Source organism: Nyctereutes procyonoides, unplaced genomic scaffold (genome assembly GCF_905146905.1).
Source record: "Nyctereutes procyonoides isolate TBG_1078 unplaced genomic scaffold, NYPRO_anot_genome, whole genome shotgun sequence".
NCBI lineage: Eukaryota > Metazoa > Chordata > Mammalia > Carnivora > Canidae > Nyctereutes > Nyctereutes procyonoides.
In genome coordinates, this window is record NW_026575160.1 from 20,562,980 (window position 1) to 20,691,091 (window position 128,112).

A 128,112-nucleotide genomic window follows, 5' to 3' on the forward strand; every position below is an offset into this window, starting at 1 on the left:
GGGCTCAAAATAGAAAATGACGGAGCAGCCACCTTCTGCTTGTCATGTCAGCTGAGAAGTAGAAAAAAAAATCAATCTGCAGGAAGAGTGGAATGCAACAGACAGCGTGAGAACAGGGGTGGGAGGGAGAGAGAGAGAGAGAGAGGGAGAGAGAGAATGGGTGAGTGAATGAATCCAGAAGAATCCTGCTTCCTACCAGCAGCTGCTTGCTGCCCCTGCCCCAGGTCCAGCTGTGTTCCAACACTCCAGGGCTTGAGGGGCCCTGCAGTTCTTTTTTCAGTTAAACCTGCTCACATGAAAGAAAAGAAAGAAAGAAAGAAAGAAAGAAAGAAAGAAAGAAAGAAAGAAAGAAAGAAAGAAAGAAAGAAAGAAAAAATCGTACAACCAGGAGTTCTAACTAATAAATGAGTGAGTTGTTATTAACGTGATGACCGAAATGGGTGAAGGTGAGGTGGGAAAGCAGAATAGATTCCATTTTAGGATGGCGCCATTTCTGCTGTTTTCCTGCCAGGCCCCATTTACTCATGTTCTATATTTTGCCTCTGAAGAAGCCAAAGAGGCTATGTTCCCACTTCAAGGGGGGAAACCAAGAAAGTTCATCATTCTCTAACTTTCGTCCAAGGCCCCAAACACCTGATAACATCTAAGAAGAGCTGGATCCCAATCATATTCCAGGACATTAGCTTCCAACCAACCTCAGCTGATGCTGGCTGGCATCAATACGTCTACCTTCAGTCACTGGTGGAATAACACCTACTGGTCACCTGACATTTGCCTTTGACCGGACCCTCCTCTGGATTTCTGGAGGAACGGGTGCCCTAGATCCCTTCCCACTATAAACCCCACGCCGGAGGGAAACTCATTCTCCTTTCCCTTCTGAGTCTCCCAGACACTCCATCTGCTGTGCTCTGTCTGTCACTCAGGCTAGTCAATAAACTCTGCTTTCTCTTTCTCCAGCTTGCTTTTGATTTCTATCATGTACGAAGCCAAGAACCTTCTTGATTTCATCCTGAGGGACACCCCCTGGGTCTTCAGACCCAGCCTGCCTCCATCAAAGGAAAATTTTGTACTTGTCTCACCTCTATGCATAAAATAAAAATAATGATCATTTTTCATGATAAATAGGCCAATGACAGTTCATTTTTGTTTTTAAATTCTTTCCTTTATAAACATTCATAAGCAGCAACAACATTTGCAAGATATGGAGCTTGACAATGGGGTTAACAAGATGCATAGCGATGTTGGGCAACCTTATTTTGATCAAGGACAAATTCAGGAAAAAAGCACAAATGCTCACAGGCTGTATTTCTCTTTCATTCAAAATGGCTTTTTTGTTGATCCTTTGGGAGAAATTATATTCTTTCAGCTTAGGTGATCTATTTGTTGAAGAGAAGAATGTCGGGGAGAAAACTATGTTTGCTTTTCAGCCTTTGAAATATTATGATATGGTCCAATTTGAAAATTAGTAACATCAGACAGCTTTTTCTAGTTGTTCATCTTCTGTGTTTGAACAGGGCCTTAACTTTTGCCACATGAGTTCATCTGCATTAGGCCCATTTATCCTCTCTCTCCCCAAAAAAGGTCTATTCCAGGGAGTATTAATATCACATTTAACATATGGAGAAACTGAGGCTCTATGGAGCTTTCAAAGCATGTCTGTAAATTCTCTGACTTTCTTTCCATCAAAAAGGGGGATCTATATCCCCTCCCCTGCAACATCAGCAGGACTTCCAAATGCCTCCAGGAAAACAATGTGGTGAACAGGTCACTGTGTGGCCTGTGACGCTGGGTTACAAAAGGCAACAGCCTTCCGCTTGCCTCTGTCGTGGGACAAGCACCCTTGTGCGAGAAGTATCCTTCATGTGAGAAGCACAGCTGTCCTGAAGCCACTATGCTGGAAGGTCCACACGGAGGGACCACACTGTGGTCATTTGGAAGAATGTCCGAGAAGCTTGAGATGTTCCAACCCCAGCTGTTTAGGACTCCCCAGGCCAGACAGCGGACATGTAAATCAAAAGGTTTTTGAGAGAATTGTAGCCCTGCCATTGTGTAATGATAATGCAGAAGGACCCCCAAACTGCCTAGCAGGGCCCTATCAACACCCAAACAGTGACAAATAATCAGTGCTTATTTTCATTTTATGCCAGTAAGTTTGGAGTGGTCTGTTGGGCAGCAGGCTCCGAGAGAAGTAACTTTCCCAGATCACTCAGGAACCTCCCAGCGGAGCCAAGGCTAGAATCAGTGCATTCCATTCAGTGCGGTATTAACCAGACAGCTGTGGGCCCTGGGGACCCCAGAAGAATAAGGTGCTGCCCAAGGCCTCCACAGCCTGGGCCTCCTCCCTCTACCTCACCCGCACAGCACTCTTCCCTGCTTGAGGTGAGCCCTATCACTGCTGGTTTCTAGAAGGAAATGGCTCCAGGGCACTATGGCTATTCCTCTGCACCATGCTGTGTGCAGGTGGCTTCTGGCACTGACAGGTGCCAAGCCTGCTGCCAGCCTTGGCGTTCCCTCCCGTCCTTCTCCGACGAGTTGGCTGGCTGTGTTTGCATTTGAAGACAGGCAGTGTGGCAAAGGTAGGTGGGTGCCATACAACCTGCCTGCGGAATGCTACTTGGCTCTGATGAATTAGGCCCAGTCCCCGGTCTCACATTTGGCTAGACCTACAGGAAAAATATGCCTGTTCTGGGCCCCAGCTGATCTTTTAATCTAGCTTCTCTGGTTCTAAAATAAACATTCTCCGTTAAAATTGTAAATGTTCATCTGCTTCTTCCAAAGAGATTGGTAAAAAGGCATAAAATATATAAAAATCATTTTCATTTGGAATGAACTCAGGGCTGCTGGATGGCCTACACGCGCCTAGTGTCCTGCAGGGGGCTGTCCTGCAGGGGGCGCCACTTAACATTAAAAAACCCAAAACCATGGGAGTGGCACCGCCTGGGGTACAGCAGTGCTGTGGGTACTGGGTACTAGGCAAAAATAAGTAATTTTTTTTCATTCTGGGCATATGTATTTTCATTTGATATCTGTTTCATGAATTAAGTCGACAGATATTTACCAAGTGTTGACTTTATTAAATATGTTTTTTTTTTTTTAATGAAAACCAGCTTACTTTTGCCTGTCGTAATGTCAATGTCCTATGAAAAGATCCATTGCCACATTTATATTTCTCCTGTCTAGGTTTCCTTTACTCAAAGTATTTATGTATAGTAAAGGAAGAAGGAGGCAGAGTTTCAGGGTTGTGATAAGGAGAAAACAGTATCATTAGGACATTTAGCATAGTTCTGGCCCCCGATAGTGGCTCAGTAAAGGATAACTACTGATCATGAATATTCTTGCCTTATCTTTCCAAGTTTTCTCCACCAGGTAGATAAAAACGAGGTCAAATTAACAGGACAATTTTAATCTCGCTGACTGGTCATGCGGCCACCATCTGCAGGACCTTCACACCTCCTCCACCTGTGAGTTCCAGCCCGGTGTTTCTGGGACCCTCCAGAAGGTGTGTCACAGCTGTGCAAGAACCAGCCTGCTGCCTGGGCCCTGCGGGCCTGCACATGCCGTGCCCGCCACTAGGATGCCCTGTCTTTGGGGCTGTCATGGCTTGGGAAGCTACTCCTGATGGGAGGTGCAGCCTCCCTGCCACCCACCCTCTGGCGTCTAGAGAACAAAGCTGTGCTGTGACCTGTGACAATCAGGTGTGGGAGAGAGGGCCCAGCTCTGTGTTACTGGCTGTTGAAGGAATGCCAAACAGGGTGGCTTGTGACCCTGCTGTGTTAGAATTTACAGACAAAACTATTATTTAAAAAATATGTAGTGTCTTTCCTCCTCATGGGACACCAACCAGCACCTGCCTCACAGGGGCTGGGCTGGGCCAGGGGTGTGGAATTGCCTTCACTTCAGCTTTGTTATGGGCTCAGCTTGTTGCCCCCCACCCCCCGCCCCATGCCTTGAGACATCTTCTTCTTTTTTTTTTTAATTTTTTAATTTTTTTTTAATTTTTATTTATTTATGATAGTCACAGAGAGAGAGAGAGGCAGAGACACAGGCAGAGGGAGAAGCAGGCTCCATGCACCGGAAGCCCGACGTGGGACTCGATCCCGGGTCTCCAGGATCGCGCCCTGGGCCAAAGGCAGGCGCCAAACCACTGTGCCACCCAGGGATCCCCGAGACATCTTCTCCCCTGGAGGTCTTTTCTGCTCTCTACAAAGAGTCAGGCCCCCCTCCCCGCCCCCGCCCAGCCTGTGTCCTTCTCGGGGAGGCTCTTCCACTTGTGCAAACAGGACCACTTGCTGGGCCATAAGGTCCCTCACTTCAAGGATGCTCTCTGGAGCACCTCTCCTGTATCTCATCCCCCTCGAGGGACTGGCCACCATGGCTGCCACAGGTTCTGCTGGCTTCTGCTGGGACTTGGTTCTTTCTGCCAGGAAGTGACAATTCTTGACAAACAGCCTTGGGTAGCTTGGCCTCTGAGGGGGGTGGGGGTGGGAAGAAATGAGTATGTCGTGAGCACCTTCTGAATGCTAGGCATTGGGTTAGCCACCTTCTCTCCTACCTGCACTACAATTGCCCTTTGATACAAGGGGGTGACAGGAGCTTTGTCCTGGCCTCCAACCCAGCTCTGGCCAAATCAGAAGATCATGCTTCTCCCAGACTCTCTGTGTCTACGTCCCCTGAGGGAATCTTTGCTTGTAAACAGTTATGCTTCATGGTGTCATGAGAGATATTAGAACTCCCTCAACAGCTAGGCTGAATGTGACTCAGTAAGACACAATTCCGGCCACCATGTTCCTCCTACATGGCCTTGAAACTGGCCCCATTCGTCACTCTGGCACCATTCTGAGGTCCGCAGTTAACTACCCACAGCCCCTCCTGGAGTGTATCTCTTCGTCCTGACATCCAAGGTCCTGATAATCTCCTCCAACGAACCTCCAGTCTCTCCAGGGGGCCCAGCTCCCCCGATGACAAGGGTGTCCTGGTGTTCCTCCTTCTAGTGGTATCTACTCTTTCATTCCTGATACTGCTAGCTATTGATCACTCGCATATTCTCTCTCTCTCTCTCTCTCTCTCTTTCTATTCTGGTCTCTCTTTCATTGATTTTTGCTCTTTTCTTTATCATTTCCTTCCACTTGTTTTGGGTTCAGTTGATTCTTTTCTAGTTTCTTAATGTGGAAGCTTAAATTATTGGGGTTTGAGACTTTCTTTTTTGTTTAATTTCAATTTACCAACATTTAGTATAATACCCAGTGCTCATCACATCACATGCCCTCCTGAGACTTTCTTTTCTAATATGAGCATTTTGTGCTATATTTTTTTCTCTAAGCATTTCCTACCATAAGCTGTATTTTCATTGTTATTCATTTGAAAATATTTCATTTACCTCAAAACTTCTTTCACTAATAACCAGGGGGCTCTTTAGAATGGCCTTGTTTAGTTTCCAAATGTTTGGGTATGTCCTAGATATCTTTCCGGTTTTGGTGTTTTTTCTCTAATTCTGTTATGGTCCAACATATTATTGTCAACATACTTGATATGCTTTCAATTATTTAAAAAGATTCTGAGATTTATTTAGTGACTCAGAACATGGCCTATACGGCACTTTACAAGAATGTGCATTTTGCTATTTTGGAGTGGATTGGCATCTATTGATAGGTTTTTCTCTTGAGAACCGGCCAGATTTTACTGGTTCTTTGCTAGCTAACTTTATATTCTAAACAATTTGATGCAATGTTGTGAGACTCTGGAGCCTGTTAAAATCTACTGGAGATCGTTGGATTTTTTTTTTTCCTCCAGATATAAATCTAGGGAATGTTGATTTTGTTTGTTTGCTTGCTTTAGCAGCTAATCAGCCTAGTTAGATACAGATCACCAGTTCTGTGGGACCTCGGCTTGACTATGATCTCAAAGTAGTGGCCTTGCTGCTTTAGGTCTGTTCAGGCATATGCAGCTTAGTCACTAGCCCAGACGTGTTGGTCTGTGCACAGAACTAGAGCTTTCCCTTCTCCAGTTCTGAGATCTCCATGATTTCCCTCGCTCCCAGGCGTCCAGAGACACTTGTACCTGGTTCTTCTGGCCAGAAAGATGAGTTCCTCTTAGAATTGATTCAGGCCACTCTGTTATGCAATTCCATATGACGTGTGCTGCCTTCTGGGCAAAATGGTGAGGAAAAAAGAATGAAAACAAGAATGGAGACCTCTAGACTATTTGGACCACTCAGAACCCTTTCGCCAGATTCCTCTGACAAGAGAGACTAATCTTTCCTTAGTATATTAGGGCCTAGGCCCACAGCCACTGCGGTGAAGTTCCAGAATGGGGCCACTCTTGTGTGAGAGGTAAGAGGTGAAAAATGTGTACCACACTATTCAGCTCAAGGGGCCCCCTTTCCTGCTCTGGTCAAGAAAGAAGTTTTCTCTCAGAATTCTGATGTCTGAGCCTGTGTGCCATTCCATAACTGGGGCCACTAGCAGGTCAAAGTAGTGAGAAGAAAGAGGAAAAATGACCCCAAATACCCCAATACTGATTTTTCTTAAATTTTCATTTTTCCTCTTCAACCTACCTTCCACTGTTTACTTCTCATATTCCTTAAGGAGTTGGGGTGTTTTGTATTAGTCTTCAGCTACAATTTGTGAGACAGATAGGCTGAGGGCTCACTTGCCTTGGCCAGCAACCCCAGTCCCAGTAATATTTGCTATCCAGCAATTAGTGAACTCTACATACCACTTGCATCTCCCTGTCGTTCCCTCTTTGGGAAGGCTTTTAGGGATGCTGGGTATGCGGGAAGTTCAGAGACTTTGAGGCAATCTGATTTGCTTTGTCAGGGGAGTATTGTCTAGTAGTCCACCTGTGACTCATTTGCATATTGGTAGCTTCAACCTTTCAGGAACCATAATGATCCAGTGTCCCAATGTTATGTTCCCATTCTGGGAACATACCCTACTGCTACTACAGTCATTACCCGTCATACTTAGTGTCATTGTTGGTTTGTGTGTCTGTTTCTTCCTTGAGGTTCCTTGAGGGCAGAGGATTTATATCTGCCTTCTGAGCTCCTTTAGTCTCTGGCACATAGTAAGGAATGTGATCTTTAAAATATTTTTAATTATCTGACTTAGCCTTAAAATTGATTTCTGGAATCTCAGCATCATGAGTGATGCCCATGAGTGGGATTTTTCTGGTTTTGTTAAACGCGGCTGCTAACAGTAATTATATCACAAGTCTCTGAGAACTAGCCCATAATTACAGGGTCTCATCCTTCAGAGGTTCAACACTTCAGAAACATGAGTGTCCTGGAGCTAGGGGCAGAGATCCCATGGAATCTTCTCTACTTCAGAGACAGGTAAACTACAGCACAGGGAAGTCAGATGTCTTTCTATTCAACCTACGGTTATTAATCACCATGAAGAAATGGAACTGGAGAATCTGAGTCAAACCCAGACTCATAATGGCAGTTCTGATTTCAATTTCCTTCAGCTGCATAGCAGACAGCTCAATATGCATTTACAAGTCACTCATTCTTACTTTTGCATTAAGACATCATTTCAGACGACGCTTTCTGACTTCCTCCGTGTCTCTGACTGCATTAATAACCAAATGGGTGGCGCGCCACGCTCCGCTGACATCACTGTGCCCCAGCCCTGCCGTAGCGTTTCCATTCGAGTATGGAACAAAAGCCTTAAAAATGTGGGTTGGTTTTTTTTTTTTTTTCAGTTAAAAAAAAAAAAAAGCATTTACATTCCACCGGTGTGTGAGTGCATGTTATTTTCCAAGGCTTTTACATACCGGGGGAGCTTTGCATCCGAGAGGTATCAGCAAGATGTCACATCAGCCATTCACCTACATGTTCTAAATTGAGCACCTGCTCTGTCTGGCTGGATGCTACATTTATCATATCTCTGGGAACAGCTCCACACCCTCAGGAACTACACTGAATCACACACACACACCTCACACTGTCACAAAATTGCTTCAGATGGGAATTTGATTTCCTCCAGAGAATTTTAAATTCCAGCAAATGGGTGCCAGTAAACAGAGGATGCTTCAAAGGCCTGTGCCTTACACTTCTGCTTCGCGCAGATGCAGCAGGGAAGCCCAGCAGCCTGGAGAGCAGGACCCCCAGCTCCCGCCACAGGAATCGGGGCCCCCTCCCCTGTTGGGGAGCCCACCGCAGGGCACTGGGCCGTGGGACTCTGTGAGGGTCCCCGCAGCTCCTGCTAATCAGCCACTTGTCTCCTTGTTCCCTCGCTTTATTCCTGATGCCTTTATTCCCTTTATTCCCGCTCTCCCTTGTTCTTCATTTCCTTCACCACCTGGTGGTCAGTGTCCCCGAGCTGGGCCTTCAGGATTATTTGCTTTAACCACGTATGGCAAGACGCACAGCCATGGCAGGGACTTTCATGAAGACAGCTCAGGGTCCCCAGGAGGAGGGGGCGCAGCCTTGCACCCTGCATGGGAAGTCCCAAGGTCAATCAGGAGGTGGAGACAAGTGGTGGGAAACGTGGGCAGGGACTTTATTGTGGTTTCTGTGGGAAGAAATGGGGCGAGCTAATGTAAATAAGTTAGAATCGGTTAGTTTGAATGATTCCAGAAGGCTCTGGGGGAAAGCGGAGCTGGCCCTAGCTGCCTGGTACCTGGCGCTGGTGGTTAGGGCAGGTGGGTGATGGGCGGAATGTGAGAGCATATGAAACAGGCCATTGGGGGGATGGGCTACGGATTGGTTAGTTTGCACATGGGAGGTGTCCCTGTGGTTGTCTGTCATCTCCAGGAACCAGCCAACCCTGGGAGAGGCAGTCCCTCCTGGGGAGGCAAGTGCCCTGATGTCAAAGCATCGAAATACAGCAAATAAAACTCATGGTTAATACACGGCCTTTACCACCGCTCCTTCTGTCACCAGCCGTGTAAGAGGTACTTACAAAGCACATCACTGAGTTAAACTGGACTGAATTTGGGGTCTGAATGTGTCATTAAGAAATCACCCACTCCAGCTTCTGGAGCTACCTTGAAAAAACACTGAATGGAAACTTCTCAAATGAAGCCTAGACTGCTCTCCAGACTTTGGTTATTTTTTTGAAGATTTTATGTATTTATGCATGCATGAGAGACACACAGAGAGAGGCAGAGACACAGGCAGAGGGAGAAGCAGGCTCCCTGCGGGCAGCCCAATGCAGGACTCGATCCCAGGACCCTGGGATGATGCCCTGAGCCAAAGGCAGACGCTCAACCACTGAGCCACCCAGGCATCCCTCTGCTTATGTTTTTCAACCATAAGTATTCTCATTATTTCATCTATCTCCTTACATTCCTTGTGGAGATAGACGTCTCCAGAACAACAGGGCTCCCATATTTCCCAGCCCAATCCAAAAGCTTCAGACGTTTTGACATTTTTGTGTGTTTTTAGCTGCTTCTTTTTTTCTCCTCCTCCTGAAGGAAAAGCGTCAAAGCCAGTGAGTCATACACAGAACATGGGTTTTTTTAGAGCCGAAAGGCCCTTAGAAATCACCAGAGTGAGTTGCCTGCAAGAGGGGTGCTCTGCTGGTCAGACAGGAGAGAAGCATCTGCCGACAGAAAGGATGGATACGTGTCCTGGAAGAGTGGACTCAATCAGAGCAATACTGTAATACACTCAGCTACTTTTTTTTTTTTTAAATTTCAAGACCCCACTGATTTCCCTTCTTTGCCCACTTCTGGTTCTCCATGGGAACCATGCATGTGGGATCTGTTTGTATATATAAATTAATTCTGAAAGCGTTTACTAGGTACTTGTGAGAAGCCGGGCATTGAACTCGGTCTTGGGCATGCAAAGAAATTGCTGTCCTATTAAGGTACATTTTGTGGCCCCAAGGAAAATGTAAGTAAGTAGAGAATAAAGGCATCAAAATGTTGTAGATTCTGCAATGGGAATCTTTATCAGTATTGTGGGAACCTAAAACAGGAAGCAGAAATTTCCTTTCTGCCTATTTTTCTGATCTGGAGAACAAAGTAGGTGACTTTGTAGAGCGTCTCTACTTTTGCTACACTCTCATATTTGTCTTTTAATATCGGAGGTATCCATAGACTCCGTTGAGAAACCAATTGTTATCAACACCAAACTTCTTGCTTTTGCCACGATGACTATATTAATTTTCCCACAGGAGGGAGTGGTGTTGATGAAAAGTCTCTTCATGGGAGGTCTCTACTCTCTGCCTCTCTGTAGCCCTGCTTCTGGCCAACTGTAGACCTATTGAATAGGAATGTGGGCTTTGGTGTGTGTGTCAGAAGATTTAAAAGTATGAAAGTATTTGACATAGAATGTTTTATTTCACAGGAGCATATGTGACTCCATGATTATAAACCACCCAAGATGAGACAATGGCATTAGCTAAAATATTCTGAAATTGGAAATAATTTTTTTTTCTCAAGTGATGGTAGTAGAGGGGAAATAATGCCCAGAGAGAATCACTTGTTGTGGTAAGTCAAAGCCATGGTCAATACAGGGAGCAGAATGTAGAAAATCTGAGTGGGGCTAAATCGACTCTCCAACCTACATGGGTGATCTAGAGATTGGTCTTAAAATCCAAGTTTCCCACTGGAAATGTCCACATCATGGTTTCTACCCACTAACAGGTTCTGGGAAGCTGTTCCAACATGGTGCAACCCAGAAACCTGCTGTCTATCAACCACCTTTCCCATCCCTTTCCCTCCACGTCTTCTCTCTTCACCATTCCTTCCCTTCTCACCTTGTTTCAGACAGCAGGAGTAGGACGTAGGAAAAAGAACAACAGAACTACTTATTAAAGAACCAAGCCACAAACCTTTGCCTCTGTTTACCTTTTTGTTTTCTGATTCTGTCAAGGTGAAATCATCCGCTATAAAAAAAAAATAGAGATTTAGAGAATTGTTTATGAAGTCCTTCCAAGAGGAAACGGAACCAGCCACCTTCCCTCATCCTCCGCTCAACTAGACTGTGATATTAGGTAAAATTTGTCCACAGCACCTCAACTCCCTTGCTGGTACTTAGGTTCGTTTCCAACCGAGAAGCAGTTACCCTTTTCTATTTGCTTTGCCTTTACTGGTGACGAATTTATCAGAAGCCAAACTCCAAAGATTGTCTTGTGTTTCTTGTTTTATACTCGGAGAGACCACTTGAGTAAAATCAAAGTTATTTTAAAACCTAAAATATCACTATACTATAGCTATTTTGCCAGATAAGCTATAGTCATATATTTAGCCTGTGTGCGTTTTCTGCATCTAGCATTATGGCTTCTTAAAATTAAAGATATAAGTTAGCCCTCCATCAGAGAAACAACGCAATAGTAAAGCTTCCCAAATTGGCATAGCAAAGTGTTGATAGTAGACTCTAGAGGGGGCAGACAGTCCCTGAAGAATAAGCAAAGTGTTGAGTGGAGAATAGAAACCCAATCCACTCAGCAGTTGCTCTGTGCTCATCTGACTTTAGCAAGAACAATGACAAAAACAACAACAGCAAACAACCTGCTGGGCACTTACTCTATTTTATATTTTTTATGTGTATCACTTCATTTTTTACTTTAAAAGATCATTTTGAGGGATACCGCATAATATCTCCATTTTGCATATGAGAAGAATTTAATTTTAAATTTTAAATGAATTTCCCAAATGATGGAGCAGGGATTCAAACCCAGTCTTTTTTTTTTTATTTTTTTTATTGGAGTTCAATTTGCCAACATATAGCATAACACCCAGTGCTCATCCCGCCAAGTGCCCCCCTCACCGCCCATCACCCAGTCACCCCCACCCCCCGCCCACTTCCCCTTCCACTACCCCTTGTTCATTTCCCAGAGTTAGGTGTCTCTCATGTTCAAACCTAGTCTTAATCCACATATGAATATTTTGCCTTTGATCCTCAGAGCACCCAATATGGTGCTCGCTACCTAAAAAATAATTAAGATTCATTTTTGGATAATTTAGCCATGAAATACAGACAGAAATGGAAAAAAATGACCCAAAGGGATCACCAAACACCTTATTTTTATTTTTTTTCTATAGCCTAACCATTTTCCACATATGCCTTCACGCAACATTTACTGAGCATCTAGTATGTGCCAGGTACTGTGCTGGATGGAACACAGAAACAAATAAAACACAAATCCTGCATTTAATTGGTGCATAGCTCAATAAGAGACTTTGGGGGACAGACATAATTTTTAGATGATGAAACAACATGCTGGTGGAGTGGTATTAGCAGATCATGGAGGAGGCGGGCAGGCCCAGCTGCCTGGAGGACGGACTTTCAGGCAGAGGTGTGAAGGAGGAGCAGCAAGAGTAAATGGGAGGAGGAGTGAGACCCTCCTAGATTGAGGGGAGGTTGTGAGCCCAGGTGGGACAAAGTGATGCTGGGGAGTTCCAGCAGTTCATTATTGCTGAGGGAAACATGTGACATTGGCAGCATCCGCGGTGATCTTGGACAGAGAGGCAGGGGCCAGAGTGAAGAGAAGCTCCCCAGACACAGGAGGGAGAGGGAGATAGAGGAAGACAGAGCACAGATTTGGTGGGCAAGGCAAAGAGGAGCCAGAAGGACTGTTCTAGTACTGAGGACGTAATCACAACCAGAAGTGCAGGTCAGGTCTTTGAGTTCTCTTGGGTTCTCCCTGAATTTCTCTCTTTTTCAATTAGATGCAAACTAGCTCCTTTACAATTGCGGTAGCTATTTCATGCAAGTGTCATAACATGTCTCAGCCAGCAGAGGGCACTACGTATATATAAAATGAACATTCTGCACACTTAGTGAGTGGGTCTTTCCTCCCATTAAGAAAAATTAATCCAGTTTGTATAATAGAGGAAACCATTTTGATAAGTGTGAGGTATAAACAAGGCTATATTTCAGATGAGTATAGTTTTGCTTTTCACAGTAGCATAAAGAGAGTCTAACAAAGCCCAACTCTTCATTTAAAATAACTGGACTTGACTAGATTAATTTTCTGACCAAATTTCAGCATTCAACTCTTCACTTAACTGTACAGTGTGAATGTACTGTGCCTGGATGGTTTGAATGCCTGGCCTCTACCTTCCTCAGAGGACTTGTCTCCATGGGGGAACCCTGAAATTTGACCAGGAGCCAGAACTGTGAGGAAAGACAGGCATCGCAGAGGCGATGCTACGGTTCCCTCTCTTGACAGTGGCTGTTGTGCAAGGGGCTCCTAGGAATTACCCTGGGGACCCCAGCAAGGTTTTAAAGAGAGAGGAATTTCCTTCGTGGCACCATCTGTGAGTGGTCAGGAAAACTCGTGGGAAACTAGCACGGGTGAAGGAGTGAAGGTAGGTTTTCTGCAGTCAGGAAGGTTCTCTGTATTTGTGAACCTCACATGCACAGGGAAGTCAGAACCGCTCAGACACCCCGCCAGACTGAGACAAAAGTCTGAACTTGCTCTGCCTAGGATTTGGGTTGGCCATCTGCCTAGATGAGCCCAGATTCTCTGGGAGACGGAAGCGGAGATGGAGAAGGAGGGCTAAAGCCCTTATGGAAGGCCTTATGGCCTAGAGAGGAAGTGGGCTGGGTGGGGAGGCCTGCAGGCTGGGAGGCTCATCCCATACCCATGAAAGGAGGAGCCGGGGACTGAGATGGGACACCTGACCACTTCTTGGCTGACTCAGGGAGGAGCTCCAATGAAGGGATGGTGTATCTTTGTGGCTGCCGCACAACACTAGTTTTTAAAAAATTATTCTTAAGATCCCCTTTGTATTCCTTAGGTCTCTGATGAAGCTGTGTGAACAAGATTTTTTTTTTCTTACTCCAATAACTGAGGTGCTATTTTTGTATAGATGTCAATTCCTACGTCCTTGAGTCATGGTCCCATTCAGTATATTCCATGAATATATGTCAATTCCTACATCCTTGAGTCATGGTTCCATTCAGTACATTCCATGAATATATGAAGCTTGGCAGCTTCATTTGAATAATCTCAATATCTATAGATGAATGAGTTGTAGCTGTTCTAAGGGATTTTTAAAATAAAGGCCATTGTCTATACGTGTGCAAAAGATGCAAATGAATTTTTATCTCTGCCAAGCATAAGAAGAAAGTATCTGCAAAAGCTCCTCTAGCAAAATTCAAAGCCAAATAAAAATGATCTTGTTGTTTGCTCTTCTGGGATTATTAATACCTTTCAGAGCTTCCTTTTGTTAATATGCAATTCAAAGTGGACTCGATGTCTTTAGGAGAATTAAAATGGATCACATGTATAATACGTTATAATGCACTTCCACATGGAAGATCCTGTTGGATCTCATGATTCAGTGAGGAAAGTATTATAAACAATTTACAAAGAAATGGAGCCTCAGAGTTACCAGATTGGAGAATAAGGGTGTGTGTACTGTCTTCGCACCCCAGAGGTGTATCTTCCTTTAAACCCTCCTGCTTCTGTGAGCTGCTCCTCTCTCTCTCCAGTTTACAGGAAGCACCTCAGTATGCACCTTTCACTGAACCAAAATGCAAGTCCTCGATGGAGCCACCTGCCTCAATGGTTCTGGGCTGTTGCACATGCTGCTCCCCCTACCTGGGAAAGTGCCTTTCCCCCCTCTTCCCTATCACATTTAGTTGATGACTTCCTACCTTCCCTGTAAGATACACATCAAGCAACACCTGTAGAAGAGAAGTCTTCTGTGATGTGATGTGGTCTGCTCATGTCCCTTCTGTCGTGCCAGGGCATTGGTCACAGATGGTTATCACCCGCTAGCTTCTAAGCTCTTTGAGAGAGTGTTGGGATCCCTGGGCGGCTCAGCCTTCAGCCCAGGGCGTGATCCTGGAGTCCCGGGATCAAGTCCCGCATCGGGCTCCCTGCATGGAGCCTGCTTCTCCCGCTGCCTGTGTCTCTGCCTCTCTCTCTCTCTGTCTCTCATGAATAAAAAGGTAAAATCTTAAAAAAAAGAAAAAAGAAAAAAAGATAGAGACTTACACACTGTATCCATTCAGTAGGCAGTGTAGTTTTTGAACAGAAAAGCTGGAAGGATTCTGAGCACTGCAGGGCCTTCAGGGAGTTTCAAAACCTAATACTTAATTAGACCTCATTTCAAAGAAAAGCAAGCCTTCTGTATTATTGAAACTTTGGCTAGAAATCTTTCTCTTTTGGCAAAAAAATCTCTTTATGGATGTGTTGATATTAAGTAGGTACGTTTTGTATTTTTTCTAATTTTGGTAGATAACTACCATGAGAGAGGAAAGAAAATAATTTAACACAATTCAAGAGAAACAAGGGGCCTAATTTAAAGTCCTAATCAATGTATTACTTAAAAGTTGGGTAATACATTGTTCACCTGAAAACAGTTGAACCTGAAAAGAAAGGATGAGAGGAAAAATGATAATTGGGGTTCATTGAAGTAAATTAAGGCTGTTGAATGTGTGAGATTTTTCAATACTCAAAGTAAAAGTTAATATAAAGTGCACAAAAGATGGCTTTAATAGAAAATAATGTTCTGAAAATTGATTTTAATAAAAAGGGAATTGTTAAAAAAAACTTGGATAATTAAAAATCTTGACCATTAAAAAAAAACAAATTTAACCTGTAATTTTCCCATATATCATAGAACATGGGTGTTTGATAGACATAGGCCATCAAATATACTGCGTTGAGTTGCAAAAACAAAGTTATCATCATTTGGAGGCTATTTTAAGGCCATGAGGAAGCCATATTATATTTCTTATCTTTTTTTTTTAAAAGATTTATTTACTTATCCACAAGAGACACACACACAGAGAGAGAGGCAGAGACAGGCAGAGGGAGAAGCAGGCTCCATGCAGGGAGCCCGACATGGGACTCGATCCTGGGTCTCCAGGATCAGGCCCTGGGCTGAAGGCGGCGCTAAACCGCTGAGCCACCCGGGTTGCCCATATTTCTCATCTTGACAACAAAAAAAAAGCATTACGAACTGTGATACAATTTCTATGAATGATGTCTTTTTTCAAAATCTAATGAACCACGATTTGGCGATGTGTAAGAAGCTGTACTGAAAAAATCATGTATTTCCATTTCACTACTATTCAGGATTCTCCAACTTTCCCTTAATGCACGTGAGTTACTTTCATAGAAAAAAAATGAAAATAATCAAATTTCTATCAAAATTTCTATTAGGTTTGTGCTGTTCAATAAAGGCACTGTCACATCATCTGCCACTTCTAAGAAATAAAGCACATGATGGAAGCTCAATAAAATCTACAGTCTGAAAATTTGGCTAGCAAGAACTTAGTCATCAGAACTCCTGATGCTTGTGTAAGCACACTAGGTTTACTGAAAGAGAATCCGAGGTTTAAGAACCTCAGATATTAAATGTGATATTAAATCCCTACTTTGAAGGGCACGCAATATATTAAACATTATAAAGTATATGTAGATCTTATAGAATTATAAAATGAACACGTACATACTTAACACCCAGTTAAGAATCAGAACAGGAACATTGAAGCACCCAGGGTCCCTGCCTGGATTGCATTGTCTCCTAGAAGAGATCACCAGCCTCAGCTCTGTATTAATTATGCCTGTGTTTTTATCGTTTTGTCACACGTCTACCTCCCAACAATATTGCGTTCTTTGTTTTAAGGCTATAAGTGGCATATATATATATATTTATACACATGCCCCACCTTTGATGACTTGTTTTTTTATCCTTAACATTGTATTTGAGATTCAGTCCTACTGTACCATATTCCATTTTATTTGGTCTCTTAGTGGACTTTCAGGCTGTTTACAGTTTTTCTTCTCCCAAGGTACAAATAATGCTTCCATAAATATTCTCTTTAAGTTTTAAAAAATTTGAGAGAGAGAGGGAGAGAAAAAATGCGAGTGGGGGGAAGAGCAGAGGGACAAGTGGGACAAGCAGACTGCCTGCTGAGCTTGGAGCCCCTATGTGATATGGGGTTTGATCCCATGACCCTGAGATCATGACCTGAGCAGAAATTAAGAGTTGGACACTTAATCAACTGAGCCACCCAGGCGCCCTGTTTCCATAAATAGTCTTGTAATTGTTTTCCCTTGCATGTTTGTACAAACATTTCTTTAGGGTGAAACTGTTAGTTACAGAAACTACATACTTTTAAAATTAAGAAATAACAAATTATTTTCCAAGACAGCTGTACCAACTTATCCTCCTACTACAATTTCACGAGAGTTCTTGTTGCTCCCTGTTCTCACCAATTATCATCAGACTTGTACATTTTGTCATGTGGTTTTAATTTGCATTTCTTTATTTTCTTCCAGAAGTTTTCATGTTCTACCTTTCTCATGTAAGTTCTTGACCCTTCTAAATTTTATTTTTATGCATGAAGTTATATACTTACCTATTCTTTTCAAATTTTCCTTTTGTTTTTTTTTTATGGTTAAAAAAGAATTTTCAAAAAGAGATTTTTCTTCTTCCTTATCTCTAACCTGACCTCTTTTGAAGAGACTCAATGGATTTATCAAAGCATAGGAACAGAGCTACAGAGAATATACTTTCTAAATATTAAAAATATAGAGAACTTTTACTGGATGTAAAACTCCACTAGTTCACATGAAGCCAAAACTGCTGAAAATTTACTGATACTTCTTTCTATGTCCTATAAAAATCAACCCAGGTTAGAATAATAATGGCTTAAGAAATCTCATACATAAACATAACTTACAAAGTTGACAGTATCCGATCATGAAATTATAATCACTGAATTTTTATTCATACCAGTGAGGCACTGAGATCTTAAAACTTCATATTTGATATTAAATATGCTGTACTGAATATGGTACAAATTATAAACTATTTTAGACAGCTGAGGCATAATCTCCAGCCTACAGAATAGTAAGTAAGAATATACTAACTGGGGGCAGCCTGGGTGGCTCAGTGGTTTAGCGTCACCTTCCGCCCAGGGCGTGATCCTGGGGACCTGGGATCGAGTCCCACGTTGGGCTCCCTGCATGGAGCCTGCTTCTCCCTCTGCCTGGGTCTCTGCCTCTCTCTGTGTGTCTCTCATGAATAAATAAAATCTTAAAAAAAAAGAATATACTAACTCATATGGCATTTTCATCAAGATTACTAAACACTTAATGACAAGACACTCACCAAAAATCAGTATCTGTAACACAGATAATCCCGGTGCTGGGCTAGACATGCATAAAAGTGGATGAATGTAAAGAACCAATACACAAAAGGAAATGCAACCATTTAACAAGCAGCAATAGGTACCCAACCTCAGAAGCCATGAGAAACCATGGAATATATGTAAATCAGAATAATGATGTATAACTCTGAGTGTTGCAAATTAGCAAGAAATAATTTAATAGGTCTGACCAATGTTAATGAGAGTGTTGTGAAATGAGCATTGTCATACATTGACTTCTGGTGGTGTATATAATCCTTTTGCAAAGGTAATTTGAGGCAAACTGCACTGTAGGCTTTAAGGGTATCCACTTTTTCTTTTTTTCCTGCAATTTAACTTTATGGAATCTATCCTAAGGAAATAATTTGAAAATTAAAAAAATCTTAATACACTAAGATATTCATTGCAGGGCCGTTCTACATATATATACATGCAGTAGTAAAAATGTAAGTAGCTTAACAATGGTTTAGATACATGTTTACATACATAATCCCTCTCCACATATACACAACACATACAATGAGACATTATATAGTCATTAAACAAGTCTCTATAAAACATTTCCGTATCTAACACGTAAAGAACAAAACCTAAATTATGTTAAAATTTAAATTATGTTAAAAGAAGAAAGCGAGCAAAATATGTATAGCTACAAGTAAAGTTGGATGAAAACCAGATAGTAATTGTGCTTGTTGAATATTTTTCCTTCTTCCAAATTTTATTTCAAGACAAAAATTCCATGAGTTTGTATTGCTTGTATAATAGACACATATCAAATGAGACATAATTTTTATTACTAAAATTAACATTAGGGGCACCTGAGTGGCTCAGTTGGTTAAGCATCTACCTCTGGCGCAGGTCATGGTCCCAGAGTCCTGGGATAGAGTCCTGCGTCATGCTCAATTAGTAAGTACTCAATAAATATCTTTTGAATGGATGGTAGGTAATACACTCAGTAATTAGAAGTGCCAGGATTTAAAATTAGACCCATCTAGTTACAAAGCCCACACTATTTCCATCATGGTACACTGCCTCCTGTGTGACACGATGCAGAATTGTTTTTAAATGGCTAAGATCACTGCCAATGAAAACATGATTAATAAATTCAGGAACAGGTGATTTCTACCTTCGTATCAGAATTATTTCAATGTCAAAACATATGCTCGGCAAAAGGTGAGAAAAGATAGAAAGCACACAGAGATCTTCAAGGGCTTTAATTTTCAAATATATGTGGTACATAGAAGTAACACAATCCACACTCATCATTATAGTTGTATGGAACATTTAACTAGTGAACACTCTTCTTCCCTTTTTGTTGTTGTTGAATTCTATGAACTTCTTTAAAAAATATTTTTTATAACAACACCATCGAAAATGTGTTACTTTAAAAAAAAAGAGAGAAAATCTGTTACTTTAATTTCATGAATGTTAGGTTTTAGGTCTCTTTTCCTTCTTTGCCCAAAAACACACCAAAACAAATTATTTGAAAATGCTAAAATAAGTAAAGTGTGGCATGCTTTCTCAGCTGCTTTGCATCCTGTGTTAAAATATTTTACCACTGTAAAAGTCGAAAATAATTTTACTGGTTTTCCTGCATCTAAATCCACATAAGCATACTTTTATGAAATATTTTATTAGCTAATACAGCTCTTCTTTAAAAAATTCTACCAATATTTTAAAGAAATATTTCCTATGAAAACATTATCCAAGATGTATTTTAATTTTTATGAATGTTAGGTGTTAAGTCTCCTTTCCTCCTTTGCCCCATACCTAGGCCCAGACAAATTATTTGAAAATACTGATAAAATGAGGACACACTTTTTTTAGATGTTTTGTACCCTGTATTAAAATATTTTATGATGATAAAAGTTGAAAAATAATTTTATTGGTTATCTTGAATATAATCTCCCACCTACTATACATGAACTAATCTATGGAATTAAGTCAATTTATTATCCCAAATGTAAAGGGCCAAGAACATAAGGGAATTACAAAAACTCTGAGATGATGAATTTAAAGTAGATAGATATAAAAATACTACAGATGTGGCATATTTATTGTCTGTCAAGCAGAGGAAGAATGTTTATCTCTGTAATTGTCAATATCTTCAAGATAACTATTTCCCACTTTTAAAGCATTATTGTTGTATAGGTTTTATATTGGAGGAGGAGATTTACAAAATATCAACTTCCTCATCCAAAACCAAAAATAAATGAGGATTTAGAAATATGTTATTACAAAAGCTGGTGATCAGAGAGACGGTAATGAGGAAGTAAGGTTATGTCCAATGAGCTACAGGGCTGTCAAGATGAAAAATGCCTTTGCTTCATTCAGGATACAGAATCTTAAAATCTCATATGATAAATCTAGCTGGATCTTCTTTTCCGATTATGTTTTAACCCCAAATTTGGTCATGTACCATAGCAATTTTTATTTTGTCTGAATGTTAAAAGAAAACCCACTGGATTATATAGATAGATTAATAAGCTGTTGAACTTCGGTTGGGAACTAATCAATAGGAAATACTTATCTGGTTGGGTAAATAAATTTCAAGAGATTCAAAACATTACGAAATAAGTTGTTTTAAAAAATATTGAACTTGAAATGATAAAAAATATTAAAAGATATTAAAGCTCTTTCCTGAGGGCTAATAAAAGCAAAAACAAATTTAATAGACACATGGTTATACACAAATTTCCTCACAGAGGTAAAGAAGTTGTGATTAGTATAAGGATTTCAAGGAAGTGTCGTTTCAGAAACTGCATTAGTCTATTCTAAGTGGTTTAAAGAGTTTGCGCTGGAGAGAAAATTCGAAGCACCTAGTTGGATACAAAAGGACTTACATATACCTTCGACTTATTAAATCTCATTGTTCTTTTACATATATTTTTCTTTAGAACTTTAAGATGGACATTTGTTTATGCAGTATTAAGTGATTTAAATGACAAGCCTAATGAGGCTCACATTCAATGGAGAACAATGAAATAATTTACCTTTTAGTAATCAGAATAACTTCAAATCATTTTTATTATCTTCTTTTTAAAGGTCCCTTATTAAAGTTTGTGATTTTATTGACATAAATAAGGCAAAGTGTTTTCTACACACTTGTTTGCATCAGAGTCTGATGGGTTGTCTCGTTCTCAGTTAACCTTTAATACTCTGTACATACTATTCTGAAATACTGTGGTGAAGTAAGGCCTCGCATCTTTGAGCAAGATGCTACATAAGGGAGGGTTCGCTGTATTGGAAGGGTCTTCTACATCCCAAATTTCCAGCATACTGCAACCAGGCCTAAAAAAGGGGAGGGGCACATACATATCCATATTAAAAATCAAAATATACAGGGAGAGTATATAAACTATAAATAAATAAATAAATAAATAAATAAATAAATAAATAAATAATAAAGTAGCTCCAAGATTTTTAGAGACTAATTTGTTTGATATTTTATTACATTTCAAAAATTTGTAAGTTCACCATTTAGAGATAAAAATGAAATTAAGGATGTTGCATTTTCATGTTCTACTTAATCAAATAACCCATGTATTATTAACCTTAACAGTAAAAGTCCAATATCCATTTTGAAATACATTACTTAAAAATTTATTTTCAGAATGAAATGTAAATAAATATATTTTCTAGGTGGTATCACCATCCAAACACAAGGCTAAGGCCCATGAGTAGCAGAAGACAAAGGAAAGCTAATCTGATTCTTGATGAATTTCCTATTTCTGAGCTTCACCTGACTTAGATTAGCATGGAAACATACAGTCCAAGGCAAGGAAGGAAAGCACTTTTGCCAGATTTGTTCTCCTCAACCCTTTCCTATTGTGTGTGGGTGGCTCTATGATTGGACTGACTGGGATACTAGTTCTCACTGAGGAATAACCTTGCATGAGAGTCAGTAAAGGGAGGAAGTCAGGGAAAATTGGCTATTATTTTTTAACAGGTATATTGAGGAATCATTTACATACAATAAAATACACCCATTTTATAAGTTTGATAAATATGGGCAAACGTGCATAGGTGTGTAAGCACCACCACAATCTAACACAGAAAATTCCCAGCACTGAAACAAGCTCCCCTGAGCCCTTCTGGCAGTCAGTCCCCTCGCGCAAGCTTAGCCCAGGCAAACACTGCTCTTCTTTCTGCAACAACGTTTTGCCTTTTCTAGAATATTCTAGATATTTCTAGTCACTGCAGTTTTTATATATTACTCACACGATAACAATTCCATCCCTTTTCCTTCAATCTATATATGTATTTCTATTTAAAATGCATGTCTTACAGGCAGCACATAGTTGGATTTTGCTTTTGTATTTGGTCTACCAATCTCTGCCTTTTGACTGGAGTGTTTAGTCCTCATTCACATTTGTAAATACTGACACTGTTTGACTTAGGCTTTTTTTTTTTTTCTATTTGTGTCATCTCTTTCTTGATTTTCTAGTTCTCTTTCTTGACTTCTTTTATGTCAAGCAGAAAGTTTTACTGCATCATCCAATTTATTCATTGGCTTATGCAATTTTTTTGTCTTTTTTGTGGTTGCTCTAGATATTAAAACAGGCATCTTCAATGTATCACAATTTACTTAACATTAACTGGATTACTTACAGACGATGATACATTTTATTTTTGTTTACTCCCTTGCTTGTGCTATTGCTGTCATATATATATATATAATATATATATTACATTGTAAACTCAAAAATACAATGGTATTATCTTTGCTTTAATTACTCATAAGTTTTTAAAAGATTTTCATATATAAAAATATATATATTCATACAGAGTGATTAATATTACCCACATTTTTACCATTTCCAGTGCATTTTAGTATATCCTATATATATATGAATTTTGAATGATCATTTCAATGTCAGTTGACTTCTATTGTTTATGAAAAGCCAGACATTTATGAAATCATTTTTCTTTTGTTTCTTTCAAGATTTTCTCTTTTCTCTTTGTTTTTCACCAGTTTGACTATGATGTGCCTTGGTGTGGATTTCCTTGGGTTTATCCTAGCTGTATTTGTTAAGTGTAATTGAATCTTTAAGTTAATGGCTTTCAGTGTAGAAGAAACTTTTGGCCAACATTTCTTCAGGTATTTTTTTCTGCTATTTTTCTTTTCTTTCATTTTTTTCTGATACTATATATTACCCATGTGCTCAACTACTTAATAATACACAGGTCTTTATGGCTTTTGCTACTTTTTCTTCAATCTTTTTGATCCCTGTTCTTTGGATTGGCTACTTTTTCATGATTTATCTTCCGGTCTTTGATTTTTTTTTCCCCTGTTGTCATATCAAACCTATTATTGAGAGCTTTTAAAGAATTTTCATTCATTTATTATACTTTTCAGTTCTAGGGATACCTGGGTGGCTCAGTCAGTTAAGCATCTGCCTTAGGCTCAGGTCATGATCCCAGAGTGCCAGGATCCAGCCCTGCATCAGGCTCCCTGCTCAGCTGGAAGTCTGCTTCTCTTTCTTCCTCTACTCCTCCCCCTGCTTGTGCTCTCTCACTCTCTCTCTCTTTCTCTCCATCATTTTTTCTCTCAAAGTCTTAGTATGCTTTTCAGTTCTAGAATTTCCTTTTTCTGGGGCTTTTGTCTCATTGTTGAGAATCATTTTTTGTCTTTTATTGATGTCTTCCTTTAATTCTTTGAACATTCTTAATTCCTTGAATATAATAATAACAACAGCTTTGCAGTCATCCACTGCTCAGTCCAACATCTCAATCTATTTGAATCAGTTTCTACTGACTTTTTTCCTGAGTTTTGGTCAGGCTGTCCCCCTTTTTTTAATTGGTCTGATAATTTTTTGTTGGAAATTGAACACTGGAGAAAATAGGGGGCAGTGAGTCTGGAGTCTGTTTTGTTCTTCTGATGATTGTTATTTTCTGTTCTGGTAAGCAATTAACTCCCCCAGATGTCCTGTCTTGTGCAGCAACTATCTCTGCTCAGTTTTTTTAGATTCCAGCTATTTCTTCCTTCTATCCCTGGGGTTTTCTTTGTGTTTTTATCAGCCGGGGATTTGGGCAGAGTTATATTCATATTTGGAAACCTATGGAAAACTTCTCCGTATTTCCCTTGCTTTGGGGGGTTCTCCCCAGAATGTGGAGTTGCTTTGTTACCTCTTATTTCTGCCCTAACATCTTGAAACAGTAATGACTTTGCTTTCTGCTTCCTGCTTCCTAGGGTACACACCTAGGGTTGCAAGTTGGGAAACGTACGTGGTCAAAAGAACAGGGAATTTGCAAATCTCACCAGGAGTTCTCTTTTAAGGGTAGCCATCTTGGGGCACCTGGGTGGCTCAGTTCATTAAGCACCCAACTCCTGGTTTCCCTTAGGTCATGATCTCAAGGGTCATGAGATTGAACCCTATGTCGGGCTCTACACTGAGCACAGAATCTGTTTGAGATTCTCTCCCTCACCTTCCACCCTCTGCCCCTTCCCCTGCTGACTCTAAAAGAGACAGATAAAATCTCAAAAAATAAAAATAAAATAAAATAGATAAAAGGATATACATTTTGGCTCTAGTTTTCATCTGCCCTTTTCCTAAGTTCCCAGGGGTTTCTCAGAGGCATGTGTAGAATAGGTTTTAGGTAGAATTTATATTCAGATTTTCGATTTTGGTCTTTCTGTAGTGCTCTTGCTTCTAAAATGTCCCCTTCAAATATCCAGCTGCCTTGCTACTCACAGCTCATCTGCCACCATCTGTCCCCTAAAATCAGTAGGCTGTGATTTTCTGCTCTAGTAGGATCTGGAAGAGGGTGATTTAGGAAATGCTCGCAGGCAAGAAGTTCACAAATTCAGAGACGTCCTTCAAGTACAAATTTCTTAAGTTTCTGTTTCTCTTTCACTTCCCAGAGACTTCAAATAACTGTATTTACTATAATTAAACCTAACTTTGGATGCATCCTGTTAATTGAAGTATATGCATATTGGAATTATATCCTTGCTTTAAGTAGTGCCTTGGTAGCTCTTAAGACATGGTTCTAGGGATGCCTGGGTAGCTCACTGATTGAGCTTTTGGCTCAGGGTGTGATCCTTGGGTCCTGGGATTGAGTTTTGCATTGGGGTCCCCAGAGGGAGCCTGTTTCTCCTTCTGCCTATATCTCTGCTTCTCTCTGTGTGTTGCTCATGAATAAATAAATACAATCCAAAAAAAAAAAGACATGGTTCCAATACACAAGAGTCTCAATATGACACTGAGATCCATGGAACCATGCAAAGCAAGAACATAATTTTGACATGCTTAAGTTTCAGCTAATATAGTACCATGCAAAGTAAAGAGTGCTTGTGTTTTCACCCAGTTCTTATAACTGTAATCTCTGGGAGCAGTAAACCAACCTCTTGATAATATTAACTGAACTCTCTTCAAAACTGGTTTCTTATGGGTCCTATGTTCAATGTCCTTGGACATTAGATAGACCAGTAACTCCTAAATCCAGTTTGTCCAAACTATAAAATCCAATTATCACATTTCACTATTTTCTTTAAATGTCACATAGCCTTAGGCCTTTAGGTAAGGAGTATGTAATATTTAATAGAACAGAGTTGTGAAGAAAAGTAGAAGCAGCCAATTTTGTAAAAAGAATTGCCTTAAGAGAAAATTTGCTATCCCTTCTTTAGAATTTATTCCTGGTGTCTCAAAAGGCTATTAGGGATAGTTGTAGAATGTTTGTCTGAGTCTTGGGATTTTAGAAGACTTCTTTGCATAAATATTTAGAGTACAATTATAGAAGTAAAAACACACAGATCTTAGTGTACAGTTCCATGAGTTTTGAAAAATGCATACACCCATATAAAAAACATGTCAATCAAGATCATGAACACTGTCATTATTCTAAGAAAAGAAAAAAGTTCTTGAATCCCTTTTCAGAATATCTTCCCACCACCACCTTTATCCCCTGCTCCACCAAAGCCAACCACTATTCTGATTTCTATTTCCACTAGTTTTGCATATTTTGAACTTCATAGGATGGAATCACATAGTATGTACTCTTCTGTGTTTGGCTTCTTTCATTCAGCATGTTTTTGAAATTCATTCTTTTTTTCACATATCAGTTTATTCCTTTTTATTGCTGAGTAGCATTCCAGTGTATGAATACACTATAAATTGTTTATTCATTTTTCTCCTGATATTTGGGTTGTTTCCAGTTAGATATTATGAATAAGGTGGCTGTAACATCCTCTATGGGCAGATATTTTCATATCTCTTATTTAAATTTCAAGGAGTAGAAGTGCAACAGGGCAAATATATGCTTAAATTTTTATGCAAAGACTCCAAATACTTCTCCAACGTGGCTGCATCATTTACTCTCATTAGCAATGTAAGAGATTTCTTTTTTTAATATTTTATTCATTTATTCATAAGAGACACAGAGAGAGACACACACACACACACACACACACACACACAGGCAGAGGGAGAAGCAGACTCCATGCAGAGAGCCCGATGTGGGATGCAATCCTAGGACTCCAGGATCACTCCCTGGGCCGAAGGCAGGCGCTAAACTGTTGAGCCACCCAGGGATTCCTAATGTAAGAGATTTCTAGTTAATCTGCATCCTTGCCAATATTTGGTATTTTAGTTTTTAAGATTTTATCTGTTCTAAAGTATGTATTATAGTATCCCACTGTGGTTTTAATTTGCATATCCCTGAACACTGACAATATTGAGCAGCTTTTCATGTATTCACTAGTCAACACATATTTCCTTTCATGAATTATGTCTGTCCAAGTTTTGTCCATTTTCAACTGTATCATCAATTTATTATTAATTTCTAAAACTTCATATAAAAATATATATCTCCTTTATCAGATATGCACTTTACAAATATTTTCTCCAAGTCTGTGGATTCCCTTTTCATTTTCTTAACATCTTTTGAGGAGGGGGGCCTGGGTGGCTCAGCGGTTGAGCATCAACCTTTGGCTCAGGGCATAATTCTGGAGTCCTGGGATCAAGTCCCATATTGGGCTCCCTGCATGGAGCTTGCTTCTCCCTCTGCCTGTGTCTCTGCCTCTGCCTCTCTCTGTGTGTCTCATGAATAAATAAATAAAATATTTTTTAAAAAATTTCAATTTTGATGTGTATGATTTAGTTTTTTTTTAACTGTTAGTGCTCTGTGTTTCAAGAAATCTTTTAATTTTAGCTTTTACATTTAGTTCGGTAATCCATGTCAAGTTAAATTTTTGTTTATGGTGGTATGGATCATGGTTCACTTTTTCTTCTACAGAGATATTCAGTTAGATCAGCAACACCTCTTGAAAACACCTCTCTTTGCATTCAAGTAAAAAAAATATTTTCAATTTACTTTGTGGGGTTTTATTTGATCCATAGTTATCTATAAGTTTACTGCCTAATTTCTAAATATGTATGGGTTTATTAGATATCTATATTTAGTAGATTTCTAATTATTAATTTCTAATTTAATTCTGTATGATTTCAAATCTTTTAAATATACTGAAGCCAAAAATCTTTAAAAAAAAAAAAAAGGCAGCCCTGGTGGCTCAGCGCTGCCTTCGGCCCAGGGTGTGATCCTGGAGACCCAGGATAGAGTCCCACGTCAGGCTCTCTGCATGGAGTCTGCTTCTCCCTCTGCCTGTGTCTCTGCCTCTGTCTCTCTCTCTCTGTGTCTCTCATGAATAAATAGATAAAATCTTTAAAAATATATATACTGAAGCCATTTTTTATGGCCCAGCATATGTTTCCCTTGATGAAAATTCCATGTTCCTTTAAAAGAATGTGTGCTCTGCAAAATGTATTTTCCCTGAACTGTTCTATAAGAGTAATTAGGTCACATTATCTTATACTGTTTGTTGTTTCTATCTTCTAATTCTTACAATTTTTAAACCTAATCTTCTCAGTAGAGAAAGGAAGTTAACATTTCCAACTATCATTGAAAATTTGCTTATTTTTTCTTCCTATTCTGCACATTTTACTTTGTGCACTTTGAAGCTCTGTTTAGATACACACATTTTAGAACTGTTATATTTTTTGATGAATTAGTCCTTCTGTCATTATAAAATGTCCATCTTTATTTGTGGAAATATGCCTTATTTTGAAGTCTACTTTATTAAATTTTAAATTAATATGATGTATACATACACTAATATTATGATGTTTCTTTTTCTTCCCTTACAAGGTGCCATTTTTTCCTGACTATATTAGATATTAAAGTTAGGTGTTAAAATTAGTTAGTAAAACTTATGAACCTCACTTTTCAAAAATATTTTATGGCCTAATTCCTAATTATCCATAGGAGAAATGAAAATTCTAAATGTTATATTTAATACAAATAAGAACCTTTTAAGTTAAAGAGTCTAAGAAAAAAGGCCTCAAGATATCCATTAAACATTTAAGGATTTTGTGATTTTTAGAAATCCAAAATTCAGAAATTAAAAATTATACTTAGGAATGTTTTTCTTACTATGTCTTCTTGAGTTATCTGAAACTTTTCTCATAAGTCTTATAAATTCAGTGTTCTCCAGCTGTAGTAAAAGAATGCTAATGTCTCACACTGCTGTAAATTCAAATCTGTATTTCATGCATCTAATATAAATTATCATAAAAATTTGAAAAATTATAAAGGAAAGCTACATTTCAGATGTTAAATTAAAATGAAAAAAATCTGTAAGCTAAAATATACTATAGTTTCTTAAACTTAGATTCTACTTAAATGATACTTACTTTCCTACATGAAATAATTTTAAATAAAATGCCAGGATATTTTAATGGAATTTACTTAGAATAAACATTCTTAAAAAATCACAACTACTGAAATAAAGAAAAACATTTGTTTCTTAAAGATATTCCATATCATATAGTATAGGGCTCATACTCACTTAGTTCTCACAACACACCACGCCTCTTCTAAAACATAATAATTCACATGTAACTCCAACAATTTATCTCTCACTTCTTTTGCAGATTTTCGACTATATGTGGAATAAACTATTTTTGTCCGGGCCCTTTATGTTCAAAACACAAGTTAAAAAAATTTTTTAATAAGTTATAATAGAATGGACTAAAGAAATTTTGCTGGCAAATTAAAATCTCAACACTCACTGGATGGAACATTAATATATATGACCTCAGGCAGCATGAATTGCTTTGGGAATAGCATAGGTTATTTTGGATACATAAGTAGTTTTCACATTCCTACTTACGTTTTACATGTGCTAAAACTTACAGTGGTTTGAATTTTGTATGTACTGCTTGTTAGTGTTTACTGGAACAGACAGACAAACTGGCTTAGAGTCCAGACATGGGTAGCAGGATAATAGTTTAGAATATAGCTTTGCTTTTCGTAACGCATAAAATAATCTGCTCATGGAACACATTCAGATAGAGGTGAAGAGAGAAAAAAACAGACTTTACTAGATAACTTCACCTACTGAAATTATCCAAAAAGCATATGAATTGAAGTTGAAATTTAGCCAAGTCATACTTTCAGATAGAGGGCATCAAGCGTAGTAGTTAGGAAGCCTGATAAACAAGATTATTCACCAAAATACGATTTGGTCCTCAATAGAGGAATTTTTATGAAATCTTGAACAATTACCATCTATGTACTGGACATTTCTTAAAATTTCAAGCATAGGGGATGTGCAATGTCCACAACCAGACATAAAACTTTAAATAACTTAAATTTTTATCTCTAATAATAGGCCAAAGATGCATTAGCAGGAAAAGATTACCCTGGCAATTACTAAAATTATTAAAATAACTTTTAAAGTCAATTATTTAAGGAAAACAAACCTTTCACACCTCAATGACTCATAACTAGCTAGCAAAAACACCCTAAATTTTCATAAAATCATGTAACATAAATTTCATGCACTTTTTATATCTGTTAAAAAAGGCTAGTTATAGGTCACCAGGAAGACGGAGAATGGTTTCTTAAATCAGGCAGAGGTTCAGAACACAGGCTGGCAAACTATGGCCATGGATCAGATTCTATCTCCTCTTACTAATACTTAGCAGTTCTATTGGAGCATATTGACACACATACAGGTTAATCATAAAAATGTGACATTTTCACATCGAGAAAAATTAGCTTTTTTCATTTTTCAGAGGTTTATTAAGCTTTCTTTAGAGTGAACAGGTACATATGATAATTTCTGGGTAGTTACTATACATTTTTAAACTTCCAGCATGAATATGAAGATGAGAGCATGTGTGTGTGTATGTGTAAAATTTTCCCTGTTCCTAAGAACCAATGTCAGTTGTAAGCATGTTTGGTTGAAACAATGAGTTGCCAACCTCAAGTCTGCATCCTCGTAATGTGGGTGATTCACAATGGGGTGAAGGGTAGACAGCTTGACACTGGCCATCGTAGGCATGGCACCTGCAAAAACAGCATCTGAAAAACAAGAATATATTCCTTAATGACATATTTTAAAGAAAACCAAAGGTTACTACTTATCTATAGTATTTGAACTAGAATTAAGAAAGATGAAATACATTTAATAACCATCGGCATTATTCTTTTTCTTTGGTCAATATTGTCTATTACAATAACAGCCAGCTTTTCTATCTCTGTGCCAGGAACTGTGCTAAATAAGTTTATTAGGACTAGGCAATTTAATTTACACAACTTTATGAAGTAGGTTCTACATTATTCTGTAAAATAAACTAAGAGGCAACAAAGGTAAGTAACTTGCCCAAGACTACCCACCCATGTGCACCAGAGCCCACTCTCAGCCACTTCACTACAACTTCTTGCCACATTCAAACTCAGTGTAAGAGGCAATACTACAAAAACATGCAGGGCCAGAAAGAACTGTAAAACTTTCTATCTTGTTCCCATAATTTAAAATGTCAAGAACTGAGAGACTGTTACAAGGGGTAGGTCTCATGCTACATCTTTTAAAATGAAATTGTGAACTTGTGAACTATAGTTCCTTGGAAGACAAAGACCAAATGCTCACTTACCTCCTGGCACTTCTGTAGAATAAATTATTATATAATTTTGAAAGGTTATTATCATTTTTAATCAGGATAATAAAATCACTAATAGGAACAAGGCATGTGATTCAGATCTACTGTAAATAACTGAATGTTTGCTTACAATATAACTAAGTATCCTAAACATAACTTTGGGTGGAATAATCTCTACGTATGACTTAAATTTGAAGATACATAAGTCAATCAGTGTAGAGGTATATATTTATTATTATAAGATTGAATAATTAACGATGGAAAGCTCTTAAGCTAGAGCAGTGGTTCTCAAGCAGACATGATTTTGTTTTCCAGGGATCTATGTGGTCAATTTCTGGAGACATTTTTGGCTGGCACACTGTGGGGGAGAGAGGTGCTGTTGGCAACTTGTGGGTAGAGGGAGGGGATGCTGCTAGATATTCTGCAGTGCACGGGCCAGGCCCTAATGTCAATAGTGCCAAGGCTGAGAAAATGTGGGCTGGAGGGACCCAAAGCCCAGCACCACAGTTATCAGGAAAAAACTAGGTGATAGAAATACCCTGCAGAGTCTTCACTCTTGGTGACGAGATAAATATGAACAAGATGGGGAAAGAATATTCTATTTTCTTATATGTTTGCTGAAGTTTCCACATATACTCTACTAAATGTATTAGATAAAAGTACCCCTTCTGACTGGACAGAGCTTCACTAATACCTGACTTGGTAAGCAGACCGTGGGCTGGATTGCAGTTCCCACTTGTCCTCTCCATACAGCAACTGTAAGCAGTACACGAACTATACAGCCCTGCAAGGACCTGAGCGCAAGCATTAGTCTCACCCATACTACAGAACTTCATGATGCTTTTAGTTTTTAAAATTTTTTTAAAAGATTTTATTTATTTATTGGACAAAGAGAGAGAGCAAGAGCTCACAAGCAGGGGGAGTGGCAGAGAGAGGGAGAGAGAGAGAGAGAGCAGCAGCTCATCTCAGGACCCTAGGATCCCGACCTGAGCCAAACGCTGCTGCTTAACCGACTGAGCTACCCAGGCGTCCCCAACAGGCTGCCTTTAATAAACATGTGGTAAACCTTGAGAGAACTCATAATTGAAGAATGAAAAGATTTATAAGAAGATCAAAGAAGAGGTGGCTAAAACTAGGGTAGGAGTTTGTGGGAGTTACCTTAGGATAAATTGTCAAATGTAGGCCCTCTCTGCTAGGAACCTAAGATAAACACTGGAACAAAGTCAGACACAGGAGATTTAAAAGTAGGTACCTCATAAAGCTTGGGAAAAATAACTACCTGGGAGGGGGTAAGGGAGAGTAAAGGGACATCTTGCATCTCATACTCCTCTAGGGAAAAAATTCACTAGAGGATTAATTTTGAAATCCTGATGAAACTGGTCTGGCAGCTGTGAATGATGGTCCTGTCACCTCTGAAAACCCAGCGTCTGAGCTGAAGCTTATGAAAGCTTGCTTTAACAAGGCTAATTAATAAAACAGAGACCATCAGATATGTGGTAAGAGGAAGTGGCCCCAAGGGGTCACAGGATAAATGTAAATACACCACAGTGAAGAACTAGTGCCACCAAAAATTCCTAAATTTCAGAAATGGTCTTGGACAAGATCACAGATTGCTTGTAAAGAATACTGTAGAATATATTTATTCTCTCGAAGGTTTTTCAAAATGAAATAAATATCTCTGCCTGAGTTAATTTTGGATAAAGACAGGAAGATAAAAATGGGATTTTGGGGTATTTACAGGTAGGATTTATACTCATCTCTTTGAAATGAGTTAGTGAAGAAAACGGAATATCTGAGATTTTAACTTTTCTGTGTGCAAATGGTTTTGCAGATTTGGGTGAGGTAGGCAGCACTGACTGAAATGATGGAAGGGGTGTTGTTGACCTCCCCACAGTCAAAAGTACCTTCTCCTACAGTCTGTTCACAAGGCATGAAATTTTGCCACTGAAGATGTGTTTGTCATTGTTAGGGTTAACGTACAACCATGGTCTCAGACTTAACATGGTCTCAGCACATAACTATGAATAATCATTAATTCCTTATGTTAATTAAAATTCTTGACAGTTATCTAGGAGGCATTTTTAAAAAGGCACAAAATTGTTTTTTGAGAAGGTCTGACTTGGTGGACACTGCCATTAGCATGCTCAAAATCTGTGAGTGTATAAGTGACAGTGTGTATGTGTATTTTTACATGTGTATATGTAACTACAAGATTATACGATAATAAGATAATAAAATAATAATACAAGATAATAAGATAATAATAAGAGCTACGTACCTGGTCTGGTATTGTATTTGATCCATTGTATCAGTTCTTCCTGAGGCAAATTATTAAATTCTCCTATTATGCTCCATTGATTATGGAGGTTTGTACAACCTTGTATGGACATTACTGCTAGAATGCCAAAGATAACATTCTCAAAGCGAACTCTGCAAAAAAGCCAGCCAAAGAGCTGAAATGAAAGAAACCATTTATTTTTAATTCTTATATGAAGAGTGCTATAGGGCCAATAATAAACTCTCACCTTGCTACTTGAACCAAGATGGATTATCATTTGATACTACCTAATGCACTAGTAATATACCAAACTATGGTCATCTATTGTTTAAAAATGGTACATATTTTGGAATTACAGGGTCCAGTAACAATGGAACCTTCTTTCTCCTCAAAAGAATAAATGAGGAAACACCCTTCATTCTTCTAGTACTGATTTACTACCAAGGATTAAGATTAGTAAATCACAAAATTTTGAAACATCCTAGAACTGATTCCTGTAATATCTGGTCTTTGTGGACATTTAAAATAACTATGAAACCTCACTAGCAGTAACACATATAATCTTCTCAGAAAAAAAGCATTATGATATCCTAACACAGGACTCTTATCATGAAAACTAAGTAAGATGTTTATAGAAGTACACTGATCCCAAAATTCTAGCTTCTTTGTCTAGCTCTTTTGTATATAATAGTAAGAGAACCCCAGAACTGACAACTTGCCCTGGTTCTCTGAGCCAAACAGGATAATACTAGAGCAATTATTCTGCATCTACTCCAGTATTAAAGAAGAACATTTCATGATCATTTTAATGGGCCATGAAACTCTTGCACAGACTTGAACTCCAAACACCTGTGCTTGCGGCTAAACTACTAACCCAGGGGCAAGTGTGCCTCCTCATTTGTCACTTATCGGTTGAAATCTAAGGATAATTTTCAAAGCTACTTGAAATTGCTTTTCTTATTCATAGTTAATCATGAAATAACCTTTTAAATCATTTAAACCAAGTGTTTTGTTTTGCATTACTCAGCAAAGCCATGGTAACTACGGTGCTGTTGCTATAGTAACCACAGTGTAGTGACACAAGAATGAATACCTTACCCGTCGAGAACATATCAAGGAAGCCATAACACACATGTGGGGTGTTAAAAACAACTTCAGCCTCATAATTAAAATGGCAAGAACAGTGAATGCTAACAGTTGCAATGTATGAAAAATCAGCTGTAGAAATGAAACAAAATGATATATTCACTTTATATATTTTTAAATTAATAAATATAAAATACATTAAAAGTATTCTCATTTATCAGGACAAGGATCTTTTAATTTAGTAATTTTAATATTTATTCATTCATTCAACAAAGATTTAGCAAATGCCTGCTATATGCCACGTACTGTTCTGGGGGCTTTGGATACAGCAATGAACAAAATGACAGTGATAATTTCTACCCTTGTGAGGCTTGCATTTTAAAATATTTAGTAAGGAAAGACAAAGAGTCATGGCAAGTAAATGAATCCATTGCATAGTTTTTAGAAAGTGGTAACTGCAGTGAAGAAAGTGAAAGGGAGAAAGGAGACTGGGGGTGCAGGATGTGGTGTGAGGCCACAGGTGGGAGCAGATACAATTGCGAGTAGCACAATCAGGGGGGGCCTCAATGAAGAGGCGGTATGTGAACAAGACCCACACAAGGTGAGGCAGGGAGCCCCAAAGACTCACAAAAATGGAATGTTTCACAAATCTGTATGTCAGTCAGTCAGCAACAAAATCACAGCAATACATAATCTAGATTATTTTTAAAGTAGTGGAATTATATATATAAATATTTGTACTGATTAGCAGGACACCTCATTTTTATTCAGATGGGATTCCACTGAGCAAAGGTTTCAGATAAAACTTTTCTAACAGATCTATTCAGAAAATATCAACCAATTCTGCACTAGAAAAATAGGCAAAGAATTAATGCAACCGAAAGTTATGTTCTAACTCGTTAATACTCAAACAAAAAGGTAAGAGATTTTCATCTATAAAATGGACAAAAATGAATACTGAGTGTTAGAGAAGATGCCTTGAGACACACACTGAAATATTTGGAAGATTTCTATAATTTAGTAATATTTATCAAGATGATACAAAAGAGCCAACCCTTTTGGTGTAAATTTCTATTCTAATTTAAGGGAATGATCAAGACCAAAAAAATGCTTGTACAAAGATGATCACCAAAGTGAATTTTTAGCAGCCAAAATAGGAACAACCTATGTGACCAATATAGAGGAATAAGTAAATTACCACATTTCCCACATGTGTATAGCCACATATTAGCAGATTATTTAATGGCATGAAAAGTTTTCAATGTGTATGATTATGTACATACAAAATACTAAGTTTGTGAAAACCTATGTGCGTGGGCACAAGGGGTGGGGAAGGCTACAAAAACATAACAAAAAGTCAATAGAGGTTATTTCAGAATGGTGATTTTTCTGAATTTTCTAACATTTTTAAACGTGTTATTTTAGAATTGGAAGTATATAATTTCTATTTAAAACAGAATGCAAAGCTGATTTTTTTTCCTTTTTAAGTAAAGATGTTTAAAAATGGAATTTGTTAATGTTTTCATAATTCTTGAACCCAAAATTGGAATGTGAAAGATTTCAAAATTAACCCTTCATTTTTCTTTGGTCAAACTCCTCTTTGGACAAAACTGGGAGATGTTGCGGAGGGAACAAAAGATATCAACATATCAGTATACTTCACACCAAAATAGGTCTTTTTGTTTAGGACCATTAAATCACAGATTGGTGGATTAAGCCAAATTCTTTAATCGTCTATCCAAAACGGAGATCTTTTCTGTAAATCTATGAACTAGCTATTCGCTAATTCCTGAAAAGGAATATGTCATAGGAGTGCCTATTATAATTATGGATAGCTGTAAATGTTAGAAATTCTTTTCTAAAATTGAACAGTATCTCCCCATAATTTGCACACCTGTGCAACTGCACAAAATCAGCCTAAACCCTTTTGCACATGACAGTTCTCTGTTATCCAAATACTGTAATCATGACTTTGCACTAACCCCACTTTCACCCTTAGAAGCTTTCTATTTTTAAGTTAAATATTCAGAAACTTGTATGATTAGTTCTGTGTTGTCATAACTCTGGTTGCCTTGCTCTGGACATGGTACAGATTGCCCATGTCTTGTCAAAATGTGGCATCTAGAAACAGATTTCCATAGATGTGCTCTAATTAATGCAAGTACACATCTGACTTTTCCCAGGATGCCTTCGTTTGGTTATTTTGAGCCACAGGATGAGACTGTCATTGTCTCTCCTAAGTCCCATCACTTGTACTCTATTTTTTTTTCCCATTGCTTCTACTTTAGCACCAACTTCCCATATAAGCAGAATTAAATCCAAAGTAGTAATTCTCCTTGACTTTCCTCTATCATCTAAAGGCTGAAAAGAGTCTGCATATGGAGACCTGAAAGATCCCCACCATTTCCTTATCTTCTCTGCATAATGTTTTTTGTAGGTTAATGACATAGAATGACCATTCCAAATGGCACCTCTTATGTTTGTTCTATTGCTATCCACACGCTCTAACCCCTCTTCTACTCACAGGCCACTGACTTTCCATAGAGCTCTCTTGCAATAGCTACTTTATCTCCTATTCTATCAAACTGTTTTCTTTTTAACTACCAAGTAGAAGACAGAAGGCTATAGTCAAAAAGCACAGTCCAAAATTCTGTACTTTATGTACACTCCTGTCAATTTGTTAGTACCTTTTTCCACATAAAAATTACTAGGAAAATCCTCACAACATCTTTTAGAGGCTGGAAGCAAGGAAAGAAAAGAAGCTCAGGGAACTGTTCACTATCCGTCCTTGGAACAAGTGAGCCCAGTTGGGTAAAGTGTGAGTAGCAGCTCCCAAGCATAAAGAAAACAAAGACTAGGTGTAGAAGGCGAGTCCAAATGGCAGATTGTCCCTATCAACACTACCTGCCACAACAGGTGTGAAGACATCTTGAGAACATGGTAGAGATGCCCTTCACTGGCACAGTTAACAGAAGCCAGAATATTAGCTGGAGGCTCTGAGGTCTCGGTCCAGAAGGCACACACATTTAAAAGTGGGCATTTACACAGTGCTTAACCTACACTAGGCATTATTGTATCTTACATATACTCCACTTAATCCCATAGCCACCATTTAAGGTAAGTACTGTTATTACTGTTGTTTTGGTTGTTCCCAAAAAGATGTAAAGCAACTTGGCTACGATCACACAGCCAGTTAGTGGGGAATATGAGGCCAGCCAGCTTCTGGGTCTGTCTTTAATCACTACACTATGCTTCCTCTTTAGACAATCAACTATTCAATCACATGGTTCTATTAGTCTTTGAACACGGAAGTGTCCCCAACATATTTCACTCAATCCATTTTTCAAAAGAAGTAATTCTTCCCTCAAATTCTGATTACCGGGGATCCCTGGGTGGTGCAGCAGTTTGGTGCCTGCCTTTGGCCCAGGGCGCGATCCTCGAGACCCGGGATCGAATCCCACGTCGGGCTCCCGATGCATGGAGCCTGCTTCTCCCTCTGCCTATGTCTCTGCCTCTCTCTCTCTCTCTCTCTCTCTCTGTGTGTGACTATCATAAATAAATAAAAAATTCAAAAAAAATCTGATTACCTTTTAAAAGGCCATCCTCTTTACTGCCAACAGGACAAAAATATCTACAACTCAGATCTCATTATACTATCATTTGCTTAACAATAGAGTCCAGCTTCTTTGCTTACGAAGTCAGCATAGTCTGAACCTGGGTCATTTTCTGCTACTTTTTGCCTTTTCTATGCATTAGCAATACTGATTTGCCTGTAGCTCTGAACGTAACATATTACCTTATGCCTTCTTTATACATGCACGCACTTTGACCTTGGTAAACTCTTCTTTATGGTCATTTTAAAAAGAAAATCTGGGGATGCCTGGGTGGCTCAGTGCTTGAGTGTCTGCCTTTGGCTCAGGGCGTGATCCTGGGGTCCAGGGATTGAGTCCCATATTGGGCTCCCTGCAAGGAGTCTGCTTCTCCCTCTGCCTCTCTCTGTGTGTCTCTCATGAATAAATAAAATCTTAAAAAACTAAAAAGAAAATAAATAAAAAGAAAATCTGAAAAAAAAAGAAAAAGGAAAAGGAAAATCTGTCCCTAACTACCCATTCTTCTTCACACAGATTTAATCACTTCTCTGTACTACTTTTCTTCCAACTTCCTCTGTCAAGGCACATATAATTATCTATTCACATTGCTTGTCTTCCTCCACTATACATCAAATTCCACAAAAGCAGTGACCTGATGTATAACAAGCACATAATAAAGTCTGAATTGATTAGTATACAGAATAGAAAAAATTAAAATGGGCAAAATTAGGATACATGGAGAAATGAAAGATAATAACAAAGCAAAATAATGAGAAAAGAGGGCAGAAAATCAAGGAATACTGTGTTTCTAAAAAGCAGTGGGTTTTAAATATCGCATGATAAAATATAAAGTATGAATGTGCACTATTAAGTTGAACCGGGCACCATGGGACATGGCTGATTTGCATAAGTGCAGCTCACATTAGGCAGCAGCATGTGGTGAATAATTAACGGCATGGCTCTGCTGCTACATGGCCAAGGTTCATAGGCCTTGGCTTCACAGAGCTGAAGGGACTTCAGCTTCAGAGATTTAATGAAGGGACTTCAGCTCTGTGATGCTGTTACTCAACTTCTCTATGCCACAGTTTTCTTTCACCTTTCACCTGTAAAATATACAAAATTATACTTACCTCAAAGGGTTGTTGTGCAAATGAAATTATAAATATGTGTAAATCACTTCCCCAAGTGCCCTGCACACAGGAAGCAGTAAGTGCTATTACTTTGAGGGCACTGGAAGCACTCGAACACTGCTAGTGTTCACATGCAAGCTTTACATTTACGAATGAGTGGCAGATCTGAGGAAAGCTATTTAATTTCCGTAGGTCTCTATTCCGTGGCCAAGACCGCTTTGTTCTTCTTCTTAAACATGTAGCTAGGCTCCATTTCCCAGCTCCCTGCAGTCAGGTGTGGCCAAGTGCCTGAGTTCCAGCTGTGGGCTGGAAGTTCGCATTTCCATTTCCAGGCCTAGTCCTTACAAACCTCCAGCACATGATCATCCCTGTTCTTTCTCCTTTGCTGCCTTCATGTAGACAAGCACATCAACCCTCCAGGGCACAGCCTTCCCCGTTCTTCCTCCTTTGCTGATGTGATGCAGACAAGCACTTCGACCTCAGCAGCTACACACTGAAAACGTCAGAGCTATAAATGCAAGGGCTCTGGGTTCCTCAATCACTGCTTGTTGGGAGGGCCACTGCTAGCTAGGAACTCCTGATTTTAACTTTATGTGAGCAAAGAATCAAACTTTACTGAGTTAAATCACTGAAATATTAGTGTTTGTCTCTGTTAACAGCTCATTTAACTAACATAATTTTCTTATTTGCAAAATGGGAATAATATTATGAGAATTAAAACAGCACAGTACATGGCACATAGTAACTATTAAAAAATATTCATTATCATTACATGCTGTTTTTATTAAGTCCAGATTCAGTTGCCCTCTCTTGTAAATTTGGCCTTTCCCTTAAGACTCAAAGTGCTATTACTTAGGAAATCATATTTCCAGCCCCTGCTGAGCTTTCTCCTCATCTGCCACAAAATCATTTAGCACCATATAAAATGTCGTCTTGTTTCACGTCTCTGTTGAAAAATTATGCATACCCGAGGGCAGAAACACTGCTTTGCCATCTTCTGTATCCTGTAACAATCTAAGGTTGTAACTGATTGACCATCAAGTCTGGCTGTGGCACAAGGCCACCAGTCCCAGGGCCATGGGTGTCTGCCCTGATGGGCTGTAGCTGATGGGCTCAGTGGGCTGGGAACTAATGCTGCTATTGTTGAATGAATAAAAGAATGAATGAATGAATGAATGAATAAATGAAGGTAATTTAATTATGCTCTGTGGTTAGAGATGAGCCTTCAATGGTTTTCAAATCCTTACTACTGTTCAAAAAAGCAGATGAAAACATGGGAAGGACCAGCATTTATTAGCAATGCTGAAACACTGAAGCGCTGCTGACAGTACAGCAGCAAGGCAATACTTTTGTGAATTATCCTTGAACTAGAATTTAATACACAAGTATAACAGAGATTAAAATGAAAGCTTTACCTCACCATGTTCAAGGAGCTGTTTTCTGGAATAAAAAACATTCTCTATTTACTGAATGCCCATTATGATTACATAAATACAAATTTCATTTATTTGTCCGTAGGCTTAAAGAATTTGATTCTCTCTAAACTACCCAGTAACATAAAAAATATTAGATAATATCACTAAAAATCATAGCAATTTGAAAGGCATGATTTATAGTCATCCTATTTAAGGTATATACTTATTAAGGTGTAGATAGATTAGATATAGATACATAGATATATAGATATCTTAAAGATAAAATTAAAAAAAGATAAAATAGTTTTTACCAATTGCCAGAGATTGTACCTCTAGAAGGCTTTAAAGAAAAAGAATTTCTATTAAATATTCAACCATATACAGTATATACACTCCTTTAGATAAGTACTGCTGGACTTCTGAGTTGCTTTCATTTTTTACAACTATAAGTACCATGACTATCCTTGTACATAAAACTCTGAGCATCCTTCAGTGTTTCTTTAGTGTTTCTAGATAAATTTCTAGAGGAAAAGTTACTGGATAAAACCTATAAATATTTTTAGTTCTACAAAAGTTTATGTCTAAAAATCCTACTGAGCTCTAGGCGCAGTGCAGTAAACACAGCACAAATAGTGCAGATGTTGTTCTTTTCCTTTTAGACTGTGTGTTAGATATACAAGAGGTACGGACTGCCTATTTCATTATTCCATCAAGAAGATTGAAGACTTCAGTTTTATATACAGACCCCTTCTTCTAATGGATTTTGGAGTTGGAGAGAAAAGTAACACAGTTCAAGTAAGATACTAAGAAGTAAGGAAATTCGAGGGCACATACCGATCCAGAGTATTTTTTTTTAAAGGTGGTGAGGGGAAGGCCTGTCAGGAAAGCAGAGAGATCACCAAATTACTCTGCCTCCATTGCAGCTTGGCCCTGATTTGTGCAGTGGAGGAAGGAAGGGGGACGGAGGGCTTCCCACCTGTCCTAAAATCTGCTGGTCACAACAGAATCCTACAGTGAGCTGCTGTGTGCAAAGGAGGACATGCTCTTACAATAATTGCTGATGCAAACAAATCTAGTAGCTAATTTAAAATGTGAATATACAACCAGATCTGCAAACATAAAACTGAAATAGATAAACTGATAAAGAGCAATAATAGATGCTCAAAAAAAGAGAGGCTAAAGCAAAAGATTAAGAGAACCAATAATTCTCTGAGGTAAAGGAAGATGTGAATGTTCAGATTAAAATGTCCCATGAATTAATAAATATATAAAATACACACATTCATGCATACATATATACATGAATATCTCAAAACTCCATAAATTTCCAGAGAGCAAAACTTGATATAAAATTTCTCATCTATAATGCTCAATGCAAGAAAACAGTACTTATCTAAAAAATGCTGAAAAAAAAATCTCAGAAATATCTATTAACCAAACTAACAACTTAATGTGAGGGCAAAGTAAAGGTACTTTTCAAATGAGAAAGCATCCAGAAACCCTTGGCACTACTGTGGCACTACTCCCCAGGAGGAGCTGCTGTTGCACCACTCTGGAACCAGGGCTGCCAGGCCCCTGACAACCCCATGCATAAGCCCTGTGCATGTCACATAAGGGATGTGGCTGCTCTGTGTATACCAGCATTTCAGACCTTGGTGGACGCCTTAGGTGTGAAACCAGTGCTGCTGCAGGCTAGCCAGACCCAAACCCACTGTTGCTTTATGAATACCTGCACTCAAGTCTCCAGTTTGGTGGCCACGTGATGCACACCCACGTCCTACAAACTGTCACCACTGCGGGCTAGACAGTGCCCCACTCTGAAGCCACTGCTGCTCCATAAGTATCTGGGCTACAGTCCCTGAATCTGTGGCTGCTCCATGTATTCTCATTTCTCAGGAACCAGATCCACTGCTATTGTGTGCTAGCCAGAGCTGCTGGACCCCAGAGCTGCCACTGCTCTGCAAGCACATGAGTTCCAATCCCCATAGCTGTTCCACGGGTACCCATGTATCAAACACGAGGGTCACCAGCATCACCACAAGGGCATCCACAAGATGAACCCAATGCCAAGGAGGATCCCCTTGACCATGACATGAATCAAGTGATCCCCTGCAGCTTCACCACTGTGGATTCCAACAGATGACCACTGTTACAGCCATCCATAGCCTTGGTTATTGAGGCCCCTGCAATCTTCATGGATGCTAAGTCTCTAAAGTCTGAAAGAGGTGATTATTCCATCAAATGTGAAGATATCAATGAAGATTTATAAGAAACATGAAAAAATCAAGGTAGCATTACACAACAGTTTCCAGTAACTGGCCCCACAGAAATGGAGATCTGTGAATTGCCAAAGAATCCAAAATAATTGTTTTAAGAAAGATCAGTGAACTACAGAGAATGTAGACAACACAATAAAATCAGAAAAATAATCCATGAACAAAACAAGTTTAACAGTGAGCTAGAAGTTATAAAAAAGAAGCAAATTCTAGAGGTAAAGAATACAATGAATGGAATGAAAAATACAATATACAGATCAACAACAGACCTGGTTAAGCAGATGAAAGAATCTGGGAACTTGAAGACTGATAATTTGAAATTATACAGTGAGAAAAGGAAAAAAAGAATGAAAACAAGTAAAGAAAGCTTATGTGAATTATGGAACACCATCAGGAAAAATAATATTTATATCATGGCAGTCGAAGGAGGAGAAGAGAGGGGAAAAGGGCAGAAATCTTCTTTAAAGATCAGCTGAAAACTTGCCAAATCTTGAGACAGATATGAGTATCCAAGTACATGAGGCTCATAGATCCCAATACAAATTTAATCCCCCCAAATTCACTGGACACATTGTAATGGAAGTGTCAAAACCAAAGACGAATGAACTGCCAAAATAGCAAATTATCTCATATAAGTGAACCCCCATAAGGCTATTAGAAGATTTATCAGCAGAAACCTTGCAGGTCAAGAGAGGATGGGATGGGGGCACCTGGGTAGGCTCCGTGGTTGAGCATCTGCCTTTGGCTCAGGGTCTGATCCTGGGGACCCGGGATCAAGTCCCATATTGGGCTCCCTGTGGGGAGCCTGCTTCTCCCTCTGCCTGTGTCTCTGCCTCTCTCTCTGTGTCTCTTATGAATAAATAAAATCTTAAAAAAAATAAAGAGAGGATGGGATGATATATTCAAAATGCTCAAATTTTAAAAATCTGCCAATTAAGAATAATTCGCCCAGCAAAGCTGTCCTTCAAATGAAGTAAAAGATAACTTTCTCAAACAAAACCTGAGGGAATTCATTACCACTAGACCTGCCTTACAAGAAATGCTAAAGGGAGTTAGTTATGCTAAAATGAAAGGATGTTAATCAGTAACCTAAATACATACGAAAGTATAAAACTCACCATAAAGTTACCTATACAGTCAAATTAGGAATACTCTAATGTCATAAGAGTGGTATGTAAATCACTGAACTATAACAAAAAGGTAAAAAAAAAACCCAAAAGTATTTAAAAATAAGTGTAGCCACAATATTTTTTAAATGGATAGCAATATAAAAGATCTAAACTGTGACATCAAAAGCATAGCAAGGGAAGGAGAAAGTGAAAAGGCGGTATTTTCATATGTGTTTGAAGTTAAGCTTTCATCCACTTAAAATAGATTGCTGTAACTATAAGTTGTATTATGCAAGCCTAACAGAACCACAAAGCAAAAAACTACAGTAAATACACAAAAGATTAAGAGAAAGGAAACAAAGCATATCACTATAGGAAAGGAAGACAGCATGAAAGGAAGGAAGAAGCTATGAAACAGCAAACAACTAGGTGGCAAAACAAATCCTTATCTATCAATAAATATCTGAAATATAAATTGATTTAATTCTCCAACCAAAAGACAGAGAATGACTAAATGAATAAAAAAAAACCAAGACAATTATATGCTGCCTACAAGAAACTCATTTTAGCTTTAAGGACACATTAAAGTAAAAGTGAAGGGCTGTAAAAAGATATTCCATTCAAATGGAAACAAAAAGAAAGCAGGGGTAGCTCTATATATCACATATATCACATATGTCATATATATACACATACATACATATATATATCACACACACACACACACATACACATACACCAATATATGATATAGATCTAAATCTAGATCTCTATATTTTGGGTGAAACAGACTAAGTTGAACACTGTAGGGATCTCTGGGTGGCTCAGTGGTTTAGCGCCTGCCTTTGGCCCAGGGTGTGATCCTAGGGTCCCAGGATCAAGTCCTACATCAGGCTCCCTACATGGAGCCTGTGTCTCTGTCTCTGTCTCTGTCTCTGTGTCTCTCATGAATAAATAAAATCTTTAAAACAAAAAGAAAGAAAACTGTAAAAGGAGACAATGAAGGTCATTATATAATGATAAAGGGGTCAGTTCATCAACAAGATAGAACAACTGTAAATGTATATGTACCCAACACTGAAACACCTAAATAAATTAAGCAAATATTAATAGATCAGAGAGGAGAAATAGAAAGCAATACGAAATAGTAGGGGACTTCAATGCCCAATTCCAACAATGGATGGATCATCCAGATAGAAAATCAGTAAGATAATATTGGACTTGAACTACACTTTAGACCAAATGGACCTAACAAATATATTTACAGAGCTTCTCTCCAACAGTAGGAGAATACACAGTCTCCTCAAATGTATACAGAACATTTTCTAGGATAGATCCTATGTTAGGTCACAAAACAATTCAACAAATTTAAGAAGACTGAAATCATTATCAAGTATCTTTTTTGACCACAATAGCATGACATTAAATTATGTTTTTTTAAAGATTTTATTTATTTATTCATGAGAGAGATATAGAGAGGCAGAGACATAGGTAGAGGGAGGAGAAGCAGGTTCCATGCAGGGAGGCGAAGACAGCCAAAGGCAGACGCTTAACCGCTGAGCCACTCAGGCGTCCCTAGTATGACATTAGAAATTGATAATAGTAGGAAAGAGAAAATTCACAAATACATGGAAGTAAGACAATCAAATCTTGAATAATTGATGGGCCAAAGAAAAAATCAAAAGGAAATAAAAATATCTTGAAACAAATGAATATAAAAACACAACATACCAAAACTTACGGGATGCAGCAAAGGCAGTTCTAAGTGGAAGTTTATATGATAAATCCCTACATTAAGAAAAATAAACAACTATATACTTAAGGAACTGGAAGAACAAACTAAGCCCAATATTAGCAAAAGGATAGAAAGAACAAGGATCATAAGAAATATAAAATAGAGACAAAAAAAAAATAGAAAACATCAATGAAACTAAGAGCTGGTGTTTTGAAAAGATAAGCAAAATTGACAAACCTTTAGTTAGACTAAGAAAAAAAGATTTAAATAAATAAAATCATAAATGAAAGAGGGAACATTAAAACTGATACCACAAAAATACAAAGGGTCATAAGAGACTACTATGAATAATTATACATCAACAAATTGGATACCCCAAAGAAAGGACATATTCCTAGACACACAACCTTTCCAGACTGAATCACAAAGAAATAGAAAATCTGAATAGGGGACACCTGGCTTGAGTGTACACCTTTGGCTCAGGGTTTGATCCCAGTCCTGGGATCAAGTCCCACATCGGGCTCCCTATGAGGAGCCTGCTTCTCCCTCTGTGTCTCTGCCTCTCTCTGTCTCTCATGAATAAATAAACAAAATCTTTTTAAAAATCTGAATAGGTTTAAAACTAGTAAAGAAAGGCACCTAGGTGGCTCAGTCATTTAAGCATCCAACTCTTGATTTTGGCTCAGGTCATGATCTCACATGCATGGAATTGAGCCCATCAGGCTTCATGCTCAGCACAAAGTCTGCTTGTCACTCTACTCTGTTCCCCTCCTTCAGCCCCCCCCCCACTCACTCTGTCCCTCAAAAATAAATAAAATCTTATTTTAAAAAACCTCACAAACCTAGTAAGGGGATTGAATCAAAAATCTCTCAACAACAACAAAAATGGAGGACCAGATAGCTTCACTAGAGAATTCTACCAAACATTTAAACAAGGATTAATGCTAATCCTTCTCAAATTCTTCCAACAGATTTAAGAGGAAAGAATGTTCAGGCTCATTTTACAAGGCTAGCATCACCCTCATACTGAAGCTAGACGAGGATGATAAAAGAAGATTATAGTCCAATATCCCTGATAAACATAGAGGCAAAAAGCATCAACATATACTAGAAACCAAATTCAGCATCAAATTAAAAGGATCATGCACCAAGAGCAGGTGGGATTTTTATCTTTGCAATGCTAGGATAATTTAATATATACAAATCAATAAATGTGATATACTACATTAAAAGAATGAAGGATAGGGATGCCTGGGTGGCTCAGTGGTTGAACTCACGTCATGATCCTGGGTCCTGGGATTGAGTCCTAAAATGGGCTCCCCGCAGGGAGCCTGCTTCTCCCTCTGCCTATGTTTCTGCCTCACTTATGAATAAATAAAATATTTTTTAAAAAAATGAATAAAGGATAAAAACCATAATGATCATCTCAGTATATACAGAAAAAAACTTCTGACAAAATTAAAAACCCTCCATGATAAGAACTCTCAACAGATTAGTTACAAAGGGAAGGTACCTCAACATAACAAAAGCATATAATATGACAAGCCCACAGCTAAACTCATAGTGAATGTTGGAAAATCTCAAAGTTTTTTCTTCAAGATCAGGAACAAGACAAGGATGCCCACTCCTACTATTTCTCTCCAGCAATGTACTGGAAGTCCCAATCAAGGCGATTAGGCAAGAAAAAGAAATAAAAGAAACAAAGAGAGAAGTAAAATTATCTATGCTTGCAGATGACATGATCTTATATGCAGAAAACCCTAAAGATTCCACCAAAAAAATGTTAAAACTAATCAATAAATTCAGTAAAATTGTGGAATACGAAATCAACAAAAATCAGTTGCATTTCTACACAATCACAATGAACTATCTGAACAGTTAATTTCTAAAACAATCTCATTTATAATAGAATCAAAAACAAGAAAGCACTTAGGAATACATTTCACCACGGAGAAGATAGATCTCTACACTGAAAGCTGTAAGATGCTGATGAAAGAAGCTGAAGACAACACAAAAAAATAGAAAGATATTCTATGCTCTTGGTTTGGAAGAATTAATGTTAAAATATCCATACCACCCAAAGCAATCTACAGATGCAATGCAATCCCTATCAAAATTCCAATGACAGGGCAGCCTGGGTAGCCCAGCAGTTTAGCGTGGCCTTCTGCCCAGGGCGTGATCCTGGAGACCAGGGATTGAGTCCCACATGGGTGGGACTTGGAGCCTGCTTCTCCCTCTGCCTGTGTCTCTGCCTCTCTCTCTCCCTCTCTCTCTCCTCTCTCTCTTTCTCTCTCTCTGTCTCTCATGAGTGAATAAAATCTTAAAAAAAAATTCCAATGACATTTTTCACAGATAGAAAAAGAACAATCCTAAAATTCATACAGAACCACAAAACAATCCTGAATTTACAAGATAATCTTGGTATACTTCCTCATTTTAAACTATATCACATGGGCAGCCCCGGTGGCCCAGCGGTTTAGCACCGCCTTCAGCCCAGGGTGTGATCCTCGAGACCCGGGGTCGAGTCCCACGTCAGGCTCCCTGTGTGGAGCCTGCTTCTCCCACTGCAAGTGTCTCTGCCTCTCTCTCTCTCTCTCTCTGTGTGTGTCTGTCATGAATAAATAAATAAAATCTTTAAAAAATAAACTATATCACAAAGCTATAGTAATCAAAACAGTATGGTACAGGAATAAAAGTGGACACATGGACCGATGGAACAGAATAGGGAGGCTAACAATAAACCCATGCATATATGCTCGATTTTTCTTTGATAGGGGCACCGACACACAATGGGGAAAGGATAATGCTTTCAATAAATCATGGTTGGGGAACTGGATATTCACAATAGCCAAGATATAGAAACAACATAAGTGTCTGTTGATGGACAAATGGATAAAAAATGTGTTATACTATTAGCAATGGAGTATTATTCAGTCATAAAAAAAGAAGGAAACCCTGCCATTTGTGACAACATGGAGGAACCTGGAGGCATTATGCTATGTGAAATAGGCCAAAGAGAGACAAATACTTTATAGTATCATTTATATGTGGAATCTAAAAAAGAAAACAATGTCAGACTCAGAAACATAGTAGAATGGTGGTTGCTGGGGCTGTGTAGTGGGGGCTAGCAGGGGTGATGTTCATCAAAGTGTATAAACTTTTCATTAAAAGATGAAGAAGTTCTGAGAAACATGAAAAACATTGTGATTATAGTTAATAATACCATATTGAATACTTAAAGTTTGCTAAGAGTGTGAATCTTAAGTGTTTTAACACATACAAAAGTATGTGAGAGAATGGATGTGTTAAATGTGTTAACCTGATGGTGGTAATCATTTCATAATGCATATATACATCAAATTGTGTTGTATGCTTTAAATATATATTTACTTATTTGGCAAAAATTAAAATTATGAAAGAAAATATGTGGAAATATTTTAATGATTTTGATGTGGGTGTTTCTAAGCAACAAATTAACACAGAAAATGTACAGTTATGAATTTTAAAACTTTAATAAAGTAAAAACCATTAATAAACTATGACATCCTGGAAGAAATGTTACATACATGTGACAGACAAATGTTTACTGTCTACAATATAAAATATCCTACACATCAATTTTCAAATGGTCAAGAAAAATAAATATGCCACAAACATTTGGAAAATGTAAAACATCACTGGTGAAGACTGATAAAATGAGTTCCTTTTTAAAAAAAATCTGTCAGAAAATGTTACAAGTTTGATAATACTGGTATTCATGGAGATGCAAGGAAATGGACACTCTCATCATAAGTTCTCAGTTTTTATCAAATTATATTCATACAGATGACCCAGCAGTCCCATTTCAAATATTCTAAATATTAAAACAGTCTGCAAAGAAATATGTACAGAAATGTTCATTACTCTTAGCACTGGTTGTTATGACAAAAAGATAAATATAATCTTAACGCCCATTGATGTGGGCATAGTTAAATACTTGGTAGTCACTCATGATGATTAACAACAAAATGTAGAGACCACTACAAAGTATTAGGCACCCAAGATACACTGTAAAATAAAAATAAAAAGTTACATAATAATAATAATAATACTTTTTCTATTTTATAAAAATATTGTGGTTTGGGGTTTTCTAGAATGATACATACAAGAACATTTGCAATCAGCACCAATGAGGAGTAGATCTAAGGGAGAGTAATACTCCCTCATTTCTTGAAATTTTGAAATATTATTTCATCTGTAGGTATTATTATATGCATGTATTATTTTTGTAATTTAAAAAACTCCTCTGCCCATACACACGTGTGCACACATACACACAAGACTGTCACTTTCAGGAATGTAATCATCTCCTTATTCTGAGCTACATATCTTCCACCCTTTGGTTCCCTTAAGGTGGTCTTCTTCTTCACTGCACCCTCCCAAATATTTGAAGACAGCTGCCACATACTTCTCAATCTTCTATTATCCAATTAAATATCCCAGGTGCCTTCATGCATTTCTTATGTGAATACTTCTCAGTGCTCTAAAAATGCTTTTTCACAATGTTAAGGCATAATTCCCCTGAGCTCCACCTGACCCAAACAAAGTAGAGTGGGTCTATTAAGCTCCTTGATTTGGATTTCAACAAATAGGATTTAACCATTTCAACCATAAAGTTCTATTAAGCCCTTCTAACAACATATGAAATTGTTTACTGAAAATATAAGCATGGGGCACAGGACTCATTGAAACTCTCTGTACTATCATTACAATTATTCCACAAATCTGAAACTGTCTGAAAATATAAATTTCATTAAATACATCAAACTTAATCATATGTCTACAAGTATAAAATGTAATTGATGATTTTCCTCATAAAGAAGTTTTCTTCACAATCTACTTCTCATGTCCCGTAGCAATGTATGATTCAAGTTACATTTTTTCTAACATATATTTATGCCAGTGAAGTTAGTCACCAAAAAATGTGATACAGTAAACGGTTTCAACAATAAATGCAGAAAAAATATTTTATGAAAATGCAGAAAAATAAATAATGATGTTTTCTTTGGAAGTTAAAAAAAAAAAAGAACTGCCAAAACAAAACTTTAGCTTACTTCTGTTTATGGATTTTAAATTCAGTCATATATCAAAATCAAACCTAATTGATTTAAACTTTGAGTTAATTCACATAGAAGTATCTCTAAAACAAGTCCAAACACATAAAAGAGATGTCTAAGAATAACATATTCAGTCTTTTTTTTTTAAAGAGAACATCTAAGATTGGTTTATGTCTCCTTAATCAAAATGTTGGTTTAATATACATTCATTTGATATTACAGTAGCTACTGATAACTGAATGTTGGATTTTAAATCAATTACACCATTTGATATTATAGTAGTTTATTAACTGAATATACTATGATTTTAAATAATTATGATATAATTACCTTTGATAAGTGTTTGCAGATAAGACACATAAAATATCACGGTAAGTCTGTGAATAGAGTAAATTAAGGTTTTCTAAGGAATTATATGACATTTAAAACAATCTGATTCATAAACATAAACACCCCCATGAGAAAGAAGTGTTTTTATTGCTAAAGTGAGTCCTCAGGAACACTTTATTTTGTGTTAAAGATTTTATTTATTTCTCAGGAACACTTTAATCCCATCTCTACCTCAGGTTAATATTTCCTTAAAGTTCTAAATTCCTCTTTTAAGAAAGAAAGAGAGAAAGAAAGAAAAGAAAAGAGAAAAAAGGAAGAAAGGAAGAAAAGAGTGTTGAGGTAAATCTTTAAGGTCCATTTAAACTAAAGTTCTCTCTGGGAAACGAACTGGGGGTGGTGGAAGGGGAGGAGGGCGGGGGGTGGGGGTGAATCGGTGACGGTGAGGGGGGCACTTGACGGGATGAGCACTGGGTGTCATTCTGTATGTTGGCAAATTGAACACCAATAAAAAATAAATTTATTATTTAAAAAAATAAATCATGAAAAAATAAAATAAACTCTAAAGTTCTAAGCTCTTAGATGTGAACAACTCCTTATTAGAGTTTAAGCTTATATTTTACCGGGAGGGATGTGGGCTGAAAGTGGGGAACTGGTTTACACAAAGGACGCAGCTTCTTCCATGTACTTTCAGAGACTATTTTATCTTAACTTTCCAAGAAAAGTAGGAATCTCTCTCTCCCCCGCCCCAACTCACCCTTTCCCCCAACCCCCAACCCAATTCCCACCCCGCAGTTAGAGTCCTACTTCACTGAAACTTCTGATTATTATAAAATTAGCTGTGGCATATCTACTTCCCTGATCTACCTCGGCCCTTAATAACCCCTACAGAAGACCAAAGAACGCTTAGCACAATGTACAACAAGATGGTGAGGGAGGGAGACAGGGAGGAGTGAAGGGGAATGTGGGGGCTTAACTGGGCCAAAGAGTTTTCAGCTGCAATCCTATGCAACTTAAACGGTGCAATACAAAATTTATGGGGAATTTAGTCTTACACTGTGAATAATACGTGGTTTCTAACTTAGAGATAAATGATGAAAAAATACATAGTGAAATCTGAACTCTAATTTAAAATGAAATCTAATTTTAGATTTTTTGACTTCTCCGGCTCCCTGGGGGGCTCAGCGATTGAGCATCTGCCTTGGGCTCAAGGCCTGATCCTGGAGTTCCGGGATCGAGTCCCACATCGGGCTCACTGTATAGAGCCTGCTTCTCCCTCTGCCTGTGTCTCTGCCTCTCTGTGTCTCTCATGAATGAATGAATAAATAAATAAATAAATAAATAAATAAATAAATAAATAAATAAACTGAAGTTTGAAACAATCTTTAAAAAAAAAAGAATTTTTAACTTCTCAGATTCGTTCAAAAGCATTTCTTATGGATGAATCTTTCAAGTGACACAAATGAGGTTCTAGTCACCCAGGCAAGCGAAAAGCCTATTTAGGGGCTTAGTTAATAGAATATATGCACTTACAGGAGGTTTAAGATTCAGTAGTATCACAGAAAAGTACCATATTATATTTGCTTTCCTTCTTTCTTCCAATAATTTCACAGAAGTGAAAAAGTAAATGAACATTAGAAGTATCTTTGAGGTAAAAAATAAGCCACAATGGGACAAAGAAAGAGGAAAGGTTTACATGGAGACAGAAGCTTTAATGGCTGCAGGGGTGGGGACGCAGGTGTAACACATACATGAGCATGCACAGATATGTCCGTTAATGCATATGGATGGTTTGACCTGTGGTGTGTTTGGGGGTTAGTACCATGTTTATGAGTTGTGGACCTTAATTTAAAAATATAGTAATAGTAGACCTAGCTATCATCTTCTCCCATATTAGCTCTCTCTCCACTGAATAGTTAATTCCTGCATTAGCCCCTCTAAGAGAGCCTTGCAGAATAGCACCATTTGCCATGATGGAATAGAAACAGTCTAATGGAGAACTAGGTAGAGAGCCAAGGGGACACTGTGTAGTTTACCCATTTCTTATTACTTCTGTCCTCTTTCCAAGTGGTCCCTAGGGAACTGGATCAAGGGAGAAACCACAGAGATACAGAGACAGATGCCTTTTTTCACTCATAAATTATTCACATTTTACATGAAAACAGAGGAATGAGAAATGTGGGAGCTGGAACTAACTATACAGAGAAGATATGCAACTTGACTTTAAATACAGAAAACTAGTTTCAACAGGATCACACCTGGTATAATAGAAAAATGTTATTGTTATCTACTTAAAGGTATGACATAAATACATACTGACTTAAGACAACTTGTAAACAATATCAAGATGGTACAAAAATGCTAAAAACTAAGACCTGGCATTTTTAGCCAGACTTTCAGATAAACCACTCCAGATCAAGAAAATCTACCAGAGCTATTTTAGAACATTATTCCTTCTATCATAATAATGTTTTCTTTTGTTGGGAAAATAGCAAACACATAGAACACAATGTTTTAAAGGGTGGCTATACAAATTTCTCCTGTGCGTGTCTTAAAATGGATCGACTTCCTTGAATGTGCTTTATATTTAGAAGATACCAAACTGTTATTTTCTTTTCACAGCATTTATAATTTTAATTCTTTAATCATTTGTGTGATTATTTGTTTAATGCCCCCCATACCCACTGAGACCATAAGTGCCAAGACATGAGCAGGCCTGTTTTATTTGCCCCAGAGGACTGAAAATGTGAATGTAGTTCATGGTACATAGTGGATAACTGATAAATTTCTTTTAAAAGAATAAGAACGTCCTCTCTAATGAGGCTTTCTAAAAAACCCATATTAAATAAAGAAAGATCTAAATAAGAATTTTTTAAGGGGGGTGTGAGTTCATCCTAAAAATAAAATGGAATTCCGAGCTATCAGAATTAATCCATTATAGTCCTTATCTTGAATCCAAAAGCAAACTATAAAATTTTTTTAAATACCTTTTTAAAGATAAAATAAGTAATCATCATAACAACCGGAAGCAATAATGTCTTTGTGTATCTCAAGGGAGTCTGAAACAAAGGAAAGTATTTAAAATAGTCATTTATTAAATGTTACATTAAATGAACAAAAATCTGTCAAATTGAGTATTACAATAAAATTTCTTAAAGGTAAAAATGTTTTTGTCATTAACATTATATATATTTATCAATCTTCACCTTCTAATGCAAAGATGAAAATTATAAAGTTAGACAAATGTACCAAAGATTTTAACAGTAAAAACTATTAAGGCAAAAATTAGCTATGTCAATTATTTTTTCCTTTCTTTTGGTTTTATCTTTTATTTACATAATATTAATTCTTAAATTTTATGTTTACATAGCTATCCCCAGACCCTACATTATCATTTCCTGGGCTGCAAAGTTCTGTTATTTTCATTGGTGAAACTAGAACAAACAAAGAAGAAAGCCGGTCTGCATAATAATTACTGTAAATATGAGTAAGCACTGAACTAACATCAGCAATTAAATAATCCTCATGAGCCATTATTGTGGTTGGAGTGATTTACCATGTCACTAAATTAAATACTTTTTGAAGGCAGAAACGGAGACATTTTCCTCTTTGTAGTCAGTCCTACAATAAACTACCTCACAGATAAATAGTAGTAATAATAGTTTTTGAGTGAATGTATGACTGGTTGGATAGATATAACAATAATGTATAGGGAGTAGTATACCTTTCTTGGCAGCAACTAGTTAAAATTTTTAACAATATTTGGATTTTTGAGTAAAATAAAGCTAAACTTTTGAAAACCAAAACAAGAATTTGGATTTATTTTGCCTCTAAGTGAACTAGAACTGTATGGGGCACCAGGTGGCTCAGGCAATTAAGCATCTGCCTTTGGTCACGATCCCAGGGTCCTAAGATAGAGCCCTGCGTTGGGCACCCCGTTCAGCAGGAGTCTGTTTCTCCCTCTCACTCTAACCCTCCCCCCTGCTCATGCTCTGGCTACTGTCTCTCTAAAATGAATAAATAAAAAAATCTTTTAAAAAATAAAATAGAACTGTAAGAATAGTAATTCACTGTGGATTAAATAGTATATTAAGCATTGTTCCTGGATTATATCATTTAATCATCATCAATAGCTCCTTTAGAGGCCATTGTTTATTGATTTTAGACATAAAAAACAGTTGAGGAATGCTGTATGACTAGTAAAAGTTATATTAAAAAATGGTGCCTCTGAACAAAAATTTTGAGTTTCAGATTAAAAGGAAAACTGAAGAGCAAAAAACCATCATATCTGTAGAGAAGGGAAAAAATCAAAGAAATATTCATACCGCTTTTTCCATGAAGTCAAATTCAGGAGCACAGGTGTAAATTAAGGTATCAAAATCTGTATACCTTAGGATTCTGGCTGCTATAAGGTCACTCAGCCGAATCTGGGAAGAAGATAAGGTAAAACAAATTTAAATTACACTAAGAACTATGGTCAATAATAATTGATTTGTATAATATTAATAAAGTCTATGGAGGAGATAATTCAAGGTACATAGATGTCCCTCAAATAAAAATTTTAAAAGATTTAGTAAACTATAAACATTATGTACTGAATTATGAAGAAAACTGAAAAACAAAGAGAAATATCAAAAGAAATGAAAAGCAAAAAGAGGTCAGAAAAAATAAGCAGGGAAGATAATATAGAGAGTAAGCTAAGATCAGCACTCACTGGGTAGAAACCATCATGCAGTTAATCAAGAGATTTTTATAATCATCATTCAGTAAGAAGGAAACAATCTCACATTAACCCCTCTCACCATACATTGCAAATCATGAATAAATTTTCTATGTGTTGTCATTTCCACAAAGCCTCATACACTGATTACAATTTTTGGTGCTTGTAGAATTTTTCAGATATACATTCAAGTCACTAAATACAGGAGCTATTCATAAGGATTACAACAACTACACACACTACTTTGATTTAATTACTTGATTTCTAAGGCCTTTGAAGTAAACATCACCAACCAAAATCAATGCAGAACTCCTATTTTCTACTGATTATTTATTACATACTGTCAGTGAGGCAATTATTTTTCCACTGCATTCTCAGAAGGCCAAAAAAAAGGGGAAAATACTTGTTATATAAACCTTAATTCAAATTATTTTTCAGGAACAAAAATTACTTTATATCAAACCTAACAATTATCTGTGGTTTTCATTTATTTATGGTTCCCCCTTATCTGTCAGTAGCAAGGATAATTTAGACCTTATTTTCTAATTTGGGGTAGGCCTAATGATGGATAATAATTTGACTAAACCACTTTCATTTCAAGTCTGTCTCACAACTGTCACACACAGGAAGTCATTTAAGAGTGCCAAGGTGTGTGTATAAGATTTGTAATGAACTGGATGACAATGTGGAGCAACCACAGACCAACTTAACAGATGACTTTTGAGGCTTCAATAAATTTTACCATAAAATATACAACTCCTACAGATTGAAAAGTTAAGAATAAAAAGGGAAAGAAAAAAGAAAAATGTTCCAGACATACCAGAGAACAGCAATCACAAATAAGCCTAATAAATCATCTCGCAGAGCTGGCAATAAATGGTGAATTAATCCTTACATTTTGAAATTTTATTTATCCTCAGCATGTATGCAAGCTCAATGCTCCTGGAGAGTGATAGCACTTAACCCTTTAGAGAATAAGTACCATAATCTCTTGTTAAAGGTAAAGAAATTTCAGTACTAGACAGGGTCCTACTGGATAGTACTAGAAGTACATTTCAGAGTAGGTTATTGTATGATACACTCATGCACACTCACATCCAAACGGAAAGTGTCAAGAACCAAAAATAAATTCCTGCATTGTTTTCTGTCCCCTAAACTGATTAGCTAAATAGGGACTTTGCTTTGACAAAGGCTACTACGTAAGACATTAGCTCTAAAACAAACACACACCATACGGGATATTTTCCCCGTATTTCTGCTGAGGGATATTTTCCAGAAGATGAAAAGAGACATTAACACTTCCCATTTTTCTTTTGCATTACAAGAAAAGCTTTAAAAATATCAAATCACATCTTAATTTTAGTCCATAATTATACATAAATAAAACTACATTGAGATTGTGTGTTTTATATTTCAAAGCTGAGTACAGACTGCTCATATGTTGAAATCTGCAAAAAATGAGTAACTTATTATTTAAACAAATGACTATTTTTTAAAGCTTTTTAAGTAATTTACACACCCAATGTATGGCTCAAAACCACAATCCCAACATCAAGAGTCGCACACTCTACTGACTGAGCCAGCCAGATGCCCCTTTTGTAACTGAAATATAAATATATAAATACTTATGATATTGTTAATTTTTTTCCTGGATGGTTAAACCAGCAGTCATTGATAAGTGTTCTTTCTTAGTGGGTTGAAAAATTCATTGAACTGGATGGTTTTATTATTGACTCTATCAATAACTACCCCTAGGACCTTGAGAAAGGCACTTAATCTCTATTAAATAAAGAGGTAAAAATAGAAGGTTTCAAAGTTTTCATCCAGCTACATATTTATAGGAATTTTTATGCATTAACTAAAAGTACTTACATGATCTGATACACCTAAGATTTTAGATGTAAGAAATTTCAAAATAACTGTTCCACACAACCAAGCACAACCTTGAATCAGCTAGAAAATAAGTGAAATAGATAGAAGTCAGATACTAAAAATTATAAATTAACCAGTTAAAATATTCAATTATACAAACAAAATGGTATAGGAAAGTTTTAACCATGTAAAGAATATTAATGATGAGGTCTAAAAAAAGGATACTCCTTCAGAAAATTTTGTTTAAAGGCAAAGAACTGAAAGAGATGACACTGCTATAAAATACATAACAACTCTAGAGTTCTACAAATTCTAAAGGAATTTATAAAGTTATTTCAATTTCTGTGAAGAAAAGAGTTATATGCTTGTTTCTAAATAGTAGTTCCTAGCTGAAAATTCCTTTTTTTTTTTCCAAAAAAATAGGGTTAAATTATCAAAAAAAAATTCTGCTACCACTCTTTTGGAAATAAAATGATAGGAGTCCCTCCTCAAGAAAGGAAAAATTTGAAGACAAGCTTTCATTCTAAAGAGAGAAATAGAAACTAAAATTTACATGGAGGTTTCTGTTCATTTTCTATTTGTTTTTTGGCTAACTTCGATTAGAAAAAGCACAAATGTGGACTTCTAGATAGCCTGAGGAAAATTATAGCAGCCTAAATCCAAATCTCTCCATACTTATCCAAGTAGAATAATACAACCACAAATAGAAAAAACAGGTAACAGTACAAACTTTAAATTACCTGTAAATAGGAAGGGACAATACATACAACAAAGTTAAACCTCATGTTCCGGATCTTAGCCCTTGTAGAGAATGAAGGGAATCTCAAAACCATGTGGAAGAGGAGAGAGGGAAATGAGGGGTTCCAAAATGAACTAACTCCAGGGACAGAATGTCCACTTTATGTGTGGGAACACTGGAGAATGAGTACAGAAAAGTATAAAAAGGACTGATCCCAGAAAGGCATTAATTTTGGAAAGAGAGGAAGGAAAAGAAAAAGAGAGAAACCCTCTAGGAGAAGGTGTGGAGAAGGAAATAAGAAGGGGAAATTAAGTATCCAGAAAAATAAATGGGGACCAAACAAAAGACAAACAATCACTATTGTCACTGAAAGATAAAGGAAGTTATTGATAAAACCACATTTTGTTATATTGACCAAGATTAGAAGATACCTGCTCTAACCACAAAATAATTAGATGAAAGATGTCTATATTATTTATAATATAGCTTCTATCAGAAGCTAAGAAAAATTAGAGTCAAACATTTCAGCTGGTGATATATGCTCTAATGAATAAAAATCACACAAAGCAAAAAAACAAAACAAAACAAAACACCTACAATGCAGAATTAAAAATTAAGTATGCCCAAATCAGCATTCAGGGCTATAAATAAACAAAGGTTTTATTTTTATTTTTTTAACAGATTTTTTTTAATTTTTTATTTATTTATGATAGTCACACACACAGAGAGAGAGAGAGAGGCAGAGACACAGGCAGAGGGAGAAGCAGGCTCCATACACTGGGAGCCCGACGTGGGATTCGATCCCGGATCTCCAGGATCGCGCCCTGGGCCAAAGGCAGGCGCTAAACCACTGCGCCACCCAGGGTTCCCAAACAAAGGTTTTAAAAACCAAAACCAGAAATGGACAAAACCAGAAAAAAAAACTGAGAGTGTTTATTAAATATAGAAAAGAAATGGAAGAAAAGGAGAAAATCATTGAAAAATGAAGACGGAGGAGGCAAGAGGGCAGAAGAGTAGGGGTCCTCATTTTATATGGTCCCCTTAATTTAGCTCAATAACTATCAAAACATCCTGAATACCTATCAATTTAACCTGAGATGTGAGGAAAGAATGGCCAGAACTCTACAAATAGCAAAGTCACCATTTCTCACAAGGTAGGAGTACAGAGAAGAAAATGCTGGGGAGGGAGCCCTTGTCAGCCAGCTACAGGAAAGTGGTAACAGCTCTGGAGCTCAGAGTCAGGACCTGCAGAAATCTGCTCTTGTGAGAGTCTTCCCTGCCTACAAGGCACTGAGTGGTGAAGCCAGGTAGAACTGCAGGTGGGACAGCGGGGTCTCAATGATCCCTGAGGCACAGAAAGAACAGAAGTGCCTGGGCCAGCAGAGTTCCCAAGCACTGGAGCAGGGAAATGGGTGTAGGTCAGAGAGCTCAGCTTATTTTGCCACAAACCAGCTTATTTTGCCTTCTGGGGTGACTGCTTTCCATCCTGGGTCTCTGCAAAGGACTGGGACACAGGGACCCTCCACCTTCCTCTGGGAAGGGCAGAGGCTCTCCCTGCCAGAACCCTACAAATTGCACTGATCAGTGTCCCTCCACCTGCCCCTGGGAGGATCTGAGTGTGCGGGCACCATAGGAGTCTACAGTTTGGCACATGCTGGCATCTCTCAGCATCCGGGCTGGAGAGCTAGACATCGTCATTTTTGTTTTTGCCCTCTAAAGAGGTACAGAATGCCTCCAGGGAACAAATGCCTCACACTGTAAACTGCTTACACTGAGCATGGCTCCCTGGCAAGCGGTGGTGCAACTACGCCCAGGCACAGGCACCAGAGAATCCACGCAGCAGGCCCTCCCTCAGAAGATCAGCTGGAAGAACAGGGAACAGCAAGTTTACTCACCAAACAGGTCTGGAGAACTCCAGGGTTGGGGAAAATAGTATATAGAACTAGAGTTTTTATTTTCTCATAATTTATCTTTCAGTTCAAAATTTTCCAATTTTTTTGTTTCAACTAGTTTCTTATTTTATTAACTCTGTATTTTTAGGTCTTTTTTTAGCTTTCATATTTTACAATTACATGTTATAGATATATTCTTCATCTTTGGCTTCCTTTGAAAGTATTCAATTTTATTTTTGTATCTGTATAAGTTTTTATTAATAATTTTTGAATTTAATATATTTTAGCAAACAGAACAAAATACACTCATGACCAAGTGGATCACCTTATTTTGTCCACTCTGAGATTATATTCTCTCTCCCTGCCCCCTATTTTTTCCTCTTCTTTTTTCTTTTCTTTGTCTTCATCTTTTTTCTTTTATTTTCTGGTTCCTGATCTCTTTGGAATTGTCTAGTGTGTATTTTGGTTGGGTTGTGGTTGATATTTTTGAGTCTGTGCACTTGTATAGCCATTCTTCACTGGAAAAAATGTCTATTAGGAGGAATTCACAACAAAAGAAAGAACCAGAGGTAATACTCTCTGTCACAGAGCTAATGGATATGGTTTTAAGTAATATGTTTGATATGGAGCTTAGGATAATAATTATAAAGTTACTAGTTACTAGTGCTTGAAGAACACATAAAAGACTCTAGAGAACCTCTTAGTGCAGAAATGAGATCTAATAAGGCCAAAATTAAAAATACTCTGAGAGTCTAAACTGGATGCTCTAATAGCTAGTGCAAATGAGACAGAAGAGAGAATAAGTGACATAGAAGACAAGTTGATGGAAAGGAAGGAACTGAGGAAAAGAGAAAAATAACTAAAAGGCCATGAGGAGAGGCTCCAAGAGATAAATGATAGTTTGAAAAAAAATAACATCCATATTATTGGAATTCCTGAGAACATTGAAGAGAGGCGGGGGCAGAAGGTATGCTAGAGCAAATTATAGTTAAGAACTCCCCTGATCTCGGGAAGGAAACAGGTATTCATATTCTAGAGGTAGAGAAGACCCCTCCCAAAATCAATAAAAACAGATCAACACCTCAACATATAATAATAAAGCTTGCAAATTTCAGAGGTAAACAGAAAATTCTGAAAGCAGTCTGACACAAAAGAGTCCTAACATACAGAAGGAGAAATATTAGAGTAACAGCAGACATATCCACAGGACCTGACAGGCCAGAAAGGGCTGGCATGATAGATATTCAGGGTACTAAATGAAAAATGAAGACAATCTCAAGGTAACTAAAGGAGAAAAATTCAAATAAAGATTCAAAAAGAGCACTGAAGACAGAAAAGATAACAACAAAAAACTCAAAAGAATAAAAATGAGATTAAAGAGGAAGTAAAAGAATCAGAGAAAATGGTAGAAACAAAAAACAGGCAACATTCATAGAGTCTCTGAAAAAGTAAAACTAAACAATGAATTGAAACTAGTATTTAAATACAATCCAAGTTTTCTTGGATTCTCTAGGAAGTTTTCTTAGACATAAAATACCTGAATTTACATTTGGAAAGGACTCACCATGTATTGAGGAAATTGACCAGTAGGGAAAACTACCTCAAGATATAGCCTAATAAAACTTAAAAATGAAGAAAAATTCCTTAACACTTCTAGGGACAAAGTCCACATAACTTAGAAGGGTAAGAGAATTTGGTTTGTATCATATGTGTTAAAAGGAACATAAAAACAGATCAAGACACTCATGTAGAAGCATTTTCAAGACACTCGAGAAAGTGGGACCCAAGAACTTTATATGTAGCCCATCAGTCACTCTGGTATAAAGATTATAAAAAACTAATTTCAAGCATGCAATACTTGAGGAAATAATCTTCCTAAGTATAGAAAGAAAGTTCAAAACAAAAGAGAACCATGTAGTGAAATATGAAGAGAAATAGTAAATGCAATAAAAATACACATATAATTTAGGACATAAATAAAAAATTTTATATTCTCACAAAACAAGACCTGCCCTGTGCTGTACAGAGAAGAAGTACTGAAACAGACTCAAAAAGGTGATGAAGACAACAATGGCCAAAGCAAATAAGGAGTCATAGCTTATAATCCTGTTGTCACTAAGGTTCACACCAACCAGTGTTAGATATAAAATATTTTGACATTAAAAGACACAATTCACAAAGAAAATATAATAAGTATGAACATCTATACACTGCAACCATCTATATAAAGCAGAAGTTACTAGACATTCAAGGAGAGATAGAAACATACTCAGAGGCTTAAATATACTTTTTCGATGCAAGATAGGTCAGTGGGCAAATAATACATAAAACTATAAAAGACAAAAAAATCAAAAGAAATATTGTCAATAAACTTATCAAAACATTTCTTATGAATAAAGGATACACCTTCATCTCAAACACACACAAAATACTCACAAAAAAATGATCTATTGGGTCAGAGAGAAAGTACCCAGGAGTTCCATAAACTAAAAATATTACAAACAGCCCTCTGTCATCATGAGGTAATAAGATTACAAATTAGTAACAAAGTCAGAAGATCAAAAGGCCTCTCCTCCTGGAAATTAGTAAAGTTTCTATGAAACAAGTCTTAAGTGAAGGAGAAACAAATTTTTTTCAAATATGATAATTTAAAAGTACATATTATAAATGAAGAAAGTCATGTATAATAATGATCAGAAGAAAATCCATATTTTCCTCAAGAACCCATATCAATAAAAATGAGAGAAAAATATTATAATTTGATTCAAATATCTTGCTAACAAACAACAAAATAAACCAAGAGAAAACACATGAAAAGAAATGCTCGAGGGAGGGGCAAGATGGCGGAAGAGCAGGGTCCCCAAATCACCTGTCCCCACCAAATTACCTAGATAACCTTCAAACCATCCTGAAAATCTACGAATTCGGCCTGAGATGTAAAGAGAGACCAGCTGGAATGCTACAGTGAGAAGAGTCCGCGCTTCTATCCAGGTAGGAAGACGGGGAAAAAGAAATAAAGGAACAAAAGGCCTCCGAGGGGGAGGGGCCCCGAGGAGCCGGGCTGAGGCCGGGGCGAGTGTCCTCAGGACAGGAGAGCCCCGTCCCGGAGGAGCAGGAGCTGCACCAACCTTCCCGGGCGGGCGGAAAGGGGCTCGCAGGGAGTTGGAGCAGGACCCAGGAGGGCGGGGATGCCCTCGGGCTCCCGGGGACACTAACAGACACCTGCGAGCGCAGGGGAGTGCGCCGAGCTCCCTAAGGGCTGCAGCGCGCACCGGAGCAGCTCGGAGGGGCTCGGGAGCGGCTCCAGGGAGGGAGCTGCGGGGCGGGAGCGCAAATCCAACAACACAGGCCCCGGAGCACAGGGCGCTGGGACACAGCCCAGGATCCGGCCTCCCCCCGGGACAGGCAGAGGCCGGGAGGGCCCAGGACAGCAAGGACGCTCCTGCCCCGAGCTGAGCAGATCAGCGGCCCCGCCCCGGAGCTTCCAGGCCCTGCGGACGGGGACGGAGAGCCGAGAGCCCCGAGCCCCGTAGTTCCTGCGGAGGCTGAATCCAGGCTTCCAGAGTTGCCATAGCAACTGCGGCTGATCCTCCTGAGACCTCACGGGGTAAACAACCCCCGCTGAGCCCTGCAGCAGGCAGGGGCAGAGCAGCTCCCCCAAGTGCTAACACCTGAAAATCAGCGCAACAGGCCCCTCCCCCAGAAGACCACTGGAGCGAGGGGGGGGGTGGGGGGGTGGAAGGTGGGGGGGGGGGGGGGGGGGGGGGGGGGGTGGGGGGGGGGGTGGGGGTGTGAAGGGGTGGGGGGGGGGGGGGAGGGGGTGGGACCAGTGATACCCCGCCGTGTTCCCATACAACTTGTTTTTGGCCACTCCGCACTGAGCAAAATGACTAGAAGGAAAACCTCACCTCAAAAGAAAGAATCAGAAACAGCCCTCTCTCCCACAGAGCTACAAAATCTGGATTACAATTCAATGTCAGAAAGCCAATTCAGAAGCACTATTATACAGCTACTGGTGGCTCTAGAAAAAAGCATTAAGGACTCACGAGACTTCATGACTGCAGAATTTAGATCCAATCAGGCAGAAATTAAAAATCAACTGAATGAGATGCAATCCAAACTAGAAGTCCTAACGACGAGGGTTAACGAGGTGGAAGAACGAGTGAGTGACATAGAAGACAAGTTAATGGCAAAGAGGGAAACTGAGGAAAAAAGAGATAAACAATTAAAGAACCATGAAGACAGATTAAGGGAAATAAATGACACTCTAAGGAAGAAAAACCTACGTTTAATTGGGGTTCCCGAGGGCGCCGAAAGGGACAGAGGGCCAGAATATGTATTTGAACAAATCCTAGCTGAAAACTTTCCCAATCTGGGAAGGGAAACAGGCATTCAGATCCAGGAAATAGAGAGATCCCCCCCTAAAATCAATAAAAACCGTTCAACACCTCGACATCTAATAGTGAAGCTTGCAAATTCCAAAGATAAAGAGAAGATCCTTAAAGCAGCAAGAGACAAGAAGTCCCTGACTTTCATGGGGAGGAATATTAGGGTAACAGCAGACCTCTCCACAGAGACCTGGCAGGCCAGAAAGGGCTGGCAGGATATATTCAGGGTCCTAAATGAGAAGAACATGCAACCAAGAATACTTTATCCAGCAAGGCTCTCATTCAAAATGGAAGGAGAGATAAAGAGCTTCCAAGACAGGCAGGAACTGAAAGAATATGTGACCTCCAAACCAGCTCTGCAAGAAATTTTAAGGGGGACTCTTAAAACTCCCCTTTAAGAAGAAGTTCAAGTAACTCTGAACGTGAATGGGCTTAATGACCCCATCAAAAGGCGCAGGGTTTCAGACTGGATAAAAAAACAGGACCCATCTATTTGCTGTCTACAAGAGACTCATTCTAGACAGAAGGGCACCTACAACCTGAAAATAAAAGGTTGGAGAACCATTTACCATTCAAATGGTTCTCAAAATATACCCTAAAAACTACAGAACACTTCTGAAAGAAATTGAGGAAGACACAAAGAGATGGAAAAATATTCCATGCTCATGGATTGGCAGAATTAATATTGTGAAAATGTCAATGTTACCCAGGGCAATTTACACGTATAATGCAATCCCTATCAAAATACCATGGACTTTCTTCAGAGACTTAGAACAAATTATTTTAAGATTTGTGTAGAATCAGAAAAGACCCCAAACAGCCAGGGGAATTTTAAAAAAAAGAAAACCATATCTGGGGGCATCACAATGCCAGATTTCAGGTTGTACTACAAAGCTGTGTTCATCAAGACAGTGTGGTACTGGCACAAAAACAGACATATAGATCAATGGAACAGAACAGAGAACCCAGAAGTGGACCCTGAACTTTATGCTCAACTAATATACGATAAAGGAGGAAAGACGATCCACTGGAAGAAAGACACTCTCTTCAATAAATGGTGCTGGGAAAATTGGACATCCACATGCAGAAGAATGAAACTGGACCACTCTCATGCACCATACACAAAGATAAACTCAAAATGGATGAAAGATCTAAATGTGAGACAAGATTCCATCAAAATCCCAGAGAAGAACTCAGGCAACACCCTTTTTGAACTTGGCCACAGTAACCGGAGAAGGACAAACAGTGTATGTTCTCATTCATTTGGGGAATATGAATAATAGCGAAAGGGAATATAAGGGAAGGGAGAAGAAATGTGTGAGAAATATCAGAAAGGGAGACAGAACATAAAGACTTCTAACTCTGGGAAATGAACTGGGGTGGTGGAGGGGGAGGAGGGCGGGGGGTGGGGGTGAATGGGTGACGGGCACTGAGGGGTACACTTGACGGGATGAGCACTGGGTGTTATTCTGTATGTTGGTAAATTGAACACCAATAAAAATTAATTTATAAAAAAAAAGAAACAATAAAAACCAACGCTTTATAAAAAAAAAGAAAAAAGAAATGCTCAAGAACAGTCTATGATATTTGCTCCTTTATGTATCCATTTTTTTTTTGTTTTTATTTCTTCCTCATGTTCTAAGATTTCTTCTGGCCATTTACCTTCTGCTTCAAGAATTTGCACTAACCATTCTTTACAGGTTGCTCTGCTAGTAACACATTTTCTTCGTTTTCTTTCATCTGAGAATGTCTTTTATTTCCCCTCCACTCCTGAAAGACACTTTCACTGGACATGTAATTTGAATTTAGAATTCTTTCAGCATTTGACAAGCATTATGCCATCTTTTTCTGGCCCCATAGTTTCAGATGGGAAGGCTACTAGAATCCAATTCAGTTTTACCCTATAGTAACACATCATTTCTCTCTGCCTGATTTAATTTTTTTTTTGTCTTTGGCTTCCAGAAATTTAATTATGATATGTCCTGGCATGGATCTTATTGGATTTTTCCTACTTGGGGTTCACTCAGTTTCTTGACTCTGTAGATTTATGTATTTTAACCAAATTTGATTAAAATTTGGCAGAAGTCTTCAGCTGTTACTTATTCAAATTTTTTTCAGCCCCACTCTCCTTTACCTCTCCTTGTGTAATTTCAATGATACAAATACTTAGATGTATGTGTGTGTATATGTATCTATATGTATGGGTCTAAAAGTAAGGACACAATGGTAGCAATGAGAACAGTCTGCACTCAGGTCTTGATTTCTAAATACCATACAGAGTAAGATATGCAATATAAGTTTTTATTCCACAGGGATGAAAGAAATACTTGGAGTAAAACAAGTTTTGGGGAGAGAGGTTGTAAGAAGTGTTAGTTCACAAAATAGCTTTTCTTTTCTTTTTTGATGGTCTTTTATGGGGGAAAAAAAAAGCCAAAAAAGCCATAATGGCCTTTCCATTATCTAGATGACTAACATGATTTGTTGCTCCCTTTTGCAAAAGACTGACAATATCAATTATATTAACATCAAAACATAAATGTAAGCTGAATATTAATTATATGTCAACTTTTTTTTTAGATTTTTCTTTTTCTGAAATTCTTGAGTTGAAAACTTAATTTTTACTCTTCCCAGTCTAAACCGTAAATACTTAAGACAATAAATTTTCTTCTTAGTACAGTTTTGACAGAATTCCTTAAATGTCCATGGATACTGTTCCATTTGTTGCCATTTTTTAATAGTCTGTAATGGAAATTTTTACTTTCTTTTGAATTCAATTATTAAATAAAGATCTTTGAATTTTCTGATGATTTCTTGGCTTAATCTTTTTAAAAACTGTTAATTTTTTGAAGTTGAGAAATCATGTTAGAAGGGTCATGTTATCCAATAATTGAAGTGCACAAATATTACTCATTTTCACCATTAGGGATAGGAAAAAGACTTCAGCAATGAGTAATTGGCAACTCAGTCCATTTTGTTCTTTTGCATTCTGAATAGAAATCTAGCTGATCTTACATAACTTCTCCAGTTTTGCCCTATTAATATGCCACATGTAATCACATAGTTCTTCAATATAGCAGGTTTTATTTTTTTAATAGGTATTAAAAGGCCAAGAAAAAAGGCCTACATCTACATCAAAGGCCAAGAAAAAAAGAAGAAATGTCATCTCTCCAATATTACAAGAATTAGTAATTGCAGTGCCTACCTAAATAATATATTTATTTTACTTGGAAACAAAACATACAAATATAGAGGTAACATGGGCCATACATTTGTATATTTGGGAAGAAGTCAAATAAATATTAGGTGGTAGCTGAGTTGAAGTAAGAAGGGGCTGGGAGAATGTAGGGAAAATGTTACAGGAACAAAAATGAGAGAGTCTAAGTGGGAAGCAGAAGAACAGATAGATGATAGATGTAGAAAAAGAAAAAGGGAAAGTGAGATCAGGACTACATACTGAGTTATGCTGAAAAGAAAGTTAGTAAATCTAAGGAGAGAAACTCAAGACAGAAAGAAATTTAGAAAGCAAGGCAGAAAAAAAAAAAAAAGAAAGCAAGGCAGTAAGGATATACCAAAATGAAAAGTAAAGAGAAGCATGAGCATAGTGCTGAAATATATGAAATAATTTCTGGATAATGACTTGTAGATGTTGTTTAGGGTTATTTCTCACCCTATGTGAGCAGGTATTGGTAATATTTATTGATCATAAGTCATTCAATTTTTAAAGTATATTGTCTGTATTCAGTTTATAGAAAGAAAGAGTTTGAAGAAATGGTTAAAAATGTTGAAGCTTACCCAAAAGTTGAGTTCAGATACTCCCAATCTTTGAATTTTATTTCTCTTCAGAATTATCACCTAAAATGAACATGATATAAAATGAAATAAATAAAATGGACATTTCATATGAATGATACATCTCAAAAATTACATAGTCATTTACTTTCATCTTGGCTATCACTAGGCATTTTCCTTCTTAATTGTGATTTTTCAAAATCTGGACATGGCAAATTCCTTATCATGAGAGCTAAATGCTTTCTGTGCCAAAAGGTTGGTTCTAGAATCAAGTTAATTCCTCACTGAGTGACATCAGATGTCCTGGGCAGGCTGCTCCTCTTAGGGTGTAGATGGTATGTGGGAGGTGTGTTGGTGCAAGGGCATATATGTAAGTCATCCAGCAACACTAGTGGTCTAAATTAACATGAAAATCTTTCCTCTCTGAATTCTTAAATAAAATATTTAAACATGTTTTTAAAATGTCTAACTGAACTTAAAGAAAATGAATTTTCCAGGTGCCGGGGAAAAACAGATGACTTTTAAAAACTGAAACCATTTGGTGAGAATCTAGGGCAGTCTTTAAGGAGGACTGCAGAAAAAAGTTGTAAGTATGGGCTTTCATCAAAAGTAGAGAAGAGGGGCAGTCTGGGTGGCTCAGCAGTTTAGAGCCGCCTTCGACCTAGGGTGTGATCCTGGAGACCCAGAATCGAGTCCCACGTCGGGCCCCCAGCATGAAGCCTGCTTCTCTCTCTGCCTGTGTCTCTGCCTCTCTCTCTCTCTCTCTCTCTCATGAATAAATAAATAATTTTTTAAAAAGTAGAGAAGGGCTTGGAACTATGGAAGGTTAAGCAACTAGACTTGAGACATGCATAAAGCTGGAGTCCTCCAAAACCATAACCTTCAGTGCTATCAACTAAATGTGTATGTCCTCCTTCCCCCAAACACATGTGTTAAAACTTTAATCCTCAATGTGACATGAGGGAAGGTGAAACCTTTGGGAGCTAATTAGATGGGGAGGTAATTAGACCATGAGGGTGGAGCCCTCATGAATGGGACTAGTGTTATGAGAAGACGGGAGGGCAGCCCTGGTGGCTCAGCGGTTTAGCGCCACCTTCAGCCCAGGGCGTGATCCTAGAGACCTGGGATTGAGTCCCATACCAGGCTCCCTGCATGGAGCCTGCTTCTCCCTCTGCCTCTCTCTCTCTCTCTGTGTGTCTCTCATGAATAAATAAATAAAATCTTTTTTTAAAAAAGACATGGGGGAGATATTTCTCTCTCCACTATGTAAGGATATAGTAAAAGCATCTATCTGCATATCAAGAAAAGAGGCCTCACAAAGAACCAAATAGGCTGGTACCTTGATCTTAGACTTCCGAGCCTCTAGAATTGTGAAAAATAAATTTTTATATAAAAATAAATCCAATCTATGGACTTTTACTATAGCAGTGCAAACTGACAAAAACACTCAATGACTAGGAATACTCCTCCTACTATCCCTAAAAGGTGGTAAGGTATTTGTTTACTCTCAAGTTTGGAGTAAGGAAAAGAAAAAGAGCTTCCTATGAGAAACTAAAATCTTAGCCTGTGTATTACTTAGATTTGGAGTAGGATTTTGCATCATCTAGTTAGCTCCAAGTGAGCTAGGATTCCTCAACTTCCAACAGCAGGAAAATATAAATGTGGAACACTGTAAATGCAAAATATAGAATCAACCTAGATGCCAGACAAAGGACAATAGTTGAATTATCTATGGAGCATCTACGGTGTGGTACTGTGAAACTACAAAAATAATGAGGAAGACCTCTATGAAATTATATAGGGTGATATCTAGGATAGGTTGTTACATATCTACAATAGGCTGATAAATCAAAGTGCAGAAGGCTACTGATAGTATGCTACCTTTCATGTAAATAAGAGGAGATGTAATAAAAAAATAGGTAATATTTATTAGTGCAAAAAAAACACAACTAAATGGGCAAATCAGAAAACTAATGAGATATCTCACAAGAAAAGGTAGGACCAAGATGAAAATAAAAGTGGACAGAATGGGGTAAGAAGAAATGAGAGGGAGTGATATTTTCTGAATATAAATTTTTGTACTTTTCTTCTTAGAAACATACTATTTCAACCCAAAAAATAAATTATTAAAATCAATAAGGATGGAATTTCTGCTTCTGGTCATGTTGATACAACAGGTACCACACATACTCTCCCATGTGAAACAACCAAACCCAAGCAAAATAGATTATAAGACACCACTATGAACAATTAGATGCCAACAAATTGGATTATATAGAAGAAACACATTCCTAGAAGCATACAATCTACCAAGACAGAATCATAAAGAAACAGAAACTGAGCATACCTGTAACTAGAGTAAGGAGATTGAACAAATAATCAAAAAACTCTGAACAAAGCAAAGACTAGGATCAGATGGCTTTTCCAGTGAATCTACCATACATACAAAGAAAAATTAATGTTGATCCTTCTCAAACTGTTCCAAAAAACTGAAGAGGAGAGAACACTTCCAAACATATTTCATGAGGCCAGCATGACCATGATACCAAAGCCAGACAAGGACACTACAAAAAAAAACTAATCTATAGACTAATATCCCTGATGAACATAAGTGCAAAAACTCTTAACAAAATACAAGTAAACCGGGTAGCCCCGGTGGCACAGCGGTTTAGCGCCGCCTGCAGCCTGGGGTGTGATCCTGGAGATCCTGGATCGAGTCCCACATCGGGCTCCCTGCATGGAGCCTGCTTCTCCCTCTGCCTGTGTCTCTGCCTCTCTCTCGCTCTCTCTCTCGCTCTCTCTGAACGAATAAATAAATAAATCTTAAAAAACAAAACAAAATACAAGTAAACAAGATTTAACAGCATACATTAAAAGGATCACACACCATGATTAAGTGAGATACATCTTGCAATATTAGGTTGGTTCAGCATATGCAAATCAATTAATGTAACGTGCTACATTCACAGGATGAGGGATTAAAAATCACAAGATCACCTCAATAGATGCAGGAAAGCATTGGATAAAATTCAACATCCTATCATAAAAACTCTCAACAAACTAGGAACAGAGGGAAATTACCTCGACAGAATATTTGAAAATCCCACAGCCAACATCTTACTGAATGGTGAAAAACTATATGCTTTTACTCTAAGATGAGGAACAAGGCAAGGATGCCAACTTTCACCATTTCTATTCAATACTGGAAGTCCTAGCTACAGTAATAAAGCAAGGAAAAGGCATAAAAATTATAAAGGAAGATGTAAAATTATCTCTATTTTAGATGATGTGGTTTTCTATGTAGAAAACACTAAAGATTATGCAAACAGACACACAAACTGTTAGAATACAAAAAATTCTGTAAAGTAGCAGGATACAAAATCAACATGCAAAAATATGTTGCATTTCTACACCCTAACAATCAACACTCTGAAAAAGAAATTAAGAAACACTCCCATTTACAGTAGCCTCAAAAAGAATATTAAGAATAAACTCAAAGAAGTGAAAGACATAATGCACTGAAAACTACAAAACATTCCTGAAAGAAACCAAAGACACAAATGGAAAGATAGTATTTGTCTTTCTCTTATTTTACACAACATCCTGCCTTCAAGGTCCATCCATATGGTTAAAAATGGTAGGAAAACCCTACATATTTAGCTTGAGCTACCATTTCCAGTGCCCTTCATTTTTGTAGAGCCAGACTGACATTTAATATTTTATTCTTTCCATCTGAAGGACCTCCTTTAACATTTATTTTAATGAAAATCTACTAGTCATAAAGTCTTTATTTTGCCTTCATTTTTGTTTTTGGTTCCATTTAAATTTTTTTAAATTTAAATTCAATTAATTAACATATAAAGTATTATTAGTTTCAGAGGTAGAGGTCAGTGATTCATCAGTCTTATATAACACCTAGTGCTCATTACATCATGTGCCCTCCTTAACGCCCATCATCCTGTTACCCCGTCCCTCCAACCTTTCTCTCCTCCACTGACCCTGTTTCTTTTTTTTTTTCTCATTAAACTTTTGTTTTAATGGGTCTCAAAATTCTGTGACAGATTTTTGGTCAAGTTGTTTCCATTAAAAAGTACTGATTTTAAAAACTAATAAAACTGCCACACACGCACAAAAAAAAAAAAAGTCCACAAAACATTCTTTCCTTCTGAAGGTTTTACGATGCATTGTTATCATTAACCAGTCTTTTACTATTAAACTTAAATGTCCAATTGACACAAACAGTTCTGAGACCCTTCTTCCACCACTGATTAAGACTGGGGTGGCAGGTATTGGGGATAATACTCATTTAGCCTTCTGAGCTTTCTGGGCAGACGTGGTGACTTTGCCAGCTCCAGCTGCCTTCTTGTCCACTGCTTTGATGACACCCACAGCAACTGTCTCGTGTCACAAACAGCAAAACGGCCCAGAGGAGGATAGTCAGAGAAGCTCTCAACACACGTAGGTTTGCCAGGAACCGTATCAACAATGGCAGCATCCCCAGATTTCAAGAACTTAGGACCATCTTCCAGCTTTTTTCCAGAATGACGATCTATCTTTTCCTTCAGCTCAGCAAACTTGCAAGCAATGTGAGCTGTGTGACAGTCCAGCACAGGTGCATATCCAGCACTGATTTGGCCTGGATGGTTCAGGATAATCACCTGAGCCATGAAGCCAGCTGCTTCATTTGGTGGGTCATTTTTGCTGTCACCAGCCACGTTGCCATGACGAACATCTTTGACAGATATGTTCTTGACATTGAAGCCCACACTGTCCCCAGGAAGAGCCTCACTCAAAGCTTCATGGTGCATTTCAACAGACTTTACTTCAGTTGTAACATTGACTGGAGCAAAGGTGACCACCATGCCAGGCTTAAGAACACCAGTCTCCACTCGACCCAGTGGGACAGTACCAATACCACCAATTTTGTAGACGTCCTGGAGAGGCAGACACAAGGGCTTATCAGTTGGATGAGTTGGTGGCAGGATGCAATCCAGAGCCTCAAGCAGTGTGGTTCCACTGGCATTCCCGTCTTTAGGGGTGACTTTCCATCCCTTGAACCAAGGCATGTTGGTACTTGGCTCCAGCATCTTGTCACCATTCCAACCAGAAATTGGCACAAATGCTACTGTGTTGGGGTTGTAGCCAATTTTCTTAATGTAGGTGCTGACTTCCTTAACGATTTCCTCATATCTCTTCTGGCAGCAGGGTGGTTCAGCGGAATCCATTTTGTTAACACCAACAATTAGTTGTTTTACACCCAGTGTGTAAGCCAGAAGGGCATGCTCACTGGTCTGCCCATTCTTGGAGATACCTGCTTCCAATTCACCAACACCAGCAGCAACAATCAGGACAGCACAGTCAGCCTGACATGTGCCTGTCATCATGTTTTTGATAAAGTCTCTGTGTCCTGGGGCATCAATGATGGTCACATAATACTTGCTGGTCTCGAATTTCCACAGGGAGATATCAATGGTGATACCACGTTCACGTTCAGCTTTCAGTTCATCCAAGACCCAGGCATACTTGAAGGAGCCTTTTCCCATCTCAGCAGCCTCCTTCTCAAATTTTTCGGTAGTTCTTTTGTCGATCCCACCACATTTGTAGATCAGGTGGCCAGTAGTCGTTGACGTGCCCGAATCTACGTGTCCAATGACGACAATGTTGTTGTGAGTCTTTTCCTTTCCCATTTTGGTTTAGGTTTAGCGGTGGTTTTCCCACCTGTGTTCTGACGGCAAACCCGTTGCAAAAAAGCAGTTTGTTTACTATATTTAAGAGTTTCTCATGGTTTCTTTCTCTACCTGATTTCATATTGTTTTATTTTTTCCTCTTTTCCCTATGATCCTCTGTTTTGTTTCTTAAATTCCACATATGAGATCATATAATTGTCTTTTCTCTGCTTGACTTCTTTCACTTAGCATAACATCCTCTCATCCTTAGCATAACATCCTCACCTGCGTTGTTGCAAATGGCAAGAGCAAGATTTCATTTTTTTTTGATAGCTGAGTAATAGCCCATTGTGTGTGGATATATATAGATACGATAAATATCATATTAATATATATCATATTGATATATCAATATATATCACATTTTCTTTATTCGTCAATGGACAACCTCACTCTTTCTATAGTTTGGCTATGGTGGACATTGCCGCTAAGAACATTGGGGTGCAGGTGCCTACTTGGTTTTTTGGGGGGCTTTTTGTTTTTTAAAGATTTTATTCATTTACGCATGAGAAACACACACACACAAAGAGAGAGAGGCAGAGACACAGGCAGAGGGAGAAGCAGGCCCCATGCAGGGAGCCCAATGTGGGACTCGATCCCAGGACTCCAGGATCATGCCCTGGGCCAAAGGCAGGCGCAAAACTGCTGAGCCACCCAGGGATCCCCAGCAGGTGCCTATTTGGATCACTACATTTGTATCTTTGGGGTAAATACCCAGTAGTGCAATTGCTGGCTCATAGGGTAACCCTATTTTCAAACTTGAGGACCTCCATACTGTTTTCCAGAGTGGCTGCACCAGCTTGCATTCCCACCAACAGTGGACAAGGTGTCTTTCTCTGCATCCTCACCAACATCTATTGCTTCCTGACTCGTTAATTTTAATCATTCTGTATCTCATTGTGGTTTTGATTTGTATTTCTCTGATGCCGAGTGATGTTGAGCATGTTCATGTGTCTGTTGGCTATTTGTATGTCTACTTTGGGGAAATGTCTATGTTTTCTGCCCATTTCTTGTTTGGATTATTTGCTCTTTGGATATTGAGTTTGATAAGTTCTTTATAGATGTTGGATACTAGCCCTTTATCTGATATGTCATTTGCAAATATCTTCTCCCATTCTGCAGGCTGCCTTTTAGTTTTGTTGACTGTTTCCTTTGCTGTGTAGAAACTTTTTATCTTGATGAAGTCTCAGTCTTTTATTTTTGCTTTTGTTTCTCTTGCCTTTGGAGACATGTCTAGCAAGAAGTTGCTGTGGCTGAGGTCAAAGACTTTGCTGCCTGTGTTCTCCTCTAGGATTTTGATGGATTACTGTTTCAGATTTAGGTCATTCATCCATTTTGAGTCTATCTTTGTGTATGGGATGAGTAATTGGTCCAGTTTCATTCTTCTTCATGTGGCTGTTCACTTTTCCCAACACCATTTCTTGAAGAGACTATCTTATTCCCTATTGAATATTCTTTCCTTCCTTGTTGAACATGAGTTGACCATAGAGTTGAGGGTCTATTTCTGGGTTCTCTATTCTGTTCTATTGATCTATATGTATATTTTTGTGCCAGTACCATACTGTCTTGATGATTACAGCGCTGTAGTAGAGTTTGAAGACCAGAATTGTGATGCCATCAGTTTTGGTTTTCTTTTTCAACATTCCTTTGTCTATTTGGGGTCTTTTCTGGTTCCAAACAAATTTTGGGATTATTTGTTCAACTCTGTGAAATAAGTTGATGCTATTCTGATAAGTATTGCATTGAATATTTAGATTTTTCTAGGTAGCATAGACATTTTAGCAAGATTTCTTCTTCCAATCAATGAGCATGGAATGCTTTTCCATTTCTTTGTGTCTTACTCAATTTCTTTCACACATCTTCTAGAGTTTTCTGAGTACAGATCCTATGGTTCGGTTTATTCCTATGTATCTTATGCTTTGGGGTGCAATCGTAAATGGGATGGACTCCTTAATTTCTCTTTCTTCTGTCTTATTGTCAGTATATAGAAATGCAACTTATTTCTGTGCACTGATTTTATATCCTGCCACTTTGCTGAATTCCTGTATGAGTTTTAGCAATTTTCGGGTGGAGTCTTTTGGGCTTTCCATAAAGAGATGACATGACCTGAGTCATCTGCAAAGAGTGAGAGTTTGACTACTTCTTTGCCAATTCAGATCCCTTTTTTCTCTTTTTGTTGTCTGTTGCTGAGGCTAGGATTTCTAGTACTATGTTGAATAGTGGTGGTGATACTGGACATCCTTGCTGTGTTCCTGACCATAGGGGGACAGCTCTCAGTTCTTCCCCATTGAGATTGCTATTTGCTATGGGCTTCTTATAGATGGCTTTATGGTATTGAGGTATGTTCCCTCTATTCCTACACTGTCAAGAGTTTTAATCAAGAAAGGATGCTGCAGTATTCTTTTTAAAATGTTTGGTAGATTTCTCCTGGGAAGCCATCCAGCCCTGGACTTTTGTTTGTTGGGAGATTTTTGATGACTGCTTCAATTTCCTTGCTGGTCATGGGTCTGTTCAGGTTTTCTATTTATTCCTGTTTCAGTTTTGGTTATTTTGAGGTTTCTAGGAATGCATCCATTTCTTCCAGATTGCTTAATTTGTTGGCATACAGTTGCTCATGATATGTTCTTATAATTCCTTTGATGTTGTGATTGCTCCTCTTTCATGATTTTATTTATTTAAATCCTTTCTCTCTTCTTTTTGATAAGTCTGGTCAGAGGGTTATCAATCTTATTAATTCTTTCAAAGAACCAGCTCTTGGTTTCATTGATTTGTTCTTTTGGTTTCTATTTCATTGATTTCTGTTCTAATCTTTATTATCTTTTCTTCTGCTGGGTTTAGGCTTTATCTGCTATTCTTTTTTCCAGCTCCTTTAGGTGTAAGGTTAGGTTATGCATTTGAGACCTTTCTTGTTTCTTGAGAAAGGCGTGTTTTGCTATATACTTCCCTCTTAGGACCGCCTTTGCTCCATTCCCAAGGTTTTGAACAGTTGTGCTTTCATCTTCATTTGTTTCCATGATTTTAAACAACTCTTCTTAAATTTCCTGGTTGACCCATTCATTCTTTAGTAGGATGCTCTTGAGCCTCCATGAATTTGAGTTCTTTTCAAATTTCCTGTTGTGATTGAGTTCCAGTTTCAAAGTATTGTGATCCAAAACAAAAAAAAAACAACAAAAAACAAACAAAAACAAAGTATTGTGGTCCAAAAATATGCAGGGAATGATCCCAATCTTTTAGTACCAGTTAAGACCTGATTTGTAACCCAGTATATGATCTATTCTGGAGAATGTTCTATGTGCATTCAAGAAAAATGTGTATTCTGTTGCTTTAGGATGGAATGTTCTGAATATACCTGTGAAGTCCTTCTGATCCAGTGTGTCATTCAAAGCCCTTGTTTCCTTGTTGATCTGCTTACATGATCTGTCCATTGTAGTGAGTGGGTGTTAAAGTCCCCTTCTATTACTATATTATTATCCATGTGTTTCTTTAATGTTATTAATTGGCTTGTATAATTGGCTGCTCCCATGTTAGGGGCATAAATATTTACAACTGTTAGATTTTATTTCTGAATAGACCTTTTAATTATGATATAGAGTCCTTCCTCATCTCTTATTACTGTCTTTGGTTTAAAGTCTAATTTGTCTGATAGAAGGATTGCCACCCCAGCTTTCTTTTGATGTCTATTAGCATGATAAATGGTTTTCCACCCCCTCACTTTAAATCTAGGATCTGTATGGGTCTAAAATAAGTAACTTGCTGACAGCATATTGATGGGTCTTGCTTTTTTATCCAATCTGATACCCTGTGTCTTTCGATTGGGGCATTCAGCCCATTTACATTCAGAGTAACTATTGAAAGATATGAATTTAGTGCCATTGTATTACTTGTAATGTCACTGTTTCTGTATATTGTCTCTGTTCCTTTCTGGTCTATGTTACTTTTGGGTTCTCTCTTTGCCTAAAGGATTCCTTTTAATATTTCTTGTAGGGCTGGTTTGGTGATCACAAATTCTTTTAGTTTCCTTTTATCTCTCCTTCTATTTTGAATGACAACCTTGCTGGAGAAAGTATTCTTGGCTGCATATTTTTCTCATTTAGCACCTGAATATATCATGCCAGTTATTTCTGGCCTGTCAGGTCCCTGTGGAGAGGTCTGCTGACAGTCTAATGTTCCTACCCCTGTAGGTTACAGACATCTTGTCCAGAGCTGCTTTCAGCAAATTTTCTCTTTATCTCTGAGATTTGCAAGTTTCACTATTTTATGTTGGTGTGTTGACCTATTTTTATTGATTTTGAAGAGGGTTCTCTGTGCTTCCTGGTCTTGGATGTCTGTTTCCTTCCCCAGATTAGAGAAGTTCTCTGCTATAATTTGCTCCAATATACATTCTGCCCCCCCCCCCATCTCCTTCCTTTTCTTCTGGGATCCCAATTATTCTAATATAGTTTCGCTTTATCAACTTTTAAAAATCTTTTTAAAATTTCATTTTATAGTTACATTCTATCCTTTCATTGTATTTAATTTTATTTTTCTATGTATATAAGCTATTTTTTCTTTACAATCCAGGGATGCAGTTTCTTCTAACAGACCAAAATACATCCAGAATCTAGTGTATGGCTCTGTTCTCTTCATCTGTCTGATCATATTTGCTTTTTTTCTTTTTTTACTTCTTTTTTGTGTGTGTTTCTTTCTGTTTCATTTAAGTCTTTTTTAAGTTTCATCTTTACAGTTACATTCTATCCATTCGATGTATTTGATTTTATTTCTGTATATATGTTTTTCTTTCTTTACAATTTTGAGATGTAGTTTTTCTAATAAACTGACCAAAATACACTCAGGATATAGTATATTGTTCTATTCTGTTCACCTGTCTGTTTATATTCCTTCTGTCTTTTAATTTTCATTTTTTACAGTTACATTCTATCCTTTCATTGTATTTAATTTTTTTTTACATATGAAAGCTTTTCTTTTCTACAATTTTGGGATCTAGTTTTCTAACAGGCTAACCAAAATGTATACAAGATCCAGTGTATTTCTCTATTCTGTTCACCTGTCTAATTATATTCTCTTTTTTTGTTCTTGGTTTGGAATTTCTTCTGATTTGCTTAGTGTACATTTCTCTGGGGTCATGTTGCCATTTTAGCATTTTGTTCTCTCATTCATCTATTCTTCTCTGGAGAGAATGACAAGATGGAAAAACTCACCTCAAAAAAAGATAGTAAGAGTCAGTACTGACTGCCAAGGACCTAATCAGTATAGATATAAATAAGATGTCAGAACTGGAGTTCAGAATAATGATTATAAAGATACTAGTTGGGCTTGAAAAAGCATAGAAGACACAAGAGAATCCCTTTCTAGGGGAATAAAATAACTAAAATCTAATTGATTCAAAATCAAAAAGGCTATTAATGAGATGTGATCATAAATGGAAGCTCTAAGTACTAGGATCAATGAGACAGAAGAAAGAATTAGTGATATGGAAGATAAAATGATGGAGAATACAGAAGCTGAGAAAGAGATAAACAACTACTGGATCATGAGGGGAGAATCTGAGAGGTAAGTGATACCATATTGCCTTCATTTTTGAAAGATATGTCGCTGGATACAGAATTGTAGATTTACTATAGTTTTTCTTTAAGTATTTAAAAAAGATGTTCGACTGTTTTATTGCTTGCATTTTTTCTTACGAAAAATGTGCTGACATCCTTACCTTTTTTTTTATATTTAATATGTCTTACTTCACTGACTGTTCTTAAGATTTTCCTTTTATCACAAATTTTGAGCCACTTGATTATAATGTGTCTTATTACAGCTTCCTCTCAGTTTCTTATACTGGGATTCAATAAAATTCTTCCTATCTCATTTGACCATTTTCATCATATTTGGAAAACTTTTGGCCATTATTTCTTCAAATATTTTTCTACTTCCTCCCAACTTCCCTCATTTAGACATATGCTTTATTTTCCTATATGAATTATAAGTGAACAACTGATATATAACCATTTTGAAATCCCTATTGAATTAACGGATCTGGTACTAAGCACTGATGGCTGCCACCATAAAAAGAGAGGCACCAAATATTAAGTGCCTCCTGATGAAATACTATAGACTTGTAAAAGAGATCAAACCTGAACCTGTCCAAGTTTTAGATCCAATTATTAATGTACAGTTGACTCTTGAACAACATGGGTTTTAACCACATAGATCGACTTATATACAGATTTCTTTTGACAAATACAGTACTGTAAATGCATTTTCTCTTCCTTATGATTTCCTTAATAACATTCTCTTTCCTCGAGAGCTTACTTTAAGAATAAAGTATATAATACATAAAGCCTATAACATACAAAATACATATTAATCAACTGTTTGTGTTATCAGCAAGGCTTCCAGTCAACATTACTTATAAGTAGTCAAGTTTGGAGGGAATAAAAAATTATATGTGGATTTTCAATTGCATGGGGGTTTAATGCCCCTAACCCCTGCACTGTTTGAAGATCAATAGTATTATAAATAAAAAAGGCAAAGGAAGACATAAAGCTACATCATGGGGATTCAAAGAGCAAAATCTAGAGCACAGAACCTTCCGCATGTTCAATGACCTGAATTCTTAACAAATTTCTTAGAAATAAAACCAGGAGTATACATGGGAAATCTGTAGATAAAAATGAAAACAGATGAAACTACAAAGGACAGTTAGGAGAAATTAACGTAGTTAAGATAATTATTCCTGCTTTAGATCAGTGCAAGGGCAGGGCACATAAAAGGCTTCTAGAATGGTTAGAAAAGTTCTAATTTGACTTGACAGTAGTTTAAAAATGTTAAATAACAGTTCATTAATTAGTACCTATTAATATTGGTCAATACAAAAGTATATAAAACATTTGTTTTATGCAGTTTTCTATATCTGTACTATATATTAAAATAAACTGTTTTCACAAAAAGAGGTAGATGATTGCAAGTCCCCTACTTTGTAATGCTAATAAAGTTTGATCAAATGTTGAAAATGGTTTTTGGGAGAGTGAAAAGGGAGGGATTACTTACTATGAGGCCAAACACAAAAAGCTTGGGGAGCAAAATGTTAAAATATGGGACAATCTCAAGAATTAATCAATGTACCATATATGAAAAAGTGCCATATTTTGGTATTACTATGGTTTATATCATTTCTGATCATTGTGGAAGGAGAATACCCCAGAAACATTTCGGTGGAGAAAAACACTCCATGTTCTGGCTCATGAATATTAGAAGTGTGAGTATAAAGTAATAAAACAATTATATTGAACTTCCATTCTAAATATATATCCAAATGAGTGTTATTTTATGAATGTAAGCCACATGAGGAGACTATACATTATTCTAATCATGTTGCCATTGCTCAAAACATTTTGAAACTCCTCTTTCTAAATTGTCTTTAGAGATAATTTAGTTGGCCAGGAAAATCAATCTAATTATTGTCCCACCATATTTTGATCAAGATTTGTATTACCCAAGATCTATTACCCATCTTGTTTACAAGACTTTGGTCATTTCCAAAAATTAAATCCAATCTTGAAAGATGAATATTTGCCACCAATGAAGATCTTCAAAAGAATGCACCACAGTCTGTGAAGGCATTTGAGAGGAGTTCCAAAAATGTTTTGGGCAATGGCAGTGTCACTGCAATAACTATTTAGTGTACTGAATTGATGTAGAACAAAATAACTAATTTTTATAATACATTATGGCATATTTTGAAAGTAAGTCTTATTACCTTATGATTGTTTTTAAAAATATTTACTTGGGCATTACCTTAAAGAGAGAAACTTTGTATTGTGTTCATTTTTCAAGGATGAGACAGAGAAAAAGTATTATTTGGGAAAAGGTTTTCACATGCACAATAATCAGGGAAGGGCACTGTTTATTCTCCGAAACTTATACTACATGTGTAAGCCTACTATTTGAGAGTTAAAAAAAAATAAAACATGAGCTTAGCAAACACTTACCAATGTCATTAACAAAGATGAAGAATAATAAGAAGATAAATACATTGGATTTCCAAACATCAACACAAAACAAAGGAGAACTGAAACCTGCAAATTGAAGAAAGGAAACATCTAAACGTTTTATTGTTATTAGATATATAGTATAATGCATACTTTGTTAACAGTCACAGTCATTTCTAATACAAACTTTATATGTATAAATAAGATTAATAATGGTCAAATGATAATAGAATTTCAACACACTAATATGTTTTAAGTATTTTCAACACCATAAAATATATACAGAATTTATCTTTTTCTCTACCTAAAACTTGATATAAAGAAAATAGAAAAGACACATTTTTGATTCAAAAATGGAGTGATATAATAAGAAAGACTTAGTCATAAGTCTTTTCTAATCTTTTCATAATTTTCTAATTTTATTTTTACAATGTAATATTAATCCAAAGTGCTAAAAGGCTGTTTCAAAAGTAGTGACAATAAGTAAAACATTAAAAAATTTTTTAAGTTTCACAGAACATAAAACATCTGAATATTACAAATATATAACAATATAATCATTCCTGGATAATATCAACATCATATATATTAATGAAATACTACTTGCAAAGAGGTATCCCATAAAACAGTTCTGTTTTATAAATTCTGAGATCTATTTTAATATTTGACTTATAAATATTAAAAATGTTACCATGTTCATATAAATGATCTTCTGAAATTTGTTTGGCTCAATGTACCCCACAACATACATGGGAAATAATGAAGCTATCTGAAATAAAAATAATTAAAAAGCAAACATGAAAAAAGTGAAAAACAAATACTTCACTACTCATAAGAAAAGTAAACATTAAGAGTAGAGTTTATTTCCAATAATTATAGTCAAAATAATCTGAACCAACCTTATCATTAAGAACTAGAATACTTGGAAAAAATATTTCAAAACCTGCATGAAAGCCACAGATTACAAACAAATCTAAAAAGAATTAGGAAGGTAAAAACATAGAAGAGATGAAATCTACAGCGATGAATAAGATATTTTATTAAGATATATTAAGATATATTTATTTATTATATTTATTTATTAAGATATATTTTATTAAGAATAAGATATATGAATAAGATATTTAGGTTGCTTTTATCCCAGAGACATCTACCAATTCCAATAGCAGATTCTAATAGAGGCAATTGAGAGATTTCGATTGACCCAGTACTTAGGGCACATCAAGAAGATCTCTCTGTTAAGTCCCCGAGCTTTGGTTTTGGCTATATAATATGAGAGAAACAGAAATCAAGGAGCCCTCAGGAAGACTGAAGCCCACCTTTGAATTAGCTCATTCTCTCATTGCAGAAGGGTGACTCAAGATTGCTAGCGCCTTTATCTGTCTACTGGAAGCACAGCAAAGGAAATGATTGACAGATTAAACAGGCAATCTGTAGAATGGCAGAAAATATTTGCAGAATATGTATCTGATAAGAGGTTAATATCCCAAGTATGTAAAGAACTCATAATACTCTAGGAAAAGACAAGTAACTTTATTAAAAAATAGGCAAAGGACTTGCACAGGTATTTATTCAAAGAAGATATGCAAATAGCTAATAGATACACCAAAAAATGTTCAATGTCACTAATTATCAGTGAAATACAAATTAAACCACAATGATATGCTATTTCACATCCATTAGGATGATTATTATCAAAAAACAGGCAACAAGTATTAAGGGAACCTTTTCACACAGTTCTGTATGCAAAATTGTACAGCCACTATGGAAAACAGTATGAAGGTTTCTCAAAAAATTAAAAATAGAACTATCATATAATCCAGCAATCACATTTCTAGGCATTTATTTTTTAAGAAATGAAAAGAGAATCTTGAAGAGATATTAGCACTCTTATGTTTACTGTGACACTATTTATATATCCAAGATATAGAAATAACCTAAATGATGATCAATATATAAATGGATTAAAAACTGAGTCAAATACCTACAATGGTATATCATTAGCCTTTAAAAAGAGGGAAATCCTGTAATATGGAAAATATGAATGAGGCATTCGGCTAAATGAAATAAGTTAGTCATAGGACAAAAACCACAGGTTACACACAGGATTATGCTAAGTGAGGTAAGTCAGACAGAGAAAGACAAATACTATGATATCACATGTGGAATCTAAAAAAGCCTAACTTATAGAAACGAAGAGTAGAATGGTGGTTATGAGGGACTGACAGGTGGGGGAATAAGACAGATACTGGACAGAGGGTCCAATTCACAACTAGAGATCTACTTAAGTTCTAGAGGTCTAACACACAGCATAGTGATTATAGTCAATGCTGTATTATAGACGTCAAAGTTCTCAGAGGCTAAATGTTAAATGCTCTCACCACATAAAAGAAATAGCAATTATGTGACCTAATAGATATGTGTAACACTGAGGCGGTAATCATACTGAAATACATATAGTATTATGATGTGCACAATTGTTAAATTGTATGTACTATATAATACTGCCTCAAAATATTTAAAGAATTTAAAGAATTTACAGAACTAAAAGTAGACATAGACTAATCAACTGTTAAAGTGAAAGATTTTAGCACATTCTTCCTCTAGTAACTGAAATAAATGAAGAAAAGTAGTAGATATCTAAAAGTGTAAATATCACAATTAATAGACTTTGCCTCATTAACACATGTAGAGCTATATATATAACAAATATAAAATATTCAATCTTTTAAAATGCATCAAGAATAGAAAATATCTTATAACAAATCTAATGAAACATCTGTAAGATGTGAAATACAATAGTGTATTAAATCAATACCATTGTACACTTTAAACTTACAAAATGTTACTTGTCAATTATATCTCATCAATGAAAAGAAAAAGAAAACTAAAAGTCCAGAACATCTTTTGAATGGAGAGAAAATCAATAAGGAATATCAAAATTACCCAAACAGCTACTTAAACAGTCTCATCAGCACCAGGGGATTAATAAATGTGCTTGAAGGAAGTGATGCACATTAGAAATCTATGCTGGCAGGCGTAAATAAGGGAAACCACAGACTTTGTTTACCAACCTGGAAAGGCCAACTATAAGGAAGTAGAGCATAGAAAACACTTTAAAATGCAGCGCCAATTAAGTTGAGGTTATAATTTCATTTTTGTTGATCATCAGCACAAGCCTTCTTGGCACAATTTCTCGCTACCAACATAGAACGTTATTATCATTAGTATGGTTAGTTAGGTGGAAAGGAGTTCTAATGTAAAATTTGGGTATCATGAAATTTTATCAAAATTGACCTTTTACCCTCTACTTTCCCAGCTCAGCTTCTTGCCATTAGTTACTTAGTTGTTTGGGGAAACAAAAAATGGCCTCAAATTCACTCAAGTAATGTCATGCATGATTGAAGCTCTTGAGAAATGGTGTTCAGAAAGATTCTGCTCTTTGAACAAAAGAAGCTACATTAGAAGCAGATGCCCCTTACTATGAAGAGAAGGATTGGCCCTTACCATGTTGTGTAGCTTGGCATCCAAAATGATTGCTAAGATAAAAGGAAAATCTACGGGCAAATTTATAGAGATCATCTTAAATACAAACAAGAAAAGTTGTGAATTAAAGTAATAGTTTGAAAAAGTCTTTTGCATGTTGATTGTTAAGATCTGCCTAACTAAACCAATACGTTAATAGAACGTAGAATTACATTTTTTTTTGAAAAAAATCATACATGTATGTTTGTTTTTTAATTTTTATTTATTTATGATAGTCACACACACAGACACACACACAGAGAGAGAGAGAGAGAGAGAGAGAGAGAGGCAGAGACACAGGCAGAGGGAGAAGCAGGCTCCATGCACCGGGAGCCCGACGTGGGATTCGATCCCGGGTCTCCAGGATCGTGCCCTGGGCCAAAGGCAGGCGCCAAACTGCTGCGCCACCCAGGGATCCCACATGTATGTTAACTTTATAATTATCCCACATTTTGAAAATCTATTAGGGCAGAAACATAATGACATCATACAACTTCTATAAAAACAACCAAGTCGTCTTGCGTTCAACTTAAATTAGTTTAAAATCATCTTACCTGTGTAAAAAGTATAAACTGAGCAAACTGCCAGGGAAGCATAAAAGCAACATTGGAAAGACAGAGTGCAATAAAATGCCTTCTATTATTGTTGGAGGTCCTTAATAGAGAGAATTAATACCAATAAGTTTTTACTGTAAAAGTAGCCTATCACTAAACAGAAAAGCTAATTGAAAAATGTTGAAATCTAAAGACCCCTTACTTTTGGTATAAGATAACAAAATACAGTTAAAATTTAAAAGGCCATTAAAGAACTGAAAATATCTGGGTCATAAAAATGCTTAGCATAAAACAATCTCAATTACAGCTTTAAATATTGCATCTAGTTTGTCAGTAAATAAAATATATTAAGCATAAATGTCTATTTTCCTTTCACATATGCATGATATTAGAAATTTGATACTCCAGCAACGTGGTCCGAAAATAGAGTGTGAACTAACCCTGCCCATCTCAAGATACTTAGCCTCTACAAGCAGCAGCAGTTTACATACCACCACCTTTGTGTCTCAAAAAGCAATGAAGAAAAGTGTTGTGTTGCTGAAATATTAAATCAACTACCATGAGAACATTTTAAAGAAAAAGATTAAAACAATGACTGAAAAAGAACTCTAGAATGCAGTTATAAACTGCTGCATACTGAAGTTTAAACTATCCAGTCTACAATTAAAAGATGTATTGGTAACCCAACAGCTTTTACCACACAGTTTCAGAATCTCTTAGAATATGAAAAAAGAAATGTAAACATTTAGTGTAAATAATAAAACTGTAGCTGTTCTTTTTTATAAAAGTTGTACTGGATTTTGATAAATCCTTATATTATGATAGATAAATTTTCAAAAGAAAAATTTTAAATGTTCATATTGTTTAGTGATATCACAAAATATACTAAGTTCTCAGTTGTTTTATATTTACCAAACAACAGTGCCTTTTGGCTAAGTTGTGGAGTATGCAGCATACTTGTACTCAAGGCTACAGTCCTAAATGTTGTAGTTAACGCATTTCATTCCATGAAACCCCTGACTGGTCAGATTAAAATCACTTCCAAAAATTGGAAAATAAAGCATCTTGCTAGGCATTTAGATTACCTAAAAGCTGTAGTCTAGACTCTTAAGTGGAAAGCAGTTGTTTACACAGTGATTTTATTTTCTCAACTGGATACTCTTATTTTTAAAGTAACTAAAAATAAAGGGAAAACTAAATTTGATGATTATAACTTAATAGGGTGGAGTATATTTTAAGAGACTTAACTTATAATCTATTTATATTTGTTTTATAAAGAAAAATTACCTGAGAATCAAAGTTAAAATGCACATCTGAAGTACAAGAAACGGATATGAAAAACTTTCCCGGAGAGGTGGTGTCCACATTACACGGGTAGCCTGAAGTCAATAAAATGCTCACTTCACTTTATGTTCCATCGCAATAAATATTATTAATCTAAAAATCATGAGTATGCTGGTTTTAATAATTTTAATACTAGGCTCATTAATTTCCAAATGCCTGGGATAGCTTTTTAGTTTTTGGAGCTCTCTTAATGGGCATAGGCATTAGGTAGAGAGCCATTATATAGCAAGTTCAGAAGCAAGTGATAAATATATCATGCCAAACATAAGAAAATCTAAAGGACAAACAATGCAGCAGGTATAGAAGTGGTGAGGATTTTGGAACTGACAAACCAGATTCACATTCCAGCTCTGAAGTGATGACCCTGGCATCCCAGGGCTTTGGCATGTATGTATGCCCAGAAAAAAACCTAACCAAATGTCAGCTAGGGCATTCACAAACACCAAGAGAGTTTATACATAACAAGTTGTCGCTACAAGTAATTAAGATTGTCTCTGAATTTGTGAAACACACCTTTAAAAGAGTCAACAGTTTTAAAAAATAATAAAATAAAAAAATAAAAGAGTCAACCGTAAATTTCTAAAAACACCTGGAAATATTTGGAATCAGTAATGTGATACATAAATGGAAGCACTGACATTTTTGTATAGATTTTTAAACTAATTCTAAGATGTGAGTATAAGAGTTTCACATCAAGAATTCTAAAATTCTAGAAAGAATTGAAACTCTCATAAACTATTACCTCTCTTTCAAAAAAAAAAACAAAACTGAACTTTAGGAGATGAATTATGGCATGTATAAGAAAGTCAATTAATCTAGCATACTCAAAAAAAAGTTTTGTCTATACATAAATAGATTGGTAAACAACAGTACATTTAAGTTTATATATTTATGTATAATTTTCATGACTCCTTTGTCTGATTTTCTAAAATTCACCAATTGTTCTTTCCTAGTAGTAATGGATAAAAACTTCAACCCTGTGTAACTGGTGCCACAACATATTACATATTTTGTTTCCCAAAGCTAGCAGTCATATTCTCTCACTTTTCACTGCCACCTCTCAGCATGGAACAGAATCTGGCACAGGTTACACACGCAGTATATTGTTGAATGAGTCTATCATATTCTAAATAAGTTTCTATGAGCTCTTTGTAGGTGGACTATATCCCATTGGACTGAGTTAGTAAATTTCTACTTTGAGTTCAGCATTTTGTGCAATTAAAAAGGCAACGTGATGAAAGAGAAGCAAGGTGTTTGAGCCAGACAGATGGAGAATGAGAAGCCCAGTTTCCCTAGGTACTAAATGTGGAATCTTGCATAAGTAACTTAACCACTCTAAATTTCAATTTCTTATCTTCTACTGTGAGGATAATAACCACCTTCCAAAAACGTGTGGTAGGAGTAAATGAGATAATGTCTATATAAAGAGTCTGAACTCAACAAGTATGGTATTTCCTCTTTCAACAAAATAGAGAATTTGCTTTTTCTACAAAATATAGGGACACTAAAAATCAGACAAGATATTTCACACCATAAATTCTAATTATGTAAAAATGTGGATTAACATGATTAAAATATGAACTTACAACACAAGGTTCTTTAAAATATTGCGAGGTCCTAAGTAACATGCAATTATATATTGTTTTGATGAATATATTTCCTTGTTCCTATATAGCCCCTTCTATTTCTTAAAAATTATTTTCTAGAAAACAAACCTCTCCATGGTTGAAAAAGTAGCATAATACTGTAATTAGACCTCCAAGTTGAGTCCCACTGTTAAAAAAAGAGTATACATTCATAATTCATAAAAATATAGTGAGCTTTTCACAAATTATCTTAGAATTTAGTCATATTTAAAATGCAATAGTACTAAACCACATAGAATAATGCAAAAAATTTCCAAAGTATGTGTGTAGTTAATGTTTTTCATCTTGAATGTACAAGCATATAGGGTATCAATATAAAGTAATTTGAATTTTATAATTTGTGTATTTAAAGTACTTTCTAAATAAAATACATAATAACTGAACGTAAAAATTTTTAACAGGCAGGCCGCACTCCAAAGTCTATATTGTATTCTTTGAATTTTCTGGAAGCCAGGTTTTTTTTTTTTAATTGGATTTCAGTGACTGAGAGACAAAGACAAGAGCCCAGCAGTTTCACTTACAAGTGACTTTGACGTGTCTGAACTATTGTAATCATTCTTTGGTTGAGTCCCAAAGAAACAACAATGCAGAATACAAAACTCAGGTCCTGAAATGTTGATAATCACCAAAGAAATGGTACTTAAGTACCATTAAGTACCATTTCTTAAAGTTGCCTTTTTTTTTATGTTGTCATCATTGTAGCCACAGCTTCACACTTAGAAGACAATAAATATCACGTGAATGATTGAAGAACAGAAGGAATGAGCTCAAAACAAGGAAAGCTAATGGGAAGTGATTTACCATTAACAGATTTTCACTGAGGGAAATTCTAAGGATGCCTTTGAAAAGAAAGAAATTGCAGAGAGGAAGGTGTGAGAAGCAGAACAACTGCAGCCTACAGAAAGTTAGGATCATGTGGACATAAATCTAAGCAAGATCTGGTAACATAAGCAGCAATTATAGTGCCTTCCTGCTGTGGAGGGGTAGTGGACGCACTAACCTATGATAATAATTATAACATGTGAGGGGCTGTTTTGAAGCAAAGTTCCTAAAATTCCTTGTATTAATCAGAAGAAGAAGAAAGATCTCAATTTTGGACTTGATAAAGTCAGATATGCATGTCAACATTTTATCATTAACCACCAGAAGAATATAAATGGAATAGCTAACTTCTAAGCTAGCATCAACAGGGGAGAGTAGCCAGGCTAAGAAATAAAATTTATCCCCAATTCCTATTTCTTTTGTTTCTCATATGCCATCGTTTCCAGTCTCCTCACAGTGTTGGTGACACTTTTATAGGCAACATTTATTGTATCTGCATATCCTTCTCAAAGTCTGGAGCCTAAGAATGTATTTGATATTCCAGAACTGTGTAACCAATTTAGAGAAGACTATCACCTTTTGGGGGGGGACGCGGGGGGGGGGACTCTCCCAATGAAAAGTATCAATTTAAAAAACATTCTTAGTCTGTATAACATTTTCCATATTTAAAAACAGCATAATATGAGCTAATGTCAAAAACAGAACATTTTAAAGCCTGCCAACATAATCCAAAAATAATCCTTTTCCTTCAAAATACTGATGAGTTTATGTTCTCCTAGAAGCCATACATTAAAAAGTACATAAAATTGTCTTGTTTCTAGAACAATTATAAAGTGAACATACTCGTAACTACTATATATCATTGAAATAGAAAATTGATCACATCCTGAGTCCCCACTTGACATCCCTTCAGACAGCCACTATTGTGATTTTTGTTATTATTAACAGAACCACATCTATACACAAATCAATACTACAATTTAATCTATTTTTAAACTTTATACAAATGAAGGTTGTATCTTTAAGTTTGTGCTTGCCTACATTCATTCAACACTATATTTGTAAGATTTGTCCGTGTTGATGTGTGTAGCTATAGCTCATTTATTCCCAATATTGCATATATTCCAGTGCATTAATGAGCTGTAATGTGTATACTTCTCTGTTGATAGACATTTGAGTTGTTTTCTGTTTGCAGCTATTGCAAACTACTGCTTATATGTACATCCTGGCATACACGGGCAAACTTTCTTAAGCATATATACATACATATCTATATATATTAGTGTAATTGGCACACAATGTTACATTAGTTTCAGGTATACAACATAATCATTCAACACCTCTACACATGATGCTATGATTACAAGTGTAGCTGCCGTGTGTCACCACACAATGCTATTACAATACCATTTGCTGTATTCCCTGTACTGTAGGGAATTACACAGCTATATTCCCTGTGCTGTGCCTTTCCTCCCTGTGACTTACTCATTTTCATAACTGGAAGCCTGTTATCGCTCATTCCCCTCCCCCTATTTTGCCCATCCCCACTCCTCTCCCAAGTGGCAACCACCAAGTTTGTTTTCTATATTTATAAGTATATATACTTTAAAAAGGAATTGCAGAATTAGAAGATATGTACACCTTCAACTCTACTAAATTATGTAGTTTTTCCAAAATTGTTGTACTGGTGTATATGCCCATCTGCCATGGATAAAAGTTCCTTTTGCCAATGCAGTAGATGTGAAATAGTATGACATTGTGGTTTAAATTTGTATTTTTCTGATGGTGGTCAACTTTACATATATATATTGTCAATTTGGAATTCTTCTGATATATGTCTGATCATGAATATTTTATACAGTTTTCTATTGGACTATCTTCTTAGTCTTTGTCTACCCTCTAGAATATATACTCCAAGAGCACAGAGATTATTTGCATTCCTGGCACCTAGAGAAGTGCTTTTGGTCATAGTAGGCATTTAATAAATTAATTAAATCATCAAATTAATTATTCTAATGTCTGGAAACTATATTGGGTATATGCATTGCAATATCTTTCCCCAGTTTGTGGCTTATCTTTTCATTGTATAATATCTTGAGGAACTTAAATGCTTCCCACCAAATTTATTAGTTTTTCTTCTTAATGGTAAAACCTGTCTTAAGTTTTCTTAAGATTAAAAAAAATTCTCTTTTTTTTTAAAAAAAAGACTTCATTTATTTATTCATAGAGACACACACACAGAGAGAGAGGCAGAGGGAGAAGCAGGCTCCGCGCAGAGCCCGACATGGGACTCGATCCTGGGTCTCCAGGATCACGCCCCAGGCTGCAGGCAGTGCCAAACCGCTGCGCCACTGGGGCTGCCCAACATTTTCTTATCTTGATTTACTGATATATTCTTCTACATAACATTCTATAATTAATAATTTTATAATTTTGTCTTTCATTTTATATTTTATAATTTTGTCTTTCATATTTGAATTTTTAATCTTACTAGACTTTAATTTTCATACAGTTCCAACTTCTTTTTGTTCTGTATCATCTTCCGATTATACCAGCACCGTTTATTGAGAAGCTGGCCCTTATCTACTGATGTACAATATTGACTCTATCCTACATCAAGTGTCTTTAAATGGACAAGTGTTTCTGAGGCCTGCCTTAGTCCACTGATCTGCTTGCCTAACCCTATGCCACAATCGCATTGCATTGTTTGCATCAGTTTTATATTAGAGAAACAATTACTAAAGTAAATCCTCCTATCTTGCTCAAGAATGTCTCTACTATTTTAAGCACTTTGCATTTCTGAACAATTTTAAAATCAGCTTACCAAAGCAAACAAAATGGGCAATGTATTGAATCTATAAATCAATTGGAATAACTCTCAATTTTCTATTATTGCCTTCCAACCCATGATTATTTATATTTATTTAGATCTTTCATTTATTTAGATCTCCATTTATTTACACCTTTCTAAAAATCTATCAATAAAGTTCTGTAATTGTCCCAAAGAAGACATATATATTCCTTATCAGATATTTGTTAAGTAAGAACTTTATGCTTTCAATGCTTTTTTTTAAAAGGCATCCTTTTAAATTTTCAATTAAAAAAATCAAAGTACAGATTTACAATGTCTGAATATAAATTTTTGTATTCAGTAACATTATAAATTTTCTTATTATATTAATTTTTACCCATAGATTCTTTTGGATTTTCTACATAAAAGTCTATGATCTGCTTATACAGACACTTGTTTCTTTTCTTTTTTTTTTTAAAGTTTTCCAATCCTTATACTTACTACTACTTTTTCTTAACTTGCTGGCTGGATATGATACCTGGTACAATGTTGCAAATGTTACAATTTTTTATTGGTACTATGCTACTATTTTGATGCTGAAAACTTCCTAAAACAAGAACTGTATATATATTAATCTCTATAGAGACATAAACCCTATGAAACCTCAATACTCATTGAAAGATTAAATCTGGATTTTTAACTTTAAATGTTGTGCAGTTCAAGAATAACATTATAAAGAAAGCTGGTTGTCAGTCAGGAATATATTCTGCTGTAAGAAACAAAAACTTAACAAAAGTGGCTTAAATAACATGGGTTTTTATTATAGTATTCAACAAGAAAATGCAAGATAAGTGTCTGTTGGCATTGGTTCACTAGCACAAGGGCCTTAGTGTAGATTTATGCTAGGTTTACAGTTTAGATGACTACAGCAGCTCTTGATATCACAGTTAAGTTTAAAAGCAGAAGACAGAGAAGGGGCAAATGAAATCTATCCTTTTGTGAGAAAAAGAAATGCTTTTCTAGGTGTAAACAAGACTGATTTCACCATATTTTTCACTGAAGAAAAAAAAAACCTAGCTCATATGGCTACCCTAAGAAACAATGGAGAATGAAAAGCAAAATACACAACTATCATAATCAACTTCAACCTATCACCTGAGATTGTACACACTACTATCCCAAACCAAATTGTGGTACTATTAACAAGAAAGATAGGCTATCAAATAGAAGTGTCTGCCACAGTGATATACATTTTCTTTTACTGCTTTCTTAATTTCACAAATACAGACTTAAAATTAGAAATAACCTGCCACTTATACCAACCAAAGATTCCTCTAATGTTATAGTAATTTTACATACAGTCTAAAAGTATTCTCATTAAAAACTTTGTTAAGAAATTTTAATTCACTTTTTTAAATCCCCACAAGGATAAAAAAAAGAGACCTTTAAGATATTTTTAGTGACAACTCTAGTTTCTGGTTGCACAATATTAGCTAAGTTTCTGGAAAAAAATAAATTTATAAAATCTCCTACTATTAATCAATTAACCTCATAATTATCCTTTTCCTTTAATCAGAAATGTCAGCCAGTTCTTATAAGCCTACTTAAAGATCTTACCTCAGGTATGCACCATATATGAAGAACAATCCCATCATTATTCCATTTAAAATAAAAATCACAGCAACATAAAAGCAAGCAGGGTCTCCCAATCCTTTAAAAAGACACAGATTGTTGAGTATTAAATTAATAAATGACTATAAAGCAAGTGGGCATAATTATCTCATATTTTGTAATCAAGGGTTCATGGACCTGCTGAAAACATTTGCTGTTCAGATTAAGTACTTTCCCTTTACATGATGTATTGTTACATTTATATTTTATACTTTTAATTACATTCATACTTTCCCCTAATGAAGTATTATTATACTGTAATGACTGGTTGGTGCATCACTTTGTTTAGGTGATGCTACTATTGTTCAGTATCTAGAACTCTCTATGGAGCCACTTCATGCATTACAGAAGAAAACCCACTGCATTATTTTTCTACTTTCCTAGGTTCTAGGATGAGTAAGATATGGCCCCTGACCTCAAGGAGCACCTTAGTCTATATGAGATGACCTAGTTATTTTATCCATTACTATGTATAGCCAAAACCTTAATTCTTAATATATCTCATGTATAAACAAGCTTTGTGTGTGTGTGTGTGTGTGTGTGTGTGTTATGTAAAAACATACATGTAGTCTATTAGGTGCTATATAATCATCTCACAGAATTCTCAGAACAAATCTATGAGATTAGTAAGAAAATACTTTTATTACTGAGAAAACAAAACACAGAAAACTTAAATAAATTGCCAGAAGTTATTTAGCCATAACAGATGCAGCCAAGATCTGAAGGCTGGCTTTTCTGATTCCTACTACTTCTCTGACCATTCCTTTTCAGTCTGTTTTAATAACTTTTGCTCCATTACACACCCTTGCTTACATTCCTAGCATCATTTCACACCATTTTTCCCTTTCTTTCTCTGCACCCAGAAGTCTAGTCTTCTTTTAATTTTCTCTCACCTTGGGATTTCTGATTATTCTGGTCCCTATTCTTGAAACACTTCTTCTCCCTTACTCTCAATCTTAGCAACCTCATTTTCTTATTTGTAATATCTATTGCAGTTTACACCCTACTTATGTGTAAACTCTATGAGGATGAGGTCCATGTCATCTTGATCCCAAGAGCAAACACTAACTTATCATTTAGTGGCAACTTAATAAATATCATATATGCACATGTACATCAGGCAATTTTTTACATCCCTCAGAAAAAGTGATACCTTCTAAGCTGAGTCATTCCAAAGTCTCTCCTTTTATGAAGCATTTTCTTGATTCCTTTGTACAAAAAAAATCTAAGTACCCCTCAAATATCCTCTATCAATGCTATCTTAGATGTTAAAAAGCTCAGCTATGGGTATAAGTAAATATGGAAGGGAAATACAGAAATACACAGTAAATTGTCTAAGAATTAAATGTTATACAAACAAGTCTATAAAAATATATTTACAAAATACAGTAAGTAGTCATGTTGTACAGAATATGAAGAAATAAAAAACAATTGTGTAAATATTATGCAAGTAGATATATTAACTTTGAGTAAAGTTTTTATTTTTTTTTTAATTTTTTTTTATTTATTTATGATAGTCACACAGAGAGGGAGAGAGAGGCAAAGACACAGGCAGAGGGAGAAGCAGGCTCCATGCACCGGGAGCCCGACGTGGTATCCGATCCCGGGTCTCCAGGATCGCGCCCTGGGCCAAAGGCAGGCGCCAAACCGCTGCGCCACCCAGGGATCCCTTGAGTAAAGTTTTTAGACTGTAAAAGTGTTAAACAGCAAATATCTTTTTATTTAGGATTTATTTATTTATTCGTGAGAGACACAGAGAGAAAGAGAGAAAGAGGCAGAGACAGAGGCAGAGGGAGAAGCAGGCTCCACACAGGGAGTCTGATGTGGGACTCAATCCCGGGACTCCAGGATCACACCCTGGGCTGAAGGTGGTGCTAAACCACTGAGCCACCCGGGCTGCCCTAAACTGCAAATATCTTAAATAAAAGTGACAATTACAGATCCTGGAAAACAGATGATTCCAAAAGGGGTTCTTTGGCAAAGATGCCAACGTAGAAGATGTATGGAGAGTTCTATTAGAACTGTTCATGAGCTGTGAGAATATGGAAAAAAAATAGTGTTTCTAAAACAACCTATTAATTGCATATTTGATTTTTAAATATGTATGTATAACTACATTTTTACATGAATTATTACATGTAGATATTTGATTACTGACTCTGCATTACCCAGATTTATATATTCAAACTACCCCAAAACATTTTTTAAACCTTTTTATTCTGAAAGAGAAGAATGACTTATACTCAGGATTGCTTTACATTGGGGCATCTTAATACTCAAATTCCAAACTGATACTCATAAGTATATGGCCTTCTCAGAAAATTACTTTTAAGGGTATGTACTCTTTTAATAAGTTCTAGAGTGTTTTTAAAAACAAATCAACTACAGTAGTCTATAGTTCTTAAAATGAGTTCACAACACTAAAACATTTATGTAAATATTAATGACAACATAGCAGCATTTTAGAAAGAAACATGCCTTCACAACTTTGAACTTCATTTAAAGGTTCTACTCTGGTGACATTCCAGCAGGTCTTAGTTTCCAGTCCAAATAAATTCATTATTCCCACAAATATGCGATACCAGAAGGCTATAATCACCTACAAAGATAAAAATAAAAAGAGATTATGGAGGAAAATATCCTATCATCATAATAATAATTTTTCCAAAACACAATTTTATGATGGTTTCCTTTGGCATTATAAACTTTGACAAGTTTATTTAAATCAAATGACTTGGAAAACAGTCATTTTAAAATTATATACACATGCACAATAAACTAAAGTTGTATGTTACTAATTAATGCACATCGATAAAAATTTGTTATGATCATCATTTCTATAATATATTCTTGTAATCAATTCTACAACATAAATAGCAGTAGCTATAAAATAAGTTAGTACCGTATAATTAAAATATGACAGTGATTAACAGCAAAATACAATGATTTACAGGAATATTTCATAACATTTCATTTATTGAATTTATTTGCTTCACAGTCTAAAAAATATTAAACCAACTGCATATGGAATAATAGCTCCCATGTCCATTAAAACTTTGACCAAGTAGGTTTAATTAACCAATTCTTCCCATTCTGTACACTTTGTGAAGTTTAAAGACAAAGGAAAAGAACAACCATAGAAAACTACAAACAAAATGCTAATGCCTGGGAGATTTTTTAAGAATAATTTATAGATTTGGGAAAAAGTAATGCAAGATCATTGGAAGAAGAATAAAAAAGTAAAGAATTCAAGTGAAAGTGAAAACCACCCAGAGCTAACTATTTTAAAAATTTTGGTGATCGTCCCTCCAGTCTCCCTCTTGGTATATAAAAACACATAGCTGGATTGGGTATTATATAATATTATATAAGATGTTAATGTAATACACATCATAAACATCTTTCCATATACAAAAAGTATAAATTTATTATTTTATCATTTACTTTTATAAAGCTGACCTTAGACAAGAAATTGTAATATATATTCTTGTGTATTTATCATCCATGTACAAAAACTTACCACAATAAATGTATGTGCTAAATCTAAATCTAGAGTTATACTCTTTTCTGGAAGATAGATAGCTTGATATAATAGGACAGTACTGCTTTAAAGTACTGATGTTAAAGTCAGAATTAAACTCAAATTCTGACTCTGCAAGTTATGATTTTAATAGCCTGAAATAAATCCTTCACCCTCAGAATCTTGGACACCTCATCTCTAAAATGATGTTAATAATAACCATCTTGCAGGAGTGACAGGGGATTAGAGCATACATGCTGGTGTATAGTTTAGCATTAAGTACTTTGCCTTTTCAAAATATGTTATTCCAAACTTAACACTTTTAGCTTTGGGTGAAACATTAATCTCCTTATGAACACAAAAAATATGGACATTCATTTCAACATACAAAGTGGCAAGCATATCTAGATCTTCTCTACACTCTATCTATGCAATGTGAAATAAGACTGAATGATTCCTTGTTGCCTCATTCTTTATGATACTATAAATTTACATTATCATGATTACTTTTTCATAATATCAAGGAGATTGGCAGTTGCTAATTATACAATATCTTTGAATAAGTAAAAAGAAAAAAATAGCTATTGTTTTTGAGAACATGCTGTTTGAAAATGGAACAAAAAACAGAAATTTTACTATATTAAATTCTAAAAATAACCCTAAAACTACTGTAGTAAGCTAAATCCTTATCTTTTTTTTAATCCTTATCTTATATACAGAGTAAGTTAACATTAAATAAAGCTGAATATTCAAGATACTGGTTGTATTTTAATTTTTGAACTTACACTGGAGTTATAGATAATCATCAGAGGAAATAAGAACAGAAGAGTATCTCTGAAGAGTAACATGGGATATAAAGAAAGCTGGTGCAGAAAAAAGCTTCTTTCATCTTAGACCTTAGGCAGGTCTATATTATAGAATTGTTACTATTGAAAATTACATTGAAAAATACTTACAGAAATAAAAAACAAAAAACACCTGAGCATCTAGGTGGCTCAGTCGGTTACGTGTCTGACTCCTGTTTTTGGCCCAGATCATGATCTCAGGGTTGTGAGACCAAGCCCCAAGTCAGTCTCCACACTGGCCATGGAGCCTGCTTTATTTTCTCCGTCTCCTTCTCCCATTGTCCCTCCCTCCACCTCTTTTTTCCCCTCAAAAAAAGAAAAAGAATTTTTAAAAAAGAAATAAATCTAGGAAACCTCCAAGTACTTGGAAATTAGATATCAAATACCCAATGGATCAAATAAAAAATCACATGGGAAATTAGAAATTAGAAAATAACTTGAACAAAAACAAAAATGAAAAAACAATATATAAATATTAAATAATATGAATTTCTGCTTTGGAGAAGATACAGTTAGTAGACATACTTCTTCAACTGTGACTAAAACTCCCGGGAATTATATAAATCAAACATAAGAAGACCATGAAAGGTAGAGAGAAGGGAAACTATCTAGGGATCTTAGGACCCAAGGAACATGATGATGAGTTCCCTAGACTTTCCTTTGGCCTCATTTTCTCATATTTGGAGTTAAGAGTTTGGCAACCAGAAACACCAATGGGTGTAGACACAAAAAAGATTGACAAAAGCCTACTCCCTCTAACTAAAAGACCAGGAAAGTGGCAACCTAGGAATACATAAAAATTTTTATAAACAATGATATCTCTCCTCAACCAAATACTACAGAAAACAACAATGACAAAAACCCTGTATGGTCCCACTCCCACCAACAAAGGTCAAATTGGGAACCTACACTTCAACCTTCTCTAGGCTTTCAACAGACATCCCAACTCACCCACTAGGATGTTGTAGGAGAAAGCCAAGTAGGAAGCCCTCTCTCCAGGTGGTGTCAGTATAGAGCATGTGGGGGGAGCCTGAACTTCTACCCCACACAGCAATAAGTCATCCTTTCCCCTTCCCGGTGTGGTAATGTCAGAGGAGGCCTACTGAGAAGTCAGGGCTTTCATCACCACCCAGGGGTAACAAGGCCATCCACACCATTGTGTCTGCAGAGATCACAGAGTTAGTGAGAATTCTGATCTCACTCAAAGGTAATGAGGAGTACCACCACTTTGGGGTTCACAAGAGGCCAGAGGGAAACCTGGATTTCAATACCCATCTGGCAGTAACAAGATGACAGATGTCCTCATTCCTTTGCTGGAGTGGTGCCAAAGAAAGCCAGCTAGAACAAAGGTTTAAATAAGATCTAGTTTCATAAAATAATGTTCAAATGTCCATCAATTGAAATTCACTTATCATGTCAAGAACCATAAGGATCTCAAACTGAATAAAAAAAAATCAACAGATTCCAACAATGAGATGACTAAAATATTAGAATAATTGCTCCCATGAGAAATTATGAATGTGCTAGAAACAAGTAAAAACCCAAAAAGTCTCAGAAAAGAAATAAAAGATATGAAATAAACAAACAAAAATTTCAGAACTGAAAAATACAATAACCAGGCTTAAAAAGCCAGTGGATGGGCTTAACAGATGAATGAAGGGATAGAGGAAAATAATCAGTGAACTCACAGATGAAACAAGAGAAATCACTCAATATGGGCCACAGAGAGAGAGAAAAAAAAAACCCATTAAAAAAAAAAAAAGGTTCCCTAGGGGTCTCCAGGACTATAAGAAAAGACCTAACACTTCTTATCACCGATGTCTTGAAAAGAGAAAAGAAAGAAAAAAACCAAAGCTGAGCAAAACAAAAATAGGATAAAACCAAAGAAATCCACACGAGGATACATCACACTTCTGAAAACTTTTAAACATTACACTTCTGGAACGCTTGTGAAAACTATGTATATATATGACAGCAACAAGGAAGGAAAAAAAATCTTACCTAAAGAAGAAAAACAATTCAACTGACAATGGATTTATCATCAGAAACCATGAAAGGCCAGAATGAAGTGGTACATTTACCAAAGGCTAAAAGAAAAAAAACTGTCAACCTAGAATCCTATATCCAGAAAAAAAAAAAAAATAGCCTTCAAGAATTAAAGGGAGTTTGAAGGATACCTGGGTGGCTCAGCAGTTAAGTGTCTGCCTTCAGCCCAGGGCATGATCCTGGAGATGGGGAATCCAGTCCACATCAGGCTTCCTGTGAGGAGCCTGCTTCTCCCTCTGCCTGTGTCTCTGCCTCTCTCTCTCGCTCATGAATAAATAAATAAAATCCTTAAAAAAAAAGGGGGGGGGTTTGATATGAAGGATGAAAAAAAAAAACTAGGAAAATATGTTGCTACCAGACTTATCCTAAAAGAATGGCTAAAGAGAATGGCTAATCTTTTTTTCCTTTAAGATTTTATTTATTTATTCATGAGAGACACAAAGAAAGCGAGAGGCAGAGACACAGGCAGAAGGAGAAGCAGGCTCCATGCAGGGAGCCCGATGTGGGACTCAACCCTGGGATTCCAGGATCATCCCCCTTGGCCGAAGGCAAGGGCCAAACCATTGAGCTACCCAGGAATCCCCGAGAATTCTTTAAACATAAATGAAATGATAAAAGAAGGTATCTTAGAAAATAAGGAGGAAACTTTAAAAATGGATAAAATAAACTTCTCTAGTTTTTTTAAAATATTTTATTTATTTATTCATGAGAAACACAGAGAGAAGGCAGAGGCATAGGCAGAGGGAGAAGCAGGCTCCTCACAGGAAGCCTGATGTGGGACTCGACTCCAGAATTCCAGGATCATGCCCTGGGCCAAAGGCAGATGCTCAACCGCTGAGCCACCCAGGTGTCCCACTTCTCTAGTTTTTAAAAAATAAATTTGAGGGCTAAAACATGCATCATAGTACGGTCTGATGTGGTTTTAAATTGATGTAGAGGAAATATTTAAGATGATGATGTTATAAAGGGAGAAGGGCAAAGAGATGTAAAGGGAGGTAAGGTTTCTGTACCTCATTTGAACTAGTAAAATGGTAATAGCAGTAGACTGTAATAAGTTATGTATAGGTAATATACTAGCTACAACGACCACTAAAAATGCTACGTAAAGTAAGATACATTCAAAAAGTAGATAAATCAAAATAGAATTTAAAAATCTTTAAATAACCCACAGGAAGGCAGAAAAAATAAAATAGAAAAATGAAAAATGAAGGACAAACAGAAAACCAAAAATAACAGACTCAAGTCAAAACAGATGAATAATTACATTAAACATAAGTGGTAAAACACAAAAATTGTAAGATAAATTAAAAAACATGACTCATCTATAAGAAACATATTTCAAATATAATAATAATAACAGACTAAAAATAGAAGGATAAAAAAGATGTATTATGTACACATTAATAGAAAGAAGAAACAACTATTTTACTATTGGAAAAAAGTTGACTTCAGGGTAAACAAAATTATAAGTGAAAGAGGTAGGGTTATTATATAATGATTAAACGCCAACAAGATGTACAGTTGGAGACGTCAGCATCCCTCTCTCAACAATGGATGGATGAATTAGAAAATCAGAAGGATTGAAAAAATATCACCACCACCATCATCCAACAGGAACTAATCAACATTTATAAAATATTTCACCCAACAACACAATACATATTTTTTTGAAGTGCTCACAGAATATATGTCAAGATAGACCATATTTTTGACCATTAAACAAACGTCAACAAATTTAAAAGGATCAAAATGATACAAAGTGGGTTCTCTAATAAACACAATGAATTTAAGCCACAGGGATGCCTGGGTGCTCAGTGGTTTGGCGCCTGCCTTCAGCCCAGGGCGTGATCCTGGAGACTGGGGATCGAGTCCCACATTGGGCTCCCTGGATGGAGCCTGCTTCTCTCTCTCTGCCTGTGTCTCTGCCTGTGTCTCTCATGAATAAATAAAATCTTTTTTAAAAATGTAAGCCACAAATGACTAACAGGAAAATAAAAATGAAACCTGCTAACACCTGGAAACTAAGAAAAAAAACCCTACTTTTAAAAATCTGTCGTCCAAGGGACACCTAACTGGCTCAGTTGGTAGAGCATGGGACTCCTATCTCAGGGTTGTGCGTTTAAGCTTTTTGCTGGATGTAGAGATTACTTAAAAAATGAAAGAAGTTTTTAAAAAATCCAGAGATCAAACAGGAAGTCCAAGGAAAATAAAATATATATGTATATATATGTTAAAATAAAATGAAATACAAAGTTTCCAAGTCCATCATCTAAGAAGCTTATTAGTTACAACTCCATCCTAATAAGTAAAAAGCTGAAAAAAACTGAAAAATCAGCAACTCTTAGATTCATAAGAAAAGTGAGATTACAGGGCAAATTCCTGCTTTCCATATTGGAGATCGACACGTAAATTGAGAGAATCACGACTTAGTGGAACAGAAACTCATGAGCAAAAATCTCCATGGGAACCAGCTGGAGAGTAGGAAAAACTAAACTGTAATTGATAATTGCTGGAGGCATAGGGTAGACAAGTCTGAGAGCCAAAAACTCCAGGGAGACCCAATAATAGGGGAAATGCCAACACACTTATGAGTTTTACTTCTAGGAGCTCACTAGGGTCACGCAGTGAATATCAAAGAAAAGTCTTCTCCTGATCCCCCTGCAGCAGTGGGTAGTGGAAAAAGGACCATTTTTGAAATACACCAGAGCGCTCAGTTCTTAACAAAGCCTGCCTCAAGAGAAATTATCTAACTAGAGCCTAACCTGCTAAGGTTTTATCGGAGCCTAGCAGAGAGGGAAGCAGGGAAATACCCAATTCCAGCCTCTTCTAGCCATCCTGTTGCACCTAAGCAGAATATAAAACCTGAAAACTTGTGAAGTTCACAGCCCAGAGGCACAAGTTCATAAAGGACTGACACCTAGTGACAAGATTATGGAATGCTTCTTATCACCACACTACTGAAAGCCTATTCACAGCAGTTTTTATTACCATTTTACTAGTTCAAATGAGGTACAGAAACCTTACCTCCCTTTACATCTCTCTGCCCTTCTCCCTTTATAACATCATCATCTTAAATATTTCCTCTACATCCATTCAAAACTACATCAGACAGTACTATGATGTATGTTTTAGCTCTCAAATAAATAAATAATATCTTTAAAAACAAACACACGGTAACAACAAAACCCTGGAATATTCGAGAACTGTGAGACAACAACAGAAAGTGTACCATACACATAATTGGGAATACCAAAAGTATTAGGGAGAAAGGAGAAGAAATATGTGAAATGATTCAGGAGTCCGTCACAGATCCAGGAAGCTCAGAGAACACCAAGCATGAGAAATGCCAAAAATGACACCTAGGCATATTGTGTTCAAACTACAGTAAATCAAAGTTAAGGAAAATTTTTTAAAGAAGCCAGAAGAGGAAAAAAAAAAACATCTTACTTGGTAAAGATAAGAATTACATCTGATTACTCAGAAACCATTCAAACAAGAAACTGGACAGTTAAGCGTTTGTCTTTGGCTCAGGTCATGATCCCAGGGTCCTGGGACAGAGCCCCACATCTGGCTCCCTGCTCAGTGGGTAGCCTGCTTCTCCCTCTCCCTCCCGCTCTCCTTGCTTGTGCTCTTTTGCTCTCTCTCTCTCTCTCAAATAAATAAATAAATAAAATCTCTTGAAGAAGAAGGAGGAGGAGGAGGAGGAGGAGGAGGAGGAGTTGGAGGAGGAGAAAAAAGAAGGAAGAAGAAACAACAACTGGTCTGCTATATTTAAAATGCTAAGAAACAAAAAACTTAGACATCTGTAGCAGCACGTGAAATTACCCTTTAAAAGTGAAGCAGAAATAAAGGCTTCAGACAGAAAAATTGAGGGACTTTGTAAAAAAATTCTTTACAGGGGATAAAAAAAAAGATACATATCAGAAACTTCAATCTACATAAAGAAAAAAGAGCATCAAAAAAAATTGAAGATAAAATTAAAACTTTCTTTTCATTATTATTATTAATCTAACATATAAACTTTGTTCAAAATAGTAACAGCAACAATGTATTCGACTATGCATAATTATCAATGTGTGTATGCTTATGTATAGGTGACATGAATGACAGAAAGCATTAAGGGGTTGGGAGGAAGGAATTACAATTATTTTGTTATTATAAGATACTGCCTGGAAGTGGTTTAATGTTATTTGAAAGTGGTCTTGGATTAGTCATAAATGCGTATTATAAACTCTAGGGCAACCAAAAATGTAAAAAAAAATTATAACTGATAACCTAAAAAATGAGATAAAATGCAATAATATAAAAGCTCAATTAAAACCACAAAAGGCATAGAAAAAATGGAAGTCGAAATAGTAAAAAGAGCAAAGGCAACAAATAGAAAATAGTAACAAATATAGTGGATATCACAACCTTATTAAACAACCAACTTTAAAAATAAGATGCCTATAGATTAAAAGTATATGAATGAAGTAAGATATACTATGTTAAAACTAATTTTAAAATGCAGGAGTAACTATACTAATTCAAAACAGAGCAGACTACAGTAAGAAAAGTTATCAGGGGTAGTGAGTGGTTTTACACAATAATAAAGGAGTCAATTCTACGCGAAGTCATAATCCTTAATGTGTATGCATCTAACAACAGAACATCAATAAAATTGATAAATCTCTAGCCAGGTAACATAAAAAAGAGAGAGGACATGAATAGTAATAGAAATGAAAGACAGGACATCACTACAGATTCCATGGGACATTAAACAGAGAGGATGCGGAGAAAAGGGAAGCCTCTTACACTGTTGGTGGGAATGTGAACTGGTGCAGCCACTCTGGAAAACTGTGTGGAGGTGCCTCAAAGAGTTAAAAATAGACCTGCCCTACGACCCAGCAATTGCACTGTTGGGGATTTACCCCAAAGATACAGATGCAATGAAACGCCGGGACACCTTCACCCCGATGTTTCTAGCAGCAATGTCCACAATAGCCAAACTGTGGAAGGAGCCTCGGTGTCCATTGAAAGATGAATGGATAAAGAAGATGTGGTTTATGTATATAATGGAATATTACTCAGCCATTAGTAATGACAAATACCCACCATTTACTTCAACGTGGATGGAACTGGAGGGTATTATGCTGAGTGAAAGGAGTCAATCGGAGAAGGACAAACATTATATGTTCTCATTCATTTGGGGAATATAAATAGTAGTGAAAGGGAATAGAAGGGAAGGGAGAATAAAAGGGGTAGGAAATATCAGAAGGGGAGACAGAAAAAAAAGACTCCTAACTCTGGGAAATGAACTGGGGGTGGTGGAAGGGGAGGAGGGCAGGGGGTGGGGTGAATGGGTGACGGGCACTGAAGGGGGTACTTGATGGGATGAGCACTGGGTGTTATTCTGTATGTTGGCAAATTGAACACCAATAAAAAATAAATTTATTATTAAAAAAATTTAAAAAAGGAATAATGAACAGCTCTTTGCCCATAAATTTCACAATTTGACAAACCAATTCCTTGAAATACACAATCTTGCCAAAATTCAAACAAGAATAGACAATCTGAATAGGACTAGCTCTACTAAATAAATTTAATCAATATTTAATAACCTTCCAAATCATAATACCCAGGCCCAGATGGGGTCAGCAGTGAACTGTACCAAAGAAAGAATACCAGTTTTCTAGAATCTCTTCCAGAAGATAAAGCAGAGGGAACACTTATGAACTCATTTGTTGAGGCCAGCATTACGCTAATACCAAACCAGAAAAAGATACAAGAAAACTACAAATAATATCTTTTGTGAACATAGATTCTCAAAAAATAATAGCAAATCAAATCCAACAGCCTATAAAAATTATGCAGCCTGACCAAATAGGGTTTACTGAAGGTATGTAAAGCTGGTTCAAAATTTGAAAACCAAATAATACAATCCATTATATTAACAGGCTAAAGAAGAAAAATGACAAGATCATATCAACAGATACAGAAAAAGCATTGACAAAATTTAACACCTACTCAAGATCTTTAAAAAAAAAAACTATCAGTAAACCATGAATAGAGGGAACTTCCTTAACTTGATAAAGAATATCTATAGAAAACCTATGGCTAAAGTTATTCTTAATGATGAGAAACTTGAAGCTTTCCCACTAAGATCAGGAACAAAGCAAGATGTCCCATCTTACCACTCCTGTGATGAGACAACTCAATGGGAGAAAGAAGAGTTACCAAAAAGGAGCACATGGAAACGTCTCAGAATTATGAAAATGTTTTATAACTCAATAGCAGTGGCTTTTTACACGTGTCAAATGTATAACTCAAAGAACTGTACACTCAAAATGGGTGTATTTTATTGCATATAAGTTATACCTCAACAAAACTGATTAAAAAGTAGCCAGAAAGAAGATTCAGCACATATTACTCAGGATTACTCTACAAAATATGTAAATTTTGCCAACTAATAAATAAGAAAACAACTACCAAGTGGTGATAAAGATTTATACAGGTTTTTGATAGAAGAAACAATTCAAATGAATATTAAACATGAATATATTTAAAATATTCTTAGCTCAAAAATAATAAGGGAAGTACAAATTAAAATAAATAGCATATCACACCCATTAGAAGAGCAAAACCAAAAAGTTTTATAAACTGAAATCTAATTAGGATATGAGGAAAAGTAAATACTCCTCCACAGTAGTATGAGTTGCTACATTTGCATCAGAGAGCAATTTAGCAACATCTGATAAAGTCGACAAAATATACTCTACAACACAACTATTCTGCTTTTAGAGTATCCCCCCAAAAAATATTGCATATATACACAATTAGAAAACACAAGAACATATATTTTGGAAGATAAATTTGGAACATCTATTTTAGAACTATATAATTTTAAAACTGGAAACAATATCCACAAGGAGGGGAATGTATAAATAATGTTGGGAATTCATAAAATGGTTAAAGAAAAAAATACACACATACATAGCGTTCAAAAATTTAATGTTGAGAAAAAAGTTCTAGACTGCTTTATTTGGTATGAGAGCATTTATGTGGATTTACAAAAACACGTAAAACAATCCTTGAAAATAAGGAATGATGGATACACACATAATACATTCCTGATGATGATACTTGTGAGAATGGAAAAGGAACAAACGTTACTGGGAAGCAAAACAAAGATGACACTAACTATATATATATATATTAGAATATTTCATTGATTTATTCATGAGAGACATAGAGAGAAGACAGAGATATAGGCAGAGAGAGAAGTAGGTTCCTCACAGGGAGCCTGATGTGGGACTCGATTGCAGGACCCTGGGATCACGTCCTGAGCCAAAGGCAGATGCTCAACCGCTGAGCCACCCAGGCGTCCCAACTCTATTCATAGAGCTTTAAGGTATCTGAAGCAATCAGGCATCCCGGGGCTCAGTGGTTTAGCGCTGCCTTCAGCCCAGGGCCTGATCCTGGAGATCCGGAATCAAGTCCCACGTTGGGCTTCCTGTGTGGAGCCTGCCTCTCCCTCTGCCTGTGTTTCTGCCCCTCTCTCTGTGTGTGTCTCTCATGAAGAAGTAAATAAAATCTTTAAAAAAATGTATCTGAAAAATTACAAAAGAGTCACATTAATTTATTCTTAGTGGTTGATCACACGTTGATCACACCTTTGCTTATTTTCTCTAGGTTTCTGTTAATTTTCAACATTTCAAAATGAAAAACATAGTAATTTTTAAAGCTACAAAATATGAAGAAAGGTCTAAGAAGCACTAACTTTTAACAAATGTGCTGGATTCTGAGATAACTCGAAAGTAGTGCACACCATGACATCAAATTAGCATTTATCTTAACAGCTCAAAAATTGAACTTACTAATTTTTTGTTGTCACTGTTCCAATTTCTAGAATCTGCAGACTACCATAAAATCCATACTCTTTTAGACTAAGCATTGGAAGATATTTATAGACCTCTATGTGACTAAATAAATCTTTCTCTATTAATGTAATTCCCAGGTCACTGTTCTGCTCATAAATTTCGGTGTTCCTTCATGAGACCAGTACTCCCATTCACAAGGTCTCCATTTAGAGCACATCTTGGCTCCTTCCCATTTGGCTTCTCTAATTAAACTGATCATTACTTCCAGACTAAGGTTCATTTCTTTGACTTTATGTAAGCCTAGTTTCTGGAGTCTTTAAAATTTAGGAGGAATTTTTTATATTTTGCTCAACTATAAGGACACATACAATCAATAAGCCTTAAAGGTCCCCTCCTTTTTATAACATTATTGTACTCACTATTTTTATCTGAAAAAAAGGATTATCCTACAAATATTCTCCCCCCAAATAGTACTCACCTCTGGATAAAGATGGAAGCGTTTCACTGTATTAATTACAAGGGGATATTCAGTGAGCCTGTCATTCATAATCATCCACAATCCTTTCAAAAATGAAGGTGCTTCAATAATGGTCTTGAAGTAGGAATAATAAAGTCCCTTAAAATGCACAAATCGTTGATATTATTAAATATGAAAATTTTTGGAACAATTTCTTCTGAATAAAAGGAAATGTCAATAGTAGCACTTCCTCATTTCTCCTTGCTACCACATTCTCGGGCTCAAAAAAAAAAAGGCATGCTTTTTCAAGTTACTACTCTGCTATTCTTTCACATGTTCTGTATGTTTGAAAAAGAGTTGGAAGGGTGGTTAAATGTTTTAAGGAGATTTTCTGACCATGGCTTAAAACATGAATACAATATATTTTTAATTCCAGAATGCCTGCTTCTGTCATATTCGAGATGCCTAGAGGTTAAGATCGGATAAATTCTGGCATAAACAGAGATGCCTTCGTGTCCTCGCATAACTTTGCATATAGATACAGATTACTTTTTTTTCCACCTCCCAAGAAATAACATACAATGATCACAAGCAAAAATGAGACAGAACTTCATGCTTGCAACTGACTTCCGAGCTCCATCTAATGGCTCTGCTCAATGTGCAAACTAGCTAATGTCAATTGACTACTGTTGTTCATGACACAAATGCAGTCCTGTAAAGGGGATTATTTCAGCATAGTGTATTATTGTGTATTATTCCAGTATAGGAAATAATGACTTTATAAGGCCAGCGAAAGTGCTGTTTATTTAAAATTCAGAGATTAACAAAAGCATGTTGTTTTCATTACTTCCCTTATCAATTTCCTGTTTTTCTTCCTAAAATCGAAAAACAAATAAAGGGCCACATTGTTTGTAACACATACTCCCAAAAACATTAAAAATAATCTTCAACTCTACTCTCATTTGCGCCTCATACAACTACCTTGTTATTAACAGATTAAGCAAGGCGAGTGGCTACTAAATCAAAGTTCTGTTTGCGCTGATGTCCGAAAGAGCATTTCCTCATAGTTTTGATTGGTAAACTATGAGCTCACATAAGGATTGTTCCTTTCTGCTTAGAAGGACAAGACAGTAGTACAATGAAAGAATATTTAATATGTGTAAGTCTATATTTAGAGAGATAGGAAATATACAAATGCATTTTTATTAATAACATCTATTGTGTTTGTGCCAGGGACTGTGTTAACGTGCTTCATTCATTATCTCCCTTCAAAGTCAATAAAACCCTGTAAAGCTGGCATTATTTCTAGACAATAGATGAGATTACTGATCATCAGAGGTTAACTGATTTAGCCATCACACAACGAAGCACAGACCTGCTATCTGAATCTCGTTATTTGTCATCAAAGCCCAGACTCCATCATAGCTACACAATTTGTTTAAGAATATCTTACATCCTCTCTTTGGAAATAATACCTAAGAAATACTAAGAATTTAAATGTCATGCAAATGCTAATGTATCCAACTCTTTCAAGGATTAAGGGGATTATTAGGGTGAGATTTAAAAAGTAGTGGTTAAAGTACTGCAATTAGACAAATCTGCAGAGACAAAGTAGATGAGAAGTTACAAGGGGCTGGGGACAGGGGCATGGGGAGTTGGTGTTTAACGGGTATAGTTTCTGTTTGGGATAATAAAAAAGTTCTGGAGATGAATGGTGGTGAGGACAAATAACATTCGGTTACCCCTATATCACTTCTTAAATGTTATCTTTGTTCTCCTTCTTCCCCAACTATTCTAATCCTTTTTTAAAAGAAGTCTGCATTAGAAAAGTAGGGTAATGAAGTAAGTAAAAGAATCCTGAAATATTTTCTATTTACATAATAAGCCTAGGTTATAGCTCGAGAAACAGTGAGGTTCAACAAAAATTCATTTCAGTTCCTAACAAATTGCTACCTTATTGTCTTACAATTCTTAAACTACAAATTAATTTATTATAAGGAACTAACCATTTCAGTTCGAAAAGTCATCTCCCGTTCTAAAGATGAAAGGTGAGAAAAATGACGATCATTTTCAAAAAGTGTTACTAGATGTATCCTAGAGAAAAAAATGAAGCACCATATTCAAAGAATTAGAACATTTCAGAACCAGTATTAAAATAACTAGGTATTGAAGTATAGAAACCATAAGAGGAAAAAGAAGACATTGTTATAATAAATTAGATAATTTTATAATTTGCTTAGTAATTTGTATATTTTTAGGCATTCATAATTTGGTGTAGCACACCATGAAAATTCCTTAACTCCTGGGCTCTTAATCATAATCGTTTATCTAAAACTCCTGTGGTCTCTCTGCCCCCTTCCACTCCATGCCTCTAAATCAGAACAGAGGCAAGTTTCTGTTTAAGTTTCACAAGTGATTCTATTATACCAGGTTTGAGAAATGGTTCTGTGACTGTTGAGAAGCATTCGGAATACAATTTTAAATAAAATTACTTTATATTAAATCAGTTTAAAAATAAATAGAATACCATAGAAGGGATCAACTTGCAAGCGTCAAAGAACATAGAACTGTACTTCAAGATGTTTTATTAGTGCAACTCAAGAAAACAGCTGTAGGTGGTGAAAACAGGAGCATACGTGATAAGTAAAATTGTTAAGCGATTATGCTATCCTAATTAACATATAGATGCTTTCCAAATAAATAGCAAAATTCCATATATCACCCCTGTTTTCCACTCACTTTGATTCACATGTGAGACACATGTCAGGGTACCAATAGCTATAGGAAATGTTTCTTACTATTACAGCTTTAGTTCTAAAATCAAAATCTCCCTGCAGACTAAATGGCCAGAACAGCACTGTCCCAAAAGATATAATCCCACTCTTCCCAAGAATAAAGATTTCTGAGCTCAAGAAGAAATGAAAACACATCAGAGGAAAAATATTATTTGACATATAATTTTTACAAATAGATCACTTACATAAAGTGAAGTACATGTGCATGCCCCCTGAAAGGCTCATTTAATTCTTATCACTACAGCTGACTCTTTGTTTTCATTTCTACCTGATTTCCAAATGGCAGGTGTCACATAAACTTTATCTCTAAGTTTATGTCACTAGGAACACACAGTTACTGTAAAATAAGTTTTTTTAAGATGAAATAAACATGCAAAGTACACTAGAAAAGCTGGAGATTTAAGAAATATTGTGGCAGATCCTTTGGAAACATAAAAATATTTTTATTCCCAAGAACTATTCTTCTAATGCATCCACGTTGTAAATGCTGCTTCACATACGGTTTTTTAAAAATAACATATATGTGTAACCTTGTGCACAGATATTCTATACACATAGCAAGTGGTTATTGTTTTACTATGAGCAAACAGTAATGTCAATTTTTAATTCAAATGTTTTTATTTTATTTAAAACTAAAACAAATCTTACCAGTGCAAAAATCCCACAAAGGCAGCTGGGAAAACAAACAAAAAAGTCATTAAAAGCTGCATTATGATACCTTTAAAACAACTATTTCAAGAGCATTCCCTTATACGTCTGAAGAGAGAACACACACACAAGCAAGATGGCTAGATAATTCTATCTATATAAAATAGGAAAAATTTACAAGCAGACATAAAACAAATTGTGAATAGTGCTTACCTCTCTCTGCCCGGTGTGTGGGGGGGGGACGGGGTTCTAGGAGCAAAAGGAGGCTTGGAAGACTGTGTCGCATTTATAAAATTTGCAAAAAAAAAGTGATGAAGTTATTAATGATTTTGAGCTTTCGGGGGATTTTCAGTTTATTCCCTCTTCTTCCTCTTATTCTCTATTTCCTTACATAAAATTATTACATATATACACTATTCTCAGCTCAGTCTTTTCAGAAGTGACTCTAGCCTACTACAGGAGCCACTCTAGATCACTTCCCCTTGATCGTCAGAAATTGCTAAATGCAGGCAATTGCCTCCTCAGTAGCACCCCTGAAAGCCCCTATTTATGAAGTTTTGATTGCTCCCAGGTTACTGGCCCGGAGATTCATCTAGAGTTGCCCTGCCTGTACTCTGTGTGTGAATACAGTGAGTACAGAAAGTGTGGAGACCAGTCAAATAGCGACACTACTGTGGGCATGGGGCTTTCTGAGGGGCTCCCAGCACTGTCCCAGCCCCTCTGGTGGCTGGGATGCTGCTTGTTTTCAAGGATACCACAGAGCTGGGGAGGGGGCATGGGATGAGGCCAAATTAAAATGCCAACAAACCCCACTGTTCCTACACAAATGCAGTAGTGTTTTTGAATACATGCTCTTTAAAGTGCTGCAAACCTTTGGTTAATTTATAAAGTGTTGAAAAGTTGATTCTGACAATTTTCCAAGTATTCTTGTTACTATCACAGAGAAGTACATTTACTCAGCTATTCCTAAAGTCCTGCCTCCCCTCCAAGATTTTATAATAGTACTTCGTATGGTTATCCCAAATGTCCTTGGCAAGTCATTTTAACAAACCACCACACTTTAGCCTTGTTAAAATTCAAGAAATCACCTTGACTAACAAAATAAATGTAAGTCAATAAAATTAATAACATCAAATTATAATTTTGAAAAAAATTCCCAATCATCCTTCTCCAGCTCTTGTTCTCCATATTCCTAACCATCCTACACTCATTCCTACTACTCTTCAATACTTCTCAGAAGATTTGCTTGCTTTATGCCACAATTAGCAAACCATAGCCCATGGTCTTTCTGGACTGTCCACAAGCTAAAAATGCTTGTTATATTTTTTAAGTGTTGTATAAACATGGAAGAAGAATAGGCAACAGAGACTATATGTGGCCTGTGAAGCCTAAAATATTTCCTACCTGGATTTTCATGGAAAAAGTTCATATTCACTACATATGTTAGCTCTTTCTAATATGTAATACACTCTGAACCACTTTGAAATTAAACCTGTATCTTTTTTCTCAGCCTGAAACAGATGCCCCTTTGATAAGGCTTCATTAAGACACATACACTATTCCATTCAACTGTACTTCTATTCTCTTTCTTACTCTCTAGACAATTTGCATATACTGGCAAAAACTCTGAAAAATGTTTAAGGAGGGGGTCCTGGGTGGCTCAGTCAGTTAAGCATCTGCCTTCTGCTCAGGCTGAACCCAGAGTCCCCAGATCGAGCCCCATGTTGAGCTCCAAGTCCAGCCCCACTGTCAGGCTCCTTGCTCAGCAGGAGGCTGCTGCTCTCTCTCCGTCCGCTCCTCCCCCTGCTCGCTCTCTCTGTGTAATAAAATCTTCTAAAAATTGATGTTTAGGGAAAGGGAAAAGATCAAATATCCTAACAAATCCATCTAGCCTTCCAAAACTCCTCAAAAGTCTTGTGTCTTTCATTCCCTCCTCCACCCCACAGTCCGCAGGTGAAAAAATGATAAAGTGTAACGATTCCAATATTCAAAATGCATGAAGCGCTTATCACAGCCTCTTCCAAAGATGTGATTAAAAGCATGTCTCCTGACCCTGCATCCTGTCAATCCCATCTCTGAAAGTGACCTGGCCTCTCTATTTCACTGAAACAGAGATCATCTGATGCAAGCACTCCCAACTTCTCTTATATCCACTTTAACATTTCTCTATCTACTAATCCTCGTTTTTCAATTCCCTACCATCTTGGCAAAGGAAGTATTTCTCCTTTTTTTTTAAAGATTTTATTTATTTATTAATGAGAGACACAGAGAGAAAGAGAGAGAGAGGCAGAGACACAGGCCGAGGGAGAGGAAGAAGCAGGCTCCATGCAGGGAGCCCGACGTGGGACTCGATCCCGGGTCTCCAGGATCACGCCCTGGGCTGAAGGCGGCGCTAAACCGTGGAGCCACCCTGGCTGCCTGCAAGTATATCTTCTCTTTTTCAGTTAGCTTCTCAAATTTGTGCCTCTAATTCCACCCTTCTCAAACATTCCAAGACTGCTCCATCAACTATTTCCTCTCTTAGAACCTGAATCTCACCCTCTCCCCTCAACCTTTCTTCTCAACTTTCAATTCTCTTAGGCCTTAAAACATTTCAGCCCTACAAACTATGACATATTCTCTCTCCTTACCCATAACCCTATTTGCTAATGAGATTCTTGGCCAACTTCTTTCTTCTAAGTTCCCATAACCTTTTTTTAAAAAATGACCAATGACATTTTAGTTAGCAACGTCAAAGACTTCTTTAAACTCCTATACTTTCCAAACCCCTCTGTAACATCTGACCAGATTCTTGGATTTCTTTGTCTTTTATCACATCAACCCTTCCAGTTCTTCCATGTTTCTGACCATTCTATTTGCTTATCTGGCTTTTCATTTTCCTCTTATCTCTTAAAACTAAGTATAAGAGGTTTTCCCAAGTATCTCTGCTTTGCCCACTCTTCTCTCAGGGGGAATCTCAATCTTCAAGTTTCAACTCACTTTTCCATGGATAATTCCCAAATCTATAATCCTAATTGCTCTCAACTTTCTCTGTCCCTGTCCTCCCACTTTCCTTCTACCTCACCACCTCCCCAATCCTCATAAGACGCTTTCACTAACTCTCACCTCTGTCCTCTCCTGTCCATTCCTGTTGTTGCTACCCCCATTAAGACCCACTATTGCCTGGGTTCCAGGATTCAATTATTTTTTTCTGCTCCTTTTTTCCATCCCTCTCCAATCCATTTTACAAACTGCTGTTAAGTGAATCACGTCACGGCATTTAAAAAGTATTCAATGCTAACACTGTGGGTACTAAATGCCACAGAATTGTTATAGGATGTGCATTTCATCTCCTTAAAAAAAAATCTTTTTTCTTAAAGAATCAACCAGTGTCTTCTACAGAATGAAGTTCAAATTCCTTAAACTGAGTCTTGAATTAGACTCTCCACTGCTGGTCCCAGCGAACCTTCTGAAATGTCTTCCCTCTCTCTTTCTTTTGTACCCTTCCTTTCGGCCCTACGTCCTTGACTTCAATTATGCCATTCTACTAGTCTCTAATGCTTGTTGTCCTCTGCCTCACACATCCAAATGTTAGCCTTAATGTCACAATTCTAATCCCACCTTTTCCTAAGAGACTTCACTGATTTCATTTCCCACCTCCCATCCTAGAGTATTAGTTGGCTCTTCTGAACTCTCCTAGCAGTTAATATACTCAGTCATTGGGATCCCTGGGTGGCGCAGCGGTTTAGCGCCTGCCTTTGGCCCAGGGCGCGATCCTGGAGACCCGGGATCGAATCCCACGTCGGGCTCCCGGTGCATGGAGCCTGCTTCTCTCTCTGCCTCTCTCTCTCTCTCTCTCTCTCTGTGACTATCATAAATAAATAAAAATTAAAAAAAAATATACTCAGTCATTATTTCACGCAGGACCCACTGAGTGCTTTCAGTGTGCCAGACATGGGTGCTCAAGAGCCTGTGTTTGGGACGCCCAAACCGCCTGGTATCCAAGACCACACAGATTCTGGATGTGGGATGTTATCTGTCACTGGAATTAGACATCTGATAAAATGTAAATGTGAATTCCCATCCGTCTTTTCTCTGGTATGTGGAACGCCCCAAATGTGGAGAGTCATTCGTCTTTAACATCAGCAGCCAGCTTACGATGAAAAGAAATCAGGACACCTTCCATTAGCAGACATTTCTCTACGTTTCAAGGTATATCAGTAGCCAGTCTGACCAAGGACTAGACTCCAATTTGATGCTACTGAAACAGCAACACAATTAAATTAACTCTTAAACAACAGAAAATGAAGAATGTAGAGGAAAGCTTTCAAGTGCTGACATAAGAAGAAAAGTCCCCCAAATCTAGGCAGTGAAGTTCCACAGCAAGATGAAAGTGAATGAATGGGTACCGACCTGGGGCAGCATATTACCTAATCTGACCCTATTTCCACTATAAAAGATTCTCAGCCAGTTAAACCAACACTTACTTCACTTTCCTTAGTATAAGGGGCAAGAGAACACGTCTGCCCCCCAGAACTAGCTCAGCATTCTTCCAACCTGTGGTAAATGGTTGCCTTAACGGAAATGACATCTTGGTTGGTGACACAACAGGGGTGATCACTATGGCCCCAAACCCTGGAAAGGGTCTTAAAACAAGAACCATTGGGGACTGGAAGTCTGGTCAGCGATCCCCCCCTACCCCTCACGTGGGGCTTGGACCTTGTCATTAGGACTGCTAAGCCTGTTTGTTCAACTGATTTTTTTTTTTTTTAAGATTTCATTTACCTATTCATGAGACACACACAGAGAGAGAAAGGCAGAGACACAGGAAAGCAGGGCTCCATGCAGGGAGCCCGACGCGGGACTCGATCCCGGGTCTCCAGGATCACGCCCGGGAGCCGAAGGCCGAAGGCCGCGCTAAACCGCTGAGCCCCCCGGGCTGCCCTTAGCTGTGTTATTTTTACCAAAAGTTTGCACGTCTGGAAGCAATGAAAAGGGTGAAGAGGTCTTAGTTGACAGAAGCATAGAAAGAGCGAGGGGGGCTGCCTGGGTGGCTCAGCGGTTGAGCGCCTGCCTTTGACCTAGGGCGTGATTCCAGAGTTCTGGGATCGAGTCCCGCATCAGGCTCCCTGCAGGGGGCCTGCCTCTGTCTCTCATGAATAAATAAAATATTTATTTTTAAAAAGAGAGAGAGAGTGAGAGACAGGGAAGAAAGGCGTGCGCCTCGCACTTTGGGACCCGCTCTTCCTCCTCTCCAGGATCACGCCCTGGGCTGCAGGCGGCGCTAAACCGCTGGGCCCCCCGGGGACCCCTGCAGCGCCGCGGGACCCGGGGCGCGGGGGGCCTGGGGCCTCACCTATGCCGACGGAGGTCCTGCTGCCCACCTGGCGCCTCCGCAACTGCTGCACCCTGTCGCGGAGCTGCTCCAGCAAACAGCTCAGGAACTGGAAGCGGCCGACAAGAAGGGTCTTGGCGACCACTTCCATTTGCATGCAGTTCTGCGGGTTCAGGTTTCGGGGCCTCCTCGGCGAGTAGGGCGAGTAGTCCCGGGAGCCCCCCGGCAGGTTCCCGCCCCCGCCTACGGGCAGAGGAGGCTGCGGCTTTTCCGCCTCCGCCGGCGGCTCCTCCATCTCGGGCTCCCCGGCTCCCGTGGCCCGGCGCCGCCGCCCGGGCTGCGCGCCGCGGGAGGAGCGCGCCGGCTCGGGAGCCGCTTCCTTGAGCTTACTTCGCGTTTGCCCGACCATTTTCTCATAGTCCCTGCTCGGGTGGCGCTGGCTGTGTCTGCGGCGCGGCCCAGCCCGGTCGGGCGAGGTCCGCAGGGGCCCCGCTCGACTCCCACCCTCAACGACTCGTCCCCGCCGCCGTTGCGGGGCGGCCTGGTCGTCATGGCGACGGGACGCCGGGGGCGTGGCCGAGGGATCCGGCCCCGCCCCCTCCCCCCGCGCGGCCCCGCGCGCTCCGCGCACCCTCGGGGCCGCCCTCCGGCGCCGCGCGTGGCTCCCCCGTCCGGCTGGGGCGGGCAGTCGGAAGAGCTCTCCGATTTTTCTTTCTTTCTCTCGAGTGCACGCTGAGCTTTGTTATTTTTTTTAAAGATTTTATTTATTTATTCATGAGAGACACAGAGAGAGAGAGAGAGAGAGGCAGAGACACGGCAGAGGGAGAAGCAGGCTCCCTGCAAGGAGCCCGATGCGGGACTCGATCCCGGGTCTCCAGGATCACACCCCGGGCTGCAGGCGGCGCTAAACCGCTGAGCCATCCGGGCTGCCCTTAGCTGTGTTATTTTTACCAAAAGTTTGCACGTCTGGGAGCAATTGAAGAGGGGAAAGAGATCTTACTTGACAGGACCATAGAAGGAGAGCGAGGGGGGCTGCCTGGGTGGCTCAGCGGTTGAGCGCCTGCGTGATTCCAGAGTTCTGGGATCGAGCCCCGCGTCAGGCTCCCTGCAAGGAGCCTATGTCTCTACCTTCTCTCTGTGTCTCTCTTGAATGAATAAAATATTTATTTAAAGAGAGAGAGAGAGAGAGAGAGAGAGAGAAGAAAGGCGTGCGTCTCGCACTTTGGGAACAGCTCTCCCGCCCCCCTGTGAACACTTGCATCGACGTTACGTGTGTCCTGCATCGAGGGACGGGCCCAAGGCCATTGGCAGCTTGAGGCAGAGCGGGCTGAGCCAGGGCCTCAGGTTGGCACTCTGGGGTTGAGCGATACCGCGTTTCCCCTTGGACGGCAGCATTAATTGAAGCCATTCTGGAAGCACGTGACCTTGAAATCAAAATTCCTTTTTATCGGCCAAAAACAACAACAACCACAACAAAAATCGGTTTGTTTAGGAATAGCAGTGAAAGGCAATGCAGGACGCGCAAGTTGTGGGCAAAACCACAGGCCAGGGGATCCCTGGGTGGCTCAGCGGTTTGGCGCCTGCCTTTGGCCCAGGGCGCGGTCCTGGAGACCCGGGATCGAGTCCCACGTCGGGCTCCCGTGCATGGAGCCTGCTTCTCCCTCTGCCTGTGTCTCTGCCTCTCTCTCTCTCTATGTCTATCATGAATGAATGAATGAATGAATGAATGAATGAATGAATGAATGAATAACACAGGCCAGTACAACAAGGGAGAGGAATTTAGGAGAAGGCGACGGTCGAGAGGGGTTATTCTGAACAAAGATCCATTGGAGAACCTTACAAGTGTAGAGTGATGAGGAGTTCCCATTGGCGGAGTTGCGGGCTTAAGTGGTTGTGGGAGGTGAAACGTGCACCTCCTGTTGGAGCTTGTGATTGAGGAATTCTTTCTGGTTGAGTGTTGGGTTGCGGGTCTGTAATTCACCTCCAGTGATGTAGTGAGGGAGCGCCCCCTCCTGGCCTGTAGATTCCAGGAGAAATGAGGTTTCCCCTTCATTTACTCAAGCGCAGGTAGGTGTCCCAACGGTGTTGCTAAGACAGACTTCCTCGGGCCTAGGGTCCTTGTGCTCAGGGCTCTCACCTTCCTAACCCAGACCCTACCTAGCCCAACAGTCACTGCGGAGCCAAACATGATGCCATAGCCCCCGGCAAAGATGGGCAGGGTTCATGAACATCTTCCACGCGCTCTAGCCCCCCTGGAGTCCACAGCGCTTCCCTTCCCATCTGTCTCCTGTACCGGATTGAATTCCCTAATCCCCACCTCCCCCATCTAATAACTAAGGCTTATAATGGTCAGATTAATTTTCCTGATACGACATCCTTCAAAAATGTTCACAGTTTCCATAGCCCACAAATGCAGTTGTAAACTCCTTGGCTTGCTCGTCTGTGCCTTCAGTAATCTGCCCCAATTTTTCAACTTTAGTTTTCCGCTTCTCTAGACACAACTCTTCCAGTAATTTTCAGTAAGGTCCAGAGTCTGAAACTCCATAACCATCCCTTTACTCATACCAGAAAACTATTATTCCCTAGTCCCTGGCTTTTTCATGCGTTTCTCCCTCCCATCTGAATCCTTTCACCTTCCAAGCCCCAGCCCACATTCATTCCCCCTTCTCTAAAGGTCTAAAGCAACTATTGTCCATAGTACTCATCTTGTTACTTATTTAAATTCGATAACTGCTATTTTTCATTTGTTGTTTTGTAAGTTTTTTTCAAAGAGCATTTCTACATTTCTGGCACTGTGTTTGCTGCTTAAATATTTTCTCGTTTACTTCATACAATACCTTTGTACAAATTAGAAAACTGAGAATCAAGGTTACGGTAATTTGCCCAAGTTTTAACAGCTAATAAATTGTCCAATGTGGAGTTTAAGATAAAAGTTATTTATGGGTGGTTGAAAAAAATGTTATTGAATAAATAGGCAAACTCAAAATACCTTATTTTATGTGTTATAATATTTTTGAGAATAAGTGGAACCCTGTGAATTTTTTTTATCAGAGTTATATTAGATTCATATAATGAATGGGGTGGATTTGCATCTTTCTGTCTATATTAGAACATCTGGTTTGGGAACCTTTATATTTTGTTTTATCTTTCAGTTTCCTTCATGACTGTTGATCTGTTTACATTGTCTATCTCTTCTTGAGTCCACTTGGGAAATTTATATTTTCCTATAGACATCTCAAGTTGCCTGAACTCTATACTCTACCTGATTAATATGATTAATATGGCTTAATTTAATTAATATTAATATGGCTATGTGTGCTTCTTAAAAAAAAAGATTGCCTGATGATTTTGTTTATCCTTCAACTCAATGTGATTTTAATGGATGTGTTTCTTTTAAGCTATATGTCATTGAACATTTTAAAGATAATCTAAGGGTCCTTGTTAATAAATTACTTAAGTGATTTCATACACTTTATGTTTTTATTTTTCATGAGGCATGGGTATTTTTGTGGGAAGGAAGGAGTGGCTGCTACTGGAATGTTGACCAGATGTCATTTGGGGTGCCAATTTCCTGTACAGTTCTGAACTGAACTTTCTGATTTTGGTTTCCTACCCTTCAGTGTATTTTGCCTTTTTCCTATACTACGGTTTTTGGTCAATTTGTTTCTTGCCGTCCTGGAATTTCTAGTTGCCTTTTGGATCACTCAGTGTACTAACAGAATAAAGCATATTCTTACCCTTGGCTTAGCCCTTGAAAGCACAAATCTGGTCACTTTTACCATTTAAAAAATAATTTTTTATAAGAATGTTCATCGTATTATTATTTCTATCAGTGAAAATTAGAAATAATCTCAACATCAAATAATAAATTATAGAACACTCATAAGTGAAGCATCTTTAAATTGACTAAAGTCATTTGAATGAACAATAATACAGAAAAATACTCATGATATAGTGTTTAAGATACAAGAAGCAGGATATATATGACTCTGGCTTACAGTAAACACATAATTAACATTTTAAATCTTTCACATAAAGGACTCATACATTACTGTGGTGTGACCTCGAGCTAGTAACTTAGCCACTCTACTATTTCTCATCTGAAAAATGCTAAAGCACCAAATACAAAATACATGCTTAATTTTAAAAACAATGTTCCTATATCTTGCTCTAGATTGACCATATTGAAAGTATACTGGTAGTATTACTTACAATTAATATTTTGCTAACCTGGATTCTTTTTCATTAAATTGTATTTCTTTGTAGTTCTATTAAACAGTAATATGAGTTCTAGTTTCATTAGTTAACTTTAAAAAAACTGAGAGATGGCTACATAAATAATCATGCATTTTCTTTTTAAGAAGAGGAATAGATTTGTATATGTGAAGGAAAACATGGCACTTAGTTTTATTCAGTTGAATACAATCAGGGCACATTTTCATCCTTCTACAGCTTCCAACAGCAGTCACTTATTTTACCTAGTTATTTTGAACAGTTATTTGAGTTGTATTTTAGCTACATGCTTATTAATGACAATAACTTAAACCAGTATGCCTGATACTTATTCTGTGATGAACTGACAATGAAAATAACACATTATAATTTGATATAATACAATATATTCTTGAATATTGTTTCCTATTTAAAGTGAAGATGCCTCGTGATTTAGCAAATGATTTCTCTTACATAGAGATTTCTAATTCAGTTTGTATCTAAAATTCATCGGTTTTCTCTTTTATTAAAGCAATTGGTAACCCAACAAATGCAATGAAACAAAGTGACCAGCAGATGGCAATAATGACTTGTAAATCAGAATTTTTTAAACGAGGTAGTTTTAAAAAGAAAAAAATCATTGTTCTTATAATAAATTAGTTTACTAAATATGAAATGTAGGGAAATTCCAAATTCGATTCCACATAAAAATAATTATGTTGTATATTTTGTATATCAAATAAGTAAGATATCCATTATGGCTAACATTTGGTTTTTCAAATAATAATAGCTATGTAAATTGAATCAAGTGATTTTTTAATGAAATTGAAATGTTTTAATTTTACACAAATCCAGAGATATAAATTGAAGTGGGTAGCTAAGTTACATCTATATCTAGCTTGGTTATATGGATCAGGAAAGAGAGGTAGTTCAGTGAATATCATTTTGAAAAAGTTAAATTTTCTACTGTAATTTGATAACATACTAATTTCACTTTAATACTCTTCTGCATAAAAGATGAGTTTTTATCTGTGTTGTTTCACAGTTTCTTATACTTTTTTTCCTTTTGATGGTACAAGGAGTTGGGATTGATGTCAAATTGTGTATCTTTATCTTATCACCATTAGATAGTCCCAAAGATGGTAGCAAAGTTTTTAGGATCTCACAATTATGTCAACTGTAATTGAACTGCATATCCAAGATTCCTTAGAGCCATTTGATTTAGTAATTTTCTTCATTTCAATTAAGAAGTTTTAAAAAGGTGAACCAAAGGAGATTTATTTTTTATTTTTTGTAGGACTTCTATAAATTCAGAAAGATGAAAAAAATTTATTTAATCATGTATCTCTATTTTTATTTCCAAAAAATAGGGTAACTGTATGTACATGCTTCTTGGTGGCTATGTATTTTCTGTGTTTTCTTTTTCTTTCTTTCTTTTTTGGCTATATATTTTCTAATTGTTCTGTTTTTATAAGTTAAAAGATCTTTTTAAATTCTTCTTCAGCAAGTTGCCTCCACTAAAAGGAATGTTTTTGCACATGTGTATTTTATAAAGCAACTACTTTGGTGTAAAACCATTACATACCTTGGACCGGTTTTCATTTTTCAATCCTATTTTTGCTGCTATTGAATTACTTTATAGATCTTGCTTTAATTCTAGCTGGATGCAAGTGCTTTCTCATAGAAGAAAATGGAAAGTTACCAGGTTGCAGGGAAGCATACAGCTTGACTGTAAATGCATCTGTATGTTGTGCTTTGCGTGAGGCTCCTTACCTGTGATTAGTTGGAGTTCCTAGGAGTTCTAGTCTACTTTCTGTATCCATGAGGGGCTTATTCTCCTTTTAAAATTAAGCTCCTTCTGCCACCCATACTCTGGCCAGTTGTTACTCAGGTCTATACTAGGTGAAATGAGATCTCTTTGACCTTGAAAAGCTTCATATAGGCATAGTTCATTCAAAGGAAGGAAGTTAATTGGGAAAATTCCTTCACCCACCCCCACACTAAATGGGGAGACTGCCTACTTGCATAACATATACACACTGATTTGAACAGAAAAGTATTAAGTAATTGTTAAATGTCTTAACCAATATATACACAACCACATACATATATATATACCACACCCCCCAAAATCTATTTTTCCATGAACTCAGTGACGATAGTTCCATGTACAAACTCCAATATACCAAGATTATTTTTATTCACTACCAAAGTAACTATTACAAGAATTACTACATTCACTATTAATAAGCAAAAGTCTTAGAAGAACGTATTCAAGAATTGTAGACTTATGTATAGGCAGATTAAATGCAAAACATAGCAAAACAGCAATGATACATAAAGCATCTGTGTGCTATGTTTTATATCCCATAATAGATTGATTTAAGCTTTAACTCTGATTACAACGTAAGGGTCTAGAAATATCACTGTACTGGACCCAGGATGTTTTGGACAATTTACTTTACTTCTCTAGCTTTTATTTCCCTGACTGTGGAATAAGAACTATGGACTACATAGCCTTATTAAAGCTTTTTATTTGATTCTCATTAGTATTTGCACCTACACTTAAGTAGTAGGAGAAATATGCCTCTTGAGGCATACAATGTTCTGTACCCAACTCTCTTCTTACCAGTTTCCCTTCTCTCCTCATTTGCGTGTAGCTGCATTTGGATTCCATCCTGAGGGTCTTCCTGTCTGCGGTCTATCCCACAGTTTATCCCCATCCTTTTACCCATTTGCTACACCTCATTGCCAACCAGATGACTTAAGCCTATCTCTCTTTATCTAATGTGTTCAGCCCAGCCCCAGCCTGGCCTCCACTCCATCCCTGGCCTTTGCTCTGGTTCCTGCCTGACTCTACTCACTGTCTAGTCTTTTAGTATAGTGGGCTTCATTGTTCCAATTTTCTAATTACTTCTGTCTTCTAGCAGAACTAAGTTGGAATCAGAATATAAGGGAAAAGGAAAAATATCCCTAAATGAGTAATAAGCATTTACATCAAAACCACCAGACTCATGCTTTTAGAGTCCTGCTTTCACATAGATATCGGCCTATCCCCAAAAGATAAATTCCCTCCTGCTCTTTGCCATAATCTAAACAGCTTCTTGAGACACCAGTGACAATTATATAATCCACAAACAGAAAATTTGTTGGGATATGCAGCTTTTATATTTCTTGATCAGGTTGTTTCCATGGGTTCAGTAAAAGGCAATGGAGGCTTTCAAAAATTTTCTTAAAATTTAGAAATATTTGTTTGAGGGGCTAGCACAGTCTCAGTTATGAGTACAGACAGGATTTGAATCCTGGTTATCTCACCAGTCTAGGTTCCAGAGCACTTAATTTCTCTACACCTTAGGTTTTTCATACCTCAAATGGAAATACCTTGGAGAGCTATTGCATAGATTAAATAAGACAATATATATAAAGTTCGTAGATGTAGCAAATGTTCTCTAAAAGTAATTAATACCTTATCAAGGCTCTCGGTGGAGAGGGAATTATTTATATCATCTTCTTCCCCCCTCCCCAAGGGAGTCCAAAGAACTAGCTATGGTTCTTTCTAGAAAAGGGGAGGGTATAAAAGTAAATTAACATAAACAGAGGGCCTAAGGCCATAGAATGCTATCAAATAGGTAGTATTTATCTTCATTTTACAGATAAAAAAAATAAATGAGGCAAGAAGATTCTAGAATGCCCACTCTTAACTCAAAAGTGTGTAAGATTTATTCCCCTGAAAGTCCTCAAAGTTGACAAGTTGGGAACTACAAATAGAAATAAAAGATGTGCAGCATACCTTTTAGTGTTTTAAAATAACAGCTATAGGAGGCACCTGGGTGGCTTAGTGGTTGAGAGTCTGCCTTTGGCTCAGGTCATGCTCCCAGGGTCCTGGAATCGAGTCCTGCACCAGGCTTTCTGCAGAGAGCCTGCTTCTCCCTCTGCCTGTGTCTCTGCCCCTCTGTGTGTGTGTGTATCTCATGAATAAATAAATAAATAATCTTAAAAAATAAATAACAGCTATAATTCACATATCATAGAAGACATTCTTTTAAAGTATAGAATTCAGTCACTTTAGTGTATTCACAAGGTTGTGCAACCTTCACTAACAGTTCCATGTTTCCACTACTCCTAAAAGAGACCCCCTTCTCCATCGGCAATAGTTCTCATTCCTCTTTCCTTCTAGCCCCTTGGTAACCACTAATCTGTCTTCTATCTCTATGAATATACCCATGCTAGATATTTCACAAAAATGGAATCATACAATATGCGGTTCTTTGTGTCTGGCTTCTTTTACCATGTTTTCAAGGCTCATCTATGTCATAATATTTATCAGTACTTCATTTCTTTCTGTAGCTAAATATTCCATTATATAGATAAGCCAAATTTTATACATTCACCAGTTGATGAACTTTGGGGTTGTTTCCACTGCTGCCATGAATATTCACATACAAGTTTTTGTGTGGACAGATGTTTTCATTTCTCCTCGGTGTATACCCAGGAATGGAATTCCTGGGCTGAATGGTAACTCTATGTTTAACCTGTTGATGAACTGCCAGGCTGTTTTCCAAAACGGTGTACCATTTTCTCAACCCCAAGGTACAAAGTTTATTTTCTGGACTCTATTGTTTGTTAAACTACTTGTCTATTATTTCACCAATACCAAACTGTCTTTATTACTTTAGCTCTATACTAAGTTTTAAAGTCAGGTACTGTTAGCCTCCAACTTTGTTCTTCAGTATTTTGTTGGCTACTCTAGGTCTCTTGCCTTTCCATATAAACTCTAGATTCAGTTAGTTGATAGCCAGCAACCTTGCTGGGATTTTGATTGGAACTATATTGAATCTATAGATCAAGTGGAAAAGAACTCACATCTTGACAATATTGAGTCTACCTATCTACAAACATGGAGTATCTATTTATTTAGATTTATTTAGATCTTTGAATTGTTTCATCAGAGTTTTGTAGTTTTTCTCATATAGATCTTATACCTTATATACCTTATATAAATATATAAATATTTAATGTTTATACCTCAGTATTTTCCCGTTTTGAGTGCTGATATAAATGGTGTTATATTTTTAATTTCAAATTTCAGTTGTTCATTGCTGATATATGGGAAAGCAATTTACTTATTTAATCTTGCATCCCACAACCTTGATATACTTTATTAGTTCTATGAGTTTTTTGTTGGAAGCATGTTACTGTTCTATGTGGGTTTAATGATTTTATTTATTCATGAGAGACAGAAAGAGAGAGATAGAGAGAGAGAAAGAGAGAGAGAGAGAGAGAATGAGAGAGAGGCAGAGACACAGGCAGAGGGAGAAGCAGGCTCCATGCAGGAAGCCCGATGTGGGACTCAGCCGGGATCACGCCCTGGGCCAAAGGCAGATGCTCAACTGTTGAGCCACCCAGGCACTCCTGTTATATGTTTAAAAAAAAAATCAGTTAAGACTGAGAAAGAAAAAAAATCCTTTTAAGTTGTAAACAACTGGCTGGCTTGGTTGGTAGAGCATGTGACTTGATCTTGGGGTCATGACTTCAAGCCCTATGTTGGGCATAGAGCTTAAATAAATACATAAGTTTATTATTAAAAGCAAAAACAAAAACAGAAAAGCCTGTAAGCAACTGAACAAGCAAACTCAGTTGTATTGTGAATGAGCGACATAACCATGCAGGAGGATAAAAAAGAAACTGATCTAAGTAACTGCAAAACCTGTGATTTGACTGTATCCCCTTAGTCGGGTGGGATGGCAAGGAACAACTGCAAACAACTGCTTATATACATTGCATATATATTCCCAATTCTGTTGGCTGAGAGGGCCTGGACAAACATACCCCAGTGAGCACATCTGGCACCCAAATTTTGGTTTCTAATATAGTTCCCCAAATAAAAGGAATCCAGACTCCTTGG

The 128,112-nt window shown here is 37.1% G+C and overlaps 1 protein-coding gene across 1 annotated transcript; it reads right to left on the bottom strand.

Annotated features, from left to right (window-relative positions):
• Positions 1 to 21,207: 21,207 nt before the first annotated feature.
• DPY19L2 (dpy-19 like 2) lies at positions 21,208 to 118,404 on the bottom strand. Its single transcript, XM_055314752.1, has 22 exons — positions 118,017 to 118,404; positions 112,682 to 112,706; positions 111,245 to 111,332; positions 109,260 to 109,397; positions 96,990 to 97,110; positions 94,458 to 94,551; positions 89,297 to 89,354; positions 87,525 to 87,616; positions 86,238 to 86,337; positions 82,850 to 82,927; positions 82,159 to 82,245; positions 68,457 to 68,516; positions 57,646 to 57,726; positions 55,379 to 55,480; positions 54,041 to 54,112; positions 51,057 to 51,103; positions 40,511 to 40,535; positions 34,388 to 34,507; positions 33,290 to 33,464; positions 30,334 to 30,433; positions 28,914 to 29,039; positions 21,208 to 21,358 (listed from the first exon to the last, which is right to left on the bottom strand). Exons 1-22 carry the CDS (start codon positions 118,402 to 118,404, stop codon positions 21,208 to 21,210), a joined length of 2,328 nt encoding a protein of 775 aa, XP_055170727.1.
• Between the last annotated feature and the right edge of the window lie 9,708 nt (positions 118,405 to 128,112).

Bases quoted from the DNA above. Each gene is read 5' to 3' on its own strand.
- DPY19L2 (XM_055314752.1), bottom strand. From the start codon at position 118,404: ATGGTCGGGCAAACGCGAAGTAAGCTCAAGGAAGCGGCTCCCGAGCCG. The intron at 82,928-86,237 runs GTAAGATGATTT...TTTTTATTTCAG, and splicing joins AGTTTATACTTTTTACACAG to ATAGCTTCATTATTTCCCAT. The intron at 54,113-55,378 runs GTATGAATATTT...CCTTTGTTTCAG, and splicing joins TTGACTTCATGGAAAAAGCG to ACTCCCTTGAGATACACAAA.